Source organism: Enhydra lutris, unplaced genomic scaffold (assembly GCF_002288905.1).
Source record: "Enhydra lutris kenyoni isolate GAN:26980312 unplaced genomic scaffold, ASM228890v2 scaffoldscaffold7, whole genome shotgun sequence".
In the NCBI taxonomy this organism is placed as follows: Eukaryota; Metazoa; Chordata; class Mammalia; order Carnivora; family Mustelidae; genus Enhydra; species Enhydra lutris.
In genome coordinates, this window is record NW_019154091.1 from 10,811,273 (window position 1) to 10,955,451 (window position 144,179).

The following is a 144,179-nucleotide window of genomic DNA, read 5'->3' on the forward strand; positions in this document are numbered from 1 at the left end:
CGCTATTATCAATAGTAATTAATAATGTATTAGTTGTAGGTATAACTGTTTTGCTGCACAATGGACACAACACAAAAACACAATAAAAAACAGAACATGTCTGGAATAGAAACGTATTACACCATATAATATTTTATAAAACATTTTACATTAACTCATTTGAAAATATTTGCTGCATCTTTTCAAAGAATCTGTAAGTACTTTCCAAAAGGCACTCCATTCATTGCTTGGGTAGATCTCAGGTTTCCCCTCTCCCAGTATTGGGATTGCATTATTCTGTCTCTTTCCTTATTTAGACATAAATATTAAAGTCTTCTCTCTTCCTCCCAGGGTAAAACTCCCGAACCTCGGGCGCCTGGGTGGCTCAGTGAGTTGGGCCACTGCCTTCGGCTCGGGTCATGATCTCAGGGTCCTGGGATCGAGTCCCGCATCGGGCTCTCTGCTCAGTAGGGAGCCTGCTTCCCTTTCTCTCTCTCTGCCTGCCTCTGTCTACTGTGATCTCTCTCTGTCAAATAAATAAGTAAAATCTTAAAAAAAAAAACCAAAAAACAAAACAAAAAACCTCCCGAACCTCTTAGCTTGTGAATGCTAGCAGAATGGTAGGACTCCAGAGCTGTGATTTTTTTTTTTTTTTTAAAGATTTATTTACTTTAGAGAGAGAGAGAGTACGTGCACTTGAGGGAATAGTGCAGAGGGAGAGCGGGGGAGAGAATCCCAAGCAGATTCCCGGCTGAGCTTGGAGCCCCATGCCGGGCTTGCTCACACCAGCCAGAGATCACGGATGTGAGCCGGAAATCCAGAGTCCCACGCGTTAACCCGATGAGCCACCCAGACGCCCCCGGAGCTGTGATTTTTGAGTTTAAATAATGACGTGGTGCCTGGAAGTCAGTTTGAAGTCCACGTCCTGTTTATCTGGGACCTTATTATTATCATTATTTTTTTTTATGAAACAGACTCATTCATGTCGATTCATTTTATGACTATTACCAAAATAAGACTTAATATTCCTTAGGAGAATGGGCCACACAAGGGCTTGAGGAAGAGAATGTAACACGTTAGCGACATCAGTCGATTAAATATTGGTGCTATGGCCCAAAAAGGACAACCTTAAACTTCTCTTGCCAAGTCAAATTCCAGTTTCTTCCTACTCTTTCTTCTGATTCTTTACTTTCTCTTTGGCTGAAATTAGAAGCAAAGGAGCAGAGAAACGAAGCCAGAGGTTGACCAAGAGGAGGGAAGCCACACAGACAGGTCGTGTCTGCGATTTTATCCTTCGCTTTCACCCAGGGTCTGAGCGCTCCCAGCAGAAACGAGGATCCAGTAGAGGGTAGGGTCAAGACCAGGGTCATGCCGACAAATTTTACAAAGCGGCCTGAGCTGCTGCCGCAGGTACCCACCCCCGAACCCCTCCTCCCGCGGAGGTCAGGGACATCCCCTAGCCGGGCCCAGGTCTCCCCACCCACCTCCCCAGCGGGCTCGCGGCCGGCGCGCGGGCACGGCCTCTGACGGAGTGCGGGAGTGCGCTCCGCCGCCGCGCCGTCCTCTTGCCCGCCGGAAGGAGCGGCGGCGCCAGCGTCCTGCCGCCTGTCCGTCACGCAGCCGCCCACGCCGCCGCCGCTTCCGATTGGTCGCAGTTCCGGGCCAGGCCCCTTGAGGCCCCGCCCCTCGCGGATGGACAGGCCGGGAGGGCGTGGCAGCGGCGGGCGGGTCCGCCCAGCTGTCAGTTACGGGGGCGGCCCGGCCGGCGGGCGGGCGCTCGCAGGCTACTTCGTCGCTCGCTGGCGCGCGCTCCCTCTCACCGCCTGTGGGGAAGTCGGGGCCGCCCGAGCGGCTGCCGCCACCGCCTAGCCCCGACCTCCTCCCCCGTCCCTTCCCGACTCAGTCTCTCCCGCTTGCGCACCCCCGAGTAGTGAGTGGTCCCGCGCAGGGTCCGGAGAGTCACCGCGGCGGCCCGGGTGGTGTTTAAACCATGTTTAGGAGGATTTTGCAGAGGGTAAGAGAGTGAAACCGTCTTTCCGGCAGCACGTGAGCGGGAGAGCCCGAGCCCGGGGCTGCGGGCGCCGCCGCCGAGCTGAGGAGCCGAGGCGGCGGCGCGGGTGCCGCTCCTCAGCGCGGGCTCCTTCCTTCTGTAGGCCCCGCAGCCCGGGAGGTGGTTAGGCCTCGGCCGTCCGCCCCGGGGGCGGGCCGCGGGGGCAGGGAGGGCGGGTGGGGCGGCGGCGGCGGCGGGGCAGGCAGGCCAGACCCCTGGCGGGCGCCGAGTCCCCGGCGGCCCCGCGCACTCAGGCCCGGCGCCGCGCTCCCGAGCGCGGGGCTGTCAGTGAGACGGGCGGCTGGGCGGGAGGGTGTGGTGCCGGCGCGTTCCTTCCAGCTCCGGGAATGGCAGTGCAAATGCAGAGTTAGTGCCTCCAGCCGGGTGGAAAGCGCCCCGTGGGAGATTGCGGGAGGCTTGCTCAGCCTCTCCGCCCTCCCCGCCCACCGCGCCCCCCAACTTTGCACGCACCTGCCACATTCGGCGGCGGTTTTGCTGGGGAATGTGGTGAACCCCGGCCTAGCTCGGGCCCAGTCGTGGTACCTACACTTACTGGCAAAATCAGCTGAGAAGGAAGATATTACTCACTGTTGGAAACTTTTCTTTCCCCCAATTAAAAATGCGTTTCGCCCTCTCAGCCCAGAACCTTTTTTGAGCTCTCCCAGAATAAATTCGCAGTAAGCTTCATCCAGTGATAGACACTTACTCCTTCACTTTCTGCCAGTGTGGGAAAGCAGGCAAAACCTTTAAGATACAGAGACAAGAGCATTGGAAAGCTTTATGTGTATTGTTTAGAAATCAGTTCGTAGGATGATAGAGTATCATTTCCTACAAGAGTTGCTGTACTCAAGGTTTTGTTTTTGAGAGCCACTCCTCCCCCCCTTTTTTAACTGATAGGGTGCAACAAAATGTAAATGATTGGAAAGTTGGGGCTAAACTCGGTTGGTTACTGAGGGAGTAGAATAACTAGTTCAAAGGACAAAAGAAATTAGTGAATTTGTAGTATTAAGCCAAGGAATGTGCCAAAGACAGTTGAGTCATCCACTATATGGGAAGGGAGGGAGTGTTCTTGGCTCCTGCATAGCTTTGTGAAATGTTCAAGTCATGTGAAACTTGGTCATGTATCAGGGGGAGAAATAGTTAACTTGTGTATCCACCACCCTGTATTGACATCTGAGGATTTTTTTTGCAGTGGTTTTGTCAGAGTTTTTTTAAAATCTTGATAAGCCGATGATTTTGGCAATAGCAAGGGCATGCCCTTTACTCTTGCTGTCAGTTCTTGTGTTCAACTGTAAAGACATCTGTGCATGATTTACTCGTTGTACTTGGAGATTTTTCTTCCTTCGGACCTGGAGGAACTGATTACCTCATGCCTGACTGTGTTTTTGTCCTAGTTCCACATCCGAAAATTAGTTTGCCTATGGTTTGCTTTGAAGTTTATAAATAAAATAAAGTGTTTACTGACTTAGGAGTAGCTTCTGGTAGGGGCGCCTGGCTGGCTCAGTTGGGGGAACATGCGACTCTTGATCTTGGGGTCATGATTTTGATCCTCATGTTGGGTGTAGAGATTACTAACAACAACAACAACAAAACAAAAAACAAAACTTTGAAAAAAAAACAGTACCTTCTGGTAGTTACAGATTAATTTTCAGAAATACGGGATGCTTTCCAGTACTCTTGGTTTAATGTTGTTAAGCATTACCATTGTATAAGGACCGCTTTTATATAAAGACTGTGTGTTGGTGCATGCACAACAGTTACAGAAGTTTCAATTAATTGAAATTGCAGAATTGGAATTGTGATTATTGCTGAGATGTGATATGGGGTCATCACAGATGAATAACTGTGATGACAGTTATTGACAACTGACTTTCTTAACCAAGGCACTACTGATGTGTGACTGGATAATTCTTTGTTGTGGGGAGCTGTCCTTTTGCATTCTAAGATGTTCAGCAGCATCCCTCTGGCTTCTACTCACTTCACGCCAGTAGCACCCTCTTCCCCCATCCTTTTCCTCTTTTGTGACAACCAAAATCATCTTCATGCTTTACCGTATGTTTCCTAAGGACAAAATTGCTCCTGATTGAGAACCACTGTGTTAAATGTGTATACTCTTTTACAGGAAAATTTGAATTGTTTCTCACAGTTACTTAACTTTTTTCCCTTTTGTATTTGTGGTGAGTGTCAGTAAACACCAAATGTATGCAAGGGACTGGGAAGCAGTTAATAAGGTGTGGGTCCTCCCTTTAAAACTCATAGCCAGGTAAGGGGAAGTGGACATCTAAAAGTAATTACAGTGCTCTGTAACAGAAGAATGAAGACTGCCCAGAGTGCTGCTCTGTGTGAGGGTGTTGGGACCATCAGGACAAGCTTCTGGTCGGAGGTCATATTCGCAGCTCCAAAGAAGGAAGAGGATGTCGGGCAGAGAGAGCAGCAAATGCCAAGGCATGAAGTCATGAAAGGGGCAGGTAATAGTAGGAAGAATGTGAACAGTTAAGTTTAGGAAGTGAAATGATGTGCAGAGATGAAGCTGCAGGGTAGCTAGAGACTAGATCCTTAGAGGACCTGGAGTCCCTTCAGAGGAGTTCAGCTTTTGGCTTGCAGATGGGTCAGTGTTAAATCTCAGTGTTTAATAGGGGCATTTTGATCAAAGCTTTAAAGAAATCTGGTGATTTGTGTGGGCATTTTGATGAACGCTTTAAAGAAATCTGGTGATTTGTATTACTAGTTTAGAACCCACAATTATATTTATTAAGTCCACAGGTGGTATTTACTAGCAAGTATAACTAGAATCTTTACATTATGTTATATTACATTATGTTAATGTATAAGATAATCTTATTTCTTAGCAGAGGTAGTAAGATACAAAATTAAGATGAAAGTTGCTAATTTATTTGTTTGAAATGGGCTCTGTGCTTTGAAATTATATTGCATTCCTTTAACATTCTGTTTTTAGGTGACCTTTTCCTTTTAACTGTTATTTTCTTCTGAATAGTGTTCTTTAAAAAGCATTTTTGAAAGAAGTTACAGACAGTGTCCTTACAATCACTTGTAACTCAGAATGTTTGAACATCACCAGTAAGGTCCCAGTGGTATTTTACAGAAATTTTACAAATTTTACAGAAAATTTGTTTTTGGTTTTTCTCCTCATCCTTCTCCTCCTTTTCCTCCTCTTCCTCCTTTTTTTCCCATTAGCTTACTAAAGTTGTCTTTCTGAGGCTTGAAAGGGTCTGAATTAGAAAAAAAAACTTAAGGTAGCTCCAGTATGTATGTATTGACTGTTTTGCTTAATGGTCCTTTGAAGAGAACTATGAATTTAAAGTGCTTGATGACCATGGGGCGCCTGGCTGGGCCATCCTGGAGCATGTGACTCTTGATCTGGGGAGGGGGGGGGAAGTTTAGGTTCCAGCCCCACACTGAAAGTGGAGATTACTTAAAAATAAAATCTTTAAAAGAAAGAACAAATACAGTGCTTGATGACCAGAAGAATAGATGATCAGTATTTAGTACTTTAGGCAGTTTATAAACTTTATTGCTATTTCTTTCTTAAAAAATTATTAAAATTAAAAAATTTATTGTGTTTAGATTTCCTTTCACTGGTACATTTTAGCAATGTTATTACATTGCTAAAGAAAAAATGTGTTTAATTATTCTAGAATTGTAGAAATAAAAGGCTTTTTTTTTTTTTTAAAGTGGTCAACAGGTCTTACCTGATTTTAAAAAGGAGGAAGCAAAAACAGATTAACGATTTATCTAAGGCAACACAGTAGATGTCAAAACTGAGACAAGAGCCAGATTTTCCCAGCACAGTCCATTTCTCCTTTTTCTGGCACCTTGTTGCCCTTTCTCCCACTATTGAAATTGATATGGTTAGCACTGTGCTAATCACTGTGGAAGATATGGGGAAAATATGAGACCTAACTTCTTCCTAAGGATATAATTAAGTCCCAAAGAAAATGGTAAAGAAAATGAAGCCGGTAGTACGACAGAGGAGGAAAGATCAGAACCAGCCTGTGTGAGCAGGGAGTCTTCTAGGAGAAAATGAACATGAGATGGGGTTTTGAAGAATGTGTGTGTTTAAGAGATGTCCTAGAAAGTTTCTTTTTAGGAAGGACTAACAGTATAAGCAAAGATGTGGAGATGGGAACAAGTTCATTCTTCCTGCCCTCCCTCCTTCCTTTGCATATAGCCTTTTAATAAACATATTTATAACACTTGGTATATGCTAGAAACTGGGGATACAGCAATGAATAAGATACAGTCCTTGCTGTCAGGTAGCTTAAACAAAGTAACTTTTAGAGATAAGAGATATGTTTAGAGCAGAAAGAAATTGAGAAGGACATTTACAAAGATAATGTGGCACCCCATTGTGGAGATTCTTGATTGTCTAGCTCAGCCCTGTTCAATGCAAATGTGAGTTACATACATAATTTAAAGGCTCTCTCAAATAAATAAATAAATAAATAAATCTTTAAAAACAGTAAAACAGGGGGCACCTGGGTGGCTCAGTCTGTCAGGCAGCCAACTCTTGGTTTCTGCTCAGATCATGATCTCAGGATCTTGGGATCCAGCCCTACATTGGGCTCTGTGCTCAGCAGGGAGTCTGCTTGTGATTCTCCCTTTTCTCCCCCACCTCATGGCTCACAAGCTCTCTCTCTCTCAAATAAATAAAGTTTCTAGTAGCTACATTTAAAGTAAAAAGAGGTGAAAGTAATTTTTAAAATATGTATTTTTTGACACAATACATCTAAAATATTCAACATGTAATCAATATAAAAATTATTAATCAGATATCTTAAATTCCTTTTTTTTTTGATTAAGTCTTTGAAATCTGGTGTATGTTTTACATGAGCAGCATGTCTCAATTTGGACTAACCATATTTCAACTCTTCTACAGTCCCATGTCGCTAATGGCTGTTGTATTGGATGGTGCAGGTCTAGTTGAATTCATACATAACTTTTAACTTTTTATTTGGAACTAGTTTGAAACTTGTAAAAAGTTGGAAAAATAAAATAATAGAAGGGACAGTTCTCACTTTTCTCTTCTCTTGCTCTCCGTATGTGTCATTTTTTCCCCCCTTGATTCATTTGAAGATCAGTTATTGTCTTTTATATCTGAATACTTCAGTGAAGAATAGGTATTCATTTACATAAGCACAGTATAGTGGTCAACTTGATAAATTTATATTCGTTCAGTTACTATCTATAATTCTAGTTTTGTCAGTTGATCTGATAATGTCCTTTGTAGCATTTCCCCTCCACCAGTTTAGGGTCTAGTTAGGATTAAGTATTATATTTAGTTGTTAAAAGTTGTTATTTAGTTGTTTAGTAGTCCATCCTTCCTTCCTTCCTTCTTTTTTTTTTTTAAGATTTTATTTATTTATTTGACAGAGATAGACACAGCAAGAGAGGGAACACAAGCAAGGAGAGTGGGAGCTGGAGAAGCAGGCTTCCTGCTGAGCAGGGAGCCTGATATGGGGTTCAGTCCCAGGACCCTAAGATCATGGCCTGAGCCGAAGGTGGACGCCCAATGACTGAGCCACCCAGGTGCCCATAGCCGCTTTTCATCACAACATGTTTTTGTATTTATGAAGAGTACAGATCCCCTCCTACTTTTTTTTTTTTTTCTACACTGTTTTTCATATTATGTTTACCTGATATTTTGTTGTGATTAGATTGAGATTATGCATTCTGGGTCAGAATGTTGCCTAGAAGATGTGTGAGTCTCAGGTTATCACATCTGGAGGCCCATGATGTCTTTCAGTCCTTCATAGGTGCTGTTAGTTTTGATTATCTTGTCAAAGGTCAAGGTGTAGCCCAACTTTTTGACTGTATAATATTATTTTTTTCTTCTTTTTGCAGTTAATAGACATTTACTTATAAGACCATGCAAATATCTTGTTCCTTATAAAAAATTTCCCCTAAATTTTGTATCCATTGTTCATTCTTGCCTGATCTATCTTAATGACTGCAAAATGATCATTTTCCCACTTCGGCATTCCCTTCACCTTTACCAGTTTGGTCATTGGCTTTCCTGTTCTTGCTTCCCTCTTTCCCTCCATCTCTCCCTTTCCTCTTTCTGACCTTCCTTTTTTCTTTCCTATTGGCATGGACTCATAATTTCAGTTTTTAAAAATGGTTTATAACTCATCACTGTACTTAATTATTTTGGTGGTCAAACTGTCAGATTTGAATAGTGGGAGCCCCTTTTGTGTGGCCCCTGTGTCTTTGACATGGTTCTATGTATTTTTTTTTTCTTTTCTTTCTTTCTTTTTTTTTTTTTTTAGCTTTCCTTCCTTTCTGGCCTACTAGGGCATTTTAAGCTCATTGATTACTTTTTCCCAGCCCTGAAACTGGCCATTTCTCTGAGGAGCCCCATTTCTTTTAGAGGGGAATGGTATTAGAAACCCAGGTCTGGGGGTGGCTTTCCTTCTCATTTATTTCAGCAGATAAATTTGACATTTTGAACTTTATTCTGTAGGCATTAGGAAATCAATAAGGTTTTATTAAGCAGTGAAATATATTTCGTATGCAGGAGAAGCAGAATTTTTCTCTACTTTCTTTGGGTGTCTGACTGGGCCTAAGAATTAAACTGACATAAGGCAGATTAACAGGAGAAAAGGGTACAAATTTTATGAAATTTTTACATGTACATGGGCAGCTTCACAAGAGAATGAGGACCCCAATAAGTGACAGAACAGGTATTTATACCTTTTAGACAAAGAAACAATGCATTTGTGAAGAATTAACAAGACAGAGGGGTTTGGGTTAGGGGTAGTATATAGTGAAGAAGTAGCCAAGAAGATAAGGGTTAGTTTAATAAGGTTTGTTTATACAGATTTCTCAGCCCCAAGTTCTCTGTCTCTGGTGATGAGAATGTCTTTTCTCCTTCTGGTACAGTGAGGGTGTCTTTGACATGAGAGTTTTATCTCCTGCTTTGAGGAAGAAAAGAGGGTCAGAGTGTTCTTGTGTACCTGCTGTTTAGTGCCTTTAATTAAAGATAATTAGTATGCCAAAGTGGCATATTTTGGGGTGACATCCTGGTTTTCTTCAGGCACAAAGTAGGAGTTAATAATGTTTACTGAATGAGTATTGGAAGGAATGTTTTAGGAAGGTTAATTTGTCAGTGCTGCATGTGATATATTAAAACCATAGGGGAGTCTAGGCAGAGATCGGATAGGAGAGATTTTAATATTTTAGTCACTAAGAAATTATGATTTGCATTAGAGTGATGACAATGTGAGCAGAAAAAAGGGTGATGAATAGGGAAGAAGACCTTTTTTTTTTTTTTTTTTTAAAGATTTATTTATTTGAGAGAGAGTGTGCATGTGCGCAAGCAGGGGGAAGGACAGAGGGAGAGGAAGAGAAATCCTCAAGCCGACTCCATTCTGAGTCTGGAGCCTGACTACATTCTGAGCTCAGAGCCTGAAGTGGGGTTCAATCTCATGACCCTGAGATTGTGACGTGAGCCCAGATCAAGAGTTGGACACCTAACTGACTGAGCTACCCAGATGCTCTGGGAAGACCTTTTGAACATGTCTATTCTTCAGATGTCTAGTGTGGGCCTACTGTGTTCTGTGGACACACTGATGAGTAAAAGAGACATGAACCACTGTGGAGCTTAGTGAAAGAGGAACTGTTCAAAGAATCCCATAGCTTTTTTGTCACATGGATGGGTCTTAGGAAGGAAAAGCACAGGGAGCCCCAAGAGCATACAGCAAGAGGTCCCTGATCCAAACTGAGATGTTAGGGAAGGCTTCCCAGATTGGTTACATGTTTAAGTTTGATGCAGTTACTACTAATTTATTAAACAAAATTTAACAAGTGGAATTATTTTCTCTCCGTGTAGATTTATTTTTAGTGTGTTAAGAATAGAGATTGAGATCTCAGAGAACCAGGGCTAGAACTGAGTTTTCTCTTCTTATCCTGGTGGTCTTTTGCTTGTGCTAAAGAGACAGTTTAATTCATGGTTAACAGGCTGAACTCTGGGGCCAGACTGCCTGGTGTGATATTTGTATCCCATTTACCAGCTGAGTAGCTTTGGGCAAGTTACTTGGTTTCTCTGTGTCTCATTAAAATGATCATAATAATAGTATCTGTCTCATAGGACTGTTGTAAGGACTAACTGAATTAATATACGTAAAGGACTTTGACAGTATCTGGCACATAGCTCTCTGTAAATGTTAGCTGATGCTAATGTTGGATTATTATTATTATTATTATATACTCCAAATTTCTTCAAGGAATACGTTTCTTATTCCAACTCCCTTTTAAAATATTTATTTATTTATATTAAAGATTTTATTTATTTATTTGACAGAGAGCTATGAGAGCACAAGTAGGCAGAGCTTCAGGCAGAGGGAGAGGGAGAAGCAAGACTCCCTGCTGAGCAGGGAGCCCTATGTGGCTCTATCCCAGGACCCTGGGATCATGACCTGAGCCAAAGGCAGACACTTAACAACTGAGCCACCCAGGCGCCCATCACTCCCTTTTTTTAAAATTGTGTGGATATGGGTGTGTAGACATTCATCATACTATTAGGCATTAATTCTGTGCTAATTACTTTGCTGGTTTGGGAATTAAAAACTCTTGAGTTTTAATGGGAGAAACAGATACTTAAATAATTACAAAGTAATGTGGTAAGTGTTGATAGATACACAGAAGAAGAATTTGTGAGGACAAGAGAAAAAGTAACAAATCCTGTAAGGAAGGGTTGGAGAAGAAGGAAGGGGGAGGACAAGGAATGGAAATTGTTGAAGGCCTTGCAGAGGCTAAAAATGATAGGCAAAGAGGAGGAAGGGAGAGAAGCCATCTTTAGAGAAAGGGACCAAGCAAATGCAAGAGCATGAAACAGCCTAGCACAGCATTACGGGAGTTATGAGTTTATCTGCAAGTGGATGGGGGTCGCTGTAAGAGGTAAGACTGGAAAGGGTTTTGGACTTTATACTAATGACAATAAGGAGCCATGGAAAGTTTTTAAATGATCAAATTTGTAATAAGGAAAACCCTCTGAAAGTATTTTTCCTAGGTAATCTTTATATAAAGTAAATTGGGTAAATCACTTATCTGTCTAAAATATGTTGGTAACTAATTAGTGCCCATCGGAGGTGTCTAAACTCTTTACCTTGGCACACAAGGCCATAATGCTCTGGTTCTTTTATACAATTTCAGGCTCATATCCACGTACCTCTGCACATGTTCTTGACCTTGCCATTCTCAGTAATTGTGTTTCTCATAACTTACCCTGTTATTTCATCCCTTCATACCTCTGTAGAAGTTTTTTATTCTGCTCAGGCTGTCCTACCATTACTTGTAGACACTGATCATTTCAAGTGACACTGGGAGTTATTTGCTTACTTTTTTTTTCTTCTTCTTCTCCCCAAACATCCCATACTAATTAGAACAGGCTTTTGGTATTAGGCCATCATTTAAGCCTTGGGATCCTCCACTCCTGAGGGTAAGATCTTGTACAAAATTTCAAGCTGAGACCCAGTTGCTTTATCTGTAAATTGAGGATATTATATACCTCACAGTGTTGAAGGATTAAATGAAATTAAATGAAATAATGTTCATGAAGTACGCACCACAGTATCCAGCATTCAAGAAACATGTATTATATAGGAGGTATCCCACTTTAGATATCTAGAAAATTTTTGTAATTTGTTTACTTGACTATTTCCTACTTGACTTGAGCTCCTTTAGGGTAGGGATTTTGTTTTCTTTTTCAGTGTATAGGATCTAACTTAATGTTTGATGCTTGGTGTTTTTTCAGTAATATATGTTGACTGCTTGTTGGCAATGTAGAAGAGGATGGCTCCATTAGGTGAGCGACTGGCTAGAAAGTAATGACTTTTTAGTTCTAAAATTGTTCATATTTGAATCATTTGGAATTCTTAAAAAAAAAAAAAAAGATTCCCAAGTCCCTCCATTTTATTGGAATTTCTGGATCTCTAGTTTTCAGTTCAGGAGATGATGAAAGCTTGAATTTAGACAGTGGCTTTGGGGACAGAGAAAGAATGATTTTCAAGAAAATTTAAGAAAATAAAATTGATAGGGCTTATTGATTGTGAGTAGTTTGGGTACGTGAGAGGATAGTGGAATGGACTGAGATACTGAATAAAGGAAGAAGAGCAGATTTGGGGAGGAAGGTGAATGTGAACTAGAGGTGTGGCCATCCCAGTGGAGATGTTCACAGGGAGGGTGAAAATATAGGCCCAGCACTCTGGAGACAAGTGGAAGCAAGTATTAGATATGTATAAATACATATCTTGAAGAGAAGTCAAATAAATACTGAGAAGTGTCCACTGAATGGAACAGTTGAGTCGTACTTAGTTCAATTTCAGGAAGGTCATAAAGATAAATTGGGAAGTAAGGAAGTAGAATCCAGGAGCACAGATTACTTTCTGAGGAATATGGAGTAGAGGAAGCAGAAACTAAATATTAAATGCGTGAATGAAATTTGCCATCCTTGGACAATATTCTAACAAATGATTTTTGTTTTCAAGGATTATAAACTTCCTTAACTCAGTTTAAGTTGAAAGGGGGATTTATTGGAAAGTTTCAAAGTGATCCATGAAGAAGAATTGCTATGCAGTTAATCCTTATGAAAATGGTGTCCGGGATAGAGGCACTTTTTCTCTTTGTCTTACTCTTTCATGGACCACTGGCATCTTATCTGTCTCTCTCTGTGTCCAACCTCCTTGTTTCTGTTTACTCAGTGGGTTCAAGACCCCAGATGGACTTCTGACTGCTCAATTCTATGTACTTCTTTGTGTAGTTGGCTGGCCCAGTGTCTCAGTTTCCAAACCCAAGAGAAGACTTCAGAATGTCCTCTGCATCTTTTTTCATTGGGTCATGCATAGTTCTCTGGCTGGTCAGAGGTGTTCATTGATGGTTTAGTCAACTGAGGTTGGAAGTGGAGTGTGGTCATATAATACTTAAGACTATTCCTTCTAGGAGTTGTGGTACTATGAAACAGACGATTTGCACATGATTCTTCTAGAAATGAGCTTTACCATGGTTCTGAAGTAGTGATAATAGTTATCTGATTAAGTTCATTTGGCTCTAGGAATAAAGGATCCATCAGGTTAGCTCAAAAATAGCATAATAGTCGTTATAAGGATGCATTTGGCAATAAGAAAGATGGAATTTCATGAAAATTCAAAATCAAACATTTAATATGGGGCTGAGCCTCTCAGACGTTTTTACAAGGCTTTGAAGGCTCCGAGGTAGGACTTTCATGACAGGGCTTTATAGATTTTCAATGTACAGTTGAGCTGTTAAAGTACTCAGTGACTCTTGGGGTGCCTGGGTGGCTCAGTGAGTTAAGCCTCTGCCTTCGGCTCAGGTCATGATCCCAGGGCCCTGGGATTGAGCCCCGCATCGGGCTCTCTGCTCAGCAGGGAGCCTGCTTCCTCCTCTCGCTCTGCCTGCCTTTCTGCCTACTGGTGATCTCTGTCTGTCAAATAAATAAAATATTAAAAAAAAAAAAGTACTCAGTGACTCTTAATGTATCTGTGTCCTCTGTGTCTATATACTTTTGTTTCCGCTCTTGGCTCATTTTCTCACCCTCTAGTGTAGTTTTTTTTCTTCGTGACTTCTGCATACTCAGAGTCTATGGTCTTTTCAAACTTTGGTTTGGTTATAGCTTTGGTTTGCTGCCATCTTTCATGTACTCTGACTTTACCTCATGACTACAATGTTTATCTGTTTAGTGCCAGTTTGTGTGGCTAATTAATAATTTCTCTTTATAGTTTGCCATTCAAAGGCCTAAGCATGGAATTCAGCAGTGTTTGTTCTTGGCTTTGGGCTCTTTCTTTCTTTCTTTCCTTTTTTTTTCTTTTTTCTTTTTTTTTTTTTTGCCACTGGGCCATGTTATGGGCTGCTAGCTAGCTTGTGAATATCTGCTGTTTGGTTCAGGTGATCACATCTTTGGTCAATTGGCAACAGACACGGAATCATATAATCTGGCTACCTTGGACTATGTTCTCAACATGGGCTATGGTAGGATAGCTTGCTTTAGGATGGAAGCACAGCTATCACCTGCATTATGATTGATTGACATATTGAATACAAGAACATGAATAATTTAGTTGCATTGGCATCTGTTTAAGTGTTGCATAGACTATTGCAGTAGTTGAAATTTAGAACCACCCTTTTCCCCCTCATTTCAGTCTCTAATATCAGAGACTATGGCTAAGTGTTACATAACTGTGCTAATATAAAAGTTTTTAGAGTCTCAGTGATACTTTATTTGGACTTTAAGTAATATTTGGAAAATGTTTTAAGAATTTCTGTCTTTATGTGCTATGCCAGAATACATTGTTGTGTGGGGTGAATTAAGTGGGAAATCATACTGAGTTAGATATCTGATAAGGAAGTATGAATTTATTTTGTTCTGTGAGACATTTATTTTTTGACATAACCTCCTATCTCTGCAGCTTTTACATATTTTAAGCAATAATATAATTTTAAAAAATATTTGAAAATAACATGTTTCTGGTTATGAAAATAAACCATGTACATCATAGAAATTTGAGTAGATCAGAAAAGGAAAATCGAGAAGAAGCACAGGGCTGTAGTATAGTGGATGGTTTAACATTAAGAGCACAAGCTTTGAAGTCAGATCGAGGCCCAGCTTTGTGCATTACATTTGTAATCTTAGCTAACAACTTATTTAGCTTCTTTAACTGTATTTTTCCCCGTTGGCTACATGGGAGCAATCCCTTTGACTTTATTCAAAGGATTGTTACAGGCATTAAATGACATAATGTAGACAAAGTGCTTGGCTTCATGCCCATCATAGAGGTTATATGTTAGCTATTATTATTATTATTTTTAAAGATTTTATTTATTTATTTGACAGAGAGAGATCACAAGCAGGCAGAGAGGCAGGCAGAGAGAGAGGAGGAAGCAGGCTCCCTGCTGAGCAGAGAGCCCGATGCGGGGCTCGATCCCAGGACCCTGACATCATGACCTGAGCCAAAGGCAGCGGCTTAACCCACTGAGCCACCCAGGCGCCCCTGTTAGCTATTATTTTTAATAGAAGGATAGAATATTTCATTTAGCCAGACTACCAGTTGGCATTTCTTTTACTAGAATAAAACTCAAGTTCCTTATGTTTATGATTTTGAAAATGCAAATGACCCAGAAGAAGTTGGTATTGAGCTTTAAAATAAGATTCATGCCTCAGGATTATTTTATTTTATTTTATTAAGTTTTTGAGTATAAAGTCACCAAAGTAAGTAGAGAAATCACTGAATTTGGAAGCAAGGGACTTGAGTTCATGTCTTAGGCAAATCGTTGAGTGTTTCTTCCTTCTCTGTCCACTGAGCACACCACCCAGTGATTTCTGAAGTGCTGTTAGGGTAAGACTGTTATTTGAAAACCATCATTTGCCACACTAAAGGAGCATTTTAAATATGGTATATAATACATGCAAATAACTTTTTCCCTGTTTTCTAGCATTTTTGCTGAGAAAAAACTGTCTACAGGAAACAAGGATTCAGTGATAGAATTTGATAACTCATGTAAGACGACTGTCACAGGACCTGCCATACATGTAGTAGGTTCCAGAAGATAGTATGTCTTTTCCTTCTTTACCGAGATATCCACTGTCTCCCTCCACTCCGCCATGTATAGCCCTTTATAAGTATCTCAAATGCAAGTAAGGTGCATTTGTTGCAGTGGGTACTTTGACGTGGCACTTAGGTCTTCCTTCAGACAGAGACACATTGCCCTAGCTGCCTAGAGTCATGGCTGCTGATGGCTCATAGCTGTGTCCTTCTGTGGGAGTTACCCTAATAGAAAGAAGCTTCCTCACCCAAGATTATGTCCCTTTCCTGGAAGCAGCCTCATTGTTGGCTGATGTGGGTAATACAAAGAATCATCCTCCCGCCTTGATTTGGCATTTCTGTGAAGGGCCATCAGCTTCAGGACTCTTGGGAGGATTAACTGAGGCTGCTGCTGTAACTGCTCCTCATCAGTACTGTTTATCTTCGCCCTCTGCCCAGTCGTGCTTCCCTTGTGTCCACACAGGTGTTCTTGAGTGCATTCCCCAGTAAGCCTGCTTGTAGATTTCAGAGTGTCAGAGTCTGTTTCCTTGGGAACTCAAATTATAAGTCATCTGCTGTTGAGATAGTCTTTCTTAGGGATTTTTGTATGATAAAAGATGATTATATTTGGGATGATTTTAATTTTATGAACTTTATGTTCTACTTCTTTGAAACTGATATTCTACATATTTCTTACAATAGGAATCCATAGCCAGTAGATGAAAATTTGTTAGATTCTAAAGTACTGTGTACTCCCCCTGCTCTTATGCTTTCTCTTTAGCTCTCTCAAATAAGTAAAATCTTAAAAAAAATACTCTAAATTTCCATCAAATATGTAGCTCAGTTTTAACTACATGTTAGATATTTAATTATATGTTAGATTTTTTTTAAGGATTTATTTATCTATTTATTTGTCAGAGAGGGGGAGAGAGAGAGAGTGCCAGAGTGCACACACAAGCAGTGGGAGCTGCAGGCAGAAGTTCTGAGAAGCAGGTTCCCTGCTGAGCAAGGAGCCCAACGTGGGGCTTGATCCCAGGACCCTGAAATCATGACCTGAGCCAAAGGCAGATGCCTAACTGATTGAGCTACCCAGGCATCCCTATGTTAGATATTTTAAAAATAGTTAAATATTTAAAAAACCCTTAAACATTGACTTAATTGTGTGCAGTCTACAAACTCAATTTAGTTACTAATAACATAATTTTAATAATCTCAGTTTCTCATTGACTTGGCTGCCCCTTTCTTCCTTACTTTCTTCCTATCTTTCTTTCTTGATTTGGCTTCTTTTGAGAGGTAAAATTACTTTTATGTAACCATTAGCAAAGTACATATTGAGACCGGAAATATAGTTGACTGTTTATAGGGACATACTTTTAAGTTAGCCAGTTTAGAACCCAGATGAATCATAGAATGAGAATTTTAGAGCTGGAAGGATCCTTACTCATGATTCACAATCTGTCCCTGTAATTTATCATTGAAGAAATTGAGATTAGAGAAATTAAGTGTCTTGATGGGTATTGACAGGTGACCAAGAAATATTTTGGTTAGTAGAGAGTATATTGAATTAGGACCTGGGAAACCTAAGTTTTAATTGCACCTTTACCACTAGATAGCAGAGTGATGTCAGGTAAGCCAGTTGTACTTTCTAGGGGCTTAGTTTCATCATCTATGAAGTGATAAAATTGGAACATAATTTCTGAGATGCTCTCCAGCTTTTAAAGTTTGATTCAAGTCTTAATATGATGAGTGACTATTATTTATAATGTATCTATCAAATGCTAGGCACTGGTTTAAACATTTTAAATGTATTATTTAATTTAATTTAATTCTTACAACCTGTGGGTTGTAGGGCTGTAGGGCTGACATTATTAGTTCCACTTTACAAATGTGAATTTGGGCTTAGAGAAGTTAGATAAATCTACAGAACTTCTAAGTGGGTAAACTGGAAGTTGAATACAGGTCTGCGTGATTCCAACTTCTATATTTTGAATCACTCTTCCTAGATTTAGGTGGACTTCTGTTTTTGGAACACTTGACAGACCCTGCTGAAAACAAGAGCCAGTCATTTAATAAGAATATGCTTCTGACCCCCTTCTCTGGCATAGTGTAGTATAGTGTGTCAGTAGGCCAGCAGGAAAGACTTAGGATACAGAAGTATATTGTGTGTTAGCACTTGAGAAATTTTGGAAAGGGTTGGAATTAGATGCAACAGGGGGCATAGCCTTAGAAGCCACTTGGAAAGGCAAATTGAACAAGGAATGGACTCTATTTAGGATCAGTAGTTTAACAATATAGGTGGCTGTATTTGCTTGCTCATTAAAGTTGTAGAATGGCTCTAGGTTAGGTGGAATTGCTCACATTTCAAGAAATAGGAATTGTTCTCAGCTGATACAAATGAGTTAGAGTTAAATGTGTGATATATTGGTAAAGAAGCTTACTGTTTTTTTTTAAAAAGTTATTTATTTATTTATTTTAAGTAACCCTACCCAACATGGGGCTTGAACTCAGGATCTGGACATCAAGAGTCTGCCTATCATGTGCTACCTATTGGGCCAGCCAAGTGCCCCAAGAAGCTTACTGTTATTGTATATGGTTGTATGATGGATAGAGAATCATCTGTGGAGTTATTTGGTACCATAAATTTTCTAGGTCATATTATTGCAAAAATCTGAGTGAGCCTTCTACTTTAATATGGATCAGGATATATTCAGTTTTAAGAAGGCTAGAAATAAGGAACTCTAAGGACAAAAGGAAGTAATTAGCAAAAATGAATTATGAGACAAGTTTAAAGGTGGTAGAATTATAATGGAGATTAGTGAAGAGTATTAGTGACCATTTTCAAGGTTGAAGACTTAGAGCAAGCAGAAAGGACTTGACACAAATTTTATATGAGGTTTGAGGCTGACAACCAGGAGTTAGAATTGGGAATACAGAAGGTATAAAATGGGGGCACCTGGGTGGCTCAGTGGGTTAAAGCCTCTGCCTTCAGCTCAGGTCATGGTCCCGGGGTCCTGGGATCGAGTCCCGCATGGGGCTCTCTGCTCAGCAGGGAGCCTGCTTCCCTTCCTCTCTCTCTGCCTGCCTCTCTGCCTACCTCTCTGCCTATTTGTGATCTCTGTCTGTCAAATAAATAATAAAGAAAATCTTTAAAAAAAAAAAAAGAAGGTATAAAATGAAAAGTAGAAGGTCCCTGCCCCAGTAATCCTTGCTAATAGTTTCTTTCTATTTTTTTCACAATTTTCTGATACATATATCCATTAATATTATACAAATATGATATTCTTCATGAGTGTGATTTTTTTTTGTACTTAATATACTTTGGACATCTTTTAGTACCACCACTTCCAGAACTACCTTTTCTTTTTGAGAGAGAGTGTGAGCGGGTGGGGCGGGGGGTAGAGGCTCAGAAGGAGAGGGAGAAAGAGAATCTTAAGCAGGCTTCATGCCTAGTATGGAGCCCCAGATGGGGCATGATCTCATGACCCTGAGATCATGCCGAAATCAAAAGTAGGACACTTAACTGACTGAGCCACTCAGGTGCCCCAGAATTAACTTCTTTTATTATTTATTTTTAATAGCTATATTATAGTCTATGGATTATCAAAATTTAAGTAGTCCCCTGTTGAAGGACATTTTAGTTTTGTTTTCAGTTTTGCTGTTATAAATAATACCGCAGTAACATGCTTGTACATATATAGGTGGTATTTTTGTCCACTGATTAATTTCCTAAGCATTAAGTCAGAGAGTACGTACCTTTTTTACGTTTAGTTATACTGCCACTAACCATGTATGAAAGGGGTGGTTTTCCAACATTCTTTCCAGCAATAACTATTGTCGAAGAATAAAAACATCTTGATTTTACTCAAATACCCTGAAAACTAGATTGGCAGTTGTCATTTAGTTTTACTGTTTCTTGTTTAACTTGAACAGTTAAAAAAGAAAAGATGGAAAACAGAATGAAGTAATGGAGTAGTTACATTAATTCTTTTTAAAAAATGTATTAAAACTATTGTATGTCCCATTAAATTCAGGTGGACACTTTTCTTGTGACCTTATTAGGAAATGTGAATACCTCATTCTGTTTAGGGTTATTAGCCTCAAAAAGGTTCCTTTTCTATTTTGTGGAGAAGAGACCACATTATAGCTACTGTATATAGTTGTATCTATTGCAAAGTAAACCATCCTCAAACTTTGGCTTAACTTAACCACCATTTTGTTTGCTCTAGATTTTGTGGGTCAGCAGTTTGGGTTAGGCCTGGCTGAGTGGTTCTTCTGGTGGACTCTCTTGAAGTTATTCTTATAGCTGGGGTTATTTGTCAGTTTGATTCAATGGCTAGTCTAAGGTACTTACTCAGATGGCTGAATATATTCGTTGGGCCACATAAGTCTAAGGCTAGCCTGGGCTTATATTGTAGCAGAAGAGTTTCCATCAATAAGAGAGCAAATCCCATTGTGCAAGAACTTTTCAAGTCTGTGCTTGTATCTTGTTTGCTACCCTACCATTAGCCAAGGCAAGTCACATGGCCAGTCCAGAGTCCATGTGGGAGAGGATTACACAAGAGAATTACAAGAGCATTAAAATATAGATGTGATTCATTGAGGGTCATTATTGAAACAATTTCACACAGACATAACTTTCTTCTTCCTTATATTATGATTAAGTGTTAAAAGGATGTAAGTAAGAGACCTGATAGAATTTAAAGGTCAGAATATTTCTTATTTGAAGAGGGAGATTCAGGAGAGGTTTTATGTCATTGAAGTTGAGAAGACTGATTTTATCAACAGTTGCAAAATGATGATTTTCTAAATCTTTCATTCCTTCTGCATACATTAGCTGACATTTTTCTGTAAAGAACTTTAAACATCAAGCGGGCTGTTTGGTTGCCATGAATTTCAGTGCATACTGGAAGGACAGAGTAAATGCTTAATTCTTTTTTTTTTCTTTTAAAGATTTTATTTATTTATTTGACAGAGAGAGAGAGAGAGAGCGCACAAGCAGGGGGAGTGGCAGGCAGAAGGAGAGGGAGAAGCAGGCTCTTTGCAGAGCAGGGGAAGCCTGATATGGGACTCGATCCTAGGACTCTGGGATCATGACCTGAGTCATGAAGGCAGTGGCTTAACCAATTGAGCCACCCAGGAGCCCCAATTCTTTTTTTTAAATTTAATTTTATTTTTTCAGTGTTCCCAGATTCATTTTTTATGCACCATACCCAGTGCTCTATGCAATATGTGCTCTCCTTAATACCTACCACCAGGCTCATACAACCCCCCAACTCCCTGCCCTCCAAAACTCTCAGTTTGTTTCTCAGAGTCCACAGTCTCTCATGGTTTGTCTCCCCCTCTGATTTCCCCCAACTCACTTCTGCTCTTCTTCTCCCAATGTCCACTGTGTTATTCCTTATGCTCCACAAGTAAGTGAAAACATGTGATAATTGACTCTCTCTGCTTGACTTATTTCACTCAGCATAATCTCTTCCAGTCCTGTCCATGTTGATACAAAAGTTGGGTATTCATCCTTTCTGATGGAGTTATAATACTCCATTGTATATATGGACCACATCTTCCTTATCTATTCGTCCATTGAAGGGCATCTTGGCTCTTCCCTCTGTTTGGCGACTGTGGCCATTGCTACTGTGAACATTGGGGTACAGATGGCCCTTCTTTTCACTACATCTGTATCTTTGGGGTAAATGCCTGTAGGTGCAATTGCAGGGTCATGGAGGAATCTCCACACTGTTTTCCAGAGTGACTGCACCAACTTGCATTCCCATCAACACTGTAAGAGGGTTCCTCTTTCTCTATATCCTCTCCAACACTTGTTGTTCACTGTCTTGTTAATTTTGGCCATTCTAACTGGTGTAAACTGATATCTCAATGTGGTTTTGACTTGAATCTCCCTGATGGCTAGTGATGATGAACATTTTTCATGTGTCTGTTAGCCATTTGTATGTCTTCTTTGGAGAAGTGTCTGTTCATGTCTTCTGCCCATTTTTTGACATGATTATCTGTTTTGTGTGTGTTGAGTTTGAGGAGTTCTTTATAGATCTTGGATATTAACCCTTTGTCTGTATTGTCATTTGCAAATATCTTCTCCCATTCTGTGGGTTGCCTCTTTGTTTTATTGACTGTTTCCTTTGCTGTGCAGAAGCTTTTGATCTTGATGAAGTCCCAAAAGTTCATTTTCGCTTTTTTCTCCTTTGCCTTTGAAGACCTGTCTTTTTTTTTTTTTAAGATTTTATTTATTTGTCAGAGAGAGAGGAGCAAGAGTGAGCACAGGCAGACAGAGTGGCAGGCAGAGGCAGAGGGAGAAGCAGGCTCCCTGCCAAGCAAGGAGCCCGATGTGGGACTCAATCCCAGGATACCGGGATCATGACCCAAGCTGAAGGCAGCTGCTCAACCAACCAAGCCACCCAGGCATCCCTGGAGACCTGTCTTGAAAGAAGTTGCTGTGGCCGATGTCAAAAAGGTTACTACCTATGTTCTCTAGGGTTTTGATAGATTCCTGCCTCACACTGAGGTCTTTTATCCATTTCGAGTTTATCTTTGTGTATGGTGTAAGAGAATGGTCGAGTTTCATTCTTCTATACATAGCTGTCCAATTTTCCCAGCCTCATTTATTGAAGAGACTGTCTTTTTCCACTGTATGTTTTTTCCTAGTTTGTCAAAGATTATTTGACCGTAGAGTTGTGGGTCCATATCTGGGCTCTCTACTCTTTTCCACTGGTCTATGTGTCTGTTTTTGTGCCAGTACCATGCTGTCTTGGTGATCACAGCTTTGAAGTAAAGTTTGAAATCAGGCAATGTGATGTCACCAGTTTCGTTTTTCTTTTTCAACATTTCCTTAGCAATTCAGGGTCTCTTCTGGCTCCATACAAATTTTAGGATTGTTTATTCTAGCGCTTTGAAAATTGCCAGTGGAATTTTGATCAGGATGGCATTGAAAGTATAGATTGCTCTAGGCAGTATAGACATTTTAACAATGTTTATTCTTCCGATCCATGAGTATGGAATGCTTTTCCATCTTCTTGTGTCGTCTTCAATTTCTTTCATGAGTGTTCTGTAGTTCCTTGAGTGCATATCCTTTACCTCTTTGGTTAGGTTTATCCCCAGGTATCTTATGGTTCGTGGTGCTATAGTAAATGGAATCAATTCTCTAATTTCTATATTTTCATTGTTAGTGTAGAAGGAAGCAACCGATTTCTGTACATTGATTTTGTATCCTGCCACATTACTGAATTGCTGTATGTGTTCTAGTAGTTTGGGGTGGAGTCTTTCTTTAATTACTAATTTTCAGAATAAGAATTGGTACATACACTAGCAGTGATGAATGAGCCTTGCTTGTCTTTTGACTTTTTCTGTCCTTGAAGTAAGAGAACTTGTGGATTTTAAATGAACTCACAGATTTATATATATTTGGTAGATTTCAATCAATTGAAGTCAATGGGACTTTTTTGATGTGCACATTGCCCCAGCTTTAACTAATGGAAGTGCTTTCAAAGTGACTTGTCATTTTGACAGGACCCGATTAGTGTTTGCTAGCTTCTTTGCTTTTGACACAATAGTATGTCCCAGGTTCATCTTGTAATATTTCTCTTCCTGGCTGAAATCAGTCATTTCTCTTAAGAGCCCTGGTTCCTTTCAGTGGGGAATGCTATTTAGATACAATTGTTTGGGCACTAAGGGTGTTCATTGCTTCTGGGTTGTCATTGATAAGTTTTTAAGTGATAAGAATATCCCTATATAGGAATATTTATATCCCTATATATATGGCAAAACAAAACATGAGTTCAAATTTAAGAGTATAAAATAGTTTTTACTATGAGTTTATATTTGTATCTCTTTAGTCTTTTTTTTTTTTTTTAATAATTTATTTGTCAGAGAGTGAGAGTGAGCGAGCACAAGCAAGGGAGCGGCTGGCAGAAGGAGAAGCAGGCTCCCTGCCGAGCAGGGAGCCCGATGCGGGACTCAATCCCAGGACCCTGGGATCATGACCTGAGCCGAAGGCAGACGCTTACCTGACTGAGCCACCCAGGTTCCCAGTTTATATCTCTTAAGTCTTATACTGAATATCTTGGTTCCTAACATTTACATAGATATTTTTTCCTAAAAAATATATAAATAGCTTTAACAAAACAGTACTAATATTACCATTTATAAGATTACTGAATGAATTTTGGTGTTTTTTAAAAGGGAGTTATTTTTGTCCTTAAACTATGTATCTCACTAAGTCTGTGTAGTTCTTTAAAATATATATATATATATATTTATTTCAGAGAGAGAGAAAGTACGAACAGGGAGAGGGGCAGAGGGAAGAGGGAGAAACAGACTCCCCACTGAGTAGGGAGCCCCATGGAGGACTCTGTCCAGGACCCTGGGATCATGACTAGAGCCAAAGGCAGATGCTTAATCAACTGAACCACCCAGGAACCCCCGTGTAGTTCTTAAATCACTTGAAATAACTATTTTCCAGGTGGTTGGTTTAACAGCAACTTGAGGTTCAGCTAGGTTTTTAAGAAGTTTTTAAATTTTGAAAATTGTGGTGACATAAAATTTGCCATTTTAAAAGGCAAAAAAAAAAAAATTATGCCATCTGAAGAGAAACCAGAGTATAAAATTTTCCATTTTACTTTATTTTATTTTTAAAGATTTTATTTCTTTATTCGACAGAGAGAGAGCACAAGTAGGCAGAGGAAGAGGGAGAAGCAGGCTCTTCACTGAACAGGGAACTCAGGGCGGGGCTCAATCCCAGGACTCTGGGTCATGACCTTCGCCAAAGGCAGATGCTTAACTGACTGAGCCATCTAGGCGCCCCTAAAATTTTCCATTTTAAAATGTACAAATCAGTGGCATTAAGTACATTCATATTTTTCTGCATCCATCAGAACTATCTGTCTCTAGGTTTTATCATCCCACACTGAAACTGTACCATTCAACAGTAACTTCTTATTTCCTGTACCTCCTACCCTCTGGTAACTATTCTTCTACTTTCTGTCTGTATGAATTTGGTTTTTCTAGGTACCTCATATAAATGAAGCTGTACATACTAGTCCATTTGTGTCTCTGGCTTATTTCACTTAGCATAAAACCCGTCTTCCTAGGTTTATCCATATTGTATGTAGCATGTATTAGAATTTCCTTCCTTTTTTTTTTTTTTAAAGATTTTTATTTATTTATTTGACAGACAGAGATCACAAGTAGGCAGAGAGACAGGCAGAGAGAGAGGAGGAAGCAGGCTCCCTGCTGAGGAGAGAGCCCAATGCGGGACTTGATCCCAGGATCCTGGGATCATGACCTGAGCTGATGATAGATGCTTAAGTAACTGAGCCACTCAGGCATCCCTACTAGAAATTATTCTGTTGTTTTTCACAAAGTAAAACTTATAAGTAGAAAAATTAGAATACTTCATATTGTTTCTTCAGGATCATCATTACTGTAATTGGACTTCTCATTAAAATAATAGGATTTTGGCAACCTAAGAGCTGAACAAGAAGTTATTAGACAGTTTGGCAACAATTAGGGGGAATGTATTTAAAATATGGGTATGAAAAAGTGTCAATAGTTTCTCTCCTTTTTCCTTTTACTTCCCATGCCTCTTGGGCTTACTTAGGTCTGTTTATTAGGACTACTTTAGGCAAATTTAAGAAAAAATATTTTTAGTGGCAGTAATAGGATTGTGTAGATATATCTTTGAATTGCTTACTTCACAGGGAAGGTAAATCTCAGATGAAAAGTCACCTGTACTTTGGAAAAGAAAATGATACAGAAAAGGGGAAAATAGAAATTCTTGGGAGACACAGCTTTAGTTTCTAGTCCTTTTGAGGATGGGGTCACTAGTTTTACAAACCATTATGGTGTGAAGCTATTGAAATGTTGATGGGTCAAAAATGAATTTCTAGTTTTATATAATTCTTTATATTAAGTATATAATTTAAAGGGTCTTTTCACCACTGAGCTACCTTTTTGCCAGATGCATAAGTATCATCAAATCTAGATAGCTGGCTTTTATTTATTTATAAATTCGTGTCTCAAGCATACCATTTTAGGAAAGAATCTTACTTTGTTTTTTAGAGGAGGATAGCTGATAGAAGAGTTAAAAATAAGAATTTTATGGATTTTAAATGAACACAATTAAGTCATACTCTGGGTAAGTTTACAAAGTTTTAGAAGGTTCCATTTTGGGAAAATATGACAGGAATGTGGATCATCCAATTTGGAGAGGTCTGCTTTTTTTTTCTTTTCTTATTTTTAATAACAAGAAAAATCTCAGTGTAAAGGTAATTTAACTATGGATCTAGAATTCTTAAAAAAAAATGAGCAAAACCAAAACCTGAAAACCTAAAATCCAAAATATCCATAACTGTGTCTTGCTACAGAAATCATTTGTATTTTGGGATATATATCCTTTGAATCTCTTACATAGTTTTTATACATAATTATAGTGTGTATGTTTTGTCATTTTTCTATGCAGCTTTTTTTTTTTTTTTAAAGATTTTATTTATTTGACAGAGGGAAAGAGAAAGAGCACAAGTAGGGGGAACGGCAGAGGAAGAGGGAGAAACAGACTTCTTGCTGAGCGGGAGCCTGCTAAAGGGCTGGATCCTGAGACCCTGAGATCATGACCTGAGCTGAGGTGCCCCTCAGTGCAGCTTTCGTAATCATTTTTACTGATGAATTTCAAAGTAGTAGCATTTCCTTCTTATTTGGCATTTATGTTGAGTATTTAATAGTGATGAATAGGGTGTTTGCGTGTTGAGACAAGTACAATGAATTGCACTCAGTCTTGGGTGCTTGAGGTGGTGCATCTCAGCAGAGATGTACAGCAGAAAAGCAGTATGGTTTAGTGATTATGAGCCAGACTACTCAAATTAAAAACCTTTCTCCCATTGATTAGCCATGTGATTTTGGGCAAATTACTTACGTTTTCATAGCTCAGTTCTCTTGTGTGTGAAGTGAGAATAATGATGGTATGTATCATAAATGTTTTTTGCTAAGGATTATTAAGTTAGTTGTTGTGTTCTAAGAATCTTTCTTCTTGCCCAGTGTTTTACTAGATTTTCAGTTCCTTTAAGGTAACACCTAGGTATTAATGAATGATAATGTTAGAGGATAAGTGTTGCAAGAGAAAAAGAAAAAGACCTTTGAACCTCCAAACTGTATATATTTTTGGTGATGAAATATCAAGTATTGGAGATAGATTGCTAATGATTGGCATGAATGGGCTGTGTTGATCTTTTTAGCTACCCTCAAATTATTGTAGTTTAGTTGGTATGGTAGAGAGAGCAATGCAAGGGGAATTAGAAAGTCAGCATTTTAGTTCTTTCTGATTTTTGTTAACAGTACGATCTTGAGAAATCTTTTAGCCACTTCGAATCTGTTTTCTCATCTATAGAGATAGCATGTGTCCTGCCTCTCTTGGGGGTGTCATTATGATTAAATAAGATTTTTTTGTGAAAGTGAGTTGAAGACTATAGGCACTATATATAAAAATAAGCTTCTTATTAATTTAAAAAGACTAAAAATGAGACAATGCAGGCAGAGATCTTGATACAGTACTAGGCACAGTCTTCAGTAAAGGATAGCTGCTAGTACTGTTTGTTATTTTTATTGAGAGGACATCTGCTTTCATGTATAAGGCTAGCCCTGATTACCGTTGAGGTTGTTAAATAGTTTATGAGTATATTATTAATATCTAATTTTTCTTCTCTCTTTGTTTCAGACTCCTGGGAGAGTTGGCTCTCAAGGTTCTGATTTAGATTCATCAGCAGCTCCTATAAACACAGTGGATGTCAATAATGAAAGCTCTTCAGAGGTATGGAAATAATAATTTCACAATAAAATTTGGTACTATTTAAGGGAAAATGAGCAGGTATTTGGAGTAATGGTCAGTAATTTAAACTTTTGCAGGAAAGGCTCTCACTCTTATAAACTGGAATGTGACTTTTGAATCACACTTGTAGAAAAATCCTGGTGTTTAGTTTTAAGACTGAGAAAGTGTGTATTAAGACAAAATTAATATTGTTAATTTGTCTTCAGTGCTAATGTTATCTCAGCTTAATGGAAGATCTTAAATCTATTTATAAAAATTACCAATTAATTAGTGTTTGCACTGTCATGAACTATTGAGCTAATGAAAAATTAGGTTATCCGTAAAGTCTGTACATTATTTGCTATCTTCATTTACAACTTTGTAAGAACTTTTATCTTTCATAGTTTATTAAAAATTAATGGGGAAAGTAAATAAATCTAAGAAGGAACTCAAATTTTTGAAGAAATCTGTGGTAGTTGCTTTATTATTACTATTTTTAATGAATAATATTTGCTCATTATAGAAAAAGGGGGAAGGAAAGAGAAGAGCATAAAAACCACCAATAATATTGTTTCTAAGACATCGATGTACTCACATTCTGCTCTGACAGTTTCTGTCAGTTGCCCCTTTCTGGGCCCAAGTGTATTGCCTACCCAGTCCCCTTTTCTGTGATCCCCACTTCTGCACCTCTTGGTTGGTGAGTCTGTCTTCTTTCTTGTGTATTTCTGGATTTATCTCTCTGTCCATTCATTTCCCTGTTTTGTCTCTTTCTGGCCATCTGATTTCATGTATATGGATATTAACCATGATGAGATGTAACAAGACCATGAGAGTGAGGAGAAAAGTATCAGTTAAATTTTAAGAGCAAGTTTAATTGTTGACCTTGGTCAGACCACAATAAATAAATAAATAAATAGATAGATAGATAGATAGATAGATAGATAGATAGAAAGAAATCTCCAGTGGGTAGTGAGCAGTGCCTGGTAATCCTGCTATAGTTTCTTATTAGTGTCATTTTCCTACTCTCTGATATAGTTTTGCTCTCTTCTTTATCCTCATATCTCTTCTAAGTCTTACCCAATCCCACCTTCCCTCAGGCACCTTCTATATCATTGAGAAAATAGGAGCTATTAGGTGAATGTCCTCATTTTGTTATCAAAGCTATTTGCACCTTTATTCTCTTACTTTAATACATGGAAGACAGTTTTCTTTTCTTATCAGATTTCAATCCTTTCTCTTTTTTCTGGATTCCACTCTGTCCCACATTCTTATCTTATTCTCTCTTTCTCCCGCCACTTTAGTTTTTAACCTATGTCATGAGTTATTCCTATTGGCAGACAAATACTGCTCTAGATGTTCATATGCCCAGTGCTGGGGTATATACTTGTTAAGGTCTTGGATGATATGTCTGTGTGTCTCTCTGTCAGTCTCTCTCTAAGGTTTGTTTCCCTTTTACCTTAAGGCTGGCATCCCACTTTGAACAAATTATAGGTTTGAACTTTGTTCCCTTAGTGGCTGTTTATGTGGAATTTGAAATACAGTCTCCAGGACTTTATTTTTTTAATTAATTAATTTTTTAGGGCTTGAACTCATTACCCTCAGATCAAGACCTGAGCCGAGATCAAGAGTCAGACACTTAACTGACTGAGCCACCCTGGCACCTGGGTCTCCAGGACTTTAAAGAAATAGAAATAAAGCAACACCTTGCTTTATTTATATCATATTTATGTTATATTTTATTTTATGTAATAATATATATAATATTGTCTTAGTATGTGTTGTTCTAACAAAAGTACTATAGACTGAGTGACTTAACCAACATTTATTTCTCAGAGCTCTGGAGCCTGGGAGGTACAAGATCAAGGCAGATTCTGTGTCTGCTGAGGGCCTGGTTCTGGTTTTATAGAAGGCCATCCTCAAATGGCTGAAGGGGCAAGAGAACTGTCTGAGGCTTCTTTTATAAAGGCACTAATCCCATTCATGAAGGCTCCACCCTCATGACCTAATCACCTCCCAAGGCTCACCTCCTAATACTATCACACTGGGGGTTAGGATTTCAACATAAGAGTTTTGAGGTTACATGTTTAGTATCAAACAAATAATACGTAATGTAAAAATGATTTTTTATATTCTTTTTTTTTTTTAAAGATTTATTTGTTGGGACACCTGGGTGGCTCTGTCAGTTAAGCATCTGACTCTTGGTCTCAAGTCGTGATCTCAGGTTCCTGGGATTGAGCTTCATGTCAGGCCTTGTGTTCAGTGTAGAGTCTGTTTATCCGTCTCCTTCTCCCTCCCCACCTCCACCTGGCACTCTCTGTTGTTTTCTAAGAAAATTAAATAACGAAAAAACATTTTAAAAAAGATTTGTTTATTTATTTGAAAGAGAGAGAGGGAGCACAGTGTGGGGAGGGGCAGAGGGAGATGGAGAGGGAGAATTCTGGGGAGAGAGAATTTCATGCAGACTCCCCTCTGAGCACTTAGCCTGATGGGGGAGGCTGGATCTTAGGACCCTGAGATCATGATCTGAGCCAAAATCAAGTCTGACACTTAACCAACTGAACCACCGAGGCACCCCCAAGGTTTTATATTCTTCAGTTGTTATCATTAGGATGGTTGTTCAGACTATTTAGTATAATGTGTTGCCAGAAACAAACATCTTTGTTCACCCTTTATCCCTTTCTAGTCTGCCTTACATTCTTAGTACCCACTGAATTTTCCTGGTCCTTTGGGTCGAGAAGGAAGGCTTTTTTTTAAGTGTCCATTGAAGTTTCTAGGTTGCCAGCTTCTTCAGCACCCAGTCTGGAAAATATGAGGCAAAAGAAAACCCAGAGTATTTATCACTGTGTCAGTCGTTGGATCCTGAGATGCTTAGATGGTCTCCCTTCTCATCACTTTTCAGAATTTTCTTATGTTTGTTTTATATATAATGTCTAGGGATGTTAGGTATACTTAGCAGGAGAAATTGGGAAAAGCATATCTATTCCATTTTGTCTGCATCAGGAAATCTGACCATTTTAAAAGTTGGATTCTTTATCTTTTTATTATTGAACTGTAAGAATTTTTTTTTTTAAATCTATTCTGTGTATAAGTCCTTTGTCAGAATATTGATTGCCTCCTATTTATCCTATTGGTTAAGGAAGGTTTCCTGTTTTAGGCTTATAGGGATTGCTGAACATAAAATTAACCTGACACTGGGCAGGTTGAAATCAACAGCAGTTTGTTAGTCACATATACTCATGGCCCAAGAGGACACTGTATGCCTTGAAGGGCCATATGAGGATTGAACTTGGGAACAAAACGAACAACTATGGGCTGTGAGAGGCATGGTTTATGATAACAAGAGGGTGAGGTGCTCCTTGTTTCCTGCAGGAGATTATGACTGGCTTGTTTGAATTATTCTCTGGGCTGGCAGGGAACTGAAACCTGCTACTTAAGGATAAGCAGGCTCTGTGAAGAGGAGGGTTTTTTGTTTTTGTTTTTTTAAGATTTTATTTTTTAAGAAATCTCTACATCTGAAGTGGGGCTTGAACTCACAATCTCGAGATCAAGAGTTGTGCGCTCTACTGACCAAGCCAGTGAGGCGCTCCAAGAAGACGGTTGTTTGAGTAGAAGATTCTGTCTGTAGGAGCAGAGTGGGAAGGGTACTTGCAGTTAGGCCATTTGAAGCTTTCCCATCACCAGTCAACAAAGCGGTGTGTAATATTGGGCCATAATTTTCGACTTTACACCTCAATCAGATGTATGTAGTGTGTATGTTTTTTCTCAGTCTCTGGCTTGCTTTTCATTTTGTTAATGGTGTCTTCCAAAGAGAAGAAGTTTTTAACTTTTTTAAAGTCCAGTTTGTCAGCCTTTTCTCTTATGGTTATTGCGTTTTGGGTCCTTTTACAATTTTCTTTTTTTTTTTTTTTTTTTGCCTACCCCAAGATTGCAAAGACTTTCTGCTATGCTTACCTCTGATATTTTGGTGTGTGTGTCTAAGTCCATTATTTATTTTAAAATATTGTATGTGATATGAGATGGTGGTTGAGGTTTGTTTTTTTCATATGGATATCGAAACCAGTTCTGTATATGGTTGTTTCAGTATGATTAGTTGAAAATGTTCCCTTTCCCCACTGCATTAAATTTTCCTTTTTGTGAGATATCAATTGACCTTGTATGTGTGGTTGTATTTCTTTACGGTCTTTGATCCAGGCATACAGAACTCCTGCTTTTAAGGTGTGCCAAGTTTTTTCTTATGTCTGGACGTCTGCATGCTGATCCCCATGCCTTACCTGCTCTTTTACTTTTTTTTTTTTTTTTTGCCTGGTTAATATCTGATTGTCCTTTAGGAAAAATTACTTTTTCAGTAAACTTTACTTGACTCACATGTGGAATAGATGCTTCTTCCATGTGCTTCTGGGGGATTGTATTTTTTATCCTTTTGGTAATGATTATTATTCCAAAACTCATTCATTTATCCAATATGTGTTGTCAGACACTATTCTGGATGCTGGAGATATGGCAGTCAGTAAAATAGTCAAGAATTTTTGTCATTGTAGAACTTACATTCTAGTAGGTGCAAACAGGCAAAAAACCCCAAAACATACTAGAAGTGGACAGAGGGAAATGATTGGTGTTATTGAGAAAAATAAAATAGGGAAGGAGTGTTTTGGGTGCTTGCAATTTCAAATAGTATTGTCAGGGAAGACTTCTCTGAGAAGGGAATAGCTCAGGAAGAACTGAAGGAAGTGAGGAAATGAGTCATGTGGGTTTCTGGAACAACCATGTTCTATTTGTCTGGAACAAGAAAGTCTCGGAGATGGGAGCCTTCCGAGCATGTCAGAAAAGGATCGAGGGGCTAGTGTGACTCCAGCACAGTGAGTGAGGAGAGATTGATCTGGGAGGTAATTAAGCCCACCTCATGCAGGGCCTTCTAGGCCTGCCTTCTAGGTCTTTGTACAGACTTGGGTTTTTTACTCCTGGTGAGATGGGAAGCCCTTGGAGAATTTTGACAAGGAAAGTGACAAAATTTATTTACATTTTTATAGGATACGTTCTTGCTGCTCTGTGGAGAATAAAGTGTTGGTGAGGTAAGGGTAAAAGCAGAGAGGCTGTTGGAAGGCTGTTGCAGTCATACATGTGCAGTGTTGGTGTGGCTTGGGTCAGAGTGGTAGTAGTGAGGTCCTAGGGTTCTAAAGGTTTGAAGGTAGTTCTAATAGGATTTCTGATTAGTGGGGTATAAAATGTAATTATTTTCTTTCGCATCTTTTTCAAGAAGCCTGTAAGCTTCCTGAGGGTAGGATTTTGCCTTATTTACCATTGTGTTCTCAGCAGTGTAGCATAATGGCTAGAACATAGTAATCACACTCAGTACATACTTTTTGAATGAATCATTAAGTGATTGCATGTGGAAGCTTATAGTGAAGAAACCAGTGAAGTGAGAGGCAACATAAATCTGTCATGGCAAAAAAATGCAATGATGCAGTTTTTTAAGTAATTATTCTATAGTTCCAGCATTTTGGATTGTGGTTGCCTGAACGTAACTCTTTCATCAGTAAAAAGAAAAAATAAAAAGAATTCATGTTCCTTACTTTCATCCCCTTGCTAACCTCTTTTAAGGGTTGTTAACAAAAGGAATAATGATATTAATGATAACTAACATCGATTGTTTTATTTGTATCAGATGGTATGATAAACACTTAGCATCTATTATCTCATTTAATTATCAGGATTCCCCTCCCCGCCCCCATATGAAGTAGGTGTTACTGTTACATTTCACAGATGAGGAAATTGAAGGTCCTATAAGCTACTAAGAGTGGTGTGAATCGAGGATTCAAGCCCAAGCCTAGCTCTTAACTGCTTTCCTGCCTTGCCTCCCACTTTGGGAATTTCTTTATAGTCATTGTCTCCTTTGCTATTACCCCAAGTGGCATTAGTGACTCAAGGAACATCCTAACTTCCCAGTTCTTGATGTTTGCAATTCTAGTGAACTTTATTCTTTTCTAGCTTCTCAAGTTCATGGTAATACCTTCCACTTTATTATTGGGCAGAATAGTTTGACTTGAGATGTTAAAACTGAATGTTCCCTTTCCTTACAACTACTTACCCTCTCAAAAACTTTCTCATAGTCTTACTACTTCTTTGGCCTTGCTGAATATTTCAGGTTTTTAATTCCTGTCTTTTTTTCTGCTCTTTCAGCCTTTCCTGGCTTCATTTTCTTTCCTCTCTAACCATGTATCTAGTGACAGAATATTTATTGAGCACTTATAGGCATTCCACTAAGCCTCTTAAGTACTGCATAATAACTCTAGAGGAATAGGTGCTAACATTAGCCCCATTTTATAGATGAGGAAATCGGCATTTAGCAAAGTAAAGTGATTTCCTTAAGGTCATAGAGTCAGCATTGGTTGAATCTCAAATCCACATCTATTTTTGACACAAAAACTCATGGCATTTATAACCTACTGTCCTTCACTACAGTCTTCATTTTATTTACTTTAAACCATAGATCAGTGTGGTAGCCCACATTTTAAAATACAGATATTGTTAGGTGTTGGGAATTAGGAAGATTGATTTAAACTGATTTTATTTGGCTCATGAATTTAGAAGGAAGGATCCCTTATTGAGAATTGTGGGTATGGGCAAAAATGGGATCTTAGGCTTGTGGAATATGGTGAAGATGAAAAATTGCTTTCATTTTAAGAACTTTTTTTGTTGAGAATATTATCTCACATAAAACTGTTTGTTGTAACTGTCAGTCATTTCTTGATCTAAAATAAAAGTTAACTTGCCAATAATGGCTCTCAGATAAATAAGGACAAGGTGTCCTAAACAAAAAGAGCAATTAATATTCCAAGTAAAGCAACTGCTAATTATAATAAAATTGAACCAGTGGGAATTTCCAGCATAAGGATGGAAACTACTTTTAGTCATCCTACTTTGGATAGATCTTTCCCTTTTTGTATATAGTTACTATGAAAATTTCCCTTACATATACTAAAAAGAGATGTATTAATTATTTTCCTGTTGTGTTGTATTTTGATTTATAAATAACTTTTTATGTGCATCCTCCTAAAAGTTGTTATTTCACAGGGTTTCATCTGTCCATTATGTATGAAAAGATGTATAACTGCTATTGATTTGTCGGAGCATTACCAGCAAGTGCACGCTGAAAATGAGACAAGAGGACAGGAACTTCTTAATGACTCCAGTGTTACTGTGGGTCCTGTATATTTTGCTTTAGCAGCTTGGTTATGGGTTGCTCAAAATAGTTTTGTTTTTCCTTGCCTCGGTGTTGCTTAACTTTGTATGCTACGGAGGGAATATGGATTGCTTTAATTATGCATGTTTCAAAGAGGTTCAATAAGGAAAACAGGCTCTTGGGAAGTTGGGTTGGTTGCTCTTACTCTCTGCAGCTGTCTTTTTGTGAATCTGTAAACAAATATAAAAGTTTAAGTTAATATTTTTGTATAAATTTTGCCGTGAAATTTGAAATGTAAAGTGAATGATACTTGATTTCAACATCTATAAGTTATATCTTTATTATTTAGTTAATGCTAATGAATGTTTTAAGATGCTTTAGGTTAAACTGCTTTTACTCTTATATAGAAAGAGGATTTAGCATATTGTTACTGTCTTTATTTGAGACCAAATAGGGCATTAGAATTTGGATCTACCATTGTTTCAGTCTTTGTTTTGATACCCTGGACTTGAGGAAGGTGACAGAATGGCACAAACTCCTCATTAATACTGGATCACCCACATGTTTCTCTGTCGTGTGTGGGGCTGGTGTATGTCTATGGCTGAGGGTGGAAGCCGGTGAGGGGAACTATTGTCCATTTGCAGGCTGGATAAAGTTTCTTAATGATCTCGATATATCTGTTTCCTTTGAAAATTACTGCAATATTCTAAAAATAAAAAAAAAAACATGGCTTTTTTCCCTCCATTCCTTTGCAAATCTTACAAAAGAAGGAAACTTTTTGTACCCAGAAAGACCAAAAAAAAAAAAAAAGATGTTTGTATTTCTGTCTGGCAGTTATATATATAAGAAAAGGATTTCACCAACTATTCATGTATTTAGCATATTAATAGAGTACTTCTTATGTACCATGTATTTTGGTAAGTAAAGGAGGTATAAAGGTAAATAAGTTATGCTCTCTATCCCAGGAAATTTCTCTGATGAATATTACTTGCAAAAAGAGTGCAGTGGTGATTCAAATTGAGGGGAACCCAGAAAAACTTCATTGGGAAACAGTTAAACCAGACATTTTCTAGGGTGGTGGGGAAAATGGGTACATTATAGGAGGACACCAGTTAAACTAGATAACTGGTGCCAGCAAAGAAAGAGGCATAATAGATTCTTAGAGCTCTCCTTAGAACTTTACCAGTTGTCTTCCTTTCAGAACATCTGTGTCAGCTTTTCTTCTTTATGGGTTAACCAAAATGAAAAGACCCAATATCACCTACTTGTCACTTAAATAAGAACTTTCTTTTTAATTGAAAGAACACTTAGTATAACAGGGATACCATAAGTATCAAGTTAGGGAAAGTTCTTAGCTGCAGTGTATCTGAGAAAGGATTAGAGATAACTGAAACTTAAGAGTAGGAGACTTACTGTTTTTAATCTTAAGTACACAGTGTGTGTGTGTGTGTGTGTGTCTGTGTGTCTGTGTGTGTCTGTGTTTGGAAGTTTGGAATGATCAAAGGAAAAAAATGTAGCTGGTTGTTCTTAGTGTTTTATTGTTTACTAACAGTATTTTTATGGAAGTTATTGATCTAGTTAACTTCAGTTCCCTTGAAGGTGGTTGAGAAAAAATAGAGAAGCAGTCTTGTAATATCCAGAATTAGTATTACAGGGTCCATGAACTAAAGATCATGTATTCTGTTCATGAGACATCCCTCAGATACTCACTCTGAGCTTATATTACTGTCATTTTAAAGATTTTATTTATTTATTTGACAAACATCACAAGTAGGAGCCCAAGTTACTGTCATTTTAAATGAGTGATGTGGTTTTAATAAACTTTTTTCTTTATCCTTCCCATCTATATCAGGCTAACATTATTAGATATAGCATGTGAATAATTTTAAGAAATGATTGTGAAAAGTCAAAACAGGGTATAGGAAAAAACTATAAAATGTAGGTACAGAAATGAAAGAGGCTAGAATTAATAAAGTCACCCACCCATTCAGTGATGAATACTTATGCCTCTGAGACATCAAACAAGTTTAATATCATCTGTTTAAGAAGATCAGAAAATATATGTATTTTAGAAAGATTTATTTTTACCATAGATGTCTCAAATGTCTTAAATGTTATTTAAGCATGGGAAATTCACTTGGGTGAATCATCTGGATAATTCACTTAGGTGGGGGTATTTCTATAATTAAATATATATTACTGAATTTCTAAAATTTCTCTTTAGGGATGAATCAGTTCTTTCTGGAGTATTAACCTGGTAATATTTAGAAGCTTTAAGAAGGTATGGCATACCTTAATGTGGTCATTAGCTTTCTTGAATCCTTAGATATCTAGAGCCAAAATCTGGAAGTAGAGACAGTACTCAAAAAGCCAAAGTTACAAAGATTAAATAGTGTAATTGGTATGTGGATTCTCCGAGGAACATTCTAATTTGTCTTCTGATTACTAGTAAAAGCTGAGATGCAAAAGAGAAATGACAGACTAAATAGTATGGAGGTTGATTTACTATTGCACTAAAGGCATGTTAATTATAACAAGTTCTGTAATGTTAATTACAGAAGTTATAAGAATGACAAATTAGGCATAATGTGGAGCTGTTATGAAACATGATGGTAGATAATAGATGGTTTTTGGAGAAAGAGCATAACATCAGCTAGATTAGCACATAGACCAGGAATGTTCATTCATTTAAAGACAGTGCTGAGCATCAAATATCTTTGCAGCCTCAGGGATCATTCAGATGTCCAAAGGTGCATCATTAATAGTACTCTCTTTGCTCATTTCAGGAGTTTCATAGGAGATCATTGTGTTCATTTACCTGTTGTACCCCTGCCCCTCACTCTGGCTCTGTGATCAGGACACACCTCTGTTTCCCAAATGCAGCACGACTGTTTCAAACCTCTTTCCATACCTTTGTTAGAATGCCTTTCTTTTATTTCTGACAAGTAACTCCTACTCATTCTCTAGTACCAAATTCCAGTGTCCAGTGTCTAGTGTGTATACACATATACATAATATATATGAGTATCTGTGCATTTTTTGTAAAGCAGTAACTCCTGCCACAGGCAGAGTTGGATTCCTCTTTTCCTGTGTTCCTGTAGTTCTTTATATCTACATGTATTGTACCATTATCTGGTAATATTTGTCTCTGTATCAGTATCCCCAGCATACAACAAGCCTTGGTCCTGCCACACAGCACACATAGATGAGAAAGGACGATATGCTGTTTGTGTAGCACCCAGGGAAGGGGAAGTTTTTATTAATTTTTTGGTTTTTACTTGTTCAGAGTATTTATTACTTTCCTCAGGCTATCCCTTGGAAAGTTTTGTAATTGGCAAGGTGTTAAAGCTCTTCTGTTTTTTTCTTTTTTAATAGAGAGTTTAATTTATTTGAGTGTGTGAGAGAGAACGAGCGGGGAGGAAGGGCAGAGGAAGAGGGAGAAGCAGATTACCTGCTGAACAGGGAGTCCATTGTGGGACTTGATCTGCTCATGACCTGAGTGGAAGGTAGACACTTAACCCACTGAGCTAACTAGGTACCCCTCTTCTGTTTTTGTTTTTGTTTTTTGCCAAATTCTGCCCTGTCAGGTTCATTCATACTTTTATTACTTATTTATTTATGTTTAAAGTAGGCTCCATATCTAGTTGGGGCTTGAACTCATAACCTTGAAGAGTCGCATGCTCTAATGGCTGAGTTTGCTGGTTGTTATTTTATTTTATTTTATTAAAAACATATTCAGTGTAGAAAATACAGAGTATGTTCAGAAATACTACACTAGCCATTATGGCAAAATGGATGAAAAGCTTCAGTGTGTTGTTATTTTAGTGAAAGTAGAAATTTGACAAGCTACTAAGCATAGTGCTGGGGGGAGAAAGCAATATATGCAAAGAAATGTGGGATACCATGGTGTGTTTAGAGAATATAAGTAAGTCAGAACAGTTGAAAATGTCAGTAGAGTTGTACAGAGTGAGAGGTGTCCAGGCATCAGAGTGATTAGGTCATTGAGGGAATACTCATACAGGACCTTGTATGCCATAGTCATATAATTCTGAGATTATTTATAAGTGTTTAATATCTTATGGGACTATTAATTTTAGGCTTTTACAGTGTTAATCTTAGGTTAGCAAGGAATTTACAGTATATACAGTAGTACTACAATACTTCTCAATCATTATAGATATTCTGTGGTAATTATAAATTATTTACTATATTACCTTTTTCCTTTAGTGATCATAATACTTTGTTTTTAGTTTTTTTTTGTTATCATTCCTATGAAGTAGACTAGGGCAGATATTATTTTACTAAGGGGCATATCTAGAAAGGGAGAGAGAGGACATGATGGTAGATCTTCTCAACTAGTCTTCTAGATTAGAATTCTGTATTCTAGCCATCAATTTATTCAACCTAAAAGATGGTTTTAAGGGTTTTTTCATATTTCATAAACTTCAACCAGAATAGACAGTGATGTACATTTACACAATACCAGATTTTGGGCTTAATGTCATAAATTCAGTCTACTAATGGCACCATTGGTATAATATTAGACTGTATTTCATAATATACAAATTGCTGTCTTACAGTATTAAATAGAATTTTGTAAACTTTTTCTGTCTCTTTCTACAGGGTTTCATATGTCCCCAGTGTATGAAATCCCTTGGATCTGCTGATGAACTTTTCAAACACTATGAGGTAGTTCATGATGCTGGTAATGACTCAAGTCATGGAGGAGAGGCTCTTGCTCTGAAGCGGTACAGTACAATCGCTTTGAAGTATATGCTGTTATGAGTGCATGTGATATTATCTGTTTTGTGTGTTAGGGCCCAAGTAGTGTGCTCACTGTTCTTTGTCAGACTGACTTTGAGGGAAGGAGAATAGAATATGAGAAAGTTTGATAGGACTCAGGGACAGAAAGAAGCCAGAGTTGTCTGAGCTGAGGGAATGAGGAGGAGGGTGTTAAGGCAGGGTCTATACTGTCCAGATTGTATAGTCCTTGTTAATGAGTTCAGATTTTATCCTAACTGCAATAGGAAGCTATTAATCCTTATTATTGGGAAATTAATGGGAGATATTTTGTTTCTGGCTCAGGCACTTAATGATTATATCATTTCAGTGGTAAGGTGTTTTTCCATTCATAAACAGTGACCTTTCAGAATAAAATTATTTTTCTAAGGGGTATACATAAAATTCTATGTGTAAAATTCTAAAACTTTTTTTTTTAATTGAGAAAACTAGAATATTAATGTATAGTCACTAGCCATGATTTATTAAGAGACCAGGTTATTAGAGGACGTTAACTATTAATTCCTTTTTTCCCCCAATTTATGTTTAGAGATGATATAACACTACTTAGACAAGAGGTCCAAGACCTTCAGGCTTCACTTAAGGTAACAATAAAAATGGTTATATTTGTTTATTTTCAGTGTTTCAGATAATAAATCTTTTGAAATTTACTAAATTAGAATATATACTTTTTTCTCCTTAGGAAGAAAAATGGTACTCAGAAGAATTAAAGAAAGAATTAGAAAAATTTCAAGGGCTGCAGCAGCAAGTAAATGCTTTTAAATACTTAAAGTGTGTTTATTAGTTGTTTATTTTCATTGTTGAAAATAAACATTTTATTAGCAGGTGACTTGTAATAAATAACTTCTTCTAATTTGTTTATCTGTATTTACAGCCTTGAGTGTATATCTTTTGTAATTCTAGTGAAAGCAAACAAATAATTGGGAAGCTAAGATGTAATTTCTTAAAGATGTTCCATTAAGAATCAGTTACCTGTGGATTTTTTTTTATACCAGGCTGCATTATTCTAATTTTCTGACAATATACCTAAATTATTGAAAAATACAGGTTCAGACAATAGTGAAATTCTTCGGAGCATTTGTGTTGTGACAAATTAGCAATCACTAAATTATCTATTAGTAGGGAAAGAACTATTATTTACTTTTTTGTTTACATTTATGCAGATTATTTGAAAATGTGGGGGAATGGTTGTATTAACAATTTTAGTTTTTTTTAAACCAGTGTTATTTTTAAAAAACAATAAAAATATTTTTATATATATGTACACACATACACGCACATATACACACTGCTTTATATAAAAATAATGCATAGAAAAAACCCAAAATCATTGGTATCAAAAGTGGTTACTTTGGAGTGAGATTCTGTTGATATATTGTTTAATATATTTTCTAAATAAATGTCTTGGGGCACCTGGGTGGCTCAGTGGGTTAAAGCCTCTGCTTTCGGCTCAGGTCATGATCCCAGGGTCTTGGGTTCGAGCCCCGCATCAGGCTCTCTGCTCAGCAGGGAGCCTGCTTCCCCTCCTCTCTCTCTGCCTGCCTCTCTGCCGACTTGTGATCTCTGGCTGTCAAATAAATAAATAAAATCTTAAATAAATAAATAAATAAATGTCTTAACCAATTATGATTTTTATATTAAAATTATATTGGCTTTTGGGACACCTGGGTAGCTCGGTCAATTAAGTATCAGCTTTGGGCTCAGGTCATGGACCAAGTCCTGCATCAGGCTTCCTGCTCGACTGGGAGTTTGCTTCTCCCTCTAACCCTTCCCCTACTTGTGATCTCTCTCTCAATCTCTCAAATAAGTAAATAAAATCTTAAAAAAATAAAATTATATTGGCTTTTGTATTACAGTTACATAAAGAATCATAGAATAATGAATTTTACCAAATATGGTTCTTATTTGTAAGAATAAAGTGGATACTCTTCAACAATAGTTCTAATCATTTTATTAAGTAATTAGTGATCCCTTTGCATATTAGTCCATTGTGACTCTTACTGCCTTTTTTTAAGATTTTATTTATTTATTTGAGGGCGAGAGAGTGCGTGAACAAGAGAGCACAAGCAGGAAGAGCAGCAGAGGGAGAGGGAGAAGCAGACTTTCCACTGGGCAGGGAACCTGATGCAGGGCTCCATCTCAGAACTCTGAGATCATGAACCGAGCTCAAGGCAGACGCTTAACTGACTGAACCACCCAGGTGCCCCGCTTTTTGCCTTTTTGTTTTTTCACCAGAAATTGCCATTTGGATTAAAAAAAAAAAAAGCAAATAAATGAATAGCAAAGTATCAGTCTTATTACTTCTCGCTTCTGTATTTGAGGTAGGAAAGAAGTTTTTAGTAATCTACAATATTTATAGTTCGTTTACTCATGTTTTACAGAGATGCCATTAACAATTCACAAAACATGTGCTGTATTATTTTTTTGTACCTGAGAACAGAGGAAACTGTTTACTACATTTGAGATGACTTTTTCACATTTAATAAATTCTCCACATTGCAAGATGAAATTACCTTGGTTTAGGAAATTTACTTTTGGAGGCAATGTATTTAAAATATTGATGGTTTTTAGCACTAGTATGTCTAAATCTAATGTACAGGAAAATAAAAAGATATACATTGAGATGCCTTATTAAACTCTTTCAGATATGTATAATTTTTTAGAATGTGAAAATAATGACTAGGCAATATAGTTTTTTATTCATACTGCCCATAATAAATTAAACCTTATGGAATATATTCTTTATTTCTATTTTTTAAAACGATGATTTATAATTCCAAATTAAAAATTTGTGCTTTTAATGCCAAACTTTTTAGTAATGATAGCTTCATGGCATATTTTAGTTTATGCAAAATTTTATATGTTATAGGATTGAATCTTTTTTATTTTTTAAAGATTTATTTGTTGGGTGTGTGGGTGGCTCAGTTGGTTAGACATCTGCCTTTGGCTTGGGTCATGATCCCAGGGTCCCAGGATTGAGCCTACATTGGGCTCCCTGCTCAGCGGGGATCCTTCTTTTCCTTCTCCCTCTGTCTGCTGCTCTGCCCACTTGTGCTCTCTCTCTCTCTGTAAGATAAATAAATCTTTTAAAAAGGAAAAGATTTGTTTATTTATTATTTATTTGAGAGAGAGAGAGAGAGAGAGAGAGAGATCTGAGTGGGCGGGGGTTAGGGAGGGGGGACAGAAAATCTCAAGCAGACTCCACACTGAGCAAGGAGCCTGACATGGGGCTCTGTCCCAAGACCCTGAGATCATGAGCTGAGCCAAAACCTAGAGTCTAATGCTTAATTGACAGCCACCCGGGCGCCCCTATGAGATTATGAATCTTATCTGCTGACTTAAGTATTGGTTTTAGAATCTATGTTTATAATGATAATAATTTATGTTATTTTTAAATCTTTACTGGTGTGTCTGGGTGGCTCAGTCAAGCATCTGGCTCTTGATCTTAATTCAGGTCTTGATCTCAGTGTTGTGAGTTCAAGCCCAGCAGGGAGCCTGCATTTAAAAAAAGTATTTTTACTGAATTTATGGAATTTAAGATGCTATCTATTGCAATATCCATTATAACTTTATATTAACATAAAAAATTCTTAGAACCAGTGACTGCAAGTAGATCATTATGCCATTCTGCCTAATGGTACTTTAGAGATCTGGAAGATTGTGAACCGGCCAGAATGTTATCAAAATCTTGCTACTTACCTCACAGAATGTGGCTTTTAGAGATTTTTTTTTTTTTTTTACATTGACAATGGTAATAGTATTTTCTTTTCATTTTAATGTGTTTGTTTATGTCTTATTTTCATTGAGGAGTCTAAGCCTGATGGAATGGTGGCTGACTCAGCAGCAGGTAACTTTACTTAAAGCAGATGTTTTTTCATTTTTCTTTTTCTCCTTGCTTATTCTTCTTTTTTACTTTTTACCTTTTCTCTGGTGTCTGCTACATAAATTTGTATTATGGTTATACTTTCTGGCTCTAAAACAGTGAAGATAATAGTCACATTTTAGATTTAGAATATTACCTTTGAAGTTCATAATTTAATCAACCAACAAAAATCTTAGTGTTTTCTTAATTTGTTATATTCTATAGTTATAAATAAACTCCTAGAATATTACGTGAATATAGTTTAATGAAAAGTTAAAACTATTTTAAAGAGTGATGTACTCTTTTTCTCTTGGAATAAAATGATGAAACTAGCATCTTTGTAATTGACTTTAACTGGAGGAATGCTCAATGAATAATCAAAATTATATTTTGAGGTTAGCTGTTCTATTTACTTTCCCTCTGAAATCTTTTTATGAGAATGAAGTATTAGGAGTTGATTGTATATTTTAATTGATTCTTTTATTTTATATAAGACCTTGATTTTAAACCATTGCTAACTTCATTTCCCATTATAATAAATTTTAGAGAGGCAGAATATATTCTGCTTTGGTTAGTTGATGGTCATAGGAAAATAACAAATGTGAAATCAAAATAATCTTGAAACAAATATTTGTGGATTATTTGGGCATGATGCTAAATATTCTTTCATTTGTTTTATATGTTTATAAATTATGACTTGTGGCTTAAATGAATTAGATATGCTTAATTCTTGAAATGTTGATATATTCTATTTGTAATTAGGTGATAGACTCCTGTTGATTGTCTTTTTTTTTTTCATGTTGATTATCTTTCCTATAATGATTAGGATATAAGTAATAACAATTTAGGAAATATAACTAGCATTAATTATGTATTTGAATAACTATGATACTTTTTTTGTAGAACTACAGTCTTTGGAACAACAATTAGAAGAAGCCCAAACAGAAAATTTTAATATTAAGCAAATGAAAGACTTATTTGAACAGAAAGCAGCCCAACTTGCCACTGAAATCGCAGGTAAATTGAATCAGATTTTTTTAGCTAGTATATCAGCCTTCTTACCTTTTTGCCATTATAGAGCCTAGAAATAAGGCATTAATTGTATGTTAGTGTGAGAAGGCATTTGTTATATACTATGGTGGTTATTACTAGAATTTAATAGTAGAATTGCTATAAAAATTAATTTGTCCTCTAACCTCCTTTCAAAGGACTGATTTTCTCTGTAGAATTCTTGAAATTTAGAGAAGGTGAATTTTCTTTTGGGGTATGCTTAAAGATTAATAGGTAACATTTTGAAGAAATTAATAATATAGATGTAATATTTGGTTATGCTATCAATTAGCATATTGATATATTAACAAGCTAATTCGTAATAGTGCTGTGCTTGCTATATGGAATTTATGTAGACCGAAACATTTGATTATTTTAAGTTCACCATTTCATGTAATCAGAAGTTAAAGTTATATGTGTTTATGGTCATGTAAGGAATGTGATTTTGAATTAATGATATATAGATATGCATTGTGTAATATGCAGGAATTTATAAAACTGTATAATATATAGGACTTCATAAAACTGTCCTTTCCTAGAGTTAATGTCATAAAACTAATATTTATAACTCTTTTAAATTAGATATAAAGTCAAAATATGATGAAGAAAGGAGTCTTCGAGAAGCTGCTGACCAAAAAGTGTCACATCTGACAGAAGAATTAAACAAAGAAACAACTATAATTCAAGATCTGAAGACTGAACTGGTAATTTAGAAACCATTTATTGGAATGTACTTTTATAATTTTCTAAATTAAAAATGATATACATTCTCTGGTGAAAAATTTTAAAAGCATAGCTTGTCTAAAATGGAAGAAATAAAAATTCCTTATAGTTCTATTCTCTGCACATATACTAATAGGATTTTTTACATAGAAACGGAATCTAGGATGCAAAATTTATTACCTTAATATTTTTGTGTTTCTATCTTTTTTTTTTTTTTAAAGATTTTATTTATTTATTTGTCAGAGAGAGAGAGGGAGAGCGAGCAAGCACAGGCAGACAGAATGGCAGGCAGGGGCAGAGGGAGAAGCAGGCTCCCTGACGAGCAAGGAGCCCGATGTGGGACTCGATCCCAGGACGCTGGGATCATGACCCGAGCCGAAGGCAGCTGCTTAACCAACTGAGCCACCCAGGCGTCCCTTGTGTTTCTATCTTAATATTATCTTTTTGCTTAGTATTTTCGCTGTTTCTATCTTAATGTTATCCATTTTTTTGCTCTTTCCTATCTGCATCTCTGATCCTGACCTTTCTCTGCACTTTGGTTTTATAAATCGACCTACTTTTAGGATACTCCTGATTGCATTTCTAGCTTTCATTTCAAATTCAACAAATGTAACATCAAGTCATCATATTTCCCCCTCAACTGTGTTTCTGTCATGGTATTACACATCTTCAACAGTCTCCCAAGGTGTAAAAACCTTGAATCTGCCCTTGACTACTTTCTGTCCTTTATTTAGGGTTCAATAAATATATCAATAAAATCAACCATATCCTGCAACAAACCCTAATTATGCTTACATCAGCTCCTTTATTTTTATTACCAGTTTTCTAGGATAGAAGATGAGGCATTTATGCTTCAAAATGTGACATTTATCAAGTGATTGTTATGACCATTGGGTGTAGTTTGTGAAGGAAAAGAAAGCAAATAAAGCACTTAGAATAATTGTGAATTTGCCGTTTTGCACCTTGAATGGTAATACTATTAAATAGGACATATATTTTGGGAAGAGGAGAGGCTTGTTGGTGGAAAGATCAGTGGTCAGTGTTTGCAATCCAATAGTTGATATCAAAGATTATTTTCATTTTGATGTCTTTGTAGTAAAACCATATAAAAATGTGTGTTCTTTTAGTCTTCTCACCTTATTTTTTAATGAAAATGTGCTCTGCAGCTTCAGAGACCTGGTATAGAAGATGTTGCTGTGCTAAAGAAAGAACTGGTACAAGTTCAAACACTAATGGACAACATGACATTGGAATGTGAGAAAGAATCTGAAAAACTCAAAGATGAGTGCAAAAAGTTACAGGCAGAATATGCCAACTCAGAGGTAAATAAGTTCAGTATGCCTAAATGTGACTTTTGTTAACTTGTTTAGTGTATACTATTGAGTAAAGCCAACATTTGAGATTTTTCTGTGTGATCATCAAAACAGTATTTGACTTTCATTTGCTCTGATGATATTTGTATATAATCAGTCTAAGCTGAGAGACAGTATTTAACTTTGCTTTATGAAGCTAGACATATAGAGAAGAATGTGTAAGAGTATTGTTTTATTTAATAAATGATATATATTGTGGGGAGATGATATTTAAAGTTAAATTTGATCCAAGCTAGTCAATAAGTGGTAATTGAGTTTACGTCAGCTTGGTAGAGGTAAAGGAAGTATGATTTCATTTTTTACATTTGTATTACCAATGTTGTTCAGAAAAAATATTTAGGAAAAACTTATTTTCTTGTAGGTTTGTTTCTCACTTACCAATTATTGAATTATGTTGTTGAAAGAAACCTTAAAAATCAGCTAAGTCTAACACTTCGCCCAGGACTCCCCTCTATAGATAGCATCTGATAAGTGATACTTACTTGTTAGGTATTCTAGGAGGTGCATATTTCTTTGTAGGTCAGCTTCTGTTGAGTCAACATTTGTTTTCCTGTATTTACATGCACTGGGTCCAGTTCTCCTTAGGAATTACACAGAATAAATTGTTCCTTTTTTCCACATGAGATATTTGAAGACTGTTCATATTTACTGAGTTCTTTCTCTTCCAGGATAAACATTTTCAGTTCCTTTTACTATTTGTCACATGACTTGACTTTGGCCTGTACATCTTTGAGATACATAATTATGTCAGTATATGACAAGCTCTAGGATATGTAATAAATACATTTGCTTAAAAATGCTAGCGTTTTCCCCTTATACTGTATTATAGAGGACTTTTTAAAACTATTAATAGTCTATTAATTGTTTTTAGTTCTTAAGCTCTCTTATGTGATGTGGAGCTCTGTTTTTCGTATTTTCAGTTTAAAGAGTTGAGTTATAGTGACATTTCAGTTTGTGTTTCTTTCTTGGAATTTTAAAGCTAGTGATCTAAAAGCCACTCTATTCACAATTAGTAATACAGTGAGCTATGGAGTATAAATATTATAGATAACCATGTCATCCTTTTTCTTTCTTCCTCCTATTGGGAGGAAAGTTTATGGGTATTACATGCATAGGCATATGAAGTTTTATGATGATTAGTACTTTAGACTTCAAAGTTTATGAATTTCAGCTGCAGATTTCCTAAAAGTGATCTTGTAGCCCAGTGACATATAACGCCACAGTTTTAAAACAATTTCAGGGGGCATGAACTTACTGAAGCCAGTTAAACAGTTCTACTATGTAATCAAGGAGATGCTGAATCAAAGAAGTCTCATGAGGAAAAATCCCATACTTGAATTTGGGTGAATTGAGTCATTTATTTCTGTGCTTCAGTAAGAATTATTTTTGATTAAATCTGCCTGCCCACTAGTATTTCTCAAATTTTTAAAAAAATTTTTAAAAAATTATATTCTCTTTTTGATTAAAAACATTCCTTTAATGTTATTTGAAATTTCCAAACAAATATAATAGGGTGACTAAAATTGAATCACAATAATGACACTTTTATGATGTATCTATTTTAAAGTACAATCCTCTCTGACCTTTTCCAGCTAAGAATTATGGAGTTACATATTTACTTGCTAAACAAGTAGAATTTGAACAGGGAGAGGAAATTTATATATTTACTTGCATTTTGGGAAAAATGTATGTGGGAAAATATTTCTGAGTAATATTTTATTTAATAATTTGTTTAATATGGAAGATTTTTGTACATTTGCATTTTTATTCACGTAGATTAAATTATATGTTATGAGGAGGTCATTTAGGATGAAAAAGCATAACTAGAATTATATAAGATTTGGGAGAAGAGGATTTAGTGTCTTCCTGTACTGTCCTTCTGTCAAAAAGGTTGATTGTGGGAAACAATGATTATTTTTTTTTCTCTCAGAAAAATGTTTCTGGAAAAGAAAAATGGCATAGAAATCCATTCTGTACATTTTCTCTTACATTTTCATGAAATTTTTCTTTTTAAATGTTTTCAAATGAATTTTAAAATAAAAAAAATTATTCTTGCTGAATAGTGACTTAACATTTCATCATATTTTTAGTAAAACAAGGATAATATTTACTTTCTACTTAATTAACAAATAGGTTTGCAATGATTGAGACCTCGCATTATACTGAAGTCTTTAAAACAACTTTAGGAATGGTAGACTAAGAGTCAGAGTAATATTATTATTGGAAACAAACTCTTAACTTTTTGAGTACTGCTAGGTTTTTGATACTATGCCAGGTACTTTAAATATATGGTCGTTTGTTTCTTTTAACCTATAAATGAAGTATTATGTTTGTTTTTTATGGAAGGAATCTGAGGCTCAGTGAAGGTAAATATATTATTTAAGTGCATGTACTTCATGTAAGGAAGCTTAGAACTCAGGTCTTCTCCAAAGCCTGCAGTCTTTCTCTATCATTTTCTCTCATTTTGGGTGGTCTGATAATTGCCTTACAAGTAAATCTGTGCTGTTAATCTTGACCTAATACTTACTGTTATTACTTTTTATATTTTGCCATATTGTATGTTATAATATTTATATTAGTACAACTTAAAATACTTTTGAATTATGTCTCATACCATTTTCATATTAAAAAATTAATGTCTAGATAGTCCATCTCATTTGTTTATAACTCCATTTGTTTTTATCTTCTGCTTACTTTTTAAATATATGACATGTATTTTACTGATCTATTAAAATTCAATCCTATTCTCAAATTTGTTGGTGGATTGTAACACTTAATGAAAAAAATTATTTTATATATTACTACTTCACAGAACCTAAATACTGTGTCTGAAACAAAATACATTAAAAGGAATTAAAGAAGCCAAAAATGTAATGATTTATTTGGTATTTCTAATTGAGGCGGAAGACATAATCTAACATGTAATATTAAGTATGTTCTTATGTTCCATTACTCTCATTTACATATACCTTATGAATCATTGACAATTTTTTTTTTTAGTCTAGATATTTTAGAAAAATAACTTATTCTAAAGCATTTGAAAATACTGTTAGAGATCAGAAATTGAGGATTTAAGGGTTAAAAAAGTATTATTTTAAAAAAATATACATTATTGAAAATATCAAAGCTGTAATCAACTTATATTTGGTGTGGTCTTTAATGGAAATGATCTTTTAGGAATCTTAATGTATTCCAAATAAACTCATTTTAAAAGCTAAAATATTTATAAAGATGGAATAAAAATGATTATACTCATGCATAGTTATTGAAGAGAATACTTAAATGTCTTTTAAAAGTATGTAAATATCAGAGGTCAGATTTAACAGTATGTTCGGACATTTGTATGTTCATTGTGTACTTTTGTCACTCTTGTCTTCCACCTTTCATCCATCATTTTATTATTTTTTTTTCTGCTTTCTAATGGAGATGCTTAAACTTGAGGTAATGTGTTTTTTGGAAGGCTTTTAATTTTAGTAATACATAGCACCTTCTGTTGTCATATGGCAATTTTGTGTTTTAAGGCAATCTCAGAACTTCAAAGATACTCTCATTTTTTTAATCAAGCTAATTTATAACCATCTTTAAATGATTATTTACTAATAGTAATGTAGTATTAGAACAGTAATTATAATTCTAAAGCATTAGCTTTATCTTTCCTTAATTATATCTTAAATAATACCTTAAATACTACCTTTCCTTAATTATTTTTTAATTTAAGATTTTTAGTAAAAATCCAGTGTTGAATTCAATAACATGGCTCCAAGGAAATGCAGACTATTTTGTTGGGTCTGATATTGGGAACAAAAATTTATTAACTACTTGGAGACGAATCACTCATTTCTTTAGTGAGTATTTTTTGAATGTCTAGGGTCATCAGCTATTTTAGGTGTAGGGAATACAACAGTGAGTAAGACAGAATGCCTCCTCTCATACAGTTATATTTCTTTATGGAAGCCAGACAGTATGTAAGTAAACCAAATCATGATAGAAAGTCAGTTAATGCTAAGTGTTATAAAGAAAAATAAAGCAGGAAAATTAACAAGTCAGGAAATGACAGATGTTGGCAAGGATGCAGAGAAAGGGGAGCCCTCCCACACTGTTGATGGGAATGCATGCTGGTGAAGTCACTCTGGAAAACAATATGGAGGTCATCAAAAAGTTGAAAATAGAGCTACACTACTACCCAGCAATTGCACTACTACGTATTTACCCCAAAGACACAAAGGTAGTGATCTGAAGGGGCACCAGCACCCCAGTATTTATAGCAGCAATGTCCACAGTAGCTGAACTGTGGAAAGAGCCCCGATGTCCATCGGTAGATGAATGGGTAAAGAAGATGTGTTATGTGTGGAATACTACTCAGCCATCAAAAGAATGAAATCTTGCCATTTGCAACAATGTGGATGGAACTAGAGGCTGTTATGCTAAGTGAAATAAGTCAGTCAGAGACAATTACCATAGGCTCTCACTCATATGTAGAAATTAAGAAACAAAAAAAAGGATCATGGGGGAAGGGAGGGAAAAATAAGGTGAAACCAGAGAGGGAGACAAACCATAAGAGACTCTTAATCATAGGAAACAAACAAGCTGAGAGTTTCTGAAAGGGGGTGGAGGGGTAGGGCAACTGGGTGGAAAAAAAAAGAAAAATAAAGCAGGGTGTATGTATGGGCAGTAGTGTAGTGGAGCTGGCAGTAATGTAGGACAATTTTAGATAGAATGATCAGGGAATGTCTTCTTAAGGAGGATATGTGTGAGAAGTAAGCAAGAATCAGTGTGAAGAATTGGGAGCGATCATTCCTGGGAAGAGGGAGTACAGCTATTAAAGCCTCAAGGCACAGCTGAGTCTGGCCTGTTAAATAGTGAGAAAAGTCGATGTGGAGAGGCATCTTTGTTTGAATTTCACCCATAGTCATATTTGAACAAGGGTTTTATTTATTTCCTTGCAAATTTTGACTTTTTACAATTTTTATTTTTTCCCCTATACAAACCATAATACATGATCATTGAAAAGATTACAGTGATTCATAAAGTTCAACAAGAAAGTGATTTCTGTAATTCACTCCCCTCCTCCCCTTCCCATGACTAAAATATACCTTTTGGTATAAATTCTTCCACATCTTTCTTTTTCCACCCTTGAGTAAAATAAAAAATTTCAAATACTTGCTAAAAAGTACGTATTTAGTGTGTAAGGATAAATGATACACCTAGTATCTAGTTCTTAAGGTATTAAAATTATAAAATCATTTATATGAATGTATCTAAAAACTGTAAAATATAACAAGATATTTTTGGATATTTTTCTTTTATATTTTGCTGCTTGTTTCCACATTTTGGAGTTAATTAGCAAATAGATAGATGTTACTCTTGGCTTACTATATCTAATATACTTAAATGCAGATCCATGGTATTTTAATGAAATATACTCATAATTTGCATCTTCATATATACTGTTATTTTTGTTTATTATGTGTTACTCTGCTAAATCCTTTGATACATAGTAATTTAAAATAGCTGAACTGTTCCTAATATTTCTGTTAACATCCATAATGTTACTAACAGAAAATGATCTGAGATTCAGAGTTGTTAGAAATAGCAGTTTGAAATAAACTCCCAATATCAATGAAAAGGCTACATGGTCAATTTAAGAAAGAAGTTATTAGAATATACCTTTAACTTGACTACAGTTAAAAAATCGAATATTTAAACATTTCCTTCTTTGGGGCGCCGGAGTGGCTCAGTTAAGTGTCTGATTCTTAATCTTGGCTCAGGTCTTGATCTCAGGGTCATGAGTTCAAGCCACACACTGGGTTCCACACCTATTTAAAAACAAGAAAAACCCCCCAACATTTCCTTCTTTTAAGTATACAGTAGCACATATCAGTTATTATTGAAATATGCTATATAAGCTGTAACTGTAAAGCAGTATGACACATTGCCTTTCATTGTATTAGAATTGGTTTATTTACATGATAGTTTTCCTTAAAAGGTCAGACAAGGGAGATTTCTCAGACATGCTGCCATTCATAAAAAACATTTTTGAAATGTTTTTAAAAGTCTTAACTGACTTTAAGACAGTTTGGAAAACACTCAAAAAACTAGTTTTAGGGACGCCTGGGTGGCTCAGTTGGTTAAGCAGCTGCCTTCGGCTCAGGTCATGATCCCGGCGTCCTGGGATCGAGTCCCACGTCGGGTTCCTTGCTCATCGGGGAGCCTGCTTCTCCCTCTGCCTCTGCCTGCCATTCTGTCTGCCTGTGCTTGCTCTCTCTCCCTCTCTCTCTCTGACAAATAAATAAATAAAATCTTTAAAAAAAAAAAACAAAAAAACCCACTAGTTTTATTATCTTATGATTATTAAAATAATATAAGCCCAAGTATTTGATCATTCAGTTTAATTACTTAACCTCCTTTATAAGATGGTTTCCAAAACTTTCAACCAAAGCACTGTAATGGATGAAGATATATATATCATCAATGAGAATTCTTTTTAAAAAACAAAAAGTGTCACATATACTGGAAGGGTTTCCAAAAGAAGAGTAGTGGAAGATCTCTTGGCATTATTGTCAAAATAAATTGATAGCTGTCTAAGGTTTCTCCCTTAAAAATGAAAGTACTTATTTGTAATGTTGGATATAGATAACTACTGATGGGTTTATTAGGAAAAATTTTTAAAAATTTGTGTCTTTTTCATAGGCAGTTGATTTACTAATAAAGAATATAGACAGTGAAAATGATTGTCGCTTTGGGAATGTAAAAAGTGAAGCCAATAAGCAATATTAGAAATACAAAGTTACTTGGTTAGTTCACTTTCAGGAAACCATACTTAAAAAGCAGTACTTAGTCTTTCTCTCCCCAGTTGTTGAAACTCTCATGTGTAGGAAGTTTCTGTTTCCAAGATCTTTGATTACTTTTCTCTTATTTTTTAAATGATGAAACCATTGTCTTAATGTCCTTAAAAAATGTTAAAACACATTAAAGCAAATTCACGTCCAGCTGTTATACCTGATCACAGAGTGGCCCAGCTTAATGAAACTGTATCAAATAAAACTATACAACTACTTTAGACAAAGACTTAAAATTATAGTCAAAAAGATGATTTACCACCTTTCCAAGGTGATTCTGTATTGTATGTTTGCATTTATTTAACATGTTTTTTAATTAAAAGGAAATTTCCTATAGAAATTGGGAGAAAATGTAGTAATAGCTTGCATATCTTCTTTCTTTATTTTTTAAAATTTCATTTATTTATTTGACAGAGAGAGAGAGAGAGATCACAAGTAGGCAGGGAGGCAGGCAGAGAGACAGGGGAAGCAGGCTCCCCACTGAGCAGAGAGCCCGATGCGGGACTAGATCCCAGGACCCTGAGATCATAACCTGAGCCGAAGGCAGAAGCTTAACCCACTGAGCCACCCAGGCACCCTGCATATCTTCTTTAAATTCAGAAGGATTAAAGTACAGAGTTTCAGAGCCAGTAAATACAAGTTTATAGTTTGATGCTGACTCAGACACTTAAAGTTGGACGCCGACTCTTCATTTCATGCAAAATGAAGTTATGCATTTTGGTTAAATTTTAAAAATTAATTTTCAGACATGCAGGAAAAAGAATTAAGTTGAAACTTCCAAATATTTTTTCAATTTAACAACAGTGACAGAAATCTGTATAACTTTAAAACCTTTGGATACTCCGATTTCCTTTTCCATTTTAGTTTTCTCTAATTTTTTTTTTCTTTCTTTTTTTAAGGCCACAATAAGCCAGCTAAGGAGTGAACTTGCGAAAGGCCCCCAGGAAGTTGCTGTATATGTACAGGAACTACAAAAACTTAAAATTTCACTTAATGAATTAACACAAAGAAATCAGGTGAGAATTTAAAAACTATATAGTGGTGAATTGATTTTATATATCTTAAATTTTAATCTTGTGTATGTTGTATATATATTGGCATGAATATAGCATCACTTATTCTGGTTTTTAAGTGTTTAAGGACATTCACATTGTTATGAAACCAATCTCCAGAACTCTTTCATCTTGCAGAACTAAAACTCTGCACTCTTTGAACAACTCCCCATTCACCGCTGCCTTATTGTATGTAAAGGAAAAACACTTCTGTGTCTCTCCTGTACTCTCAATACCCTACTACACCTTTACTTCTGACACCAGATGTATGTTCCTCACATCAACAGTTGTGTGACACCAGCTGGTATCATACAGTGTAACAATTCTGACACCATTTACTTGGAGATAGTGTCAAATCCCACAGTTTAAGGGGTTAGTCCCACAAGACTGTTCCTGCACCCCCCTCCCCCGCCATAACCAATTGAAAGTCCGGTTATTACCTGTACTTTGTACTAAGTGACTATAAATAGGAGGCTCCCACAACCCTTACCTTAGATTTGATTAATTTTCTAGAGTGTTTCACAAAACACAGGAAAACATTTTACTTACCAGATTACTGGTTTGTTTTAAAAGATTATAATTCAAGAACAGCCAGATGGAAGAGATCCATAGGGTAAGTTGTGTGGGAAAAGGCATGGAGCTTCTATGCTCTCTCTGGGTGCTTTCTATGTATGTTTACCAACCTAGAATCTCTCCATACCTTAATCTTTGAGTTTTTAAGGAGGCCTCCTTACATAGGCGTGATTGATAAATTATTGGCCATTGATGATTAACTCAACCTCCAGCTCCTCTCCCCTCCCTGAAGTAGTGGTGGTGGGTGGGAGTTGGGGGGCTTGTTGATAGGGGATCCGGTTGAAAGTTCTAACCCTTTAATCCTGGTTGATTGCTGTGGCAACCAGCCTCCAATCTTAGGGTCTTTCTAAAAAATCACCTCGTAAACATGAACTCATTGGTGGTTGAAAGGGGCTTATTATGCATAAGCAAAAGACATTTTTGTTGCTCTTATCACTTAGGAAATTCCAAGGGTTTTTGGAGCTCTTCCAGAAATGGTGATGAAAACCCAATGTATATTTTTTATTACAGTCATACTTTTGATGCACCAAGTTTTTGATTTGACATAATCCAGGTTATCTCTTTTTGCTTTTGGTGTCATATTTAAGAAATCATTGCCAAATCCAATCCCATGAAGCTTTTCCCCTGTGTTTTCTTCTAATAGTTTTATAGTTTTAGGTCTTACGTTTTGGTCTTTGATTCATTTTGACTTAATAGCATAAGGTAAGCATTTAGTTTTGTTCTTTTACATACGGATAGTTTCTCTTGCACCATTTGTTGAAAAGACTCTCCTTTTCTGTGCTCTTGGCACCCTTGTTAAAAATCATTTGACCGTGTGTGAGTGTTTTTTTATGGGCTCTCTGTGCTTACTGTATGTCTGTCTTTATGCCAGTTCTACACTGTTTGGACTGCTGTAGCTTTCCTTAGTTTTGGGGACAGGGTAGGTAATTGTTAGTACTTTTCTTCCATGTCTTTACTTTTTTAGTGGTGGTGGAGTAGGGAGTCATTAAACCCTTTTATTGAACAGTATGGTGAATTTGTTGGCTTTGCTTCTTAATGAGTTGAACCTAATATTTTGTTGAGCTATAACATGGGAAAAACCAAAGAAAAGAACATGGTAGAGGGGGAAAAAGAGACAAGTATAATTGGCTGTAAATATCGAGCCTCCTACCAATAGCCAGGTGAGTGAGCTTGGAGCAGTTCTTCCATTTCTTATGAAGTCGTCAGAGACCATAGCTCTGGCTCACAGCTTACTACAATGTCATAAGAAACCCTGAGGTAGAACTACCAGCTAAGCTGTTTCTGGATTCCTGACCCTCAGAAGTTGGATGAGATAACAGATACAATTTTAACCTACAAAGTTTTAGGTTTTTTTTTTTTTATAGATTTTATTTATTTATTTGACAGAGAGAGATCACAAGTAGGCAGAGAGGCAGGCAGAAAGAGGAGGGGGGAGCAGGCTCCCCGACGAGCAGAGAGCCCGATGCGGGGCTCAATTCCAGGACTCTGAGATCATGACCTGAGCTGAAGACAGAGACTTAACCCACTGAGCCACGCAGGCGCCCCTAGGGTATTTTTTGCTTGTGACATTGGTCAATAGTTCTCAAACCTCTTCCTCTCAGAAATGCTATATATTCTCAAAATTGTTATGGACCCCAAAGAGGTTTTATTTTTTTGGATTATATCTATGGGTACTAGGTATATTAGAGATTAAAACAATTTTTTTTAAAATATTTTATTTATTTGACAGAGATCACAAGTAGGCAGAGAGGCAGGCAGAGAGAGAGGGAGAAGCAGGCTCCCCGCTGAGCAGAGAGCCCGATGCGGGACTTGATCCCAGGACCCTGGGATCATGACCTGAGCCGAAGGCAGAGGCTTAACCCACTGAGCCACCCAGGCGCCCCTGTTTTAAAAACATTATTAAATATTAACATAAATATCATTTCTTATGGAAAATGACTGTTTTTTCAAAACAAAAAATAGTGGTGATATTTTATATTTTGTAAACCTCTTTAATGTCTAGCTTAATATTAGGACAGATGGATTCTCATATGTGCTTTTACATTTCATCTGTTGTTTATGGTTGAAAGGTATGAAAAAAATTCAGACTCATACAGATCTGAGGTTGGAAAAAGGAGGAATATCTTAACCTTTCCAATTTTTATTTGATTCTATAACAGGACTAGATAAGGCATAGTTTCTCAATAGTTAGTTACAACGGAGAATCTGAAACCATATCAGTGCTATTTTTATACTTGTAACTTTAAATTTATTAGTTTTTCTTGCATTTTGAGTAGATCTTTCCTGTGCATGATTTTATAACAGCATGAATTAATCATGTGGAAAATATTGGTTGTGCAGATCTTCCAAATGTTGACAGATTTCATTGTACAATATAAAAACAGTATCATTTGTTAATATCACCATCAATCTCAGAATAGATAAGTATGAGAGAGTGTCAAGCTCATGGTTATGGATACAAGTTTTCTAAAAGTCTAAGCTTCATTTGAAAGCTCGAATTTTATTGTTGGAGACAAATAGTATCAGTTCTTTTAAGTGACAGGTTCTTTTTCTACCGAAGTCTGAATAATCATATTTTGTCTGTTTTTCTTTCTAGTAAAAATGGTATTTCATGAAAAAAACAAAAAAACAAAACAAAAAAAACTGGCTTAGCTTGTAATTCAGTACCATTAATGCTCTTCAGTGTGACAATTATATTATTCTTTGGTATCCAGAATTGATCTATGCATACTTCCCACTCTTTCACAAAGATTTCATTTCTCCTTGCTATTATAGATATTGCAGCTATGAACATTCACATGCAAATCTCATGCATTTGTGCAAGAATTTCTCTGTTATATACTCCCAAGTGAAATTGCTGGGCTGTAGGCTACACACATGTTCAAATTTACTAGGTTACCTCAAATAATTTTCTTAAGTATTTATACCTGTTCACCATTGTCCATTTCTCTGTCTTTTTTTTTTTTTTTTTAGATTTTATTTGTTTGAGAGAGAGAGACAGAGAGAGAGACAGAGATAGTGAGAGAGCAGTAGCAGGGAGGAGGGAGAAGCATGCTCTCTGCCTGAGCCATGAGCCAGATATGGGACTCAATCCTAGGACCCAGGGATCATAACCTGAGACAAAGGCAGATGCTTAACCCACTGAGCCACCCAGGTGCCCCTCTCTGTCAGTTCTTGATGACTTGATCTTTTTCTCTGGCTTATGAAACATACCTGTCTACACTCCCTCCACCTTTTTTCCTCTTGTCAAGCTATAACGTAGAAAACATTTACATACAGTATAGTTTTATCTTTGTCCCTCAGTGTGATTTTTAATTTCTTTGAGATCAGGGGTGACATTCTACTTTTTGGAAACTGACCAGAATATGTACATGATGTGGATGTTTATGATCAGTGTTATTTATTACGTAATTTTAAAACATTAAATGATTAATAAAGGGCATAATTTGACATGGATAGCCTGAAATGTGTAGTTAGTTAATGAAGCACAGATTGTATATATGTACACACACACACACATTATTAGAGGAAGTATTATGGTTATTTGATGAATAATATATAGAATCAAGATGATTTAGTGTAGTAAGACTGTAATATTATTGATTAGGGAATAATAGAATCTTCTACTAATCTTAATAATCCTTACATAAGTGTAAGACTTCACTTTTTTTTTTTTTCCCAAAATGTTTTCTTGTTTAAGATTGTCTTACCAGTTAAAGTAAGCACAGACATGCATCCTTTTCTTATCCTTGCTCTCTGCCTCTCCCACCTCTCCTCACCCCATGTCCTTGGCAAACCATAATTGTTGACAGTAGTGATATCCCATGTGTTTTGAATTTGGAAATCTTTGCATATGGTCTTATGAAGGCCATTACATAAAATGCCTTGTGCAATTTTTGTGGGTCATGGCAGCATCATGGTGGATAGATAATATTTTAATACCTAATGAATGGCAAAAATAATTGCTTTTGTGCTAATGTCAAAATCTTCAGCATTTGATCAGTGTTTTGTAATTACTGTTTTTTGAAAAATTAAAAGGGGGATATTGAAGAAACTTCCTTTTTAGCTTCTAATAAGAATAGTACTCTAAACACAATTCTGCAACTCAGTTTAATTAACTATTTTTATATAAATTCTGAGCAGATCAATTGTTTATTTAAAGCTACTAATATAGGTCATTGTAAGAGACTGAGTTATTTTTTGGAATTCACCTCTCACCCCTTTTTCATCCTTTATTACTTTTCCCTTTCCAACAGTGCTAGTGTTAAGGTGCTCACAGTCCAAAGCAAGAGCCAGATAGGCTAGCAGTTCTGTTGCTGTGTATTATCACTGTATTGCAAAGTGGCGTACTGAGGAACAGTGTAGTACAGTGGTCAAAGTCATGTCAAAGTCCCAGCTTTGCCATGGACCAATTGTGACAGCTTCTCCCAAGTTTTTTTCCTCTTCTGCTAAGAGATACTTGCCTCTTAGGCTTAGGCCCATTTGCCTCTTAGGAGTGATATGTATCTTAAATAAATTAATAGATTTTTGTAAGTACCTCGGTCAATGTTTGTTGTTTTTGTTATTATTTGCTAAGTGTGACACAGGGTTGAGTCAAGGTCAAGGTGGAAGTTTTCCTAACTTACTGTCTAGTAAATCAGGAAAGACTTTTTGTAGAAGACATAACTTTTTAGCTTAGTTTTCAGGGATGCTAAGAAACATTTCATGTGGCAGCAGGGTTAATGGCAATTCATTTTGAGAGCTAGATATGCAAAAGACACGGGAACATGTGAGAGCACAAAAGAATATGAGATGTTGGAAAGCTATAGTAAGTAGTTGAGTTTGTTCTTTCCCACCAAGCTCTTTTGAAGAACAAATAAGATGAGATCTCTGAAACTACTTTGTAAGCCAGCAAGCATTAAAAAAATGCTATCTTTTTATATTCATTCTCATTACCTGGGTAAGCAACAAGTGAAAAATGGATTCTGATACAGGGAAATTGTCTCTGTAAGATAATCTGTTGAATGAACGGTGGGTGAGGAAATCAAGAGGACTGGACATTTGGAAGGAAGGAATTTTGCTTACCCAAATGATAATTATGTTATGAGTTAGGCTTAACAATAATTAAAAAAAAAATTATTTTTGAGAGAGAGGGAGAAGGGGAGGGACAGAGAGAGAGGGAGGGAGAGAATCTTAAGCAGGCTCCATGCCCAGCACAGAGCTTGACACAGGGCTTCATTCCATGACCCTGAGATCATGATGTGAGCCAAAACTAACAGTTGGACCCTGAACTGACTGAGCCACTCAGGTGCCCTCTCACAGTCATTTTAGAATTTAAACTTGAATAAGGTATTTTTGGGGGAGCATGAATTGACTCACTGTTTATAAATTGTGTTGTAAAAATTTATTGGACTTGGAATCATAATACATGACTCTGCCATTTGGCCAAGTCATATCAGGTTGTTTCAGGCTTTTGCTTCTTCATCCGGAGAGTGGGATGATAATATATTTACTATTTTGTTGTAAGAATTACTATGGAAAAGTGAAAGCACAATTATCATTTTTTGTAGGGACTCTAACTGTCCTTAAGTCAATCTTCAAAACACCATGTATTCATCATACTATTTTGCTTCAGATTTCATGGGAAGACCATAACAAGAATGAAAATTTATGATACTAAATAAACAGTTAGCCTTCTGCATGTAGTGTGAGTGGATTAAGTCTTTTAAAGAGAAAGAAAGTGGTTTAGGTTCTTTTAAAGAAAATTTAATTATTTCTCATTTGTGCCATAAAGCCAGGGAAATTTTGATTCATTTTTTAGGACAAGGAACTTTTAAATAATCTGCAGTTGTTATATACCTTATTTCTTAAAGGTTGAAGCTGTCTGGGGAGTCATCTGTGTGTGAACTGATGGGGATACTTGGTCACACTCTAAGCCTGTGGAAAAGAAGACTCATTTACTCATTACTAGCCTTAAGTTTTTGCAGCATGTTTTAAAATTGTATCCTGCCCAGTTCTTAGTATATGTGAACATGGTGGCACTCATGAAATTCAGTAACTTAGAATATTCTTTAAAAAGTTGCAGGACAGCTCTGAGTGTCTCTCTTACATATACTTAAAGCATCTTTCAGGATAGTATATTTGTGCTTGATAACCTATAATAATGTACCTTTTCTCAGACAAATGTTCAAGAACCTTTATGGCTAACTTCCCCACTTTGGCAGCTAGACTTATTACTTCCTTTGAGGTAATAGTGTTTGCTCTTCCCCGGGTGCAGCTTGTTTTTCCGTTCCCTTGTGTCTTTATATTTTTGTGTCTTTTTGAATGACATGGCATGATTCATGCATACATATTATTTAACTCCTCTTACCACTTTACTAAGTTCAAACTTCTTTTTAAGTCATTGTAAGCCCCACCTTACTTTGCTCTATTTTTTAAAAAAATTATACACTTAAATTTGAGAGTTTCTGTATTAATTCATTTTTGCCTGAAAAATGAATTTTGCTTCATTTTGCTCATTATGTTTTAACTTCCTCTTAGAAACCTTTTTTTTTTTTTTAAATGTGTGTGTTTCATTTGGATTATAATCTGTTTAAAGACCAGAGGCTTTGATTGTCCTGTATTATCCCCTTCTAGCACTCTGCATATAAAAATTGAATATAATGTCCACAGATTAAGTCATTAGATGCTTATAATGGCTTCCTATCCTAGCTATCTTTCTTATAGAATTGAGTCAGAGTTCTGATCCATGTGTTATGTGTATGGAACAATTCACTGACACCAGATTTTGACATTTGATTAGGCTGGTTGATCTAGATCTTTGATTGGAGGTGTCATTTTTATATTTTGTACTTGATAATATTGAGTAAAATAACAAAATATAAGGCAGGTAAATTATTTTTAAATCACTGTTTTTACACAGGTAGAAAGAAATTCGAGTTAATCTTAAACTTATGACTCTTAAAAATGGTCTTTATCAAGAAGAGCAAAAATAAAGAATCATGAATCTGCATACTAAAGCAGTGAATAGTATTGTTATGCTAAAGCTGTTATCAACTATGAAATTACAACACCCCAAATCAGAATTGCCATTGTATTTTGTTATTCAAAATAACTTTTGATGATAGAAGGTAGTTTTAGTATTTAACTCAGATGGGAGAATATAAATATGTTCTATACCCTGAAGAATCTACTAGATTTCATTGTTTCATTTTATGTCAAAATTTTGTTGGTAATTCTTAAGTTACATTTGTAGAACTTAGTGAAGTGGGCCAATAATAAAATAAGTTAGGATGTAATAATTTAATCCTTTTTGGCTAGAGTTTTCACTGTTTTTATATTGCAATTTTGACTAATTTTGTTGATACTACTATACAGATTGAATAATTAGAATAATTATAAATATTAGCAAAGGAAATTTTTACATTGATATTTCAGAACTTGTCTGAAAAGTTGCTGAAGAAAGTACTGGAGTTTACTCAGTTAGAGGAGAAACATAATGAAGAATGTGTGAGTAAAAAGAATCTACAAGCAAGCCTTCATCAAAAAGACTTAGATTGTCAGCAGCTTCAGTCGAGATTATCTGCATCTGAAACCTCCCTGCAGAGAATACAGGCAGAACTAGGTGAAAAGGGGGAAACTACACAAAAGCTCAAAGAAGAACTATCAGAGGTGGAGACCAAATACCAGCATCTGAAGGCTGAGTTTAAACAGCTCCAACAGCAGAGAGAAGAAAAAGACCAGCACGGGTTACAACTCCAAAGTGAAGTTAATCAAGTAAGAGATGTTACTTTTATTTATTATAATTCCTCCTATGGTTTCTTAGTGTGCTTGGTAGTTACTTGATCATAATATAGTTCATTAAAAAATACTGTCATTTAAAAGAATTAACTCTTAATTTTCATAATTGGCAAATTTGAGTCAGATTTGAGTTCCTTTAATTTCATTTCAGTTTTCCTTAATAAAAAAGAGATGTTAGCACCTATCATATAGTATTGTTGTGAAGTGTTTATGAATTAATACCTATAAATTGCTTAGGATGGTACCTGGCAAATGGTAGGTACTCAACATATATTAGTTAATTGTAATTAAATTGTTGATCATTCTTTAGAAATTCTTTTCTCTCTCTCTTTTTTTTTTTTTTTTGGTTACTTAATTTTCCAAATATAATTATGGTTAAACCAATAATATAAAAATATCTAACCTCAAAGAGTGTAGGCATGAACTGGTTTTGTTTTGCTCTCCATTATATCCTTAGCACCCCTTTTGGTATGACAAAAGTAGATAGTGGCAACTGTCAACAAAGGACTTAAAGACAAAGCAGTGTATATTCTTTTTTTTTTTTTTAATATTTTATTTATTTATTTGACAGAGATCACAAGTAGGCAGAGAGGCAGGCAGAGAGAGAGGAGAAAGCAACCTCCCCGTGGAGCAGAGAGCCTGATGTGGGGCTCAATCCCAGGACCCTGGGATCATGACCTGAGCTAAGGCAGAGGCTTTAACCCACTGAGCCACCCAGGTGCCCCAACAGTGTATATTCTTCATTTTTGTGTTTATGAGCAGTTCTAAAATAGCCACAGATGTGTAGATAATGATACATAATGAAAAGATTGGGTGTCATCATTTTAATTTTTAAAAATTTATTTAACATACATCTTGAATAGCACAGTGGATTTAATTATTTATTTTAAAGATTTTATTTATTTGCAAGAGAAAAGAGAAAACACAAGCAAGTGGGAGGGGCAGAGAGAGAGGGAGAAGTAGACTCCCCATTGAGCAAGGAGCCTGACTCAGGACTTGATCGTGGGCCCCCTGGATCCTGACCTGAACCCATGGCAGACACTTAACTGATTGAGCCCCCCAGGCGCCCCAGCATACTGGATTTAGAAACCAGCTGCCTGAGCTCCAGTTCTGTGGCTTACAAGCTGTGTGATCTGAGGCACAGTATTTAACCTGAGCTTGTTTGCTTGTCTCTAATATGGGTAATAATGGAATCTTATTCATAAGGCTGTACATATAGTTAATATTTTGATTTAGAGTAGGGCTTGGCACTTAGTAAATATTGTTGGGAGTGTAATGAGTAAAGAATTATGTATATAGGTGTGCAAACTGAATTTACTCTAGAGTATATACCATATACTCTAGAGTATATGGTATATATATATGGTATATGGTATAGAGTATACTCAAAATGATTGTGATTTTAGGGTAGACCATTCTATTAATAATTCCAGTGTTTACTATTTTTACTCTTGATTTAACCTCTTTTTCTTTAACATGTTTACTCTAAAATGGTATAGACATCATTGTTTAAGTAATTTTGGCCTGCTTCCAACCTTAGACACCCTTTTTTGAGATTCTTTTATTTTTTAATCAAAGATCAGGGATTTATCAGGAATTGTATAGTATTGAATGACAAAGTTATTTATAGTACACATCCCTTTTTCTTACCCCTTTAGTAAATCTACAATTCAGAGCAATAGTTCTCTTTAATTTGTTTGGTTCTCAGTTCTGTCTGCACATCAGAATCACCTGGGGAGATTAAATTTAATTTAAATTAAAAAAATTAACAGTATGAAGGCGTCACCCTTGGTCCAATTAAATCATAATCTCTGGCATAGTCCTGGGCACTGGCGTATTCAAATGTTTTCCCTGTAATTATATTATGCAGTTGAATTTGAAAACTGCTGCTCTTTGAAGTGTTACTTTTTGGCAAGTGATTTCTAAGGTTTTCTGAAGCTGAACATCATCTGATTCTTGTTAGGAAAACATGGGTTTCTGGGATTTAGATAAAATGTATTAAATCTAAACTTACATGGAAGGAGTCTGATTATATGTGCGTTGCATTAACAGTGATATCAGGAGATTCTTCTGTATTATTTTTTGGTGTGTGTACAACTAGTGATTTGACAATTCTGTACATTACTGAATGCTTATCATAGTGAGTGTAGTCACCATTTGTCACTCTACCTTGTTATTACAGTATTATTGACCGCATTTGCTATGCTATACTTTTCATCTCTGTGACTTATTTTATAACTGGAGTTTGTGTCTCTTCATAAGCCGGAGATTCTTATCCAGCAAGTTTAATAAAATAAACATGGATGATGTTTAGACATGGATGATGCCTGTTTGTAAGAGATCATGCAATTTGGGTGTTTGAAATACAAATTAACCTTGAAGGCCTCATTTGCTTTTACATATCAAGATTGTTCCTAATTATTGTAGTACGAAGGAGAAGGTTTGGGATTTACTTTGTAGAGCTAATCCACTGCGTATTAAGAAGAGGAATAAACAGGCGCCTGGGTGGCTCAGTGGGTTAAGCCTCTGCCTTCGGCTCAGGTCATGGTCTCAGGGTCCTGGGATCGAGCCCTGCATCGAGCCCTACATCGGGCTCTCTGCTTGGCAGGGGGCCTGCTTCCCCCTCTCTCTCTGCCTCCTTTCTGCCTACTTGGGCTCGCTCTCTCTCTCTCTCTCTGTCAAATAAATAAATAAATCTTAAAAAAAAAAGAAGAGGAATAAAAAGAAAAATAAATTAAAAAAGGAGAAAGATGTTAGAGTGCTGGCTAAGGACAAGAATAAAATAAGTGCATTCTTTTTAACTGGTACCGATTCTTGTTTTAGTTAGATGGAAACATGTTTTTTACTTTAAAAATTAACTTTGGTTTTCATTATTAAGGATAGAGTGTATTCTAATAGCCACAGATTGTTTCATAGCATAAGAAAATAGTGGGTGTCCACTTTTCTGATAGAACTTTGTTTTATCCTAGGACGCCTGGGTGGCTCAGTCAGTTAAACGTCTGCCTTCGACTCGGGTCATGATCTCAGGGTTCTGGGATAGAGGCCTGTTTTGGGCTACCGCTCAGTGGGGAGCCTGCTTCTCCCTCTGCCTGCTGATCCCCATGCTTATGCTCTTTCTCTCCGACAAATAAATAAATAAAATCTTTAAAAAAAATAAAAGAACTTTGCTTTATCCTGGCCAACTATGAATTTTTATGGAAAAAAATGTAAGTGTAGTGCATATAAGTATAAATATGACACAGAGACTATAGGTTGTTAATATTTTTGCATTTAAAATAAATAGTTTTGATTGAAAGCAATTGTACAGAATGTTTGTTATTAATTTTTAATTTTGCTGAAGTACTTGCATTTGCATGTATTATGAGACTGGTGTTTAGGAACACTCTTAGTGTGTAAACCTTGCCAAATGTCTTGCAACTTTTTAAAATATCTTATAGCTCATTTTTGTTCTATATTCCCAGCACTTTTGCAGTTATTCTTCTGAAATTAATACAAACTTTTTTCTTTTTTTACTGGAACTTCCCCCTCCCCCAAGAGAAACTGACTACTGTTTCTGGTAGTATTAAAGAAAATAAAGAATTTAAGAGAGTGATAGTTCTTAATTTCAGGGGAAATCTCTCCTTTAGTTTTAACTGGGTAGGAATTTTAAAGTTAATGAATGAGGGACACCTAATATTTAAACAAAAATACTCTTTCTTCTCTTTTATTTAGAAATTATGTACTAATTCGAGAATTTGGGAATGCTTTGTGCTCTATTCAATACCCAAATGTAATAAGTTAATTGTGGTGGTTTGCAATTATGAAAAAACAAGAATCACTATGAAATTAAAAAGAAAATACTGTGGAATAGGTCTGAGTGTGTACCTTGACTGTCTTCATTTTTTTCTTTTTTAATTGGACTCATGACCCTGAGATCAAGACCTGTGCTGAGATCCAGAGTCAGAAGCTTAACTGACTAAGCCACCTACCTGCCTTGAGCATCCAGATTTTTAAATTTTATTTTACTGTTTTAAGCTCCTCAAGTGATTCTGACACTCAAGTCCAAACAAGAGCCTTTGGTCCACTGTATTTTTGTCTGTATGTTTGTTTAAGACAACAAAAAGCCCCAAAACTATAAAGTTTATTCAGTTTTATGTGATCCATCATAATTTATGTGATTAAAATTCAGCTGAATCTTAGGTTCCCCCCAAATACATGAAAATTAAGGTTTATACCTATATTGGTAAAAAAGAAAATATTGTTTAGAAAGGTAGGTCGTGGTGGTGATGAGTGTGTGTGGGTTCTCACATATGTACTACACAAACTTTTCTTTTTCTTTTTTAAAGTTACATACCAAACTTCTGGAGACAGAGCGCCAGCTAGGTGAAGCTCATGGTAGGCTAAAGGAACAGAGACAACTTTCAAGTGAAAAGTTGATGGATAAAGAACAGCAAGTGGCCGATCTACAGCTCAAACTTTCTCGTTTAGAAGAACAGGTAAGCTAACATTTCAAGTTACTTTATAATAGCAAGTTTATTGATATATTTGAGGCATCTTAAATAGTATTATGGTCTAATTTTTTAATTGTTAAGAGCTTTAATTAGACATTTTTACTTTAAATTGTGACATTTATTTCTTCCCACTAAAAAATCCCACTTATTATTAACTATATTAGGTCATTTTGTTGTGACTGTATTCTCTAAAGTCTCAATTAAAATGTGTTGTGAAGATTACTCTTTTAGCTTGAGGCAAGAAAAACCCTGGGGGTGAACCTTTATTAGGCTGCTGAAGGGGAGAAGTCTTCCTGCCCAGGAAGGACAACTTCCCAATAAAACGGTGAAACATGAACACAGTTGGTGAGGATCTTTAATGTCACATATTTGGTGCATATAAACTTTGAGTTTGCATTTAAAGATTTTCGCTTTTGCAATTTAAGCATAAGATTGAATGCTATGGTAATTAAAGATGCAGTTGTCAAAAATGGTAACTATTATTTGGTTAAAGTAGAAGTTATAATTAAATTATGCCTTCCGTTAGAATTGAACAAACACTGAGAGTTAAAATCTATAACTTCATCAACTGGTTTTCTTCTAGATCTAGAATCTTAGAGATGATAGATAACCCATTCTTTTCCAGTAAGTAAATAAGTATATTATAGAAAAAAAAATACTGATACTGTGGTTTAGATTATTGTTACAAAAAATCTGTATGTAATCAATTCCTTGATCATACTACTATACAAAAAAGCAGTAATAAACTAAATGCCAACCTAGGGAAAGAATTGTGTTGTTAGGATTAGAGTCTATTCCTAAGGAATAGTTTTATAATCATGAGATTAAGATTCCATAAGGAATGAGATACTGCTTTTATTTTTTTTATTATTTTTTTTATTATTTTTTTTTTTTAAAGATTTTATTTATTTATTTGACAGAGAGAGTGAGCACAGGCAGATAGAGTGGCAGGCAGAGGCAGAGGGAGAAGCAGGCTCCCTGCTGAGCAAGGAGCCCGATGTGGGACCAGGAGGCTGGGATCATGACCTGAGCCAAAGGCAGCTGCTTAACCAACTGAGCCACCCAGGCATCCCAAGAGATACTGCTTTTAAAGTTGATTTTATATATTGTCTGAATTTAGATTTTTTCTTCAGACTTGAGAATTTTAAGAATTGAAGTAATGCCATATTTTTTTTTATTAACAACATATAATGTATTATTGGTTTCAGAGGTACAGGTCTGTGATTCATTAGTCTTATATAATACCCAGAGCTTATTACATCACATACCCTCCTTAATGTCCATCACCCAGCTACCCCATCCCTCCGCCCACCTCCCCTCCAGCAACCCTCAATTTGTTTCCTATGATTAAGAGTCTCTTAGAGTTTCCTCTCTCTCTGGTTTCTCCCTCTCTGGTTTCGTCTTGTTTTATTTTTTCCTCTCTTCCCCTATGATCCTCTGTTTTGTTTCTTAAATTCCACATATCAGTGAGACCATATGATAACTGGCTTTCTCTAGATTGATTTATTTCACTTAGCGTAATACCCTCTATTCCATCCATGTTGTTGCAAATGGCAAGATTTCATTTTTTGATAGCTAAGTAATATTCATACACAAACACACACACACACACACACACCATATCTTCTTTATCCATTCATCTGTTGATGGACATCTGGGCTCTTTCCATAGTTTGGCTATTGTGGACATTGCTGCTATAAACCTTGGGGTGCAGGTGCCCCTTTGGAGCACTACATTTGTATCTTTGGGATAAATACCCAGAAGTGCAATTGCTGGGTTGTAGAGTAGCTCTATTTCCAACTTTTTGAGGAACCTCCATACTGTTTTCCACAGTGTAATGCCAGATACTTATGAATGTAGCATTATGCCTTTAAATTGTGAGGTGACAATCTGCAATTTTTTTTTAAGTTGAAGGAAAAAGTAACAAATTCCTCAGAATTGCAGCATCAGTTAGATAAAACGAAGCAACAGCATCAAGAACAACAAGCTCTTCAGCAAAGCACTACAGCAAAACTTCGAGAAGCTCAGGTAAATATTAGTATGTGAAATATTGGCCTTTTAAACAGAAATTAACCAAATCATTATTCTTTTGTTATAAAACAAGATAATGTGAAAAACTTGATTATGAAGGGCTTTGATAATTTTTAGTGTCTGGATGATCAGAAAATCTTTTCCTTTTAATTGCTGTGTTGAAATTTTCTATTTTAAAATTATAACTAGATTTATTATTATAAGTAGACTTGTATAAAATATTTAAATTTTATTAAATTTCTTTACTAAATTGACCTATTTAAATAAAATATATTTATTAAATTATATATACAAAATAAATGATTTATTGCTTATTATTTTTAAAAGTACTTTATTATAAAAACTTAAAAAATGCAAATAAAATTTCCTAATTTAGCCCAGTTAAAAAGAACATTTTGTGTTTACAGTAGACATTAATAATTTTTGGTCATGTCTTTACCTACTTCAGAGCTATCATGTGACCACTGGAATTGTAGGTATAAAAAATATGTCATTGGGTTACATTTATGCAGATTCTATAGTATAACTTATAAGATTGAAAGGAGTAAAATTTTTGTTTTGTTACAGTGAGGGGAAGAGGGTACCCAAGTGTTTGAAATGAATTTGAAATGAAATGAATTTGACTTTGACATTCATTTATTTCTTCAATCTTTGATTAATTCATTGAATATCGAATATATTCAATGAATTAATTCAATAATAATTAATTCAATATATTAATTCAATAATATATTCAATTGAATTAATTCATTGAATATTATTGAGCACTATATGTCAGGCACTGTGGTAAGCACTGAAAATAAAGAGATGAGTAAGACACAGTGCCTGCCTTCTAGAAAATGGCAATCTAATGATGTGCACATAGAAACAATGTTGGGATTTAAAGGAGGCTGTAAGTAATACATCTCTCTTACTCCTCTGAGTTTGGAGAGTGGGGTGGGAGTTAGGTGGATAGAGATAAAAATATTGTACTCATTTACTTGTTTTTTCATTTATCCAGTCAACAAATGTGTTTTAATGTCTACTCTTAGCCAAGGAAGTGATTTTGTGGCTGTGGCAGCAAATGAAATAGACAAAGCTCTCTGCTCTCATGGTTAAGTGCTATGGAGATGAAAAAGAACAGGGAGTAGGAAAGATCGGGGGGGGGGGCACTGGAGGTGGGACTGCAATATTAGATAGGATTGGCAGGGAAGGCCTCTTTGAGAAGATGAAAGGCTCGAAGGAAAGGAGAGTGTGAGGCATGTGGATATCAAAGAGTGCATCAGTACATTAAAAGGTTCTGAAGCAGGAGCATGTCTAAGAAACAACAGGAAGCCAGTGGCTGGAGTGGTATGAGTGGTGAGAAGGGTAAGAGGGGCACAGAGTCATGGAGACCACAGAGAATGAGAACATGTCAGGCTTCATAGATCATTTAAGGATTTTACTTGTGAGTGATGTGAGAAATCACTGAAGGGTTCTGAGCAAAGGAGTAACATGATCTGACTTAAAATTTCACAGGATTGCTCTGGCTGTTATATTGAGAGTACACTGTGGGGACACATGAGTATAAGCAAAGAAATTAGCTAAGAGACTACTACAGTGATCCAGATAAGAAATGATACATGGGGGCGCCTGGGTGGCTCAGTGGGTTAAGCCGCTGCCTTTGGCTCAGGTCATGATCTCAGGGTCCTGGGATCGAGTCCCACATCGGGCTCTCTGCTCAGCAGGGAGCCTGCTTCCCTCCCTCTCTCTGCCTGCCTCTCTGTCTACTTGTGATCTCTGTCAAATAAATAAATAAAATCTTTAAAAAAAAAAAAAAAGAAATGATACATGGCTTGGATCAGAGTGGAAGCAGTGCAGGTAGTGAGAACTGGTTAGAGGCTATGTATGATAGCCTCTATCATATGTATGATAGCCTCTATGATAGATTGATGTGGAATGTATAGAGAGAAGTGGATGATTCCAAGAAGTTTGGCCTGGGTAGTTAGAAGGATGGAGGTCAAACAAGATGAAGACTGAGAATCCTGTTGGGCTTGGCAACATGGAGGTCATTGATGACATTGATAAGAGCAACTTGGATAGAGAAGGAGGTATGAAAGCCTGATGGAAAGGGTTCAAGAGAAAATTGGAAGAAAGAGTTTGATACAATGAATATAGATAACTCTAGGAGTTTACTGTAAAGAGTAGCAAAGAAATAGAGTAGTAAGACTGAGGTAAAGAATTTGGCATGGGTCTGCAGCCAAATGTGCTTTCTTATGTGTATCCCAGAATTAAATTTATTCATCCAGTCACAGCTGTAAATGAGTCATTCAGCTTCTTAGAGGCAGGTTGTCTCTTAGCCTGAAGGTAGAGCAAGGGGCTGAGTTGAACATGCTTCCTTATTCTAAACTTCCAGTTAGTTAAATTCTCATTCCCTGGGGAAGAAGAAGAAAAGGATGTTGAAGAGGCCAGTCAGTCTCTCCTTACAGAAACATGAAAAGTCCTTAAAACCCCTAAAAAAAGAAGTGTAATCAGTGTCATTCTAGGTGTATATATGTATATAAAATTATTATGGCATCACAAAGGGCAATTATCTAACTCAGAGTCTGGAAAAGAGCAGTCATTAGAAACTTATTAAAAGTGACAATTTGAGTTGCAAAGGATATGTAGATGTTTCTGTGTTCGTGAAGATGATTATAGTAAGCATATTCCAAGTAGAAATTAAAAGGACAAGGATACCGAAGCTGATATGAACTATACTGTTAGGTTTTGCTGGAGCTTAAAGTGTAATTTAGAGTTTAGTTAGAGAAGAGGCCAGAGCATTAGACATGAGTTAAGTTTATAGAAGGTCTTGTGTGACATTTATCTTTGAAGATAGAAAGGTATAGAAGGTCTTGAGATAGAACTCCTGTGGCCAGATTGGGTTTTTAAAAAGGTCATTGCTGTGGTTTTGTGAAAGGTGGATTTCGGAGGGAATATTCTGAAGCAGGAGTTCAGTTAAAAGACTAATAATATGCAGTAGTTTAGATGAAAATAATAATGCCTTAGTTCAAGCAATTGTTGAAAGGGCAAATATGATTAATACTTGGGCAGTAAAATAAGTAGGACTTAATAGTTGTAGGGAATGAGAGAGAAAGAGGATGACGTCCAGATGGATAACACTGGGTACACGGTAGATGGAGGTGTCATCAAATATGTGAGTCAGCATGAGACAAATGGACATTTCATCAGGCTGTATGATGAGTTCAGTTTTGGACATTGCTGAGGCACATATAGGATATATTTATTTAAAGCTTAGAGGAGGAGACCAGGCTATATATATTAGCTGTGAGAAACATCACTAGATATGGGGTAAATGCAATTACTGGAATAGATGTGATCAGCCAGGGAGGGAGTGTAGTGAGGAGAACAGATAACTGCTAACGTAGGACTTCTGGGAAACACTAGCACTTAATGGCATAGAATGGAGGAATAGCAGCCCAAAGAAAGAGAATAATCAAAGTAATTAAGAAGAACCTGCAGAGTAGAATCCAAAAGATTGGGGAGAGTCAAAAGTTGGGAGTAATCAGTAACTTCAAATGTGGACATGTAGTAGGGATGCCGAGTATGATAAGTGAAAAATGTCCATTATATTAAACTGTAATTACATATTATAAATATATATTCTTAAGTATATTTTAAGGATAAATTAGTGACCTTATTAAACATAATTTCAATAAAATGATAGAGATGGCTGAGTTTTGATGAGTAAATGAATGATGGGGGAGTTGGAAAAGTCAATTTGAATTAATTTTTTAAAAAAGATAATCTATCTATCTATCTATCTATCTATCTATCTATCTATCTATCATCTATCTGACAGAGACAGAGAGAGAGGCAGTGAGAGTAGGAACACAAGCCGGGGGAGAGGGAGAGGAAGAAGCAGGCTTTCTGCTGAGCAGGGAGCCTGACTCAGGCCAGGCTGATCCCAGGACCCTAGGATCATGACCTGAGCTGGAGGCAGACGCTTAACCACTGAGCCACCCAGATGCCCCTTGAATTACTTTTTTAGAATTTAAAAATGAATTTTATATGGGACGCCTGGGTGGCTCAGTTGGTTAAGCAGCTGCCTTCGGCTCAGGTCATGATCCCAGCGTCCCGGGATCGAGTCCCACATCGGGCTCCTTGCTCATCGGGGAGCCTGCTTCTCCCTCTGCCTCTGCCTTCCATTCTGTCTGCCTGTGCTTGCTCTCTCTCCCTCTCTCTCTCTGACAAATAAATAAATAAAATCTTTAAAAAAAAAAAAATGAATTTTATAAAGACTGGGCAGAGATGAGTGGGGCTTGTTCTGGGAATTGTTTTTGAAAACAAAAGATGCCTAAACATGTTTATAGTCTACGACAAAGAGATGGGTAGAAAGGGAATAATCAAGGATACTGAAGGAGAGGTTACAGAAATAATAAGTTACTGAAAAGCTATGAGATAACAGATAAAATGGGTGGTGGTAAATTTGAACTTACCCTCCCTTGAAGAATATTCTTCGAAGCTTGAGGAAAGAAAGTATATGTCTTTATAGATATGGGGTTGGAAAATCAAGGTGCATCATCCCAGAAGATTTGCCCCCTCCTCCCCTTTTTTTTTTTTTTTTTGGATAAAGTTGGAGATGGCAATAGTTGAATGAAAGGCAGGCAGATATTAAGAATTTGGAGAGAATACTGAAGCTTTTAAGTTGTTGTTGAGGCAAATATTTGAGGGTAAGAACCTTAATCAAGTGAAAGGATTGGGAAGATGCTTCTGAGTATGTGATGGAGGTTGGACTCTAGAACTCTGTAGTGGCAGTAGTCTATGAAGGTTTAGGATTTTGCTCTCACAGTGCTTAGAAATGTAGATGTGGAGTCAGCAGTTTGCAACATTGATCTAGGATTGGGCTTTTTTTTGGTAGCTCTGTTGGGAATTTGAAGGTGAAAGGAATAGGAGAATGTTGAATAGTTGAGAGAATAGTTAAGGTTAGTTCATATCTGTATATTAGGTTCAGGAAGAGAAATGAGGCATAAGCTATATATGCTAGAAGAAAATTGAGGTCAGTGTTCAGCATTGAAGAGTAGAAATGAGGTCATGAAATTGGAAGATGGTCAGGAAGTTGTGGTCATAGGGTTGTTGGACAGTTTTTTCCCATCTGGAACAATTTCAAGTGATTATAAGATCCTACATGTGAGTGATTGAATAAAATGAGTAAGGGTCCAGGAATTAAGATGATATGAATGTTGAGGCTGTGCTCTTAATTCTTTGTATATTTTGTATTTCCCAGAAAATTGGCAGAAATTGGGATTGAGAGAAAAACCAAGTTAGGTCTCAAGTCTTCAGTGGATGAGGTAGGGAATTATAGATGATAGCAAAACAGAATAGAGGATAGAATAAATGAATAACATACTCCCCAAAGCAGCATGAAGCTTTTACATGATGGGGAGAGTTACGGGGTGAAAAACCAGGAAGGAGTCAGCCTCCCTTACTTGCCCAGCAGAATGGTTCTTACATATCTGAGAGTGTTGAGGGGGAATCAGCATCTGTAAAGGGTGAACCAAATTTCACTTCTGACTTGGAAATAGAGTGACTATTCTGGAAAAAAGCTTAGTCCTGGAGCTGTGGTTCCAGAAGATGAGTGGGATGTGGAGAGTGGGGTCATTAGTGGCAGAAGTAGAGAATGAGATCAGATGGGTTAGGTTGCCTTTCATCATTTTGCGATTGAAACTTAAAGGAGAAACATGTTTGAAAGTGATCTCAAATAGTGCAGTATTGGTGCAAATTGTTGAGAGTACCAGGTGGTTGCTGACTCAATCTAAGCACAGTAGTGTGGGGTACTGTAAGGTTTGCAGAGGGCCTGGCTAGGGCCTGGTTTAGGGAGAAGTTCTCTCAGGCTGTGTTAGAATGATGGAGGCAGAGCCAAAGGCTGTGGGTTAGATAGCTCCAGAATATTAATGGGCATTGTTCTGGATGTGGGCTAATGCACCCTGTTCTGTGTAACATTAGGCCCTTGCTAAAGTAAAAGAAGAGGGATCCCTTGATGTATATCAATAGAGTCCTATTGGAGTATTGAAATGAGCCTTCATGAGTATACGTGTGTTAGAGTGCAGTCCTTTATTGCTCTGTTCATTCAACAAATATCTTAGAGAGCTTGGATACATCAATGAGTAAAACAGACAAAAATCCTTACCTTTGTGGAGCGTGCATTCCAGTGAGGGGGCGGAGGGAAACTGATAAACATGAAAAATAAGTAATTTACTTAGTATGTTAAAAGTTAAGTGCTATGGAAAGGTAAAAAAAAAACATTCAGGAGAAGGAGTATTGGGAGAGGCTGCAATTTTATATTTTAATTTTTTAAAAGATTTATTTATTTTACTAACAGAGTACTCATGAGTAGGAGGAGGGGTAGATCTAGGGTGAGGGAAAGAGACAGACTCCCTGCTGAGGCAGATTATTAATGCCGGGCTGAGTCTCATGACCCTGAGGTCTGGTCTCAGCCAGAATCAGGAGTCCGATGCTCAACTAACTGAGCCACCCACATGCCCCTAAAGGCTGCAATTTTAAATGTAATGGTTAGGGTAGGCATGATTGAGTAGGTGACATTTGAATAAACATTTGAAGGAGAGGAAATGAGCCATGTGACTTTGTGGGAAAGGTATTCTAGACAGAAAAAACAGTGCAAAGGCCCTGCGGTGGGTGTGCCTGGTGTGATAAGGAATAAGGAGAGTCCTATGAGTCTGCCGTGGATTAAAGAAGAAGAGGAGTAGTGGGCAGTGAGTTTCGAGTGTTAGAATAATAATGTGAATAATTGAAGGTTGTTTTTAGGAATTAAATTCTAATTTATTATCAATAATATAGGTTTGTATTATTAAGTATATAGTTCTAGTTATTTAAGTTTACCATGTTAAATGTAATAAGTAGTTAAAAAATGTAAGACTAAGAGTTTGAGTTGCAAAATGTATTATCAATCATTTTGTTTGAAGAATGACTTTTTAAGTTCTCTATCCTTAAGTTAGTAGTTTTCACTTCTTTACAGAATGATTTAGAACAAGTACTACGTCAAATTGGTGATAAAGACCAAAAGATCCAGAACCTTGAAGCCTTATTACAGAAAAGTAAAGAAAATATTTCCTTACTAGAAAAAGAAAGAGAAGATCTTTATGCAAAAATTCAGGCTGGTGAAGGAGAGACTGCTGTTCTTAACCAATTACAAGAAAAAAACCATACCTTACAGGAGCAAGTAAGCATGTCCAACGTATTCTATTTCTAAAACTGATTTTTATCTTTCTAAATCTTACTAAGTGCTTTGTTTAAATGACTCTTCATTCTGGTTATTATTAGTACTTTTAAAATATTATGTTCTTTTAACGACTACCATCTCATTTACCTTAGAGCTGGGTTGCTATTAGAGTAAAAGTAAGTCAGCATAATTTGACAAAGAAAATCTCAGTTCATGTCCCAGCAAAAAACTTATTACCTGTGTGACCACAAGTAAATCATTTTACCTTGTCAGCTCATTAGAAAAGTAGAGCTGTTATTAATAATGCATTCTTGCTTCATGATATTTTGTGATGTTTTGAAAAAAGAATGAGTATTTATAAACTGAATATTTATAAACTGAACATATTTATTATAAAACATATTTATAAACTGAAAGTACTAATCAAGTTACTTGTTACTATGTATTAGTTAATATGTGGGCTTACTAGTTACTTATATTTTGGTCATGATATGTCTTTGGAATACGGAGCTAATGATAATTTTGATAAGTTGCTTATATAGAATTTATAGTTGCTTTTTTTGAAGAGAAGTCTAATAAGAGAGTTATAATTAAATGAGAAAATGGTAAAATAAAATATCAATAGGTAATGCCACTTTTCTAATCTTTTTAAAAGAATAAATAAAAATAAATCTATGTACTTTGCTTCCTATCATGTTGGAGTAACTGATATGTCTTTAGTCCTTTCACCATAAATGACTAGAACAGTAGAAAAAAAATGTGTAAAACTACTGTTTTCAGATATTGTATAACAAGCAGTGCAGGGCTTTGATTCCTGAGAGAAGAGAAGCAAGGGAAGTGAACCTTTTGATCATTCCAGCTTTTGACTGGGAGACATCTTCCAGACTGAGGTGCAGGTTGGGGGAATCCAAGGAAAGCACAGTGGTCTCACTGAACTAAGGAGTGAGAAATTGAAGTTCAGAAAAGTTGAGGCACCTGATACTTGTGGGGCAGAATATCGGAGAGGGGGGAACAGTGGAGAGAAGCAGCCCCAGAAATCTGTATACGGGATCCACTTGAGCCTTTAGCTGACTGCTAAACTTTCCATTCATGTGGTGGGGCTTCATGAGGCCAGGCAGTGAACAATCATTAGGAAGCTGCAAACGGAAAAATGATCAGGGCTGGGAGATGTTCAAATCCAGGAAGAGAATAAAGATGTGGTTCAATGCTTTGGGGACATTTAGTAGAAACCCTGGGAATGTCAGATCTTAGGATAAAGCTAAACTAGCCCTAGGGTAAAAGCTAGTGTACACCTGACCTAACAAAGCATAAAAAGAAGCCTCAAAATGATCCAGCTGGATCACAGGTATGTTAACTGCCTGCTGGAACAAAACTAAACATTTCTGAAAGAAGACAACAAAATCAGGACTTGTTATCATAAATATAAAAAAATTACTAGACATTCAAAGAAGAAAACATGTATGACTCTTAAAATACGCTTATTACTCTAAAGGAAAAACTATAATAATGGAAATAGAAGTGAAAATGATAAAGAATTAAATGGAACTTCATATGTTTATTATTCCATATATAAATATAAATATATACACACACATATATGGGCTTAATAAATTAACCAAGTAGAAAGTGCAGTAGTGAACATTAAGACCAGGCAGTTGAAACTGTCCAAAATGAACCACAGAGAGAAAAAAAGCCTGGGCTAAAAAAACCCCTCAAAAAACCAAAAACCAAAAAACTCTGCTTTAGTGACTGTGGGACAGTATCATGTAATCTAGCATACATGTAATTGATGTGACAGGGTGGGGAGGAGAAAATAGTTACTGAAATAATGGCTGAAACAAGTTTCAGATTGATTAAAAATATGAATCCATAGATTCAAAAACCTCAGTGAACTCTAAGCAAGGTACACCAAAGAAACATCAAATGAATTGGATTTCATCTAGATTGAAATGTTTGCTTTTCAAAAGGTGCCATTACAAAAATAAAAGCCAAGGCACAGACTGGGAGAAAATATTTGCAGTACATATATCTGACAATTCAGAAATACTCAAAATATATAAGGAACTCTTATTACTTAGACCAGTGATTGTCTGGGGCTACAGATGAGTGGAGGGTACGGACTGCAAAGGGGCATGAGTAAAGCTTTTGGGGTAATTGAAATGTTCTCCATCTGATTGTGGCAGTGGTTAAATGAATGTGTAATTTATCAAATCTCAAGCTGTGCAATTAAATTGGGTGAATTTTATTTCATATAAATTATAGCTCAGTAGAGATGGTTTTAAAAATAATAGAAATCTGAATTGTTGTTTTCTAATAGTTTTGAGAGATTGCTTATTTTTGGAAAGATGTGAATAAATTTTCTTGAAGAAAATATGAGATAACCTATCATAGAGCACTTTAATATTCTCATGGGCCTTAAATTTTTTTTTTTTTTAGTTCTTATTATATCATTTGTGATCTTCATAATTAGAGTCTTGCTTGTATGATAGGTAACTCAACTCACAGAGAAGCTGAAGAATCAGTCAGAAAGCCATAAACAGGCCCAGGAGAATTTGCACGACCAAGTGCAAGAGCAGAAGGCACATCTTAGAGCTGCACAAGACCGTGTTCTTTCCTTAGAAACTAGTGTCAGTGAATTGACTAGTCAATTAAATGAGAGCAAGGAGAAGGTTTCCCAGCTTGACATACAGGTAATATTGAATTATGCAATTTAATGTGAGTTTGTCTGAATAAAACACCTATTTTAGACCATCAAATGTTATAAATTCTGTTTCTTTCTCCTTGTGTCTCTCTTTCTGTCTCCCCCTACCCCCCACCACTCTCTCCCTCTCTCTGCTTTGTTGATTAATGGAAAAACGGTAGGAATAGGAATTAAATAAAGGTTATATCTAGACAGTTTATTGAGCTTTCATGTTTGCCTTTTTTTTCTTTATTTCTTCTGGCAAACCCTACCTTCTGAAACCGCTAGATTTTTTTGCTTTTCTTTTTTTCTATGAAATCCTTATTGTTTCTGAAGTTCAAAGTCATTTGATATTATGCCATTAGATTTCTATGTTAAATACTTTTGACTTTGATTTTTTAGATTTTACTTTAACATTTTATATATATATATATTTTTTAGTATATATATATTAGTATATATATATATATATATATATAAAGTTATATATTTTTAGTATACATTCTTTCAGAGGCCAATATAGATGCCTGTTCAATGAATTAATGATGGGATGGTAATTAAAACAGATTTCTTTTTCCATTCTTATTGTTGGTTTCTTATCCTATACTATAGAAAGAAAGTAATCGAAATATTTCTAAACCTTGATTTTCTTTATTTTAGGAAAATAATTCTATTGAAAATAAGCAATATAGAATAGTAGAACAGGGATAGTTATTAACTTGGAGGAAGAGGATACACATTTCTTCATATTCAAAATATAATTATTTGTTATATGAGTTATATGATAACCCAATATTTGGATGTCCAATTTGAGAGAGGGAGAAGTATTTTGGTGTCATGTAGGGACGTATATATCATCATGTATATCATGATAAACTTCATCGTTTATCCCAACATTATTAGGAGTCTTTTCTCCTACACGTTCCTGTTTGGGGGATAATCATATACTTACTTTTCAATGTCTTAATCCTTATGTTTTTTGCCAAAGGACTTAATTTTAAAAATAATTTAGTGACAAAAGCCATGTATGTTCATGAACTGGGAAATCGAGAACTAACTACAAATTAAATGACTGGTCAATTTTACTACAGATTAAAGCGAAAACTGAATTACTGCTATCAGCAGAAGCAGCAAAAACTGCTCAGAGAGCAGATCTTCAGAATCATTTGGACACAGCCCAAAATGCATTACAAGATAAACAGCAGGTAAGTGAACCTGATGCAGTTTCATTTGATAAACTAATGTTTTGGTAGATGAATTAATTGCAAACATGTATAAAAATGATGCTCAGTTTTATTAATGTCATGATCAACTTGCTTATTCCCTTTGATTTCTCCCTGAGTTCAGAACCTACAAAAAAAGTAAACGATCAAAAGTATGTTAGCAAATGTTGAGGTTCATTAAGAATCAATTGTAAATTAAAACAGTAACAGAATATGACCTTATGGAGGTAGGATGTGTGTGTTGTAACACTGGAAGGTTTGGAGATGGTGTAGAAGAATAAGCCACCTTTATACGTTGCTGGTGATTGTATATGTTAGTTCAACCTTTTAATGGTCATAGGGAAAGCTGTTTGGCAATATATTTCAAGAACTCTGGGATTTATTTTTTAGCTCACTTTTAGTTCTTTATCCTAAGGGAATAATCATAGTTTTTAGGATGCTATTTGCATTTCTGTTAATAAAATGCAAAAAAATTTAGTAGCAATCTAAGAATCTAAAATAGGACATTTGGCTAAAAGGTGGTCTAGATTAAACAAAATGGAAATTTATGCAAATACAATATTTTAGAAAATAATACCACAATTTGATGATGCATTGTTATGTTAAAGATTATAATAAAACAGTATGTAAAGTGAGGTTCTATTCCTATTTTAAAAGTATAAATCAAAAGATTGATATACACAGAAAAGATTAAAAGGAAACTTATCAAAACATTAATAGTGGTTATTTGTGGGTAGTGGATTTACTAGTAATTTGTATTTTGTTCTTTCAGTGCTTTTAGAATCTACAAATGAACAAGTTCATAGATGTGGTCACTGTTTTTAAATGTTATTTTTTGAAATGGCATCTTGAACATTGAAAACAATTATAATATAAAAGTGTTATTTTATAATTGGCCTATTTAATATTCTGTTGTATCTTTTGGCTTCTAAAATAACTCTTCCTAGAAAAAGTTATTGAGTGAATATGCATATAAACTTAGTATCTCATGCTGTGTACAGTCTCAGTTCAGGTCCTTTGTACTGGTAAATATAACCTCTGATTCATCATTAGACTTCTTTCCAGTCTTACTATAATAGTTTCTTAAATAAAATTAGAATTTTCAATTTTACTTTGATGAAACATTTAGGCATACAATAAAGTAAACCTTACTAAGTTTTCTTCAATTGTACTTTTCTTACAGGAGTTAAATAAGATCACTACTCAGTTGGATCAGGTCACTGCTAAGTTGCAGGATAAGCAAGAACATTGCAGTCAGCTGGAAAGTCACCTTAAAGAATATAAAGAGAAACACCTCTCTTTAGAACAAAAAAATGAAGAATTAGAAGGTCAAATTAAGGTTAGTATAAAAGATACTGAATTAACCTATATTTTCTGCTGTAGTAATGGAAACTGATAACATAGAAGGAATCGAGGATCTTAAATTTGCAAACAAGGGTGAAGTTGTCATATAAAAGTTGAAATTACATGTAATTTTTCAGGTCTTAATTTTGAATTCCATCTTTAATTTTATTTCTTCATTAATGGGTGGCTTTTACAAATGGCAGTTTTAACATGTATCTTGGTTTCCTTTGTAATGTGTAACTATTTCAAAGCAACAATGAACCAGGAAGCTACTCTGTAATTATAAGGAACTTACCATTCTGTTGTTGTTATGAGGCCTCTTCTGTTCCATCATTCTCATTTCCTTACTTCCTTATTCCAATATATATATATATGACAGGCTTCTTCCTTCTTTAAACTTTACATTTATACCCTTTGCATTTTGTTTTTAGTTTGATAATAAGTTTATTCTGTAGTAAATTGCTTCTTACTTTAATACAATTCCAAGTGAAAATGTTGATTTACCAAAGAGGTTAAATGACTAGACCTATCAGAAGAGGATTTGACCTGAGTCCTTTGTTCTTTAGATGGGATCTACTATCAATTAAACAGATATTTCTCAAATTTATGTGTGTGTGTGCTATACCTTCACAATCAGATGAAACACTTCTGTAGACCTATTGAATATATATGTGTATATCAACACCGATACAACATGGAAGAATGTTGTATGCATACAAATCTGTTTATGGGTTTCTTTTTCTTTTTATTATGGCCAGTGATGATAATAATGACAAATTACTTTTTGTAGAACAGAGAGACCATTTTATTGAAAAGCATCTAATGAGAATTCTCTTTGGTATCTTTTACAAATTATTTAGAACCAGTAGTGTCTCTTGTGATTACCAGATCTTTAACATTTGGTAGTTATTTTAGGAAGTATTCCATGTGTTTTATTTAGTTATTTGTTACAGAATTTTACAGTTACATCCAATATCCAGTGTAAGTGTTGAATAAGAGCCACAGTACCTAGATTGGTTTATAAAATACTTAGGGTACAAAATTATTACAACTATATAAGAAAATGTATTGCTCATTGATACTTAAACTTTACCCTAAACAGCTTGATTTTGTAAATTTGTAAAAGTATACACAGTTATATGTATGATATGTATGTGTATGAGACAGAAACTATGCTATAAAGAACAGGAATCTTTAAACCAAGAATTTAAAGATGCAAAACCAAGTATTCAATTGACTTTATATTTAGGGTCAACAAATGTAACAAGAAGGATGACATGATAACTCCATTTTAATTTTGAATGAATATTTACAATTATATCGGTGTTGTTCACTGCTATAAAGGATAGTATATTTTAAGTGGACCCACATGTGAACCTGTTATCTTGTTTTTTCACACTTGAATTAAAACTTTTTTTCAAATAATAGACATAATTATTTTAAGTTTATTCTCTTTTTTAGAGTTAATTTTTAAAAGTAGATACTTAGTGACTGCCTGTCATTTATAAAGCCTGTGGTAGTTCCTTTGAAAGATTCCAAAATAAATAGTTCCTTTATTCAGTAATGGCTTCAGAATGGAAAATGTTTTTTATTATAACATAAATATTTTATGGTTATTATTGTGTGTTATGTCAACACCAATTTGAGTATAAACAAAAATGTTATATTTAATAATAGATGGATAATTATTGATATTAAAATGGTTACTGTATCATATTTCTTCCATAGAAACTAGAAGTGGATACTCTTGAAGTTAAAGGAAGCAAGGAACAAGCTTTGCAGGATCTACAACTGCAAAGACAGCTGAATACAGATTTAGAGCTTAGAGCCACAGAATTGAGTAAACAACTTGAAATGGAGAAAGAAATGTAAGCTAAACTACTTTAAGGGAGGGATTATAAACTATTAAAATATTATGGTTTCAATTTTGCTATTGCAGGGCTTAAAGATTTATTTAATGTTTATGTTGATTCTATAAACTCTGGTGTTTATATCAATGAATGAAAAATAAAGCCATCATAATAGGGTTAAATTTACCTTCACTAGAAAGGACTGAAAATCTGGGTCATCCAGTCTCTTTTCAACAGTAGTATGGTACTCATTTATCTGAGTTAAAGCAATTGTTTTGAGTTGTTCACTAATTTGAATAAATAAATGTAAAAGTAACAAATAGAGGAGTATTTCTAATATCAGCCAAGAAGCAATTGGGCTTCTACTTTGAGAGACTATATCAAGTAGGGAATGTATACTTTCTTATAAGAAATGATCTGTTTTAGCTTTGTGATGTATCTTAACAAATTATATTAATGAGCACAAGGGAAACCCTAGAATCAGTGTACCTTTTTAAAAATTATTGAAGTAAATTTTATATACCATTAAATGCACAGATCTCACATGTACAGTTTGAGTTTTAGTAGGTATATACTTTGTGCAATAAAATGCACCCCCTTCCCCCACAACATTTTTATTACCTGTGGAGTTTTCTCAGGTGTCCTAGTCAATACCTTGTAGACACCACAGTTCTAATTTCAGTCTCCATAGATTGCTGTTATGTGTTTTTGAAATGAAATTATGCAGTATGTTCTTTTTTATAACTGCCTTTTATCACTTAACATACTCTTTTTAAAATTCATCCATGTAGTTGAATAAATATTGTTCCACTGAATGAATATTATAATTTGATTATCTTTTTTGGGTGGTATTTTTTTGGTTGTTTGCAGTTTTTACCTGTTAAGAATAAAGATGCTATCAGTATTCTTAAATAAGCATTTTTGTGAAAGTTCAGCGTCATGGTGGGGTAGATATATGTTTAACTGTATGAAAAACTGCCAAACCTTTTCCCAAAATGGCTGTACCATTTTTTGGTAAAGATTTTATTTATTTATTTGACAGACAGAGATCACAAGTAGGCAGAGAGGCAGACAGAGAGGCGGGGGTGGGACAGGCTCCCTGCTGAGCAGGGAGCTGGATGCAGGCCTCAATCCCAGGACCCTGGGATAATGACCAGAGCCAAAGGCAGAGGCTTTAACCCACTGAGCCACCCAGGCACCTCTGGCTGTACCATTTTATACTCCTACTGGCAGTGTTTCAGTTGCTTCACATCCTTGCCAGTTTGGTGTTGTTGGTCCTTTAATTTTAGCTACTTATTGACTGTGAAATAGTATCTTATTGTGAGCTTAATTTGCATTTTTTCACTTGTGAAGTGTCAAATTGTTTTGCCTATTAAAATTTTTTCCCATTGGAATCTTTTTATTATTGATTTGTAGGAGTTCTTTGTATATTGAAAGTACTAATCCTTTGCCAGATAGCTAAGCAGACAGACAAATAGATTTTCAAGACTTTGCAGATTTGTTTTACATTTTTTTGGTGGTGTCTTTCATTGAAAAGTTTTAAATTTTGGTTGAATTCAATTTGTCCTTTTTTAAAAATTTTATGTTTTGTGTCTTTTTAAAGAAACTTCTGGCTGTCCTCCGGGTTTATGAAGAATTCTCTTATGTTTTCTTCTGGAAATTTTATAATTTTAGTTTTTACATTTAGGTCTAGGATCTACCTTGAACTCATTTTTGTGAGAGGTATGAGATGGAGGTCCAGGATTATCTTTTTTCCTGTACATCATTAAGTTATTCTAGTACCATTTTTTGATAAAACCTTTTTCTCCCAATAAGTGGCCTTTCATGCCTTTGTCAAAGCAGTTATTTTAATATATGTGGGTTCATTTGTGGACTCAATTCTGTTCTCTTGGTCTTTATGTCTGTATGGTATTCTGACACCAGTACCATCCTGTGTTGATTTTTGTAGCTTTGTGGTATAGGTCTTGTTATCAGGTTGTATCAGCCCTCCAATTTAATTCTTTTTCAAGATTGTCTTGATGCTTTTAAGTTTATTGCTTTTCCATATAAATTTTAATATTAACATCCATTTCTATAAATCAAACTATTGGGTTTTGATTGGAATTACAATGAATCTGTAGTTCAATTTGGGGAGAATTAATGTTTTAAGAATACTGAGTCTTCTAGGGGCACCTGGGTGGCTCAGTGGGTTAAGCCTCTGCCTTCGGCTCAGGTCATGATCTCAGGGTCCTGGGATTGAGCCCCGAATCGGGCTGTCTGCTCAGCGGGGAGCCTGCTTCCCCCTCCCTCTCTGCCTACTTGTGATCTCTCTCTCTGTGTCAAATAAATAAAAAATTAAAAATAAAAAAGAATACTGAGTCTTCTAATCCATGAATGTAGTATTTCTCTAATATTTATGTCTTCTTTAGTATCTGATTAACATTTTGTTTTTAAAATGGGAATCTTAAATATCTCTTCCTAAATTTAATCCTAAATATTTGATGCTTTTCAGGTTTTAAAATTTTCTGATTGTGTGTGGCTAGTATAAAAATACACTTGAGGGACGCCTGGGTGGCTCAGTGGGTTAAGCCGCTGCCTTTGGCGGCTCAGGTCATGATCTCAGGGTCCTGGGATCGAGTCCCGCATCGGGCTCTCTGCTCAGCAGGGAGCCTGCTTCCCTCTCTCTCTCTCTCTCTCTCTCTCTCTCTGCCTGCCTCTCTGTCTACTTGTGATCTCTCTCTGTCAAATAAATAAATAAAATCTTTAAAAAAAATACAATTGAATCTTATATATTGGCTTACTACCTTCTAGCCTTGCTAAATTCACATTTTGGTTTTGTAGAGTTTTTAGAATATTCTAAGTGGAAAATCTTAGTATTTGTTAATTATCAACAGTTTTTTTTTCATTCTGTAGGCCTTTTATTTTATTTTATTTATTTTTTCTTTTTTTGATTTACTGTTAGCTGACACCTCCAGTGAATTTTGAATAAAAAGATAGTGGATATCCCTGCATTGTTCCAGCTTTGGGTTGGAAACATGAAATATTTCATCATTAATTTTGAGATTAGCTGTGTGTCCCCCACCCCCCGATTCTTTTATCAGATTGAGAGCATTCCTATCTATACTAGTTTTCTTAAAATTTTTTTTTATCAACTTCTTTTTCCTGCATCTAATGATATGATCATATGGTTTTTCCTTCTTTATTTTATTAATATGGTGAATTGCATTGATTGCTTTTTTAAATAGTAAACCAACTTTGCTTTCCTTGGATAAATCCCACTTGATTATCCTGTATTATTCTTTTTATATATTGCTGTTTTTGAGTTGATAATACTTTGATTAGAATTTTATATGCATTCATGGGGACTGTTGGTCTGGTTGTTCTTTAATATCATTGTTGTCGTTTTGGAATTATGGTTATGCTGGTCTTAAAAATAAATTGACAGGGGCGCCTGGGTGGCTCAGTAGGTTAGGCCTCTGCCTTCAGCTGAGGTCATGATCCCAGGGTCCTGGGATTGAGCCCCACATAGGGCTCTCTGCTCAGCAGGGAGCCTGCTTCTCCTCCCAATCTCTCTCTGCCTGCATCTCTGCCTACTTGTGATCTCTGTCAAATAAATAAAATTTAAAAATAATAATAATAAATAAATAGTTTTCTTTCTTCCTCTCCTTTTTAAAAGGGTTTGTGAGGGGTATTATTTATTTCTTAAATGTTTTGTTGAATCCACCAATGAACCAACTGACCTGAAGTTCTCTATGGATTGCTTTTTAATTTAGAGTTCAATTTATTTAATAGATACAGGGCTAGTATTTTTTTCTAATATTTTATTTGAATCAGTTTTGGTAATTTGTATTTTTGAAGGAATTTTTCCATTTAATCTAAACTTTAAATTTATTGGTATAATGTTCACAAGATCATTATACTTTTAAGGTCTGTAGGCTCTGTAGTGATGTCTTATTATTCTTAATAGTCTAATTTATGTTCTCTTTTTCTTGATCAATCTAATTTGGGGTTTATCGGTTACATAAAAAAACTTTTGATTTTGTCAATTTTCTTTTTTTTTGGATTAGAACTTTATTTATTTATATGAACTTTATTTATTTTTTAAAAATTATTTTATTTTATTTTAAGTAGGCTCTATGCCCAATATGGGGCTCAAACTCACAACCCTAAGATCAAGAGTCACATGCTGTACTGATTGAGCCAGCCAGGCATCCCTGATTTTGTCAATTTTCTATTTCATTTATTTCTCATCTTCTCTTTAGTATTTTCTCCCTTAGACTTTGGGTTTAGTTTGCTTTTCTTTTTATAGCTTTTTAATGTGGAAGCTTCCCTGTGGTTGTCCACTTTTTGTAGTATCTGTTTCATTTTCATAGTTACTCATCCTCTTTGTATTTTGCCAGGTTTCTGCAAATGGTAACTATATGTCATAGTCCAGTAAAATCAGTTTAGTATGATAATTTTTAACAGATGGAATAAATTACCTTGAGGAAGATTGTCTTTTCCCATTTGTACTAAGTGCTTAATGGGCTTATTTATGATAGCTCTGAGTATAAGGGTGAATTAGTTTAGAAGATATTAGGATCTAAAAGATGAATTGATAAAAGAAATTTTAAATGTCCTTAGTGGCAGAAGGGGTATCTGCCTCCAGACATACCCCATATATTCATAAAAGTGCTGAGATGGGGCATCTTTTGTTCACCTCTAAGGTAGAATTAGTCTCTTTCTTAGCTTGTTTTTGATGTTGATGCTTCCATTGGGTCTTACCATAAAATCTTCAATGGACACATAACTCACCAGAATTTTGATGGAAAAAATCAGTTCCACTCCATTTATCTGGATTTTTTCAAAGGAGGGGTTGTCACCAGTCACATTTCAGTAGACTTTGCCTTTAAATGCCAAATAGACCTCTCTGACTGAGTTCACAGACTTGATCTGTGTCAAGGGTATGAAGGTTTTTTGACTCTCAGTAATAAAGATGGAAACTGAGGACCTAGAGAGGTACCCTTCAGGGAAATGAAATAAAACCTGTCAGATTGATGATAATTAAGTTGTTTGACACCTTCATGATTTTGCCCTTGTTTGGGAGTGATGAGAAAAATTTCTTGTTTTCACATATAGTGAAGTATTTGAATTTGAGGGTATAGAGGTGCATTATATACCTTAAATGGTGTTCCTTCTCACTGTTAACATCATAGTTTGGGGAGCACATATAATCTCTTATATCACCCACTGAGTAATTTGTCACTTTTGGAACCCACTCGTCAATCCATGAAAATCACCTCTGAGCTGGTTCTTGTTCTTCTTCCCAAGGCCCCTGTGGGCACAAAGGTTCTTTCCATTTCTAATGGGTTCAAAGTAAATGGGCCCATTTCTACTCCATGTTCTAATCTCATGGTTCAGAACTCATGCAGAGGCTTCTATATCATATTGGAGTAGGGAAACCTTTTAATACTAAAGTCTTTTTTTGCCTATATACTTTATGGAAACTTTTTAATGTAATATCTTGCATTTCTACTCTACCAACTATGAAAAAAGGGCTGGGTAAACACATCCAGCATTTTACTAAACCTTACCCCTGATTCCAGGTCTCAGCCCAAAAAACAGGGCAAGGTTTCCCCTTTTTCAAGGCCCTCTTACATCTGTGCATCCAGCTCTCCTTCCAACTCTCATCTTGCAGTGTATTTTCATTACCGTAATATCCTTTGTGATTTTTTTTCTTTGATACAAGGAGTATTTCTTTATTTCTTTATTTACAAATTTATTTTATCTTTTTAGAGATTTTATTTATTTATTTGACAGAGAGAGATCACAAGTAGACAGAGAGGGACACGGAGGGCGGGGGGGAAGCAGGCTTCCTGCTGAGCACAGAGCCCAATGTGGGGCTCGATCTCAGAACCCTGGGACCATGACCTGAGCCGAAGGCAGAGGCTTTAACCCTCTGAGCCACCCAGGTGCCCCTCTTTATTTATAAATTTATTTTAAAGATTTATTTTATTTATTTAAGAGAGAGAGAGCATGAGAGGGGAGAGGTCAGAGGGAGAAGCAGACTCTCTGTTGAGCAGGGAGCCCGATGTGGGACTTGATCCCAGGACTCCAGGATCATGACCCGAGGTGAAGGCAGTTGCTTGACCAACTGAGCCACCCAGGAGCCCGATACATGGAGTATTTAGAAGTATGTTGTTTACTTTCCAGATATTTGGAGCTTTTCTAGATAGTTGTTACTAACTTTTAATTTAATTCCATTGTGAACAGAGAACATGCTCTGTAAAATTTGGACATTTAAAACTGTATTAGGGCGGGGCACCTGGGTGGCTCAGTGGGTTAAAGCCTCTGCCTTCCGCTCGGGTCATGATCCCAGGGTCCTGGGATTGAGCCCCGCATCGGGCTCTCTGCTCAGCGGGGAGCCTGCTTCCTCCTCTCTCTCTGCCTCTCTGCCTGCTTGTGATCTCTGTCTGTCAAGTGGATGAATAAAATCTTAAAAAAAAAAAACCCCCCAAAAAAACCTGTCTTATTTATTGCCCAGTGTATGGTTTACCTTGGTTAATTTTCCATGTGCACATAGGTATATTCTCTGTTGGTAAGTGTTCTGTCTATAAGTTTTAATTAGTCAAGGTGGTTGATAGTGTTTTAAAAAATAGGTTTTTTTTTTTGTTGTTTATTTGAATATGGTTGATACGCAATGTTACTTTAGTTTCAGCTGTACAACAAAGTGATTCACGACCTCTATATTTTCTGCTATGCTCACCACAATGGTAGCTACCATCTGTCACCAGACAACTCTATTACAATACGATTGAGTAGGTTTCTTATTCTATACTTTTTGTTCTCTTGATATATTCATTCCAGATAATGTTTAACCTTCTTTATCCTTGCCTTCCCCTGACCTCTGGTTGTTTTGTCAATTCTGAAAAAAGGTGTTGTTTCCAACTGTGATTGAAGATTTACTTATTACTTCCTTTAGTGCCCTTTTTAAAATTAAAGTTTTACGTGACAATGAAAGACTTTATTTCTGTTTTTCCTTCTTTCACATAATCTTACGATTTTATAATAATTATTTATGGGAAAGTTAAGTATCATAGAGATATATATCAAGTACTAATTTTAGGGTTGCTTGATAGGAATTGTAGCTATATGAAAAAGATAATGACCTTTCTATTTAGACCTTTGAAAATCAGTGAGGTACAGTATCCTATGAATGCACTTTTCAAGCCACTTTTAGAAAGTAAAAGTAAATTTCTGGGACTAAAAGTTGAAAAATTTCCAAATTTAAATATAATTCTGGTATTGTATAAATACCCAACTTCAAATATGTGGCTAGTACATCTTCTAGCAACCTCTCTTTAACATATTATTAAATTTATACTGATTATAAAGTACATCAGAAATAGTATGCATTCAAGAAATGTTACTTTGCATCTGGTTTTATTTTCACTTTAAAAAGGTTGATCTTTAATATGTGGGGTTTTTTGGGTGCATAATTTCATTTTGTCAAAACAGTAGAAGTTCTTTCTTAAAGCTGTATCTTCATTTCTTTATGCTTGTAGCTTATTCATTTAGGTGTAGAAAACTTACATTTAAGGCACAAATGATAACAAGTCTTTTGTATAATCTGCTAGGGTCTAGAATTAAAATAAATCTTTTGTTTTTCTGTTTGAAGTGAAATATTTCTTTTTTACTTTATTTTTTCCTACACTAATCATATTTTAAAGTTTAATATCTAGAAAATACATAATGTGTTTTATGTTTTCAAGGTAAGCGGCAAAGTGCTCTGTATGCATGGGGGCTAACACAATGAATAAGTTCTTTAAGGTACATGGAAAACCTTTTCTGGCTGTTGTAGACTTGAGGGTCAGATATATGTACAGTTTTGGGGGACATCCATTGCAATAGATGAGACTGGATTTGACTTAAAATCATCTTTATCTGTCAAATGATCAGATCAGATTTAAGGTGTTTTCAGTTGTGTTGTTTTATGACATTAAATTATTATTTTTACTTCTGAGCTACACAAGAAAGTTTAAAAACTCAATTATTAATTTAAAATAATAATTATTAATTTTTAATGCTTATTAAGAATTGTAAATTATGCATTAATTAAAAATTTGTTTCTTAAATATTTAGAGTATCCAGTATGAAGTTGGATCTTCAGAAAAAATCTGAAGCCCTTGAAAATATTAAGCAAATGCTTACTAAGCAAGAGGAAGAAAAAAAAATCCTTAAACAAGAAATTGAAAATTTAAGTCAGGATACAAAGATGCAGCACAAGGAATTAAATAATAAAATTCAAACAGCAGCAGCAGAACTACAAAAAGTGAAGATGGAGAAAGAAACTCTAATGACAGAGCTTTCTGCAACAAAAGAGAATCTATCAAAAGTTTCTGATTCTTTGAAGAACTCCAAAAGTGAATTTGAAAAGGAAAATCAGAAAGGAAAAGCTGCTATATTAGATTTGGTTAGTTGTTTATGTTTACTTAGGTAGAAGTAATTTTTATCTAAAATGTACTGGTTTTTCTGCTTAACCCACCATTGACTTTTTATCCTACATTTAAATGATTTCAAGTAATTCTTATGAGAAAAGGAATTGGGATTTCTTAACCTGAGAAAAAGATATTGGTGTTTGTGTGTAAAATTTCCAGAGGCCCAGGAAACTTTTAGTTGAATATACAGTTTTTGTCTATTGTTGGTATGATGTTGGGTTTGGGAGAAAGTGCTGCCTGTTTGTCCTCAGAGACATTTTCATAGAGAATGTAACTGCTGATTCAAGCATTATTCTCTTGCCTGAAAAAAAACAGAAAAAAAACCCAGAGGATCTTGATGACTTTTAATTCTGGTATTATAAACTTTCCAAGTTGTTCTAAAGTTTTGAATGTTCTACAACTCTAGATAATGTCATGTCTTAGAGTTACCCTAAAACATATTTAAACTATATGAAATAAAAGTCACACAGTTTCAGGAAATGCTAAATGGGGAATGTACTCTCAGAAATCCATAGGATGCCTGGGTGGCTTAGTTGGTTAAGCATCTGATTCCTGATTTTGGCTCAGGTCATGATCTCAAGATCCTGGAATCAAGCCCTGTGTCTGGCTCAGTGTGGAGTCTGCTTGAGTTTCTCTCCCTCTGCCCTTTCCCCTGCTCATGCGTACTCTTTCTCTCTCTCTCTCATATAAATAAATAAATCTGCAAAAAAAAAAAAAAAAAAAAAAAAAAGAAGTATTTTAACCCAGAATAACAGAGTAACAGCATGTTACATGTTACAGCATGTAGCAATATGAGGGTCAGTGAAAATGTTCAGTAGCACAAAAAATATATAATATTAGCATGTTACTTTTATGTTCCTTTCTGTTTGGAGAAAACATCTCCTATCTGTACAGCTTCCCTCTTAAGTATTGATTATTCTTTATTTATATGAATTTAAATATATTTATATATGGCATATATAAATATATATGTAATAGAAATCATATATATAATAATATGTGATTATTCTTTATTGTTTTAATACATTCTTTTACAAAAATTTCCTTTTTTCCATTTTCTTGACGATTGTCATTCTGCTTTTACGAGCTTTTTTTAAAAAGTAGCTCCACGCCCAACATGGGGCTCAAACTCAGGACCCTGAGATCAGGAGCCGCAGGCTCTGCCAACTGAACCAGCCAGGCGCCTCTTTTGTTATTCTACTTTTTTTTTTTTTTTTTTTTAAAGATTTATTTATTTATTTATTTGACAGAGATCACAAGTAGACAGAGAGGCAGGCAGAGAGAGAGAGAGAGAGAGGGAAGCAGGCTCCCTGCTGAGCAGAGAGCCTGATGCGGGACTCGATCCCAGGACCCTGAGATCATGACCTGAGCCGAAGGCAGCGGCTTAACCCACTGAGCCACCCAGGCGCCCCTGTTATTCTACTTTTAAAATGGCATGACAAGTTAATTAATTGTAATTAATTGTGTGACCTAAAATTGTGGTTTCCAAAGTGTTCTACTGCTGGTTGATGATAGAAGCTTTTAACCTTTTTCCATCCGTCTACCTTTATTGCTCTAATATTTGGCTGTTTTATAACTCAAATGGATGATTCTATCCCATGCTAACCCATCAATGATTCTAGTGTGTTTCTATGTGTGGATCTTACTAAGCATATAAATCAAACTTCTTAAGCTTACTACAGATATCTTCTGTATAATGTAGTTTTTATATTTTTTAGGAAAAAACTTGCAAAGAATTAAAGCATCAGCTTCAAGTGCAGATGGAGAACACACTTAAGGAACAGAGTGAACTGAAAAAGTCACTCGAAAAAGAGAAGCAGGTAAGATTTTTTTTCTGTAATGTAAAATATGTGAAGAATAATAAGGTCTGTATTTTCAAAATTTCACACTGATACTTAAGTCAAAGGAGGTTTATGTCTCTGAAATGTGATGGATCACAAAAAAATAGTTTAAAATTGTCATTTATGTTCTACCTGCTGCTAAAAAGATTTAAGCTAGTTTATAATAAAAGACCCAAAATAAAGGATTATAATTAATAAAGTTAATTGGGCCAATTTACTGTAGAGTTATAACTAGATAATTTAGATTAAGGAACATTATTATGATTGAGAAAAATACCTTGATAGGCTTTCCATAGAAATAATATTTTAACAGCTCTTTATTTCATGGACATTTATATTTAATGGTATGTTAACGTTGTATAACAACAGATTTTCTGTGGTTAATGCTTTTATTGCTCTCCATCTAAAATAAACAAGCAAATGAGTAAATAAATGGATATAATATATAGTTGTTATTCTCTGAAGACCTACCTCTAGCAGTCCAGGCATGTAGTTTTTCTATAGAGATCTAATTTGATAAAGCAGCAAAATCTAGTCTTGAGAAGTCCTTAATATGATTGTAGTCTGGTTGTTGCTTGAAAGGATACCACTTGTGTTTTAGATGCCAGTCATTAAGTGGCAAAATTATGGTGGCTTAGTGCTCAAGCTCCGAATCCGTTGTCCAGATTTATATCCTGACTGTGCTATTTGCTAGGTGTGCTGTCTTGACTTGTTTTAGGCAGATTACTTAATCTCTCCATGCTCCCATTTCCTCAGCAGTAAAATGGGGCTAATAAGAGAATCTATGCTGTAGGATTATGTTAGGAGAAAATTGGGTTAATATATTTCAAAGTGCTTGGAACCATTATAACAGAATAAAATAAATGCTCAGATGTTAGCTATCATTTTATCATTGGTTATCATATTATAATCATCATCATTGTTACACTGCCTGACTCCCTGTTTTGCATAAAAGTTGGAGATAAGCTGAAGCAACCATATGTAGTGGTGAAACTTTTCAGAAGTAACTTTGAATATGGTCAAATGCTCAAGTTAGGTTCATAATGAAATATGCATAAAACATGAAAACATGACTTTGGCTGGAAGGACTGGAGATCATTGTAGTTCACGTTGGCCACAGAAGAACCTCAGTGTCACTTCTATATTTTGAACAGAAATATATCCTAGTAGATTATAAAAACATGGTAGTAGCACAACATACCCCAGATCTCTAAATGAGGAAACTATTGCATGGTATAGTTTAATGTCATCAGACAGATCCTAAACATATTTGCCAAAAATGATTTTAGTTGTATCAGAGTAAATAAGGAGCTATTCTTTCTGATTAACCATGGCCAATGAGCTAAGTTAGCATTTTGAGACTATTCTTGAAAGACAGTAGACATTCCAGCAGTCCAAAGATTGATATTAATATTCCTATTTTCTGTGATACAAGGTAATACTAGTCTAGCTCATTTACAAGCTCTATCCAAACACATACTTACAAGCTAGAAAGGAAGGTAAGATTAAACAAATATTAAAGATTAATCCGGCATGTTATCTAATAGGGAATAGCATCAGTTATGAACTCTGTTTGATGGCAGGGATTTTTGGTTTTATTTTTATTATTTTTTTATTTTTTATTTTTTTGTTTACTACTTATCACCTGTGGCCACCAGACTTTGTACTTTCTACCTAGAGTTGTACCTGGCATGTAGAAGGTACCCAGTAAATGTGTCTTGCTTGAATGATGAATGCTAAACAGATTTTATTTTCTTTTAGACTTCTCATCATTTGAAAGTGGAACTCAATTCAATGCAGGGACAAGTTGTACAGGCCCAGAACACTTTAAAACAAAAGGAAAAAGAAGAACAGCAACTTCAGGGGAACATAAATGAGCTAAAGCAATTGACTGAACAGAAGAAAAAACAAATTGATGCACTCCAAGGAGAAGTTAAAATTGCTATTTCACAGAAGGTAGTAATATGGTATTTGTTTACTTTTCATGGGAAGAAAATCTTTGCAGTTAAGATAATGTGATAACACAGATGAGTTGCAACAAACAAAAATTTATATGCTCAAAATTCTTCTAAGTAATTTTTCTAAGTATTTTAATTATGTAATTAAATCTATAAGTCTGGATTTCCATTCACTAACCATGTTTTTAGATAATCTTTACTTAAAATTAATCATCTGATAGACATAAAATTACCTTTTTATACACTAATATAATTAACACTTAATGTTATGGGAATAATTTATACATTTCTAGGGCATTAGAAAATTTTAAAGGATTTTAAAAGTAAATGATCCATATTAAGGGAAGATAAGAACAAAAACCACAAAATGGTATGTATTAAAGAAATTCAGGAGTGTAGGTTTCGTATAGTTCTAATTGTCTGATATTCTAAGTTACATCTTAATGGTTTTCATTTCTAAATGATTCTAATCTTTTTATTCTTAAATATATTTTAATACTTGTCTGTACAGGTTGACAAATGGATTGTACTTAATATTTGAACAAAAAGAACTTTCACTACTGTTGCATGTCATTTGGTCAACAGAGAAGAGAGAAGTGAAATGTCTTTTTTTTTTTTTTTTTTAAAGATTCACTTATTTACTAGAGAAAGAGAGAGAGAGAGAGAGAGTGTGTGTGTGTGTGTGTGTGTGTGTGTGTGTGTGTGTGTGAAAGAGTGGGGTGGGGGTGTTCGGGAGAGGGGCAGAGGGAAAGAATCTGAAGCAGACTCCCCACTGAGCATGGAGCCTGCTGTGGACTCCATCACATAACCCTGTCTCACAACACTGAGAGCATGACCTGAGCCAGAATTAAGAGTCAGGTGCTTAACTGACTGAGCCACTCAGATGTCCTGAGAAGTGAAATCTCTTTTATGTAGAACAATCAAAATATGTCATTAAGAGTTAGTTATCACATTACTAGAGAAAAAAATTTAACCTTGCAAATAGGTATTTTATGTTGACCACTGTATAACTATAACTGTGTCACTTTACAAAAGAGTAATTTTCTAATAACTCAAAAGTAGACAAGTTTTCATTTTTGGTGTTATACATAATCATAAGGCAGGATATAATTATCACAATACATATTCTGTTGTATGCTTTGATATCTTGAAGTAATTATTTTCCCCCAAATTTATTGTCCTCATATCCAGGTATTCCCCAGATCTTCATTTTTATAGCATAATAGTTTCATAAATTAAAAAAAATAAAGCCCAACTATTTTAGCACATTTTCTTCTTAATTAAATTATTAGTTACAATAGGATTTATTTTAGATTTATGATTAATGTATATTGATCATACTTTGCATGAATTTATTAGACACCTTAAGAATTATGAGATCTTAAAACAAAAGTATTATGAGATCTTAAAAGAATTATGAGATTTTAAAGGAAATGTTTTTATTGGTAGTTGTCTTAGTTTGGATTGCTATAACAAAAATACCATAGACTTGGTGGCTTAAACAGTAACTGTTTATTTCTCACAGTTCTGTAGGCTGGGAAGTCCAATATAAAGACAAAAAATAAATAAAAAATAAAGACACTGGCATATTCGGTGTCTGGTAAGGATCCATTTCCTGGCTTATAGACAGATACTTTCTTTTTCTTTCTTTCTTTTTTTTTTTTTTTAAGTATAACTTCTTTTTTTTAAAAGATTTTATTTATTTGTTTACTTGACACAGAGAGAGAGATCACAAGTAGCCAGAGAGGTAGGCAGAGAGAGAAGGGGAAGCAAGCTTCCCTGGTGAGCAGAGAGCCCAATGTGGGAGTCTATCCCAGGACCTTGAGATCATGACCTGAGCTGAAGGCAGAGGCTTAACCCACTGAGCCACCCAGGTGCCCCTAGACAGATGCTTTTTTGCTGTATCTTCATATGGCTGAGAGAGAGATTATGTCTCTTATGTTTCTTCTTCTATGGATACTAATCCCTAATTACTAATTCATGAGGGCTATACCCCCATGACCTATGGCCTCCTAAAGGTCCCACCCCAAGTACCATCACATTGTGGATTTAGGCTTCAGGGCACAAACATTCAGATATGGCTATACTTAATTTATGTTAGTATATGGATGCTAAAATAAGGAGCACATTTTTTAAACTTGGGAAGGATAGCATTTTGGAGAGTGTTGGTGGATAACCAGTTGCTATAAATTATATTGTTATAAAAAATATTTTATTTATTTGAGAGAGAGAGAGTGAGAGCCAGAGAGAGAACCTGAGTGGAGCGGAGGGGCAGAGGCAGAAGCACACTCTCCACTAAGTAGGGAGCCTGATGCAGGGCTTGATCCCAGGACCTTGGGATAATAACCTGAGCCAAAGGCAGACGCTTAACCAACTAAGCCTCCCAGGTTAGTCAAATCAAAATTAGTCAAAACCAAAATTAGATTTTGAATTTAGAGTAACTAGAGAATCATTAAAAGGCAAGTATAATTTGGTTTTGTTGAGGAGCACTGTAACATGGAAAGCAGGATAAATTTTGGAGCTAGGCAGAGCTGAATTTAAATTTCATGTGATACACATTAGGTTTATGGTCGTGGGGGAGTCATCTTTCTGAGCTAAATAAAATGGAGTTGTAGAGTTGTTGTAAAGATTGAGAAAATGTATTTAAAATATGCAGTACTGTGCCCAGTGCAATATAGAAGCAAAATACTTGTTGGCTATCATATGGAAGTATAGCAAACTATGATCTAAGTGTGTCGATGTGCATGGTCAACTCTTCAGTGATGGTCTTGACAGTCACTGGCCCACAATGAAACAGGAAAAATAAACATAATGTTTAAATGGATATAGATACGTATGTGTATGCACTTATATAACACACATACACACACACACACACACACACACACACACACACACACACATACACACACACATTTTGGATATATATGATTGTTTGGGAGCTGCTGATCAAGGATCCTGCAAGTAGGATCTTGCAAGTAAGTCAGTGGCCCCTGCACCAACTTTATTTGAAATCTATTGTGGGAATACAGAATGAACAGGATAGGGCCCCCAGCTCTCAAGGAGCTTATAATTTAATGAGGATATAGGTATATAAAGAAAAATAATGTATAAGGGAGAATGAAATAAGAACTTAAACAGAAATATGGAAAAATAGAACTTAATGGAAATTTTGACTGGCTTTCTAGGGAGTTAGCATTTTAATTGGGCTTTTGGAGATGATTATAATTTTGAAAGTTTAAAAAAGTAAATTAGACATTTCAGGGAGTTAAAACAATATTACCAATGTTTCCAAGACTTAGAAAATGTTGTTATAGAACATTAGCTGTTGGAGTGCATGGTAAATGGAGAAGTGAGGGGAGGGATAAGGCAACAGAACTGGATGAAGTCAGATTACAGTAGATATTGTATCATTGTTTCCACTTTAAAATTTTAATATTGGAGTATTAAAGATTTTTAAGAAGGGAGGAATGTGATCAGACCCATTTTAGAGCAAAAACTGGTCAGTTTGTGAAGGGTGAATTGTAAATGACTGACCCTCCTGTATTCTCCTTTGGAAGTTTGGGTTTACTTCTATTAAAACAATTATCAAACTGTTGCATTGATCCTTTTTTTTTAAATTCCCCACTAATATATTTGAGTTCCTCAAAGTTGGAGAACTGTGTCTTTGATAAATAAGCCAGCCAGTAATTGTTATAAACGAATGAATCAATCAGTCTGTCAGAGTAAAGATAATGAAGTCTCAAATATGAGCCCAAAGGCCTTTATGGTCATTACTGAGACTTTGCAGAGGGCTTAGTTGAGAGCCATGAAGGTGATTAAAGAGAAAGAAAACTAGATTTTGGGGGGGAAATGTTAAAGCAAAGAAGTAGTATTCTATAAAAGAAAATATGTAAGACCAGTATAGTCTTCAAGGTGAAAAAAGATGTCCAGGAATTCTTCATCATGAAGAATCTAAACTAGAGGAAATGAAAAGGAGGTGACATGGGATGTTATAACATATAGAGAGGTCAAACCCCATTTCTTCCATAGGTATTAACATGACCTCCAGTCAGTCTGCATCCTGGCTCTCTTGAATGCATCCCCTTTTCTCATTTCCTAGGGCCACGGTCTTAGTCCAGGCTATTTTGTTCTCCTATACAGGCTATTACAATAGCTTATTAATAGTCATCCCAGGCTTTTCCACCTCCAATCTGTTTGTCATTCATTCATTTAAGAAGTATTACTAGACACCTGTTTTATGCTGTGGCACAATTTTAGGTGTTGGAGATATAGCCACGAACAGACAAGGAACCTGTTCTCATGGAGCTTACACTTTGTTGGGGAAGAAATTAAACAGGGTGATGTGAAAGCCAGTGATAGGACAGAGTCCTACTAAAGGCTGGGTGATCAAAGAAACCTCTCTGAAGAGATTTGAGTTGATACATGAAGTCAAGAGCTGTTTGTACAAAGGTCCAGGGAGACAACTAGTACGAAGACCTTAAACTGGAGAGCTAGCTTGGTATTTTCCAAAAACAGAAGACCAACATAGATTAAGTATAGAGGGAGAGAAGAAGAAGAATGTGAAATGAGCTCAGAGAGATAGGGGCCAAAGCATATACATGCAAATATATGGATTATAAGACAGTAGAGAATGATATACTTTGTTCTAAGGATAGTTAGAATCAGTTGGGGAATTTTGAGCAGAGACTGGTGCAATCTGATTATGGGGAGATAAAGGAGCAAGCAGAGAAGGCAATGAAAAACTGTTGGCAGTAGTCCAGGCAGTACATGGTGATAGCATGAACTAAAGTTTTAGGAGTGGATGGTTGGGAATATATTTTGCAAGCTGAGTCATCGGGACTTGCTGATAGGTTAGATGATGAGAGACGATAGAAAGAGGAATCAAGAATAATTCTATGTTTGTGGCTTGTGCAGGTGGGTAGATGATCATATTTATGGGGGGAAAGTAGCAGCTTTTTGATGAGCAGAGTTCTACTTGAGATAGATTCTGTCAGTCATTGAAGTAGATTAGAGTTGTCAGGGAAGTACTTGATCATAATGAGCCCCGAGTTCAGGCAGAGAGGTTGGGGCTAGAGACATAGTTCAGGAGTCAACTGTAAATAAATGATATTTAAAGCCATGAGTGTAGTTGAGCTCTTCTAGAAAGAGACTGTTTATAGAATAAAAGGAGGACAGGACAGAATCCTGGGGTCCTAGAATATTTAGAGACCAAACAAAAGAAGAGGAGCTAGTAAAAGATTTAAAGAAGGAATGACCAATGAGATAGGTGGAGAACCTAATGTACAAGGTGCCCTGGAAACCAGGTTGAAAAATGTTTGTAGGAGGGAACATATCAGCTATTTCAAGTACTGCTGGGAGGTTAAGTAAGAGGTGCACAAGGACGTGAATGTTGGGTTTTGGAGCAAGGGGTCATTGGGCATTTCAACAGAAGTTTCACTGAAGTTGTGTATTTATTTTAAAAGCCAAGTGCTTATTTTCATACTGTACACACATATAACTTAATTATGTCATAATTTGTACATATCTCCTGAATCTTCTTAAAGACTAAAGACAAGTTTAGAGTTTGGAGGAGTCAGGCCTTTGCAAGATTTCCTTTTTCTGCCTTGCTATTAATAAAGATGACCTGTAGAAATTTCCCAAGTTATTCTGGAATTTCAAGGAGTAGATATGATGTACTTTAATACAATAAGGACTTTTTCATTTCTTTCATGTAGAAATTTCCATTAGTTCAACCTTAAATTATGTCTTCTAAAGCATCTAACACTGCATCTTCTGTCAGAATGTGGCTGTTACTCTCAGTCTCCTGAGATAGCGATACTTCCCAGTGAAATGCTTTTTTTCTGTATTTAATGCTTTTTTATTTTTTGGTTTTTAAATTGGGACTTGCTGGATTTTGTATTTTGTACATCTTTAAGTTTGAAACTATAAGGTGAGTTACTCTTTATTAAAGAAGAATTTTCAGGCATAAATACTACTAAACTTGTTCTCGGGAATCTTCTTAGTTGTGTAGATTTCATTTTATATTTGTAACTGGTTTTCTATATGCAACTGTTCTAAATGACTATTGTATGTTTCAGACAGAGCTTGAGAGTAAACTACAGCAGCAGTCAACACAAGCAGCCCGGGAACTTGCAGCAGAGAAAGAGAAAATGTCAGTGTTACAAAATACCTATGAAAAAAGTCAGGAAAATCTAAAACAGCTTCAGTCTGACTTCTATGGGAAGGAATCTGAGCTTCTTGCCACCAGGCAAGATCTTAAGGTATAGTAAAATATATTACAAAAATGGAGTAAGTTGTTTATAGACATAAATGACTGAGTCCAGATGGCAAGAGAATGTTAGTATTTATGGAATATCATGATTGTTTTCTATTATTATTTTTGGAGTTACATGCTTTTTAAAAATTAAATTGTTTTATGTTATTACAACATACATATGTAAATATAGGCAATTTAAAAATAACATCTGTAACAGTAAAATAATTTGGAAGTATGTTAACTGCTATATTTTAAGCTTATCTAAAGACTTTGCTGTCTTTACGTAAAAAGGTAATTTTTAAGAAGGACTGCTGTTTGATGGCCTTTGAGGATGTGGAGAAAGGGGAACCCTCTTACACTGTTGGTGGGAATGCAAGTGGTACAGCCACTCTGGAAAACAGCATGGAGGTTCCTCAAAAAGTTGAAAATAGAGCTACCCCATGACCCGGCAATTGCACTACTGAGTATTTACCCCAAAGATACAAATGTGATTTGAAGGGGCACCTGCACCCCAGTGTGTATAGCAGCAATGTCCACAATAGCCGAACTATGGAAAGAGCCCAGATGTCCATCAACAGATGAATGGATAAAGAAGATGTGGTATATATATATACAATGGAATACTACTCAGTCATCAGAAAATGAAATCTTGACATTTACAACACCGTGGATGGAACTAGAGGGTATTATGCTAAGTGAAATAAGCCAAACAGGGAGAGCCAGTTACTGAATGATCTCACTGATATATGGAATTGAAGAAACAAAACAGTCATAGGGGAAGAGAGGAAGAAATAAAATAAGATGAAACCAGAGTGGGAGACACACCATAAGAGACTTAATCATAGGAAACAAACCGAGGGTTGCTGAAGGGGAGGAGGTTGGAGGGATGGGGTAACTGGATGATGGACATCAAGAAGGGCATGTGATTTAATGAGCACTAGGTATCATATAAGACTGATGAATCACAGACCTGTGCCTCTGAAACCAATAGTCTATTAGATGTTAATTAATTTAATTTAAAAAATATAAAAAAGACTCTATTAGAAAAATCTAAGGATATACCAGTAGTCTATTAGATGTTAATTAATTTAATTTAAAAAATATAAAAAAAATAAAAAGGACTTTATTAGGAAAATCTAAGGATTTTTGAAAATGCAAGCAATTTTACTGTTGGTTGTCAGGCAATATTGACTTTAGCTTTATATATTGGTCAACTTCCCAAGACTACCAGAATATCTAATGATTAAAATTAGGAGATTTTAGCTCAAAGTAAACTTAATAACCTAAACATATATGGAAACCTTGTTCTTGACAGTACTATTTGATTAAAGTATCATGTTTATTAAAATGAAGAATGTGGGAAAAGGATAATTTTTATGTAGCATTAAGGTATGAGTTCTCTAAGGTAAATGGAACATCTCCCAGATGATCCAGCTAGTTGTCTTTCTCTTTCTTTCTCTTTTTGTCATGGTGAAATACTATGCTTTTTCTTTTTTTCCTGTTTGGTTTTTTTGTTTAATTTAAAGTACATTATTGAAAAATTTTGTTGACAATCACAAGATATTTATATATAATATGTATAAATATAGTATGTCTATATGTTACCATAAGCTGTTATAGGGAAGGCTTTAAGAAGGAGGTAAAATTTGAACAGGTTCTCAAGGTTATATAGTATTTGAATATATAGAGAGTCCTAAGAAAGGTTATTTAACTCTGGCACATTTGAGAAAAGGTGCTGCAGTGGAAATGAGCAGAGCCAGGAGGCTAGCATGCTGTTGTGGGTTTGGAGGTTAAGTTAAAAAAGATTGGGATCAAATCATGAAGTATCTTAGATGCCTAACAAGAATGATTGGACTTTATATTTGGGAGGGGGGTGGAAACGCAGAGTACAAGCAAAGGAATAATATGAAGAAAATAGTACTTTGGACAACTTAACCTGAAAGAGGTTTATAGACAGCTTGGATTGGTTCTGGGTAAATTAGGTAGGGAGATTAATTAAGAGGCTCTCTCCCTTTCTCCATAAATTCCATTAATCAAGGTGTTAATTGATTAGACTGGGCTTAAAATTCAAGAGGATGGAGCAGAAAAGATGAATGGGGGAGACTGGGTGAAACCAGAGGACTGATTACAGACAGGCCACAAGGGAACTGAAGGAACCAGTGGTAATTAATGATTTGACAAAGAAATAGGAAACTTGGGTCAAAGAATTTTCCTAGTGCTGAGTTGTTACAAGAAAAAATACCATCTGATGTTTAGAAAGTCTTAACTTGCTGTACTCTCTAAGTAGCTTTATATTATTGGTATTTTTTTCTTTGTAACATTATTGAAAGTCAGGGAAGGTCTGTGGAAGAGTTTGGACTTTATCCTAAAGGCAGTAGGGACCACAGAAAAGCTATGCTCAGATCTGTAGGTTAGGCCAGTGACTGGTGGAGGATAAGGAATGCATTGTGGAGCAGCAGGGCTGAGTGTGGAGAGTGGAGAGGACACTTGGCAGAGTCCAGGTACACGTGATGGTGGCCTGGGCAGTAACAGTATGGATGAGAATGTGGATGAATTAGAAGGATGTTCAGCTGATCAAGGAAATGAAGCTTAAGGATTGATTGCACAAGTCCTATAGAAATCACACTGTTTTTGTTTTTGTTTTTTTCAGGCAGATATATTATTTACCCAAAAGCATGACATGGTGACAGGACTTAGATCTCTTAGGTCAATATTCTTTAAGCTAACAGCTGTTTTTATTATGCTTGAAAATTACATCAGCTACTAATAATTTTATATGTTGAAAGAAAAATTCAAATGTTTGGACAAGAAGAGAAAGGCATAGGGATAAGGCTGCTGAGGAGTTTCTCAATTGTTAAGAGGCATGGATAGATCCTCTATTCCAAAGCATCATTTTGCAGCTGAGACTGAGATCTGGTGTGGTTTGTGACAGTCCTAGAGATGCCCAATAACAGAACCATGATTAAATCTCAGTTCTTCTAATTCATAGCCCTTTACTCTTTTATCATTATTTCACTAGGATTTTTAAATATAAAATAGAATATTGCTTAATTCTATTATTCATGCTTCCCAAAGTATCTGAATTACTTAGGAAGTTAAAAGAAAAATTCCTAGAGAACTTCAAATGATACTTATGGACCAGAATAAGAGATGGTTATTAGCCATTATTTATTTATTTATTATTATTATTTTTTGCTTCAAGAATGTTATATGATCTTATTGCACAGAAGTGAGAAGGGAGAGGTTGAGAACTTTGTAACATGACACCTACCTGAGTCTAGGCTGCCATCGGTGGGTTGATTGTGTGCTTCAAGATACCAGTAGAATGGAAGACAGGCTGCCTGATCTATGCCTTTAGCCCCATCTGCTGGATTGTTTGTGAAATACTTATGTTTGTTGACTAGATTTTTCAAATTAATTGGCTATGCTGTGTGCTAGTCTTTACTGTTGAAGGAAGGTAGAAGTGGAATTTAATTTAAATTTTGTATCCCAAGTGAGGCAAAAATTCTAGGATAATAAGTTTAGAATTAAATATAAACCTTTAGCCTATACCATTCCTTATGTCATTTAATCAGGGATCAAGAAGAAGTAATAAAATTTTAAGTTTTATTTTGAAAGAAGAAAGGAAAAATTCTTGGGCAGACAAGAACAGTAGCTACCACAGAACACTGCAGAAATTCCTTTTCAGCTACACTACTGTAATGTGATTGTGGTATTCAGTGTCAGGGTTGGTAGCTGATCTACTCAGGGATTTGTGGGAGTAAGTGGCTTAATGATAGGCCCACAAAACCATTCAGTGGGAGGGGGAGTTCCCTAAGGGAAGAGATGCTGAACAGATGAAAATAATGTGGCCTTCAACAAGAAAGATAAATGCATGGCAATATTATCACTGAATGGCAGAGATGAATATTCAGAGACAAGACAGAGCAACATGTCTTGGCATCTTCTGAAAAGAATAGTGAAAATTTTGAGCTTGACTTTAAACATTTAGTCACTGGGTTTTTGGGAATTTAAATTTTTATTGGATTTATTTATACCAGGGGCACTTTGGAATTCTTTTGGGTAGAGATTGTTAACTACAGGCTCTAGCGAGCCTCGGTATTTAGTGTTAGATCAGGACCTCTGTTGGCTGACAATTGCTGTAAACTATATGGGCTAGGCTTTGTCAAATTTTGTTATTTTTACTTGAAATCCCTTTGTGATGCTTATGCCAGTTCTCACATGTACCATGGAGCCTTCTGTAAACACATTCTAGATGGAGTTCATTGTTTTTCTTTTCATTTGATGCATGGCAAATGCTCTCCTAGCACATACAGCTTCCATTTTACATACTGGTTCTGCTTTTCAGGCTACAGAGTCAATTTCTTTAAGTTAAGCACTATCTTTTACCCCCCTGTCTACCTTAGGAGTACACTCAATTAATGGTTAGCTGCTTGGTTAGTGAAGGACTCATGACTTTAAGATTTTTGAAAAAGGAGCCGTAGAGTTTTTAGTGTTCACTAAAAGCCATTGGAAATCGAAATTTCATTTATATCAGAAAGACTTCTGAACTGGATTTATGTGTAAGGAATAAACTTTCTCTTTCAGGAAGCTTGAGAACTCCTTAAATAAGGTCTTCATTTTAAAATTTTTCATCTATTTTTTTTTCATTGAATGCTTACTATAGCTGAGCCTTGCCCGCAGGGATCTTTGCTAGATTATATCTTCTGCCTCCTGTTCAAAGGAACTGTATCGCCAGAATAAGAAAGATGAACTTCTTCCAGATGGTGGGAGAGCATCTTAGAGTTCCTTTTCTTCTCTGCTGATATTTTGTAGTTGCAACTGAGAGTGTCAAGATTCCTGCCATTTTCCATTACCCACCTGTTGCCATATCTACTCCAAAATGAAACCTAATAGGTCAAAAAGTTTTCCCTTTTCACTAGCTTTGTCTTCAAAAAATATTTGGGTTTTGGAACAGTCGGTAACTATGGGCAGTGTTGACCAACAACACTACTTCTACCACGTAGATGGGAAGTTAAGAGGCTGGGCTAATATCCTTGTCAGAAATAGAGCCTCAGATGTCTGGTAGAGTTTATTCTTTTGATTCACTTAATCAGGTTAGCAGATGTGAAATATAGTTTTTTTCACTCCATGACAAAAACCCTTTCTGTTTACTAAAATTTCAGCATGTCACGGGACATCATAGTTCCTCTAACACATATATATATATGTAATGTAGCATTTAACTACATCTCCTTTTAAATTGCTTTTTTTCATGTCTCCCCATATCTTCTAATTACACACACACACACACACACACATAAATATAAATAAATATATATATACATATATGTTTATATATATTCTGAGTGTGTTTAATACAGTCCCTTCTTATATAATATTCCTTAATACCACTTAGCCGGTAATACTTACAGGCGATTTCTAAAGGTTTTGGAATTGCTTCAGTTTTATTAAATATTTTACACTAAACTGTTCTCCGTAGGCAGGAGAGTTAAAAGAGTTGTCTAGTGTTCTTTCTTTTTTATCTAATGTTACTGAAAGACATAACAAGCTATCTTTTTATAGTATATTGCTTCCTACTGTGCTTATGCTAACTGTTGTTTCTGTTGAAATTTGCTAAAATAAAAAAAAAAGACATATAATAATTTGGGGAAATTGTTTTTATAAGTCTGTAGAAGAGAAGCTTTCTCTAGCACAGGAGGACTTGATTTCAAACAGAAATCAAATTGGAAACCAAAATAAATTGATTCAAGAACTCAAAACTGCCAAGGCTACATTGGAGCAGGAATCAGCAAAGAAAGAACAGCAGTTGAAGGAGCAGTGTAAAACACTACAAGATGTCCAAAAAGAAAAGGTATTTCATTTTCTGACTAAATCTAGAATCTGAGAGTTACAATGGCCTTAGAAATCATCTAGTCAAATCTCTTACCTGATACAGGCGTCACCTTTATCTTCAGCAGCAGCTCTCCTTAGATGGACTTCTGGTTTCTGATAAAATACTTGTGATCATTGGATTTTTGATGCTATGAAGTACTCTTAATAGCTCCTTTATCATTTCTACTCATTTTTCTTTTTGCTCTTTTTAGTTTTACAAATCTTTTTCATACCATGGACCTCTGGTTATTTAAAAACAGGTGTTATAGCTCCACAACTATCTTATATAACATTTTCTAGTGTGTGAATGAAAGAAAAAGGTCTAGAAGTAATTCTTAGCTTATAATTCTTAGAATTCAGAGCCAGGTCTTTCTAAGGGAAGTTCGAGTATATTTTACATAAATGTGCTAAATTATAGAGTTGAAAGCCTTCTATTATATGACCAATACATTTAAAAGTCAGTTAAAGTACTATATGAAAGAGAAATTTGGATTCTAGGAAGCATTTTATTTCTGGCTTCATAGTTGAAATCACATTATTTTTATCAGCTGATAGGATATCATTCTGAAGTTTACAATTCCGGAAGTTCATTGGTATATCTTAATTGTGCAATTCTTGAAAGTCTCTTTAATTTAAAAAATTGGGGGATGTTTTTGTTGGGGTGGGAGTTTGAAGCTGACATGATATTCGTGATTCGTGCCTCAAATTTAGAAAATTTTGAGACAACTATACCATATAGGCCTTTAGTTGCAAGGGCTTTGGATCAGTCAGACTTTGTTACAGTTTTGACTGCATCGCTAATAGCTTATTTAACTTCTCTGAACCTTTGTTCCTTTATTATCAAATGAGGGTTAAAAAGAGCTATTTAGTATAAATATCAAATTAGATAATATGTAATATCACTACGTAGGTGCCTTAAATGAAGATATTTCTGGTAATAATAGTAATAATAACAGCATTAAAGAATGGTAGTTTTGGCTAAATTTTATAGTGTTCTTACTTTGGCCAGACACTATTCATTTTATGGTATTAACATTAACTATTTAATGCTTATAAAGATCTTACTGTTGTTCACATTGTATAAATAATGACACAGAGGCAAGTGAAGGTAAGTAGTTTGTTCAAGTTAACTTAGGTCGAAAGGGGCAGAGACCGTGTCATAAATAGTTGTAGTTATTTTATTACATTGATTTCCAGTTAAGTATTTTAAAATTACTTTTTAATAAATTATTTTTTTACAGTCACTGAAAGAGAAAGAACTAGTAAATGAAAAATCTAAATTGGCAGAGATAGAGGAAATTAAGTGTAGACAGGAAAAAGAAATTGTTAAATTGAGTGAAGAACTCAAGTCCCACAAGCAAGAAAGCATAAAGGTATGTTAAAATAATCATTGTTCTTCCATCTGTACTGTATTATTGTCATTTAAATTAAAAAAATACATATATTATTGGAAACCTGCTATGTGCCAGACGTGTTGTTCTGTCATTTTGACAAATGCTCTCACTGTTGTGCTGCATAGTATCTGTATACATATATTGAAACTATGTTACTTATGTTTTTAGCTTACTGAATAAAGCAAAGTAACTCTAAAAGTTTAGATTTGTTGAGATGGTAATCAAGAGAGCTATTGATTTAGGGGTACCTGGGTGGCTTAGTTGGTTTAAGTGTCCTACTCTTGATTTCAGCTCAGGTCTTGATCTCAGGGTTGTGAATTCAAGCCCTCTATTGGGCTCCATACTGGGTTGTAGAGCCTAATTAAATAAATAAATTTTTTAAAAAGTTGGGGGGGCACCTGGGTGTCTCATTTGGTTAAACATCCCACTCTTGGTGTCAGCTTAGGTCTTGATCTTAGGGTCACGGGTTTGGGCCCCACCTTGGGTTCTATGCTGGACATGGAGCCTAGTTCAAAAAATAAAAAGAAGAGCTATTGATTTAGAAAATGATGTTTATAGATAGTAAGCTAAAAAATAGAGTCTAAAACTAAGATTTTTATGGGATTGTGTTTTTTCAATTGTTTTTCTTTCCTAAATTTTTTAATAATCTGTTCTGAACATTTTTCCTGTCATAAGAATAATAGGGTATCAGTTGAAAAAACCAATTGTCTATAATTTGCTTTGTAAAAAATTATTAAATTTCTTAGAGAAAGGTTAAATTCTCTCTTGAGTGCTCTCACTACCTTTTATGTCTACCAATATACTTAACCATTTTGGTTTATAATTAATTATCTCTTTATATCATTATATTCTTATATACTGTGACTTCCGTAAAGGTAATGTATATAATTCATCTCTATATGTCTTCTTAAAAACTAACACAGTGTGTGATGCCTAAGCAGTGACCAATGAATGCTGGCTAAGTGAAGAAAGGGAAAATAGGGGGTAGGAGTTTTTCCGTAATTGAATCAAAATATGCATGTAAAGTTATTACTTGAATCTAAATGTTTATTGAGCAGGAAGTAAATAATCTTTCATCTTTTAAACCAATTGTTTAAAATAGTGAACTTTAAGAATCTCCTAAGAGGAGAGATTAAAACTCATATTGTATGTATTTTTATGATAACTTGTCTAAATTTCAGCTACATTTGGAAACGTTTACCATAAAGGATGATTTATTTTTGGCCTTTTTCAATAGGAGGTAACAAATCTTAAGGATGCCAAGCAGCTTTTGATTCAGCAGAAATTAGAACTTCAAGGGAAAGTAGATTCCTTGAAGGCAACCCTTGAGCAGGAGAAGAAAAACCAGCAAATGCTAAAAGAACAGGTGAAAAAGGAAGAAGAGGAACTGAAGAAAGAATTTACTGAGAAGGAAGCTAAACTGGTCAGTAATTTTATGGTGGGGAGTGTGTTTTGAGATTGATTTTGTAAGTCAATCCAATAACAGAGGATTTTTCTTAGAAGTTAGGATTTAAATGCTCTTACCTAGCATTTTAATTTTTGATTGAGAAAAGAGATCTGATTTGTTTAAAGAGCTGGCATGTATTTGGAACTATTTTAGTCTGTAATTATATTTTGGTTTATATAAATAAAAATTCAATAAAACTTAATTCAAAAAAATGAAAACCTTTCAGTGCCAGAAAAACAAACAAATCCACAATTGTGTAGGTTGAGGTAAATGGCATGGATTGCTAATGATGTTAAACTCATTTGTTTAGTCCAAGTGAATGTTGATAAGGGAGAACGGAAACTTCAGTTTGGAATTTTGATGACCAAAGTCTACTTTTCCTTCCCTAAATTGTGCATGCCAAAATGGGAAGCATCTGGCTTTCCTCTATTGAATTAAGTCCAGATATTCCCCCGTAACTTGAATGCTGAATGTTTTAGTTGAAGGTTTGCAATTTCAAGTTCACACGGTGATCTGAAGGGTTTGTATTTTTTTGTTTTTTTGTTTTTGTTTTGTTTTGTTCGGTTTTTGGCAGGTTGATAGACAAAAAGATGCATGTGGAATTTGAGATGGATAAGCCAGCTTTGCGTCCAGGGCCCTTTGCTATCCTTAACTATGTGTTCTTCCTCTGCGCTAATGAGAAAAGGAAAATATCTCAAATTGCTGTATGTTCATTGGTGTTATAAGAAGCTTGCGGACCATCATTTCAGCATAATGGCCTTGAGCCAGTTCAGATTACACAGATGTTTTTGGAATTAGTTTTATTAGTGTAAAATGAAATACATTCTCCTGCCTTCTTTCCTGAAGAAGTAATATTATTTATGTTGCCATTATTTTAAATTCAGTAGCTAATTAAATTTATTTTGCATTACTTTTGTAATGGGTTTTTTTTCTCACTGTTCTTCCTTTTTCAGCATTCTGAAATAAAAGAAAAAGAAATAGGAATGAAAAAGCATGAAGAAAATGAAGCTAAACTTACCATGCAGATTACAGCATTAAATGAAAACTTAGGGACTGTAAAGAAGGAGTGGCAGTCCAGTCAACGGAGAGTCAGTGAGCTTGAGAAACAGACGGACGACTTACGGGGTGAAATTGCAGTGTTAGAAGCCACAGTTCAGAATAATCAGGATGAAAGGAGAGCACTACTAGAAAGGTGATCGATGTCTAGTCAAATTAGTTTATTTCCATTCTAAGTGACAAAAAGATGGTCTTTTTCCTCATTTTAAAAAATACAAGTCTTGAGAAAAATGCATGGGTCCTGTAGGTATTTATGTAGCCATTTAAAAACTAACCCTTAAAGCAGTCATAGTTGAAATTCATGTATTATATTTGAAGTTACTGAAGTAGTTTATTATGTATGTTCTAGAAGGATCTTTATCATTAAAAAAATTTAATGATCTCTTTGCAATCTATTCTAGATGCCTTAAAGGAGAAGGTGAAATAGAAAAGCTTCAAACCAAAGTCCTAGAATTGCAAAGAAAGCTGGATAATACCACTGCAGCAGTGCAGGAACTGGGCAGAGAAAATCAGTCCCTTCAAGTAAGTCATCTGGTAACGTGAGGCTGTTTTTCAGTCTAGAATTAACTCTTAGGGAAAAGCACATTTTCAGTCTTTAAAAGAAATCTCCGATATTTAGTAAATACTTTTGAGTGGTTACTTTCTTTGTAGCGGTATTGTGTGTGTTATGGATAGTTAAATAAAAGGGATAAAGAATTTGTCTGAGAGAACCCTGGGATTAGTGAGAAAGCCTTGTCATTCATGAATTGTCAGTACTGGGAAAATTCAGAAACATCAAGGAATAGTTGAGTCACTAATTAATAAAGAAGTGATGGGCTTGGTGCCCAGAAAGGATTGATCATTAAGGTTAGAATGGATGGGAAATCACTAAGGATTAGAAATTACCAGTGCCTTTGAGGACTAAAATTTGATTTACTTTATTTTTTTTGGTCATTCAGCTTAAGAATTTAGCAACTTTTGATGATGGAAAATGACCAAAGTATTTTGGATATTTAAAATTTTATCCCATGGTGCCTATAAGTCAAAATTTTATAAAAGTTGGGCACCAAATTAGAAATTATGCATCATTCTTCAAAATGTTGAATGTTATATGTACTAGCACTTGTTTTTGTTTGTTTGTTTGTTTGTTTGTTTTAATAGATCAAACACACACAAGCGTTAAATAGGAAATGGGCTGAAGACAATGAAGTACAAAACTGTATGGCCTGTGGGAAAGGCTTTTCAGTAACAGTGAGACGGGTAAATTATTTTATTCATATTGCTATGGTTCTGAATTTTATTTCTCAGTATCAATTAATGTTTTAACCATCAACATAATCTTGCATTTGACAGATTAAAAACATTTTCTATTTGTTGATTTACTTTACAGCTATATAGAATCATTAAATTTTATGCAGTATAGTTTCTGATCAGCATATGTGTTTCGATTTTAGTTTTAGATTTAGTCATTGCCTTTCTATTGAGTTACTCTCTGGAATAATCATTTTCTGAACCAGTGGGCCAGGATTAAACTCATATGTTTTAGTCATCATTGGGTTCTTTTAAAGAAAAAGCAGAGATTAAAAAAACTTTTTTTCTAAATAATACCATGTTATGTTTCAGGTTTATATTCTAATTGATGAAATTATGCCTAAAACACTTGGCAAATAGGAATGGTTTGCACCTGGTAGGATGAGATGCTTTATTATCACTTTTTAGATGCCTCTTAAGGTTCTTTTGAGAATTCCATGATAAATGCCATATACAATGTTTAGCATAGTATCTGTAAATAGGAAACATTCAGATTAAGGGATTAAATTGACATACTGAAATGGTATATTTTTAAATAATATACTAATCACTTGAAAATTAATATACCTTCACAGTACAGTCTGCAGTAGTCTTATAGTTTCATAATGCTTTTGGTATAGTTTTTATGCTTGAAATTGTTTAATTTTTGTCATTTACAGCATCACTGCAGACAATGTGGAAATATCTTCTGTGCTGAGTGTTCAGCCAAAAATGCCTTAACTCCTTCTTCCAAGAAGCCTGTTCGTGTCTGTGATGCATGTTTCAATGACTTGCAAGGATAATGGTTATCACAATGTTGGAGTAGTATTACACTAACATTAGATTTTTAATAAATGCACTTAATAGAGGTCTTGGACTACTATTTGATTTGGACAGTGGTTGCAATATTAGACCAAATTAGAATTCATATATTTTGGAATGTTATCAATATCAAGTAAAACTCTTCTATTTTTGTGAGACTTGGGCTCATCTTTCATTATTTTTTTCCATTTAACCCCTGGAACAGCTTTCATGCCAAGTTTAGAATTAGCCAATGAAATGTAAATAAACTTTGGACAGAAAATAGCAATGTATTTTTTTAAATATAATTTCATTGTTCACAAGTGACATGAATACAGTTCCATAGCTTACTTCTTTCTCCCAAATTTAGGATACAAAAATGTACATGGGTGATATATGTTGCACAATAGCACATTAATTATATTAAATACTCTTTGTGAAGTCATGCACAGAACTATAAAACTTTCTTTTTTTTTCTTACATATAGGTTCATAGCTCAGTTGCATTATTATGTTATAAATTTACTACTCAAGTATTCTGAATACAGTTTATGTTGAAATATGTATTAACCATGAATTTGAACATGGTTTTTGTTTTAACAATATTGATTAAATTCTCTTGGGTAGATTTTATGAAAACCTCTGTAAAATCAGTTTGCTTACTTTATGGTTATCCTGGGGTGGGTTGTATTTTAAAGATTAGGGTTAATTTTTCTTTTTCTTTGTCTTTTTCTATCTAACTTTTAAACTCTCACATATTCTCAATTAGGAATTCTAGAAAACCTCTCACCCTCACCCCCCAGTTGGAGGATGAATAATAGAAATTGTATAATGGTTCTATTCTCAGTTTCTTGTAAGAGGAAAGTTTTCTGAGATTAGCCTTTATATTATACCTTCATATTGTCTCTCCTGCATCTTTGGGAATCTGAGTTTGCTTTTTTAATGGATCTTTGTTTTCCTTTTATTTGGTTTAACCTTTTCTAAGCATAGCTCAGCTTCACTATTGTTTTATAATTTTGCATCTTAAAGCCAGTAACTGATAATGCTCTAGTCTTATCTGCATAAATGAATACAAATGGTAAGGAGATATTAAATATTCTACTTTATATTTTCTTCTTACCCAATAGGGAAACATTTTTGAAAGTTGTGAACTTGACTTTAATTTAAAATGATTCTGAATTTGGGGTTCCATATCAGCTGGCAAGTCTTTTAATTTTACAAAAATATTAGTATGAAATTACTTTGAAATAACAGCTGGAGAGGAGAGTATCACCAAAAACAAATGTATGTGGGAATCCCAAAGTTATAATCAGAACTGAAACAGAATGGCTAATTAAGGATAATTAAAAGTTAGCTTATTTGTATGGTGAACAATGGAATTGAATTTTAATTTATTATGTTCTTACTCATTTGGCAAATTGGAAAAAATCTGTAGAGAGGTCATTAATATTGGCTTATTCTTTTTAGAGAAAAAAATACAAAGTTATCAGTTTGTGCAATGTAATCATTTGGTATTATCAGGGAAGGATGGGACTTAATATTTCATTTGCAATGGTTTACCATATACACTTGCTTTCACATGTCATGCTGAAATAAAGTTGTGTTTATGCTTTACCTGTAACATTTAAGAACTAAAAAAGATTGTCATATAATCATTTAATTATTTTTAAAAAGCCATTTAAATAAGTCTTGCCGTCAGTAGCTATTAAGGACCCTGGTTGAGGCCCTCAGTTTGTATAAACATATATCCTTCAGCTTATATAAAGAAGAAATACAGTGACTCTTTATTAAAAATAATAATTGGATAATATAAATTGAGCTAAAATTATTTGAGCCTTTTCATATACTTATAAATCCTTTCAAATAGTCTTAATTCTATACTTTAACACATAAGAAACAGTATGAAACTTAGGAACTTTCTGCTTTGGAAAAATGGATACTCATAGCACCATTTTTTGTTTGTTTTTGTTTTTGTTTTAAGATCATAAAACTTCATGGGATTATAGATTCAAGTATTTGTTCATTTCGTCTCCTAATTGGGTGCACTGAAGGCCTTTTCCCTGTCTTGTCCCCTCACCCACATATTCCCCCCCAAATTGTGGGGACAACAAATAAAATCATATGTGTTTGAGTCATTTTCTAGTTTTCATCTAGCTAATCTCATTTCATAGATCCTGAATAATTTACCACAGGCTACTATACTAATAATATTGGAAATGAAACCTTTTCTTTGTTGTTGTTTATTAACTTTCACTAATTTAAGATGTTTTAGAAACAGAAAGGATTTTCTTTTTCTTTTAATTAAAGTCATCTTCTGAGCTCTACATTTTAGATGTTTGCTGGTACTATTTGTCAATGAGTTAGAACTCGCATGTCTGAGCTATTGGCTCTAACGCAAAGTCTTTTGGCATCACTTGTTAGTAAATTCCAAACCCCAGCACAGAAATGTGAATTAAAGTCAAGTTTTGCTGGGTTAGTGTACCATAAACTATACCTACATATTTTCTTTAATAGGAAGAAGAGAAAGCTGCTGGTATAGGATTAGTTCATTTTGAAGAAAAAAGAGGGAAACAAACACAAAGACCTCAATGCAGTGTACAAATAACATTTTGTTCAACTACCTCTTAATGTGGAATTAGCTAGTTTAATAGTTTCCTCACCGTAATGTTAAATAGTAACTGCCAAATTTGTTAGTTTCCCATCTCTCTTAGAAAGGCTTTAAGATTATTTTATAGTTTTGAGAACTTTGAAGCCACTTTTTTTTAACTTTGCATTTGCGTAAAAATGTTTAGCTTTTAAGTGGAGAGCAAATTATGATCATATATTTTGATATTCATGACCTATTTGACTATAGCAATTTTTTTTAATGCACTTTGGCTATAAAACCATGGATTATTTGATCCGTAAGATTTAAATGTGCCATCAATTTAGTATTCCTAGACATGAGCTTGATGAATGGTATTCTGTAATTATAATGTGCCACACATTATGGTGTCTTAATTGCCCTTTGCCTGAATTTTAATGATCAATTTGTTATTGTTGCAGATGTGAATATTGTGCATAAACTTACTAAATTCATGTAAAATTGTATAAAGTAGAATTGGAAATAGCTAAGTTCTTTCTGTGTAGAAGTAATGAATTTATTGTAACATGATGCAGTTATATATATGACATTGTGTACTTCCTTGAACTGGATCATATATTCATAGTTTCTATAGAAACTTGTGCATGAATATTTTCTCATTTAGGTTTTCAATTCATTATTTGTATTGTGTTTACTACTTGTGATCATGTAGTTGTGCCTTATTTTTGTGAGAGAGTTTAGCTCAGTAAATACTGTAATTTCTAAACTCAGTGAGTGGAAGGTTATTGATTATAAATGTAACTGATAAATTACACAACAGCATTTAAATCTGTATAGAGAACAATGGAAGGATCCTTATTGAATTGTTGCTTTTGTTTTTTTTTAATTTGTTAAAGATGATATTAAAAAACTGTTTCTTTCTAGTAGCTGTATTCTGTGACTGTAAATTATTTTGCCTATTTAAAAAAGAGTACAAAACGGTAACCGTTTTGTATATATTTACAGAATGTTAGAACTTTCTACTTGGATGGAGGCAGGGGGTAAGCTTTGATGTTCAACTTAGAGTAGTAAGTTCATAACTTGAAGAGAAATTACTAAAGCCATTTTGCTTAGGACATTCTCTTTTCATTGCATTCATTATTGTGGAAAATTAATAAGCTACAAAGAAATAAACAATATTGAAGTAATTCCTTCTTTCATTGTTTATCTAAGTTTAGTACCCAGGTGACCATTTAAAGAGTCAGTAAGCCATCATTTTTTACTGTGTTTTTCCTGGGAACCAAAGTTCCCGAAGTGTTTTTTCATTTTACTCTAATGTGTGCTTGCCTCTAAAAAGTTTAATATGTATGTTCTTAAGGACTTACTAGATTATATATTAGATATGTTCTTTTATGAGATTTATAGAATTTCAGTTTAAATATATAGTGTATTCTTTTTTTTTTTTTTTTTAAGATTTTATTTATTTATTTGATAGAGATCACAAGTAGGCAGAGAGGCAGGCAGAGAGAGAGGAGGAAGCAGGCTCCCCGCGGAGCAGAGAGCCCGATGTGGGGCTCGATCCCAGGACCCCAGGATCATGACCTGAGCCAAAGGCAGAGGCTTTATTTAACCCACTGAGCCACCCAGGCACCCTTATATAGTGTATTCTTTTTAAAATTCTATTGTGGTAAGAATGCCTAACATAAGATTTACCCTCTTTGACAGCTTTTTCAGTGTATAGTACAGCAGACCTCTAAAGTTTCCTCATCTCATTTAGCTGAAATTTTATACCATTGATTGGTAACTCCCCATTTTCCCCTCTCTTGGAAACCACGTTCTACTCCGATTCTGTGAATTTGACTATTTTCAATACCTCATGTCAGTGGAATCACACAGTACTTGTCTTTCTGTGACTGGCTTATTTCCCTTAGCATAATGTCCAAGGTTCGTCTATATTGTTGCAAGTTGCAGAATTTCCTTCTTTTTAAGTATTCCATTGTATGTGTGTATTGCATTTTCTTTATCTGTTCATCCTCTGATGGACATTAAGGTTTCTTCCACTTCTTCGCTACCGTAAATAGTGCTGTGATGGACACAGGAGTGTTAATATTTCTTTGTACATAGCGTATTCTTAATCTGTTTTAAATCTTGATGCTAATTTACTGTTTTTCTCTCCCTCAAATGAGATTTCAAGGTAAAATTAGTTCTTTATACATATAAATATTTACTGGACTCATGGGACTTTAAAAAGGAATCCTGAGAGATTGTCTAGTTCCAGTCCATTGCCCTCCTCTTGGCTTGGTTTATAGCTAAAAGTTCCTGCAAGAGGATTGTTATTTTTTTCTAAAAAATGTATATATTATTTTTTGGCCAGAAATTTCTAAGTCTTCTCTTACATGAATCTGTATTGTCTTCTCCTGGACATAATTGCTTTCAATCCCATCTGGGTGCCATCTCTAGGAACTTACTTGAAGTCTAGTCCCTGTTCTCTGCTCATTTTTTTTTTCTCATTTATTCTTAGACATTAACAGTAATTATGGTTTTCCAGATTTTCCTCTTATTTCTACCTGTTCTTGATAAATATCTGAGATTATTATACAGAGACTGTGACCCTCCTTTCTAATAGTGCTTGGTTCTTATAGAAGAGCCTTTATGCTATACTTGTCTGTCCTGCCTGGTTTACTGGTGAAGTCTGTGTTTTTCTCAGAGAATTAACTGTGCACATGACTTTCTCAGGCATCACCCTCTCTATCCCATCCTCCAACTTAAGGAGATCAGTTAATGTCTCACTTATCTTAAAGCCCAGATTGATTGATTTAATGCTTCCATTTTGGAAATTGCAAAAGTTACCAATCCTAAACTGAAATTTGTGGATTTCCTTTTGATATAATCTGACTATAAGAACTAGTTTTTTAAATGCAGTTAATAGTATATTCTACCATGACAATATAATAATTCAAATTGCCTTTCTTTGTAAGAATTCCAATGATGTTTCAAGTCCTTCCTGCCAAATAAACCTGACTGTACTGTGCTAACACATGTGCGTGCGCATGCGCGCACACACACACGCACACACCACTCAAAACCAGAAATTGGTTTTATGACACATTCTTCCAAAAATGAGGTTCAGAGAAAGACTATTTCTATTAAATCTTAACTATTTCTATGAAAATCTCCTATGTAAAACTGTTAACCAGTGAAACTGAAACAAATACTTTTTTTTTTTCTTAAAATAAGGAAATTTAGTCTTTGGGATTTTCTACTTCTAAGTTAGGTTATTTTAAAATATACCTGAGATAAGCAAACTGTTGGCGAATAAGAATTTAAAAACGATTAAATATAGACTTATTGCTTAATCTGTTAGAAGAGCAAAGTTTATATCCAAGTTAGAATTGCATGTGAGGTAGGACTCTAAAGCAGTAAGACTGATTTACAAACCATGTAGGAAATTTGTATTCATTATTGACATACTCGAAGTGAGATGCTAGAACTCACATTGAGCACAAGCAGGGGACATCGCTTTCCTCCTGACACTCCATCCATCTGACCTTTCACCCTTTACAAATTCCAATAGCACCATCCTTCACTCACATCTCTCGCAAGTCCTGCCAAGACATTACAAGGTAGTCTAGATAACACTATGTACCTGCCAAAAAATTCCTCAGAGTTCAAATTTTTTGCAGTCATTATTCCTCCATAGTGAGGATTTTCTTGGCTCAAATTCTCAAATTCTGGACCTTCTTTAAAATACAAATTTCCTTCTAGCTCATCACTAAATAAGTATTACAAAAGTTTGAATGAGGGGTGCCTGGGTGGCTCAGTGGGTTAAGCCTCTGCTTTCAGCTTAGGTCATGATCTCAGGGTCCTGGGATCTAGCCCCGCATCGGGCTCTCTGCTCGGCAGGGTGCCTGCTTCCTCCTCTCTCTCTCTGCCTACCTCTCTGCCTACTTTTGATCTCTGTCTGTCAAATAAATAAAATCTTAAAAAAAAAAAAGTTTGAATGAAAGAGTCTTAATGCCTAATGTCTAAAAAGATGTACCACTTGTTTTAGGTCCCTAAATGTCAGAGGATTCTGCAGGCAATGTAAATAAAGATATATTCTTGGTTTCCTGATTCTTGGTGAAGCAAGAGACCGCTGCTGTTACTTGTGCCATCCACATTTCCTGTTTAAAATATATATGGGGGGGGGGGCGGCGGAGGGAGAATGTTGTCAATTTTTCACATATTTGGACTAATATTTTCCTTTTATTTATTGACTTGCTCTTTAAAACTGAAGACTAATGAAACATTGCATATTTCCCATTTTCTTTCTTAAACATAATATATCATAAAATAGCTCTAATCATGCATGAAGGTGCAAATGGATTAAATGAGTATGGTATGGAAGAAGTTGGGAAAACAGTTATGAGTAATCAAGGAACCATAATAGTCAATGATGACTAATTAGAAAAATGAGCACCGAGAATATAAATAGTTTGAAAGTTCATTTCTTGAATTTCCATTTTGTATGGAAATAGTGGTGTACTTTGGAAAACAGACTGAGGAGGTGACCCAGGAAGTTGAGTTATTAAGAATAATGCAAATACTGCATTAATTGTCAGGCCGTGTTGCTGCTATGATGAAAACCTTCCTGGAGAGAGACAAAAATGGAAACTGCTAAGATAGAGAAACCAGAGTCAGGCAACCGCTTTCCCCCTCCATAGATGTATCAACACTGGCATATTTTCCTTTCTTTTTTAAACACTGGCATATTTTCAGAGGTGGTTCATTATTGCAGTAGCCCCTCATTTAAGCTGACATCACATCACTTGCATTTCAGGACTTTGAAAATTGATTGAACACCTTAAAAGTCAACCATGCAATCCGAAAGCAGTTCTTTTCCCCATTGTGTTCCATAAGCTGCAGAACTTAGAGGCAGCCCTTGAGCTTCTGGTCCAGGAGAAAATGAAGGGGGCTGTGTCAATTGTGAGAGTGTAAGGAAACGGACAACTCTTGAGATTTCTCAGCATGATACAGACTTTGTGTCCACATCCTTCCCCTCTTAACTCCTGCCTCTTAGAGCTGGTAAAGGAAATATACAAAATTTCCCATTTCCCATTACTTAAGAGGGTTGGAGTGAGATTTTTTTCCCCCCCTTATCTCAAGTCTGAAGAATCCACCCTATAAAATCGAATAGAAACTCTGATGTTTTCCGTTTGGGCTTGCAATAAGAATGGTGCTATATACTGTCCATACCTGTTTTCATGTTGTACAAGGAAAGCATTTCTTGGCCGGAATGCTGGAAAGAGATTACAAAGATGAAAGAAATCCATTAATATGAAATCCAGATTCTCAGTACAAGAACCTAGAGTATTTGTTTGTTTTAATGAACGTGAGAGGTTTATGTAGATTACAAAAAAAAAAAAAAAGAAAAAAAGAAAAAGTCGATTCCAAGACCAAGACTTCACTGCTATGTCCAAATAGAGCCCACTTAAATATGAAAACCCTTTCTTAAAGACTGGTGGGACTTGATGAAATGCAATTATGGCTTAACCTGATGGAAAATGGGCACCTTCTAGAAGAAATTTAGCATGTTAGGTGGATAGTATGGATGTAAAATATAGACAATAAAACATGGAAAAGAATAACTATTGTTTCTCTGACTTCCACAGCTCCTTTTTAAAATGTTACTTTTGTATTTAAAGTGAAATCATAGCAAAACAAAGGTTATAAACAAATTAAGTTGTAACAAAAATACCAAATCTGAGTGCTACACAACAGGCCAAAAAATTGACTCAAAATTCAGCCTCTACCAAACCATGTGAAATGTGAAACAAAAAGAAGTGTTGGTGAGGTTTCTGCACTTGAAAAAAAGCAGTCTGTTCTGTCATTTCCTACCTGGTCTTTTGAAGAAAAGACAGGAGATACTGGGAAAGCAACTCCTTTTTTTTTTCCCCCCTAAAATTTTATTTATCTCTTGGAGCGAGCACAAGGAGGGGAGCAGCAGGCAGAGGGATTGGGAGAAGCAGGCTCTCCACTGAGCAAGGAGCCAGATGCAGAGCTCCATCTCAGGACCCTGGGATCATGACCTGAGCTGAAGCCAGAAGCTTAACTGACTGAGCCACCCAGGCACTACCACCCCTCTCTTTTCTAAATGTAGCAGGAGCTTTTAAATGGAAAGCTTCTCCCTTGAATTATTAATACCACACAGGGAGTAAAATTCTGCAGCCTATGTAGTTAATCATATCTGGGAACAAACAGAGAGCCAAACCAGGCTTGTCCTCTGGTCACATAAGGTAGAACCTAAGGGTGGAGGAGGAGGCACAGACTCTTATTCCTGGCTGATCCTTATGCTGATGCTTGTCTGCTGTCATTATTTGTATTTGATTAAATGTGTGGGTTTAAATCAGACTCATTGAGGTTGGGCCTCATTTCAGAATTAAACCGAATACAAGACTTTTATTTTCTTAACTGCGGGAGCCATGGTAGCATCACAGGTAATATTCATAGCAGTCTAAACCTCCTAATGCCTAAATTCTGCCACAATGATGTCTGTTAAGGTCATGAAATTCTGTCCAGCTTCTCTGCGATGAAAGGGCTATTAAAATGACTTTCTGGAAAAAACCTCATGGGTTTGTTTTACTCCCTGATTTTTTTCCTTGTAAATTCCCTGTAGCAAGTCAGGCTTTACAGACCAGGTTGTTGTTCTTGGCTGGATTTTGGAATTCATTTTCCTCAAAAACTGCAACTGTAGTTCTCAATTCTTCAAGGCATCCCTCATCTGTTTGATTTGTAATATGGGCACAAGGGACTTCATAAGCAAAAAGAACTGGTCAAGCCAAGCGTGTAAAATAAAATGAGAAGAGAAAATAATATGGTCAAGAATTGCCCTTTTTCTTGCTTGACATTCTAATATAATAATTATTATAACTGACACCATTTATTAAGCCCTTACTATGTACTGGGCACTGTGCTGTTTTTTCCTCTTTTTTTGGTGCGGGGGGGTGGGTATCATTTAAACCACACAGCAACCGACTAAGTCCTCTAGTTCTTACTTAGGAACGAGGAAACAGATTTAGTTTTTCCAAGGTCACCCAGCTTGTAAATGATTCAGCCAGGATTTGAAACGGGGTTGTCAATCATTCCAAAGCACTATCTCTTCTTTTTTCACCCTTTATTATTTCCCACTCTATAGCTATTTTGGTTCATGCACTGTTAACTTCAACAGTCAAAACAATTAGATGAGGAGAATGAGGAAAAAAAAATATGTGTATATAAAAGAAGTTGGTAGTAACAAATCAGAAAATAACAAAAAATGGTGGATGTATAGCTTTAAAAAATACTGTTTTTATTAAAAAAAAAAAAGACTAGAGGAGAAAAAGCATGTATTTCCCAAGGTGATCCAGTGATGTGAGATCTCCCAGAAAGTCGAGTTCTTAAAGGTGACGGGGCCATCGCTAACCTAAGCCCACAGCCCCAGCTGCTTCTGCTCTTCCGCTGTGGTTCTGACGGCTTCCTCCCCTCAAGTCCATTTATCATCTTCTAACTATGGCCACTGTAGTGAGAGAAAAAAATTCCTGCTCTAGGATAGCCTCTGCTAATGACGTTTCTCCCTGTGAAAAAGTAAACTAAGCAAACAAAAGTGCATCCAAGTCTCACATACCGAGTCTCTGCCTGTCTACACTGCTCTGCCATCCACTGAGCAGGGCGGAGGCTCCCACAGGGACAAGGCTGGGGGTGCACAAGGCAACGGCTTTGCTCCCCTGAGATGCCCCTATTTAGGATTTCTCTAGAAACGTCCTCTGGCTTAGGCACACTTTGGTCTATAAAGACTGCAAGCAGTTCCAAACAATTCAGATACGCAGCCTTTCAGCCTGACCACGTCACATTTCAGCAAATCTTGGTGAAAGTGGAAAGAAAAGACAGAAGACAGAAGGCTCGGGTGCTGGATGCAGGTTTCCCCTTAGTGGAGCCCTTCTGCTCCTGGGGAGAGCTTGCTTGCATTCATGAGTAACATGTAAAGCATTTCAATATATACCTTGGTCGTATAATGTAACTATGTCAGTGTTTGCTATCATGATTATTTGTGTGTATTCATTTACTCATTGTGTAATATTTCTCCACTGTGTTTACAGTGGTCCTGTGCTAGTCCTTGGAGCTCTGGGCTTGGCTGCTGGGTTGGGAATTGAGGGGCATAGGAAGTGCTCCCTGTTTTCCTATTCCTGCCTTAGGGCAGGAAGGTGGTCTCCTACCCCCCAGTGCCCCCCTGCCCCAAACGCTGATCAACTACTGTACACTAAGTACCCCCTCTTATTACTATTTGCAGCTCAGGAGTGAGTGAAGGACACAGTAAACCAGGGTCTGAGCCTCCAAGTTTCTGAAAGTAAAGAAGAAAATAATGCAGTAAAAATAGGAAGTAAATACTTGTGCACATAACTAAAATGCATCCTTAACAAAATTGATTTTTTAGAAACATTTGCTTGAACTCCAGCTAACTCTTTTTTCTGGATCTTGAAAAGTATTCCCTCCAATTCGTCATGATTTAAAGTGTTAAAGTACATAGTATTCCTGATTTCCAAGTTCAGTTGTCTGAATAAATAATGGGTGATGTCCACAACTGGGAAACATTGAAGTCTTTATCACACTGTTCATTTCCAGTGTCTCTCTCTAGTACTTTATATGAATCAGAAAGGGGAGCCTCATTCTGGCCAGCTCTGTCCATGGAATCTAAGTCTAAATCAATTCCACGCCTATAATTTACAAATAACTGAATGATTTTAGATGCTGAATATAAGATGCTCAATTTTTTTTTAAAGATTTTATTTATTTGACAGAGATCACAAGTAGGCAGCAGCAGGCAGAGAGAGAGGAGGAAGCAGGCTCTCCACTGAGCAGAGAGCCCGATGCGGGGCTTGATCCCAGGACTCAGGGATCATGACCTGAGCCGAAGGCAGAGGCTTTAATCCACTGAGCCACCCAGGCACCCCAAGATGCTCAATGTTTTAAAAAAGTGTCAAAGATTATGATTTGCATGACCTATCATGTGCCTCAAATAGCAAAGAGGAAAGAAAATAGAAAGGAATTTAAAACAGATAACATTCCTTATTTTGGAATCAAGTTGTGAAACATGAAACCAGCATATTACCTGATAATACGGTTACTGTGGGCTGCCTTAATTCTCGTGCTCTGATTTGTGCTGCTATTTGAAGTGGAGGCAAACTGTGTTGGTTGGCATCACGGTTTTTGAAAGGGATGGCGATTTTCCAGAGCTTGACGTGTTCAGACACGCTTGTCTGGGTAGCTTAAAATAGGAGGCCATCCAACTTTCAAAGCTGTGACGAAATATTCTGCAGCACCCATGCCCTTCCCACCCACTGATCAACTCTTCACAGATGGATTAATGGGTATCTCTTATTGCTTAAAGATCCTTAAATTACTTAGCTCAACTAACCAACATGCCATCTAGCAGCTTCCAGTATTAAGAGATATGAACTACCTAGTTCACAATCTGACGTCTGTGGAGGGCTGAGTCCTTGGGTAAAGAAGTGGAATGAAACAATGTGAACTCTCTCTGAGGACCTAAGACGCACTGCAGCTCCTCCTCCCCGCTCTGAGGGCACGTGCCCAAGAGCCCTGGGGAGTCCCCCTCCTGCTACCACTTGCACATGTAACTCAGGGAGCACACTGTGACGCGCGAGATCAGACAGAAAGCCTTGACTGGACCACGAGACCCCATGGCTTGAGGTGTGGTAACAACCACCATGATGGAACCATTAATACTTAAGTAGTGGGAAAAATCCCTGTTCCCAGAAGAGAGATTTTGCGGCTTGAGTCCCCAGTTGGCTCATTTTGTCTGTGATGCTGGCTCTCCACAAGTTGTCTTCTGCCATTCTTGGTGGACCCTGGGAGCTCAGGGCTCCCAAATCATGATTTCTCAGGAACCATGTGAGCTTTCAAATCAGAGTGAGGGGTGGCGATCACCTCAGCACATGACAGCAGACAGTTTAGAGAGCCCCCCATGCACTGGCTGCTTTGGCTGTCGTGGGCAATCTGGAAGCCAGAGATGCTCACCACGACACCAGTGATACTGTAATGGCTGGTGAACAAAGGCCAACATGGATGAAAGTAGTTTGGTTTCATTTGCTTGGACAGGTCAGGCCAAAAGTCCAGGCTTTTGACATTCACCTCACAAATATGCAGACTAGGTCATTCTAAGAATGTATACATTCTTCGACATCCTTAAGAAATGCAACTTGCAAAAAAAAAAAAAAAAAAAGAAAAAGAAAAAGAAATGTAACTTGCTTTTGGCTTTGTTTTTCAGTTCAGAGCTAGAGGACTATAAAAAAGCCACATTTCCGGGCTCCTGGGTGGCTCAGTGGGTTGAGCCTCTGCCTTCGGCCCAGGTCATGATCTCAGGGTCCTGGGATCGAGCCCCGCATCGGGCTCTCTGCTCGGCGGGGAGCCTGCTTCCCCCCTCTCTCTGCCTGCCTCTCTGCCTACTTGTGGTCTCTCTCTCTCTCTCTGTCCAATAAAAGTAAATCTTTAAAAAAAAAAAAAAAAGCCGCATTTCCTAATGCCTCCATTTTTTAGAGGGTGAAATCCAATCTGATGTCTAGCCATCCTTTATATTTTTAACATAATTTATTTGGGAATATTTCTAACCTTATTTAGCAGACTTACTTAGAAATAACAGCATTTTATCTTTTTGTTGCTCTCAGTTTTCATAACAAAGAGTAACAGATAAACATCTAGGAATCTGGTGCTTTCTGAGGGAAAAAAGAAGGTGAAATGGGGGCTGGAAATAGTAAGCAGAAGGTGTTTTTCAAATCAAAGAATCCCTTAGAAAACAAGACAGGGTGAGTGTCAGGGCAAACCAGGCTTACGCCTTAGGAAGATCCAATCCTGTGCATCAGAAAACTGCGTTACTGTTGAATTGATTTCTCCCTGAAGCAGAGACTCGATGGGAGCCCATGCTTCCAGCTTTAAAGATAAGGTATTTGTGATGCATTTCATGTGGAGTTAAGATAGCTCAGATGGTGTTTGCAGTGGTTTCAGCGAAGCCTAGGACACATCTATCGACTAATGGAACTTGCTTTATTTTTGCCTTTTGACTCATCTGGGGGGTCACTGGCAAAGATACATGTGGCTAGAAAAAAAGGCATGTTGTTATTGCTGTGAACGGAATTATGTCTCCCTGCCCCTGCTCCCCAATCTCCTGTGTCGAAGCCCTAACCTCCAATTTGGCTATGTTAGGAGTGGGTAAGATTAAATGAAGGTACAAGAGTGGAGCCCTGGTCCAGGAAGATTAGTGCCATCATTAGAGCATATGCAAGAGAGCCCTCTCTCTCTGCCACGTGGGGACACAGAAGGAGGCTGTCTACAAGCTGAGAAGAGAGCCCTCACCAGAAACCTCATCAGCGGGCAACTTGGTTGTAGACTTCCAGCCTCCGGAACTGTGAGAAATAACATTCTGTTCTTTAAGTGGCCCAGTCTGTGGTATATTTTCATGACAGCTCTAGCTGATTAAGATAGTCATTAAAGTGAATTTTTCCCTGAGTTTTGCAATGTGTCTGTACATGTTTAAGTATTCACCATGTAGCTTTACATTTACAAACTTTTCTGATATCACTTTTCGTGTTATTTAAGGCAAATGGGCTTTTATACTTCTCCCTAAGAAGGGGATAGTAGGATGAGAGAAATCAAACAGTAGAATCAGGAATCCCCTCCCTATTCTACTCTATCCTTTAGAAATTAGAAATAGACGTGGTTAAATGGAAATGATTTCAGAGGAATAGGCAGACTGTTCGGAGGCAGATGAGTCAGACGTTTAAAATAAATACAAGAAAAATCAGAAAAATTGATTAATATTTTTCTAGAAGTTCTTTCTCATATGCAGGAAACTGTGTGGCTAAGGTTAAGTCAATAGATAAAATAGTAAGGACTCATTTCTATTTCCTCCCCTCTTTTAAGTTTAGAGGAAAGATTCTATATTTGCATGGCCAAGATACCACATATTTTATTCAATCTTGAATTGTCCTTGAAAAATTTTTTTTAATTGTATTCCATTACTATTAGAAACTTTTTGCAAATCAGGCTGTAGCAAAGACTGCTTGCTGGTTGTCCCTTAAAAACCATTCCCCCCTCCTTTGTTGTAATGGAATTTCTAAGTTTTAGTGGCTCCATGTCCACCTTCCAGCAAGTACTCCACCTCCCAGCTTCCCTTGTAGCTAAATATGACCAAGTGACGAAATCTGACCAGTGGATAGGAACAAAAGTATGCAGCTTCTGGGTCCTATCCTTAAACAGCAGGACTCTGATCTGTCCCCTCTTTGCTTTCCCACCTGCTTGCATGGAGACACACGATTGGTGACTCATCTTGGACCATGTGGAAGAAGCAATTCCCCAGGGAAGGCAGAGCCAGTCTCCCACCCATGCTTCTGTGACAAGCACCCTGATCCTGTGTGCTGCGTGAAGGCACATCTGACAAGGCTTTCTGCTGAGAGATGGCCATGGGCGTGTTCATCCAGCTTCCACATGACCTATCATGCCCACACCTGAACCCTAAAATTGACCACCCGACTCACTCCCTTTGCCTGCGGTGTTGCTCAACCAACCTTTCGGGCACATAGATGAAGGCACGGGAGGGTGTGTTCGGCTTACTTCCTCTACCCACTTTAACAATCCTCAAGTTCTCCTGCCTTTGCCTTTGAAACACCTCTCACATTTATCTTTTTCTATTTATGCAAGTACCTAACATTTTAGGGTAGGTCAGTGCACCTCACAGGGCTGGGAAGGTGGTGGATAGAGGGAGGGGGCAAATCAAAATCTCTGATAATTCCAGGTGAGGGTCGATTTTGGAGGGAAAGGCAGTTTGCGTGAAGAGTTGTTTTATTTCATTACTTTGACTTGGTTTTGTCACCATGCATAATTATTTTTGAAGTGGTGACTAACATCAAAGAAAATTAAAATTGTCATCTTTTCAAATGGAAGTGGGCAGGGCGTGGCCTCCGGGTTAAGAACAGTTGAGAAGCCCAGGACCATGCTCGTCTCACCTCACCCTGCTTCATGGAGGAGCTTCCAGCTGGTCTCTCAACTTTGGTCCCCTCCCCTGCACCATTTTGTACTTTGCTTCTGATAACTCTTTCTTCAGCTGCATTTGAAACCTATCACATTGCTGTCTAAGAGCTCAATGACTTCTCGTTGCCAGCCGTTTCCTGGCTGGGGCCCTCGGCTTGGCTTCCAAGCCGGTGGCTCTGATTCTGGAAGCCTCCTTGGCTGAGGTGGCCTGGTATGGGTCTGGTGTCTGCCGTTTAACGTGCCAAGTGAACTTGAGCACGATCACCGAACCTCCCTGAGCCCCAGATTCCTCACCTATACAATGGGATTCAGTGTAACCTCTCTGCATAGCTTACTGAAAGGAGAAAACGCAGGAAGCAGCCCCTCAGGGTAAATGCTGGGCGCGTCTACCCTTCCTTGTCAGCAGTTGCCAGGTGCGTGTTGGGTCCCAACCTGCTATCTTGCACTAGACCTGCAATATGGCGGATTCTTAGCAGTGTGTGTTCAATAAAGCATTCTCGCCCGGCACTGCCCCATGGGACCACGCTACCATGAATAGGCCACCCCGTGTCCTGCACAGCTTCCCACATAGCGGGTGACCCACTCAGAGTTTGTGCAGAGACGAGTGACTGACTGCAGATCTTATTTCAGCCTGTCTGACCATGACGGTATTTACTGGGCACTGACTGACTCAGTGCCGGCCATTCTTCAAGTAGCCATCCATCTGTCAGCTCACTGAATCCGCACGACAAAGGAAGGAAATGACAATGTGGCAGGATTGCTGTGAGGGGCCTACGGTCACAAGGCATTGCTGGCTGAGCTAGGAAGTGGGCCTGGCTGTCAGGAGGGGTGGGGTGGGGGGAGGTTTACCCTCCGAACCTCCCCACTACCAGAATTTACACTCTTGGGTGGCTTCTGCCTCCAAGCCTTTCTCCCTCTAGGCTCTTCATCTGAGAGGTCATCCCTCCTGTCCTTGCAGGGACGTCCATCCTTTCTACCCCTTCCCCTTCAAGTTCACCTGCAGCCTCATGGACCACACAATGCCTTGCTCTGGTCCTCTAGCTTCAGAGACTCTTTGCTTTCCTGGACTTACACTGCAGGTCTGCTCACCATGGCAGAGCTCCCCAGCTGGAGGGAAAGAAAGGATTCTGCAGAACAAGTACTTTGTAGTCTCCAATGGAACCCACCTAGCACAATGTGTATTACATAACAGTGTCCCAAGCCACTGATGGGATGGTAGCCCTGCCCACTGGAGGAGTAAAACCATGATGACAACAGGGCAGGTCAAGTGTCTAGTCTACTCCAGACCATGTGCTAACTCTCCGTGTCTATCATTTCATTTGATCAACAATCTTATGAGATAGACATGGTTATCTCACCTCACAGAGAGAAAATGGAGGATGTGTGGCTAGTTCCATAGAGTCTGGGTGAGTTCCTAGGAGGCTCTGAATCACAGATCACTTTGCATTGTTGGCGATAGAGAGGCAAATACGATTCCTCCCACACTGCCATTTGCAATGATCAGATAAGTTACAAGGTAGCAAAGATGTTGAGTTTTTAAAGGAAGCAGTAATTTACCTGCAAGAATAATTAAAAAAAAAAAAAGAGTAATTAAAAAAAGTTTTTTTTTTAAATTTTTCTTCAAGAAGAAGGGGTCTTTTGGTTAGTGACAAGATGTTTTCTGCTGTGTTCATTAAAAATATGTTCCAAGCACTTGGAAAACAAGGGAGAAAATCACAGAGATACTGTTATGGATGGAAAGAGAACATACTCCAGTAGCTGGGGCAATGCATTCTGTCTAGAAGGTTTGAGACATTTGAAAATGCTGGAAGACAGACACGGGAATGGGACAGAATGGAAAACCACTCAGAAGGGCCATCCCCGAGAATGGCTGAGGATGTCTGCCTCCCACATATAATGCCATGTGGATGAAGGCTTCACTTCTTGTTCATAAGACTAGATTTCTTATTCAAGTGGACAGTTGGGGACTTTCTAAGACTAGTGTGTTAATTTCCACCTAAATGCCAAAGTTCTGGAAAAGGACATAAGTCTTAATTGATCCTTTGTGTACTTCTGGAATGAAGACTATTTTATCACTACCCCATAGTGGAGGCCACATTATAATCTCCTATAGACGTCCACATTTTTTGGAAATTGTCAAGCCACTTCACTTTTCACTCAAGATCCCCTGAAAAACAAGACACAATCAATAAAGTCTTTTTAAAAAAAAATTATATTTATTTATTTGACAGAGAGAGAAATCACAAGTAGGTAGAGAGAGAGTGGGGGAAGCAGGCTCCCCGCTGAGCAGAGAGCCCAATGTGGGGCTCGATCCCAGGACTCTGAGATCATGGCCTGAGCCGAAGGCAGAGACATGACCCACTGAGCCACGCAGGCGCCCCACAATCAATAAAATCTTAAATGCATCTGACATTACAGCATAAAATTTAACCAAGATCCATAGTAATTATTTAGAGATACTGACTGCCCTTGGAGCCAAACCGTATCTTACATTCATTTAACATACTGCTTGCTGTTTAGATGTCTTAGAAAAACTCATTTGAAATCAGCCTCTTGCAGAGAAAAACGAAGTTTAACTAATGTAACTCAGTAAGTTGGAAATGTATTGTGCATTTTTATTTCAAAAATAGTAATAAAGCCTTCGGTAGCTTTATCATATCCCTGAACCATATAGCATTTAATTAGTGGGGGAACAAATCATATGAACAAGGACAAACATATCTTGTTTTTTACTAATTGTAAAACCTACATCCACTTCATGGTAAGAATGATTACTGTTTTTTGAGAAGAACTCATTTCCTCTTCTGAAGATTTGTATTAATTTTCTAACGTTTAAAAATAACTCATTACTATTGAGGTTTTGAAATAATTTTTGGGAATATGAAGGACAAGTCATAGACCCATAGAATCACATGGTGGGTGGGATTCTTGAGAATTTGTTGTCTTTAAGCTCATAGGCTTACAGGAGGCCCACAGGAATGTCTTCCCTCAATGACAAGGATCCATATTTTATTGAGAAACCTCCAGAAGAAATGCTGTTGTCTTCTCACACACCTATCAAAATGAGTCATAATCTCCAAAATGACATTCAAAGCTTTGAAAAGTCTGTGTTTAATTGACTTTCTGTTTTGCTCATTAATAAGCTCAATTCTAGTTCCTTGGGTCATTTTAGAATTTGAACAACAACAAAAAAATATATATATATATCTGTGCAACTGATAATCAATTTGAGTGGTTCCCTTTGGATGCTTCCCAGAAAATCTTGGTTTATAGGCCTATGTCAAGGGTTTATTTGTAAATTCAAATAATTAAATTATTATACAAAGCTCCACGAATTAAGTCATCATAGGGTTCGCTTAGTTCCTAGTCCCAATTTCAGTTCTTGAGATTGCAATTGGCATAATTCGACATTGGCCCTGGATTTCAGTGACCTTAAAAAAAAAATGATGAATGGTAATTTATCCTCCGGAAAGTCTCACTGTGGTGTTTACCTCCATTTGCTTTGTGCGTGGGTTCAGTATGGCTGTTAAAAACAAAGTGCTTTCAATCATCTGGGAAGTAGGTCTTTTCCTGCCTGAACTCACTTCTGAAGGCCTTGGAGACAGAGCCACGCCCTCACACACTTGCTGTTAGAGTTCTCATAAGGTCGGCCAGGAAGTGACTGGAGCCCATTGTTTTGCGTGTTTGATTTGCACTGCACTCAAACTCGAACCCAGGTTTCTGAGAGCTGTGACCTCATGTTAATGGACTTACCTTCCAGGATGGAAGCCCCAGTGGTTCCCAGCAGCCACAGGACCCCCCAGCTCCCATCTCTACACCAGAGCTCTGGGTCACCTACCTCAGGGACTCACTGAGTGATGTCACCTGTTCCTTGATGGGTGGGTCATGATTTCCTCTGGAGAGTCTTTACTCTGTTTCCAGACATTCTTCAGCAACAAGGGCTACCAAGTCAGCCTCCAGGGGGGCCCACTCGCAGCTGAAGGCAAGAGCAGCCGTCCTCACTGTTCATTTTGCTCACACCACGGCAGAAGACAAAAGCAGACTATCAGAATATGGCTTCTCTGATCAAGGCATTGAGAAGCCTGGACACCAGAAACTCTTAGAGGGGTATCTGGGGAGCTCAGTTGGTTAAGTGTCTGCCTTTGGCTCTGGTCATGATCCCAGGTCCTAGGACCGAACCTGGGGTCAGTCTCCCTGCTCAGAGAGGGGCCTGCTTCTCCCTCTCCCACTCCCGCTCCCCCCCACTTATGCGCTCTCTCTCTCTCAGAGAAATAAAGTCTTAAAAAAAAAAAAAGCCAAGAAACTCTTACTTTATTCAGTAGTTACATAACATACTTGTGAGTTTGCTGGGAAAGTTTATGAGCCGTGGCCTACACTTTGGTTTTGAAAATTCCATAGTCAACTGTCTTCAGCAAATATCTACCTACCAGCGCCAAATTCAGGGTTGGAAATGGAGTCCTTAAACGTGGTTAAGAAGTATTTTCGAATATTACAGACTGACCCTGTTACTCTCCAATTAAAGAAATGGAAGAATCCTCGTTCAGCTGCTTGCCTTCCCAGGAGTGGTGACGAAGGCAGTGGTCCTCAGACCTCCACGTGACACCACCACCCAATCCTCCTAAACAGGGAAATGTATCAGGATTCTGAGGCACAGGAGAAGTTTGAAATCTGTGATATCTCCTGGAGAACGCGTGCGCCATCAGTGCGGTGATGAGATGTATTAACACACGAGCCGCAGCTTCCTTCACTCTTCTCACTTGAGTTTAGTTTTGCCCATTGGCTTCTTCCTTCTCCCCGGCCCTTGGGAGAGATTTCTGGCTTCACCAGCTCTGCTCCCACCCTCATTGTGATTTAGGAAAAGCTGAGAATGCATACCGGAGGGTGAAAAGGAAAGGAAGGACTTTCGCTCATTGGGGCAGTTTCTTGAGTCTCCGATGCTGCTGAGAATCAGGGTAAAGAAGAGAAAATGAAAACACAAGTCAAAGAGGCTGAATTGATTTCCACGATACAGAGCAGAGAGCGGGGAGGGGAGGGATAAAGACAAAGACCATTTTCAACAGTGAGAGATTGGATCAGGAGGCCTCTGCTGGATGTGCGGGTGCTGGGGAGACAGGAAAAGGAATCTTAGTAAGTACTGCTGTGGGTCGTACCTGGATTTCCATAAGAGGATTTGAGAAATACAAGTATACATGAGAATAGCTCCTGCATCTGCCTCATCGGCTGGACTGTTTCTCTGAATGTGACACTGTCTCGAGGGGACCTGGCCTTTGGTGATACATGGCACTGAGCCAAGTCTCTAGCTACTGTACACACAGGTGCCATCTTCCTCTTCCTCTTCCCTTCTCCCACCCACTCACACCTGCGTTGAGGTATAAAAGGGTCCTACCCTTACTGACATATCTTTCCTGCTGTAGGCTATTACCGCTTTCCACTTTCATGATCAGTCTAGGTCCAGGTTAAATTCTTTGTCTGATGGCCCTGAAGTGAGGACCAAGTGGACCAAGGCATACCGTAGAGGCTGCCCCTGCTTCCCCAAAGACAGCTGTGTCCATCTTCATGCCCAGATGTCAGCCCTTGCATTTTGGAGATCGGGATACAATGGGCTCCATATCCCAAGGAAGTCCAAAGCCCTCCTGCAGATCCTGAGTTCCAACGGCTTTCTCTGGCCTCTGGAGTCCTGTCGGTCCCCACATTACTTTCTTGAGCAACATGGGCCAAATGCCAAGTTAAGATCTTTGGTTGGTTTCCTGTGTTGGTTTCCAGTGTAAACCCACTCATGCCAAATACTTTTAGAATTATGAATTATTATTTAACATGTATTTCACTGAAGATTTTGGGTTGGGGGGAGGGGATCGAAGACACACCCCACAGCTTCCCCGCCACTGTTTTTCTGGTTCCATTCTCTTCTCTGAAAAGAGAGCTCTTTCTCTCTCTTACCCCTGAATTTGCCTTTTCCTTCCAGCCTCAGGCTTAGCAGTTTGTGCCTGTCTTTCGAAGTTTGACCCTGTCTGTGGGGTTCTTGTCCGGCCACACTAGCAGCTTTATCAAAGTTGTTTCTTCTGAAAACATTCAGGGCTCCTTCCTCACAGGCATTCTGCCAGACCCGATCTTTTCACTTCCCCCCAGACAGAGGGCAGGTCATGAAAGTGAGCACACGGGGGCGGGCGGATGGAGCCAGGCTTTAGGGCTTGCCGAGGGACTACCTTCCCTTCTCTGTATCCCAGATTCCTCTTTTGGAAAATGGTGGAAGGTACTAGATCACCTCCAAGTTCTCATCCAGCTCAAAACAGCTGTGATTCTGATCAAGGGTGTAAGGAAGGAGAAGGAAGCAGGAACTGCAGGTGCAGAAAGGCTGGCGGGTAGAACCAGTGGAGAGAAGAAGCACATGGCAGGGTGGGGGTGGGGTGGGTCCTTCGCCCCTGGCCTTCCTGGCTGATTTGCGTGCGGACTCACTGGCAGCTGCGTTCCAGCTGGGGTGGCGGCAAGCTCCAGTAACGGATTTCCTCAAAGCACAGCCCTGGGCCATTGCCCCAGATTTCCACACCTCAGGGGACAGTGTGGGCTGCCAGCACCCACTGGTATTCAGGTAAGTATAAAAACATCCAATCCCCCCCACCGCATAACGATCAGGCAAGAAGCATCAGTGGTGAACAATTTAGTCAAAGATCCAGGCAGGGATAATTGGAAGATTTTAGAGTTTTGAAAGGCTTCAGAAAAGAGAAGAAAGATATTTGATGATTCTAAAAGTAGCTCTAAGTTTTTCTTTCATCTCCCTATTGGCTTTATTTTTTTAGGTGCATTAGGGAAGAAAAGAACATGTCTGCCAAGGAAGATTGGACATAAAAGGCCTTTTCATGGAAGAGTCTAGATCAACGGAGCCTGCTTTTGTTTTATGAAAAGTATCCAGTGTGTTTAGGGGGACAGTGAAAGGAATTCAGGGCCTCAGATGAAAACATTCTTCTCATAAATCTGTCTGGGGGATGTAGCATTGAGGTGAGCAGCCAGCATCCATGGAATCTTGGGAAATTTATGGAAGCTCCTTCAGCCTCATCTGTGAAATGTGGAGAACAAGAGAGACTACCGTGTTGGGTTGCTGAGGAGTTTTGATGATTTAATCTACACAAAATGCCTAGAACGTGGGCGCCTGGGTGGCTCAGTGGGTTAAAGCCTCTGCCTTCGGCTCAGGTCATGATCTCAGGGTCCTGGGATCGAGCCCCGCATCGGGCTCTCTGCTTGGCAGGGAGCCTGCTTCCTCCTCTTTCTGCCTGCCCCTCTGCCTACTTGTGATCTCTGTCTGTGAAATAAATAAATAAAATCTTCAAAACAAACAAACAAAAAAACCCCAAAATGCCCAGAACAGGAGTTGGCGTTTCTCGAGCACTTGGTCTACGGCAGGCAGAGCTCTTAGCCTAAGTTTAGCTGAAGCACACGAACAGACCTCACAGTAAGCTCCCAGTCTGTCCCTGTTTCATCCCAACTGTCTAGGAAAGAGCAGAGAGAATTCGACTCCCATCAGTGTTCGCCTCCAGTATTTACAGACCGTCTTCAAGCCCGGCCCCACATGGTCCGGAGGGTAAATTCATCCCAGCGCCTTCATCGCTCTGTTCCAGGCAGGCCCCAGCATGACAGAGTCCAGTTCTCCAGCCCCACTGCTTAGATCAGGGCAGAGTCAGCTTTGAATCCCTCCTGCCTCTGCCCGGAATGACCATAGCTTCCAGCAAGTTGCCTCTTTCGTCTAAGCTCCTGGAAAATGGGGATCATGTCAGATCTCACAGGGGGGTTATATAGACAAAGAGATCATAGATGACCAGCAGGCTGCACAGGGCCTGGCCATCGCAAGGGCTCTAGAAGGAGTCATCTTTTCACTTTTATTACTACTATTATATATTATCATTATTATGTATTATATTTTATTTTTATTATTATGTATCACATATTATTATGTATTATAATTACATATATTATAATTATTACATTATGTATTTATTACATATTATAAGCATTATATGTATAATTATATTTATTGTATGTTTTAATAATACACTATATTTTAATTATATTTTATATTATATATTATTATATAGTATACATTATATTATATATAATATAGATATATATAGATATATTATATAGATATATATAGATATATATAATCTATATTATATATAATATAGATTATGTATATTATATATTATGTTATAATATATAAAATTAACTATAGGTGATGCTGCATTTGTTCTATACTTTGGGGCTGTGGAGGGCAGGTGCACCTCTTATTCCTCCAGAGCCTCCCCTGATTCCTCAGCTTTGTCTTTTGAAGCTAACAGCGCCCCAGCAACAGGAAATTGCCCTGAAGTTTTAGAAATAGTTCTGGTATGAAGACCATTGTTTTTTTCCATTTTGCCTGAAGACATTTATCCAGGTTCTTTTTGGCCACCTACTGGCCATGTGACCTTGTAAAGTGACACAATCTTTCTGAACCTCAGGGACATACAGGGACAATGTAGTCACCTTCATAGCTTTGTGCTAAGGAGTAAAAGAGATGTTTGAGCAAGTGCCCGGTAAAGCATCACGCGATGTAAAAATATTCTACGTTGTCACTACAACATGGCACCCCCTAGTTCTTTTCCCTAAATATCTCCAGTGCTATACGTATTTCACAAGTAAATGTAAACCAGTTGATATGGGATATTCCACAGTTACTTGAAAGCAGTGGCTGAGCTTGGTTAAATTCATCTCTGCCTTAGCTTGGAAGGGAGAGCAGAGGACCTGGATCCTCCCCAGTTTGGGGGCCTGGCCAGGAGTCCAGTCCATCAGATTCCAGGGAAAACTTTTGCAACAGCATTATTCATTCATTTGGAACTCTAATGAGCTTTCACTTTGAGCAGCAAATGAAACAGGCCAAAAGGCTGAAGTTACAAAAATGGAGCCAAGTCTCTTCCCAAAGATCTTTCCTCTTTTCTTGGCCACACCATACCCAGGCTTTCTGGCACCTCCAGGCCATGGCAAAGGCACACTGATTCCTGGTAAAGGGTTTGGGAACTGCCATAACCTTGCCTCCCATGCCTCTGAGGTGATGCTCTGGGGTGGGAGGAAGGGGGGGCCTTCTTGCAGCTGCAGGGCAGAGCTGGTTTTCTGGAAAGGCTGGGACCATCTTCTCTGGATCCTACAGAAGGGCTCTGGCATGATGCTGAAAAGGTACAGTTCAAAGCTAAAGAAATATCAAAATTTGGGGGTGGGGGGGTGTCAAAGGAACCAGGGAAATCAGGGAAAATTCATTCCAGTTTTTCTTATTAGCAAATGCTTATGTTCCCCAGCAGAAATTCCTTGTTGTTCTGATGCTTTGGAACCCATAGTTGCCATGTTGTCCAACCTCAGGGGCAACATTTACTTTGTGCACCATGATGCGCTCTGGGGCTGCCATTCCCATAGACTAGAGTGTAAATGGGGCTCTGGGCTTTTGTGCAGTAGGATTTTCCTAGGACCAAATCCTACAAAAGCCAAACTTCTGTTCACAAACAAAGCTCGGTTCTTGTTCTATTTTGTCCTTACAATGTGCCAATTTCTTCCACCAAAAAAAAAAAAAATCCAACAACAACACCAAAAAACAAAACAAAACAAAAAAACAAACATGAACAAATCAAGCATTTTGAAGTCCTGCCCAAATTTCAGGAATGATGATCTAATGTTTCCAGATATGCACCATGTAAAATTCCTAAGTGGGCAGTGGACCATGCATTTATGGGGAAAGCAGAATTGTAGTTGAAATGTATTGTGATCATTTATTTTTCTTCTTTACAATTTAATTGGGTGAAATAATTCCTAGTACCCTTTACATCCAAAGAGTCCTAGGAAAAATATAAAAGAAAATGGTGCTTTACTTTCAAATAAATTCCAAAGTCATCTCTCTGCCTCTGGCTCTCAAAAGACAGCGGTTGAGGAACTCTGGGATCAGCAGGAGCTGTGACCCCGTGGATGGAAACAAGTTGTCTTCCGGATGAACACTTTTTAAACAAAAAATGGTATTCCCATCATCAGCGGGTAACTCCTCGATAAACCACGGCCTCCTGACCCTTCATACTTGAAGGAAATTCTACTTAGGACATCTTAGTTTAATTCACCCTTTACTTCTGTTTATGCTTTGTTGAGACCTAGGCACCCTCATGGGTCCCAACCACCATTATCGCCTTGGATTTCCGTGCTTGTGTTGGTTGATATTAAACTGGCGTCAGTCATACTTGATTAAAGTAACAACATGGAACTCTCCATCAGATAGTCCTTCAAATTATCCACAAACTTAATTCTCTTGCTGGCTCCTAAAAATATGGCATTAAATTTGGGGCGCTTCACTGTTCTTGTAGAAAATCTGATAAAGAGTTCCATGTTGTTACTTTAATCTTGTAGAACTTTGATCAGTCCTAAACCTGCTATAGTGACTTCACATGGGTAAACCAACTCAAGTTTATTTTCAAATAAGGCAGATGGCAATCCCTATGTATATGCTTACATAGATAAGGGTCTAACTGAGCACACACCGATGGGCCAACGACTCAAGGAAGGGGTTCTTAGGAAAGATGGTTACTCTTCCTTCATCACCAATGCTTCTGCCTTCTTACTGGGAGACACTCTCTTCGGGATTCCATAGTACCTTCCATGTTGCTAAATCTATATGCTCCTTGATAGATTTATTGATTAAAATAATGAGTAATGGGTCCCATCAAGGGTTTCCCAATAGTGTTGTCATGTGATAGAATGGGAGAAGGGAGGCATGCATACTTCCTGCTAGCAGGACCAATGAAAGCAGGCCCAGCCTGAAAAGCCACTAAAGGAAGTGACAGTCGTGAAGACAGATAACAAAAGCCCAGAAAACTGTTTTTTGGTAGGACCTCAGAGATAAGACGCGATGAGGAGAAAGGGCACATTTTGACTTCAGCAAGAAGTAATTTGAAAGACGACCCTGTGAGTTTTTTTTCAATCAGTGGGCTTTGAGCTCTGGGAGGAAACACTTGGAGATAGAGAGCAGGACTTCTCAGAAGACACTGAGATGCTTGACAAATGCCATGACGAAGAGGCAATCGTTGAGACCATGAAAAGCAGGGCTTAGAAATCCAATTCCATAACCCGTTAGCTCTGTGACCTTGGCCAGATTATCTGACCTCTCCAAGCTTCCTTCTCCTTCTCAGTGACTCACACAGATGGCTCACGTGTGAACAACAAATGCCCCAGTCTTCCCCCGGGGGAGCTTCCTGTGAGGCAGTGTGGTGATCCTGTCCATTTAGTTCCCCTCCCTTGACGGTGAGGTTGGCCATGTGACTTTCTTGGACCTCTGAAGTGTGAACAGCCATGCCTGGGGCTGCTTTAGGCAGACACCTGAAGACTCAGTGAAGGCTCTGCCCTATCCCTCGTCTTTGCCATGAAGACTGGTAACATTCCAGTGGGTGGCTGCTCCCTCAGCCTGGGTCCCAGAGCAGGGACACCACTGAGATCTGGGAGTTGTTATTGTGGTACAAAAATGAAGTTAACCTGATTGATATAGGGCCACTTAAATTTAGGAAAACTTTTATAACTCACCTTTGCCCATTTGTAACATGATATGAAGCACTCACTCGTGGGTTATATTACAGACCTGGAATTAAGAGTCTATCGATGCCCCATGCTTCGTTCAGTAGGCTAAAAGTGCTCTTATGCTATGGTCTGAATATTTGTGTCCTCTCAAATTCACATGTGAAATACTAAGCCCTAGTGTGACTGTATTTGGAGGTGGGCCCTTGGGAGACCAGGTCATGAGCATAGAGCCTTTGTGAATGGGTTCAGTGCCTTTATAAAAGATGCTCCAGAGAGATCTTTGGCTCCTTCTTCCATGTGAGGATACAATGGGAAGGACCCAGAAGAGGACCCAGAAGAGGACCCTCTCCTGACCATGCTGGTGACCTAATCTTGACTTCCACCTTCTGGAACAATGAGAAATACATATCTGTTGTTTGACAGCTGCCCACTCTGTGACAGTTTGTTATAGCCGCCCCAGCAGACGAATACAAATTATGTGTTTTGAGGAGAAGTGGATGTTTCTCCAGACTATTTACTAAAAACTGAATTTAAACATGTTCGGAAGGATTGAGAGATCCTGAGATGTTTATCTAATTGCCAGTACTACATTCTTTCCCCTGTTTTTCAAAGCATTTCTTACTCAAATCTGTTTTCAGAGGTGACCAAAGATTTTGTTACTTTCACCTAAAGTAACTTGTTTCAGTGTATTAAACACTCCTTTCACTTGTTTCAGTGTATTAAATACTCCTTCATCTCTCACCTTGAGCATCATTGCAAAGAATCTCCTATCTGTAAAATCTTGCCATCTGCCCCAACTTAGAAGCCTTCTTTCATGATATCTATGCTCCTTTCTCCTCAGCATTTATCTCAATTGGATGATATCATTGGCATCATTATCGCATCCGTTTCTCCCCCACTGGACTGAAAACTCCCCCAAACTAGGGACAGCGTCTAATTCTACAGATTAGCGTGTACAGGGTCTCAGCCCCACACCTAGGCACTTAGTAAGTGCTCAGTAAATCTCAATCTATGGGGTTTTTTTGAATGGCTTGTAAAAATTAAAATCTTGCTCCGTGAGGAGGGGCTGGGTTTAAAAAGTCAAAGTAAAAAAGTGGGGGAGGAGGTCCAAGTATTTACTCAGGAAATAAATAGTATCTCTCAAACCAAAGTTGTAGGTTCTCTTCTCTTCTCCTTCACACAGAAGTCTTATTAAGGGTGTTGATAGATTGAAGGTTTATTTTGTTCTTTTCTGAGAGCCTGGCACTTCGTTAGAAGAATAACTGAACCATGTAATTAGCCTACACAAAGTGTTGCCATGAATATTGCTTTAAGTTGAAGTAATTTTACAAAATAGACTTGGAAATGGCGTTTCCAGGCATGCAGAATTTTGTGTTCATAAAACCCACGCAGGAGGGGTGACAGTGGCAAACAGGAGCCACAAGTTATTTTGGAAGATGTTGACTGGCAGAGGAAAGGACGTCTCTTTCGTGGGAGGGTATTCATGGAACGTTCTCAGGCACAATAGCACATGCACACAAATCAGGGAGCCCGTACCTAACTCTCCTGGGAGGTGGGTGAATTTATGGAACAAAGCTGGGTCTTCCCAGAAGGATCTTACCTTTGTGAGCTTGGAAATGAAATCCATCAGCAGTGAAGTCTCCAAAGGCTTGGCCTAGTCCTTGATGATACTGAAAAGACTGTTCACAAAACCAAAGCTTTTCTAAGGGCCAGGGAGAAAGAAAACAAGAGTAGTCACCCTTCCAAGGGTAAGGAGTCAAAAATTGAGGAGCTTCGGGTATCACTCTTAGAGATGTTTTCCATTTCGAACTTATCTCCTGGAAAAATTCAAAGACTTCTTTTTCTCCGCTCTCCAATATATATTTTCTTATCAGTGTAGCTTACATATAAATTATTGTTGGTATCTCTCTTCCTTTTTAGAAGAAAGATATTATTTATTTATAATATATGTGAGAAGAGGACATTTATTTGAAAATAAATATTTATGAAGATGATTTTTTTTAGAAAAGATTTTATTTATTTATTTGACACAGACAGAGATCACAAGTAGGCAGAGAGGCAGGCAGAGAGAGGAGGTGAAGCACACTCCCTGCTGAGCAGAGAGCCCGATGCGGGACTCGATCCCAGGACCTTGAGATCGTGACCTGAGCCAAAGGCAAAGGCTTAACCAACTGAGCCACCCCAGGCACCCCGATAATGGAGATCTTAAGAATGTGTTCAACTTGGGGCGCCTGGATGGCTCAGAGGGTTAAAGCCTCTGCCTTCAGCTCAGGTCATGATCCCAGGGTCCCGGGATCGAGCCCCACATCGGGCTCTCTGCTTGGCAGGGAGCCTGCTTCCTCCTCTCTCTGTGCCTGCCTCTGCCTACTTGTGATCTCTGTCTGTGAAATAAATAAATAAAATCTGAAAAAAAAAAAAAAAAAAAAAAAATGTGTTCAACTTTTTTTTTTTTTTTTGTATTCAGCATTACTTATTGAGGAAATTCATATATTTCACATTGCTTCTTGAGTCCTCCCAGGCCCTCCCAGGCCCAGGGGAGGGGCAGGCACTGTTTTAGGTCTTCTGAATACAGCACTAAACCAGGTGGGTTCCTGAGTAGATTCTAGAATGTGTTCAGAGCTTGTATCATAGAAAAAATATGGAATGCTTCACAGATTTGTGCCTCATCTTCGTGCTGGGGCCATACTAGTCTTTTCTGTATGTTTCTAGTTTTAGTATGTGTGCCACTGAAGCAAACACCACGTTTACTTCTTAAATGGCCACAGAAAGACAGAAAATGTTCCCGAAGGCCCAGTAATATCTGCAATCTATCGGAAAGATGTCAATGGACATTTAGATTTCCTGCTTATTAATCCGAACTCCTGATCACGACATTATATGGGGATGGAATATAGAACAGAAGCCACAGGAATAGAATAAGCGTACATTTTTATAATCCTCTGGTGAATTTGAAAACATGGCTACTGGAGTTACCCACTGTGACTCATCTGACTCAACTCCTCTAGGTTTGCAAAAAGTCTCCATACAGCCACATCCAGGAGATATTCATGAGTTTGTAGATATTTTAATGTATTCATGAAGATCTTTAAAAAAAATGCAATTACTTTCTATTTTCCAATTTTGAAACTTGCCCTTTGCAAGAACATTAAACATCAACCTCCTGAGTATAACTTTAGAAGACAATGTAGAAATCAGTATTTTCAAGG

General features: G+C 36.7%; 1 protein-coding gene across 2 annotated transcripts; it reads left to right on the forward strand.

The window, feature by feature from the left end:
• Positions 1 to 1,940: 1,940 nt before the first annotated feature.
• LOC111142206 (early endosome antigen 1) lies at positions 1,941 to 117,299 on the forward strand. Of its 2 annotated transcripts, XM_022495233.1 has the most exons (29): positions 1,941 to 1,993; positions 27,299 to 27,391; positions 39,192 to 39,316; positions 39,898 to 39,952; positions 40,051 to 40,116; positions 43,176 to 43,215; positions 44,134 to 44,247; positions 44,863 to 44,984; positions 46,170 to 46,325; positions 54,115 to 54,231; positions 62,257 to 62,595; positions 66,945 to 67,094; positions 69,018 to 69,137; positions 76,135 to 76,338; positions 78,828 to 79,028; positions 80,110 to 80,223; positions 81,425 to 81,580; positions 83,314 to 83,453; positions 91,536 to 91,866; positions 93,610 to 93,711; positions 95,494 to 95,688; positions 101,771 to 101,953; positions 107,618 to 107,803; positions 109,065 to 109,196; positions 110,455 to 110,640; positions 111,618 to 111,856; positions 112,122 to 112,242; positions 112,861 to 112,959; positions 113,670 to 117,299. In XM_022495233.1, exons 1-29 carry the CDS (start codon positions 1,970 to 1,972, stop codon positions 113,790 to 113,792), a joined length of 4,233 nt encoding a protein of 1,410 aa, XP_022350941.1. In that variant the 5' UTR covers positions 1,941 to 1,969; the 3' UTR covers positions 113,793 to 117,299. The 2 variants fall into 2 exon arrangements, with proteins under 2 accessions (XP_022350941.1, XP_022350942.1); XM_022495234.1 differs by lacking the exons at positions 1,941 to 1,993; positions 27,299 to 27,391 and adding an exon at positions 36,837 to 36,849.
• The last annotated feature ends 26,880 nt before the right edge of the window (positions 117,300 to 144,179 follow it).

What these genes read in the sequence shown, in the direction of transcription:
- LOC111142206 (XM_022495233.1), top strand. Translation starts at nt 1,970, where the DNA reads ATGTTTAGGAGGATTTTGCAGAGG. An exon ending in ACTTGCCACTGAAATCGCAG is followed by an intron (nt 44,248 to 44,862) that starts GTAAATTGAATC and finishes CTTTTAAATTAG; the next exon opens with ATATAAAGTCAAAATATGAT. An exon ending in AATTAACACAAAGAAATCAG is followed by an intron (nt 54,232 to 62,256) that starts GTGAGAATTTAA and finishes TTGATATTTCAG; the next exon opens with AACTTGTCTGAAAAGTTGCT.